We start from the raw sequence: 136218 nt of genomic DNA, 5'->3' as shown, positions 1-136218 counted from the left end.
TTATTAACCAAACATATGACCTACGACTTATGCCAAGAGTGTGACAAAAGACTCCTCGAGATGTGCAGGGATAGCACACAAACTAAACTCCAAAAGTTATATAATGTTGCCACTATTTGATTGCACTATAATACATTAATACATGGTTTAGGGGTGCCCTCCTTGCTTATATGGTTAATGGCATACTTTTCAAAGTAGAAAAAAAATGCGACGGTTATTACATTTTAAGTATTTGGAATGTCTTTTCCTTTTATTTTGTTAAAAGCATATATTTCCTTTTAACTTCATACAAAAATAGTCATGATTGTCACGATTACAGGGCTGTATGTTGCATACTGGACCATAAATGGCTTTTGAACATATTTATTATCAACCAAATCATGTTGTAGAATCCGATTTTACAACTGGATTATCAGCAAGCGTGGAAAAATGTTAATTACACATAAATCCATTTGTACAGTGAAGCCTGAACATTCAGCTGTAGGAAAAACAAGTTGTTTTTTGTTATGTGTTTACTTGAGGGGTCTGAAATGAAAGGTTTAGTGTCTACTCATGATAATTACTTATATTATCTCGCAATTGTAAGAGATGCATCTATGAAACAATTCAGTGCAGTGCGACAGCCCTGCAATGAGCCTGGTGAGGGACTAAGAAAAGATTAATTCATGTTATCTAGTCTCCTAGTGAATCATCCACTCAGTTTCACTGAATCGGGTAGAGAGAGGAGGTGATAGATGTTAATTGTTATGTTGGGGTTATAATGTGCAATGCTGTTGAAAAATACTGGAGTAGGAGTCTGTGATATTCCTATTATTTGTGAATTATGGTAAAGTTAAAACATAAAGCATTTCTCTGAATAGTTTCTTTTTAACGTAACAATAAAATACCATCTCTGAATCACTATTGAAATAAATCAACACTTCCCTGAAACAGATATATGAGATCTGAACTTTATATTCTCCATGAGGGTAGGATTTATTAATGATTATATACTGCATTCATTTCATCTTCTCAGCAGATTGTGAACTAATTCTTTGTGATCTCACAACTTAAAATGATGTACTATATCGAAGCTCAGTGACATGTCTAGAGAATATAAGATAAGTTAATAAGAATATACTTTCATGAATTTGAAACAATAAATGTAAATTAATGCAATGCTAATAGGCTCGAGAGTCCCTGTAAAGCCACGTTCGTATGAAATTGGTGTATCATTAAATCATAAGGATCCAAGTAGAGATCTGGGATCTGAGAGGCGTGCGTACCTGCTTGCATGCATTTCTATGTATATGTGTGTGTGTGTGTGTGTGTGTGTGTGTGTGTGTGTGTGTGTGTGTGTGTGTGCGTGCGTGTGCGTGTGCGTGTGCGTGTGTGAGTGTGAGTGTGAGTGTGTTGCCAGGTGTTTTCAGACTACTGCCATCTGGCCATGGAAAAGCCAGGTTATGCGGCAGGTGTTGCCCGAGGCAGAGTGAACTCTGAAAATGCCTACTTTCCTCCTGGTGAATCAGTCCTGCACTGATGTCTCACACCAAATCGTTTTTAATTAGAGTTTCTTTACTGATCATTCAAATTGTCAGGATTAGGAGAAAATTAGCAATATCAAAAAGTATCTAATGCCATCATTAAACATTCTTTGTACTAATCAGATCAGTCAACCAGCCTTATTTTTACACAGAAAATATACAGGATGACAAAAATAACAAAACAAATGAATGATGTATTCATAGTAAAGTGCGCAGGTCTGTGTGTGTCTTGTTTGCAATGTGTTTACATCGATCTCAGAATCCTTAGAGAGTATTCTGTGTTCAAAGATCCCCCTCAGCTTGCAGAGCAGCCACTTAGAACAGAATCCTGCTGCCATCAGCTGGTAAAGACCGCAAAGACACTTTTCAGTCTATATCTTTCACAAAGAGGTTCCAAAATTAACATCTACTAAGCCAGCATTTATGCAGAGATTTATCCTGTGTGCTCCAGCAGGAACAACATTGACATCCCCCCTCACAATAATATCCATACATCCATGCTTGGATCCAAGATCAATACCCTGACAAATCAGCAAAGGATTTAAAAGATCCACATAAAAATGAGATGTTGGAATTGTCTGGCTGGTTTTAATAAGTCTGGGTTACACATTTTCCAGAACAACTTGTGATGTGTGAACCTGGGGAGAGTAAAATCAATTCTGCGTCGAAATCCACTCACAGTTAAAGCAGAACTACTTCAGAACTTTTTATTATCTTAACACCAGGAGTTCCATTTGATCAAAATCTGTTTGACTAAATGATATCAGAAATGGACTGGTGCCCTCACTGAGAGGAAAATTAGAAGGTGGTATTCAGCCATCTTCAAGTTGCACTTTGAAACAATCACATGAAATACAAGATAAACTTTAGGCATCGTTAGCCATCTGTTTGATTGACACATCAGGCATTCAAGAAACAGAGTCATCAGTTGGAAGGCTTAAGCTGTAATCAGAGGTTGCCATGGTGATGGCAGTTATTAGCATGAAGAAGTGCATGTAGAATCAGCTTCAATGGACTACTCTTTGGTCAATTACTTGTAAAACCGTCAAATAAACGCTGCATGGTTGTCATATTAGGGTGCAAAGTCTGATGAGCTGCTGTGTGACAGCAGGACTAGTTTTATGTTCCGTCTTACAAGCCGTACTAATGAACATTGCAAATGGTAAGAATGTTTAAAAAGAGGCAAGACTAGCATTTACATTTTCTTGCTGTTGCACATGTAAAATAAAGACCCAAATCCTTCACAGATTTTATATTCTTTCAAATGTTTTTTTTTTTTTTTTTTATATTACCAAATCCCCTTTTTCAGTAGAATTGATAAGCACACAGGGACATGTTCAACGTGAAGAACACCCGTCTAACCTGGTGAAGTTACAGTTACTGTATGGTGTGATGAAGGCTAATTCAGATAAGCAACAATGCCCAATGAAAATATGTTTTGGTTTTATCCAGGTGCACCTTGTAGTTAAAAATGTTCAAATTCCTCTGTGAAAAACATAATTTAAACTCAGACGCTGATCTCTGAGTGGGAGTGAAGTGAAGCATTGGTGGAAGCTTCTCTTACTTTGTTCACCGTCTTGTTTTCACAACCTTGTGAGGTTAAGAATGAACATGTCGAGCTGTGGTCTAACAGCAGCATGTTACTTCCCTCAGTTTGATTTATATAAGACGTACTGGATATTAAAGTCTTTAAACTAAATAGTGTATGGGTAATGGCAATGGATAACAGCAAAAATGTTCATCGGTGTGAAAGGTTTTATCACTTATTAATACTTATCTATGATAATCATGAAAAATCAAGTGTTCCAGAACCTATGTCTGCTTTCAGAGTAGTTTTTCCAAATAATTTTAGATATAAGTTGTTAGAATTATCCTTGTTCATTGCTGTCAATGCCTCTATTAATTACTGCCACCGTAATATGACTGGAAAACCTGAAAAAACTTGCTGTTCTTCAGTGGGACACCATAAAGCTCCAACAACGGAGTTGTATGGTTTCTCAGGATGACCACTAGAGGACAGTATATCTTCTAACACTTTCAATAGTCAACAAAACACAAACGTGGCTTTCAGAAAAATAGTTTCAGCACAGCAGGAGGGTATTTAAATAGTGCTGGAGGCAGGGCGGAATTGAAACAAATGAATTGCAATGTTTGAATAGAACATGATAGAGCAGCTGGCATATTTTTATTTTAAATTACCATTGCCAAGTTCTTGGAAAATCATTCCTTGCCTTCTGGTAGTAGAAAAAATGCAGGCTTGTGAATGGGAAAGGTAACATGCATGAATAATATGTTTGGTTTTTCAATTAACCTCCACATAGCATGTACAGATCACATTTTAATTAGTTAGATTACTAGGGGTTGTAAATGATTGTTGCAGTTTTTAATGGTTCAGGAATGAGTTTGTCAGAGGAACAGCACATGTTAGATGTTTTGGAGAGAAGGTCAGAGAAGCCAGACTGAGATGGTTCAGTCGTGTACAGAGGAGGGATAGCGAATATATTAGTAGGCGGATGCTGGAATTGGAGGTCTAGAGGAAGACCAAAGAGAAGATTTATGGACGTAATGAGAGAAGATATGAAGGTAGTTGGTGTGTGAGAAGAGGATACAGAGAATAGGATTAGATGGAGAAGGTTGAACCCTGAGGGGAAATGCCAAAAGAAGAAGACAGTTTTGATGGTTGGTTCATTGGTATTGTCGCGAGTTAAGAATGATGGGGTTTGTGTTGATGATTGTTTTCTGTGTGATTTTGGAATTGCTGGGAATTTTGTGGGTGTGGAATTCTGTTTTTTTTGTTTTTTTGTTTGTTTGTTTGTTTGTTTGTTTGTTTGTTTGTTTTTTTGTTTTTTGAACTTAGAATTGAGTGAGAACAGTTAGATTTATTGCAGACTTGTGTGGCGTGGCTGTGGGTAACACAGGTGGAAACAGCATCCGTTATTAAACGGACGTTTTACCGCTAACCGGGTGTTTTCCCTGACCATAACGCTACAGTGTGTACAGCTATGGCAAAAACGAATTACAAACGAATCATATGAATGGAAATGCACGATTTTACATTTTAAATTCAAATGTTACTTATTATTTTTTTCAAATTGTTCCTTTTACATCCCCCCGCACTTAATCCAAAGAGATGATAATTTTAAGCAAGTTACCAACTACTCTGGGGGATATTTTTAAAATATAGTCCAAAAATCAATTAGATCAAAACTGAGACGCGTATATAATACGGTGCAGAGAATACAACGCTGCCATCTACGGGTATCAGGAAGTCATGAATGACAGAACATAAATATCATTTGAGATTCCGATTCGGTGGATGTTCAAACTCTCGATCTCTCCAGACTTTTCTGGCAACACGAAACGCAGCGCCACGGTGACGCCAGCAGTTTCCTGACGTCCGCTTACGTCATTGTGGGCGGGGCTTGGGTGACACCGAATTATAGGGCAGTAGTTTCCAGGTTACAAACAGCAGTCCATTTCTCAGGGACAGAAACCTGAGGCACTATCACGTTTGAAAACTTCCAGTTAGGTCAAAATAAGCCAGTCGAGTTAAGATTGTATTGTCTCGTCAGCTCAGAAGAAGACACAACAACGACGACAAAAGGAGATTCGGTGAGTACGATCTATGAACAATGAATACAACAATTCAACAAAGGGGATGTTCGCTTCAGTTTCTAGGATATAGTGTCGCTGAGTAACAGTCAAAACTGATGTGGTTAAATTTTCGTTTCCATTTCTGAGGTGATCGGTTTCATTTTCTGTAATAAACGCCGTGTTCCCGGAATAATAAGTAGATATTTGCCCACTGTTTAACAATACAGAGGCTAAGTTAGCCGCTAGCTGTAAAGTGGTCTAAGATAAATGGATTTTGCTAGCGGCTAAACGTCTTATAATGTAGGGTCATAACATGGGTTCACTTTGCTGTTAATTATATCTGCGGTCTTAGGTCGTAATCCATGTTAGCTGTCTGTTGCGTACAGTTGCGTAACAGGACGGAGCTAAATGTAAATCATATAGGTTAGCCTAGCGTACCCGTACAGTACTTTCCCTGTGTCTGTCAGCCTATGTAATGTTTCTGTAACTTTATGATTTTATCTAAAAAGGTATGGCGGGTATCAGATAAACATGCGGTCATCACTTTGCATTTTAATGTCAAAATTTAGCTTTTCATGCCGTAGTAGAAATGCTAGTCATCATTAAAACTTAATGATGACTTGACACATTAGCACGACTGACGCTTGCTAGCACATATTGAGCGAGTTTTTCCGTGTTTACCCAGTCAGCACTCATGCTGGTGAAGACCTGAAACACTCAAGACGCTAAAACATCTGTTTTTGCAGTTTAAGAGGTATTTTCATCACGATGGAGTTTCCAGATCTAGGTAAACACTGCACCGAGAAGACTTGCAAGCGTTTAGGTGAGAATTACTTTCAGTACTAGAGAAATGTAAAGCCTAGTGTGATTTGAAAGTTGATCTCAAAACTTGTTTTCACAACACAGACTTCCTTCCCATGAAATGTGATGCCTGCGAAGAGATTTTCTGCAAGGACCATATTACTTACGCAAATCATAAATGCATGTCCTCCTATAAAAAGGTATGTTTTTGAACACTTTAATTAACAAAGGGCAAATAAATAAGCATTTTGCCAATGAACAAAATAAAGCAGAAATTGTGAATCATCCTCCCAAAGCTTCTGCGCTTTGTCAGATTCAATGACACATTCTTGCTATCCACAATGTTTTCAACAAGTTTGGATTTCAGTGCCAGCACTTAAAATAGATTCAACTTCTTAGTACACCTTATGCCATGTGCTTCTATTCAGAATCCACTCTCATGGTCAAACACGTTTACATATACAAGGAATATGTGATGTGCAGTTACACTTTGTATCGATTTTTTTTTTTTTTTTTTTTTTTTTTTTTTTAAAATAATTTTGTGATTTTGTATTTATGAAAGATATGACGTAAACCAGTTTCACTTTTTTACATTCCTGTGTAGGATGTCCAGGTTCCAGTTTGTCCTTTGTGTAACACTCCTATTCCCATCAAAAGAGGAGAGATGCCTGACATAAAAGTCGGAGAACACATTGATCGGGAATGCAAATCAGATCCTGCTCAAAGAAAACGAAAGGTTACAAAACTTTTTTTTAAATTAATCACCACATAATCAGTGATACAAAAATTATTATTATTTTATTTTTTTCTTTTCAGATTTTTACAAACAAATGCTCTAAAGGTGGCTGTAAGCAGAAAGAAATGATGCGAGTGAGCTGTGACCAGTGTCACTTAAATTTCTGTCTTAAGCACCGACATCCACTAGACCATGACTGTAAGACTGATGGGAAACCTTTGTCGAAATCTGGGTAAGTTCCGCCGATATGTTCTGTAGCGGTCGGCCAAGTATTACAGTGCAACAGGGAAGCTGAACTTGGTTTATTTTTCTTTATTCCGTCTCAGACATGCTGCTCTAATGAGGACCCAAGGTGCTTCCTCCACATCTGCCTCTAGTTCATCTAGTTCAGGAAACTCGAAATCTCTTTCCAGTGGTGTAGGCGGAAATAACAAAAGCCAGAACAGTGGGTAAGAACATCCACTTAATTGTGATTCTGAAAGGTCTAAAAAGAAACATTTTCAATCCATGAAAGAGTGCTTTTATTTTTTATTTTTTTTAATTGAAATGAACACCAAAATGATAAGTAATCTTTGTTTTCCACTTTTGTTCTCTGCTGTCTCAGTGCTACGCATCAGATCCACTCGCCAGTTTCGACACACAATACAATACCTCCCTCAGCATCATTTCAGGCTGGGATGGTATGTTTATGAATTAACATTTCCAAATAAACAAGCATGTCAAGAGTAACAAGTATGTCAACATCAGTATGTGTATCTCCCAGACAGAGGAGCAGGCTTTACAAAGGGCTCTAGAGATGTCTTTGGCCGAGTCGAGGCAAACTGTCCAGCCAACCCTCAGGTAAGAAATGTTTCATAAACTCCGAGATCACCCATTTACTCGTCTACCATTATGCTTCCATCAGCATGCTATCATTGTCACTTGTTCTTTCATCAATAACGTATCAACCTGTTTCATGATAGTATGTTAATTAAAACAGTTTTAATGTCCTGGAAGATAACCGCTTTTGTGTTTTTGAGGTCTCGGTCAAAATTTAATACAGTAGCTTGCTGAATTTCTTTTCAAATTTCATTTCAAGAACAACAGTACAAGCTATGGGAATGAGGCCCACTTGTAGTGAGGAAACTCTAAACTTATGGATCCCCCAAAACAAAAAAATAAAAGTGCTAGATGTGCAGATGTTTGGTGGTTGTAAATGAGTTCACTCAACACCATGAATTATTTCAAATAATTCAAAGTAGAAAGAGAGTGTGTGCGTGCGTGCGCACCAACTTTTCAATTAATATCTGGTCAAATATCCCTTTTAACAGATTTTTGTAGCCTGGTAAGCCTATGGCGTCAAAAAAAGTGAAGAGAAATATAATTATCCAGGTCTTGAAGGGGTCAAATTTTCACTTCTGCAGCTTTCAAAATTTATCAAGTACATTGTGTCTCAGTCCTCAGGAGCAGGAGGATCTGGCTCTGGCTCAGGCTCTTGCTGCTAGTGAAGAAGAATACAGACGCCAACAGCAGAGACAACAGGTACCCGGCAAGCTTAGCCGTCGGTAGCATGCTAACAAGAGCACTAGTAGGTACACTGCCATCGTGGTAACCTGTTCTTTTTAAACTTTGTTAGATTGCACAAAATGAAATAGGGATTACTTCTCAAATTCCTGTGAAATACTTTCGTACCTGCACAACCTGATCTTTATCTAACATTATTTTCTCTGTGTTTAGGGCAGGGAGTCCAAACAGTCAAACTGCAGCCTTTCTTAATATCCAGCTGCAGTTTACCGCATTTGCCAGGATTATGTATTACAAGCTGCACATCACGGATTATCCACCTCCAATTTGAATGATTGTTCAAATGAAAGGAAAACCTCTTCAGTTGTTGAGATACAACTGCCTTCCTTGATATAAGCACAGACTTCTTAGCTGGATCTGTCATTTTTATTAACACTTAGCCCTGTACATATTTTATATGCTGATCACCAAATCATTATATGACCTTGTATGAAAATAAATAAATTATTTCAAGATGAGCTCTGAACTATTCTCTTGAACCTGACAGTGCAGAGACATGTTCTTACAAAATCTTTTTAACAGTTCCGACAAAGTCTTATCATAAATTATGTTCATCAATCAAAATACAAAGCCTTAGTTTATATTTAAATGTGTCAAGTCAGGGCTTTGAAAACTGCATCAGAAACTGTTTTTTTTTTCCCACAAGTCCTGCAATTAATCAACTAAATGACCCTCACTCATACAGTCACATTCACATCAAGCTCTCCAAAGCCTATGATCACACAACACACACACACACACACACACTCACTCAGTCAAACAAGCCCAAACCCCAGAAACCTGACATGTTTCTTCAAAACCAAACTACCATGGGTTACTCTATTTTGCAGCTGTGCAATAGAACATTTATGAAGCTTTCACATTTGAGTTCCAAATCCAAAAGGTTATCAATTGAAGATAAAACTTGTCGGTTTTTGGAATTGTATGCCATAGTTAACAAATTCACAAAGATTTTCTTCATTTTATTTTATTTTTTGCCCGAAAGCAAGTCCCACAAGGTGCCATACCATTGGTCTACAGCAGAGGGCAGTAACACGCAATGATTTAATTCTCATGCAGGGTATCGACAAAGACAAGGCCCCTTCTCTTTATACTTGTTGCACACAGATGCAGTGTTTGACATGGACAATGACCATTTTTTTGCTTCCTTTTTTGAGGTGATCCTCTGTGTCAACATTAAAAAAGTATTCAAGACAAAAATTTAGCCGTGATGACTTTCCATCGAACTTCCATCATGAAAAATATATACAAGTTTATATGCAATATACAAGTCTCTTCTTCTTGCTGCAATTAATGAATGGCATACCTGCACATGAAACTGCATGTCTTTATCTCCCTGTATACAATTGCATTTGAAGGTATTTTTTAGGCTATGTATTTCAGCTAACCATACATCTTCTCAGCAGTGCATATTTGCATGCACATACACACAGTGAAGATCACCTATGAAGCCATTGAACTCTCGTCAAAGCATTGTAAAATACTAGGGAAAAGAGAATCTAGAAGTACCTTGAAGTGTTGTTGAAAATGTCAGGTACTCAAGTGAAGCAAAACGTTTCACAGTGATATGATTGAGATTGAAACACTTGGCCCCTGCGACCTGATGTCTCTAAAAATTTTGATCTAGTGTGCAGAGCGCACCTGATCCCCTGTTGCATCCACTCCACAAGATGAGCAGATAACTCCTGAACGTCAATTAATGTTTGAAATACTCTTCAGTGTTTGTTGAGAGTTTTCAGATTGGCTGAACCCCGTTGGTTGAAAATGAATAGAGAAACTTTCCTGAATAGACAGGAATTATTTTCTGGTGCAACAGCAGGGATAACTCGGTCTTCCCGACAAAAGGAATGGCAATAAAGTCCTTGAACAGTTCTACAAGTACTAGCTCATCAGATGACCTTGTACTGGCAGGAGCCTTTAAATGTTGAGATTCTGCACTGAATACTTTGCATTGTTACAAATCTTTTTTTTTATACTTCGTATTTTTATTCATTCTTCATAATTCATGTATTTTTTATAATCGACTATTCAAGTACGGCAGTAATATATTCATAGAGTTATTAAGTTTCCATTATGAGACAGTTGCTGCCATCAAACTGCTTTGTTAAGCTCACACCAAATAAAGCCCATGTAATGCTGTATGTGTGGAGAGAATCCACCTGTTTCTTAATTATTATTACTTGTTGTTATAAAAAAACTGCAAGCACAGTGGGATATATTTGATCAAGTAAATTTCGCTCCAATTTCTCGGAAGCACTAGAGTAGCAGCACAGCAGGTATACGGGAACACAGAGCCAGGGTGTGACCATTTTCTTTTTTATCAGCGCTAATGGAAAAGTGCTCACATGTAGGTTAGCAGTAACAGAAATACAGTATTACTACAGTGACAGCTTGAAAACCTCATACTGATAAAAGGTCTTTTTTGTGAAGAATGATTGCTATGGTAACACAACAGACTGTGTGTCACGGGTATACTGATTGCAGCTTGTAAGTGTTAGTAATGTGTATATATCTTAAGTACTTTGTCCGAGAATTTAAGATTGAGTCACATTACCAGTGGTTTGAAGCAAATTGTGATCCTGAGCAAACGGAAGCCGGGTCGTCAGGAGTGTGATGTTTATATTTGTGAAATTCAAGATTGGGCTAATAGTGTTTTGAAGATTTTATTGGATTATTCATTCATTATCTACACCTCCTATCCTGCACACCTCAGGGCCATTTAGGGTCTCCAGTGAACATATTGCATGTTTTTGTGTGTGTGTGTGTGTGGGGGGGGGGGGGGGTGCACAGTTGGAAATTACTTTGCATGTATTTTTTAGAAAAAGTGCCCATAAATGTCAAAATATATCTTCATACATGCAAATGGACCAGAGCAGGACAACAGAAAATGTTGGTGTTGTTATCAACAAACAGCTTTTCCATTATTCACTATATGAGCTGAATAGAAATAATGACTATTGTGATTGTGTAATTGTGTAAAAATGATAGTGTAATTTATATTTTTGGATTTACAAATTTAATTAGACCCCTCGAACACTCACACACCTCCAGCTCAGAGCACTCAAGGCCGGTGGGTAAATACAAGTGCATGTGGACCACTAAGTGTACTTAACCCTCATTGGGCAATGGAAGATTGCACAGGAAATGCTCCAAATGATTGTTGCTCTCTGTTTCCCTCAGAGAAAATTTCGAATGTTCACCCGTTGAGTGCTGTGCAATAACAGAGTAGGTCATAGTAATGAGCCAGGTAAAAACCTATTGTAAGTTCTTATGTAAAACACAGATAGGCGCACGTGGTGCTCGAATAGAGGAGCCTGACAAAAGTGGATTGTTTGAATTGTGAGTGAATTCATGTTGGGCAATGATCTTTGGTTGGGATGTCACTAAATATATGCATTGGGGGATTTTTCAAAATGTACTTATTAAGTTAGCTGTTTATCAAGTGTGTTTTTGTGACAACCTGCTGTGTTTCTCCTGCACTGAGAGATGTTTTCCCAAGATAACAAAAGCCTTGTAGACCTTCACCTGTCCTTTTCCCCCCATTTTCCAGGTGATCTGGCTTTACCTTGTGTGTGTTATCAACACGCTGGCTCTTTCTATGCTGACATTTTAGGTTTTTGAATTTTAGGTAAGCACTTCTTGGCAGCTCCGTCTGTTCAATGGCTGAATTTCATGTTTCAATGAAACTGCTCTCGAGCCAAACACAAAAACATTGTCTTATGTGCAAATAAGAGAGCCTGTCTGTCCTTTTACAGGTCTCTATCCTCTAAGACTCACTTTAGTGAGAAAATATGTCAATGCGATGTTTATATCCTTGAACCTTAAACTACGGTACAATTTTGTCTGGGTTTAAACTGTGAAATCACAGGTCTCTCAGATATTTATATCTGACACATTTGCAGATAAGATGAATTTCCTGTCCTTTCCACTTTCACTTACACATTCGTGCATCTGGAAGAAAGCTTCAGATAGACAGGTGCGTCTCAAAGCACTCAACGGTGACTGATTCATGAGGCATGTCGGCCACAGAGGTAAACAACACTGGAATAACTGCTGCACTCCTTTGCTCAGGTGACTCATGGCGGTTTGTGTTCTTCGTTCCACTCTCAGCAGAGCAGCTGGAATCCTCTCCTTTGTCGCTGCTGGGTTTCAGATGCTGCAAGGTGTCAAGGTGGCTCATTGGTTTCTGGGTGAGCATAAGAATTCCTGACCATATGTCATGCATTAGGAATGTAATGCCATTTTCGTTGTTCAGATTAACTTCCAGACACCAATATGAACATTGTTATAAATAATTTCCAAAGTTTACAAAGATGCATTGAGACAATAGAAGAAATGTCAGCCATCGTTTCATTCATGGCTGACATTTTTGTTTCCCTCTAATAGAACAAGTGTCCTACTTTTAGTTTCGACACAGATGTTTATCCCCTATATGAAGTTGTTTTTATGATGCTGAAGACTATGAAAATTGCATCCACACAAATGGTATTATAAATGGAAAAAATATTTCTGTAGAAATCACATTCACATTATTGACCGACATCATCCCCGGAGCTAAAGGGATGAATTTTATAGATACCGTATGTTGGATTTTCTGCTTTCCTGTAAACACTTGAGGGTTTGACTGATGATTGCTGAGGGCATGTTGTGTGGGTAAACATCAGTATATGTTTCATTGTGCTTCTCTCTGTCGGTCCAAGGGAAGTGTTGTATAATTTTATAGTTCACTATAGGGGGAAGATAGCTCTTGAGTTGAGATTTGGGACTTTGGTATTTTAGCTAGTTACATCTACAATGTGAAAACGGATTGTTTCAGGAGTCTTGGCCCTCTCTTTTTTGGCCTCTTATCCAAATTAATTTTTCATCTTCTTGTTGATTTCAGTGAAAAATTCATCTAAATCTATTTATTTGGGGGCCAGCCACCCTTCCACGATATAGGTGCAAGTCACAAAAGCAGTGCAGTTAACTAAGCTTGCCAGCAGTAGACGCTAATGGTTCACTTTCGAGGCACAGGTCACAATGTTTGGTTCCACTTCTTCATGGACAAAATTGCAGGACCGAACCCAGATTCTTGTGTTATCAATGGTGAATAGTCAATAAATATTCAACTATAAATGAAGTTTTAACTAGATGTTTAAATACGTCTTTAACAATAAACATACCAAAAGATAAGCCACTTGAAATGTTTTGAAAAAAAACAACTATAATAATAATAAAAAAACAAAACAAAACAGGTCAGTTGAAATGGTGTAGATCATATCACACACTGATTCCCTGTCTTTATGTTGCACATAAGAAGATTTCCCATCACACACAGATTAGGTTTGCTTGGTCCCTTTCCTTTACTTAGCTTTGAACTAAGTACCCCCTGCACCCCCCATATCCGTCTGGCTCACCCACGCATGGGTGTGATAACTCATCTCCGGCCTCACAGTTCTCTCCCCTCTTTGCAGATTCTTTTTTCAAATCTCAGCTCTCTTCTGGTGCCCTCCTCTCATGTGCATCTGCTCTGCCTCCTTGTGTGTGTGTGTGTGTGTGTGTGTGTGTGTGTGTGTGTGTGTGTGTGTGTGTGTGTGTGTGTGTGTGTGTGTGTGTGTGTGTGTGTGTGTGTGAAGGAGTGGCACACTACCTCCGCACACTACCTGTATATACTATATTGTTAAATGCACACACACACGCACAGGTAAAAGCTCACAATGGATGAATTTCACAAAATATTAAGCACTTGAACTCAATTAGGATAACCTTTAATAATATCTATGTCAGGGTGTGTCCAGATGGATACATTTTATCATAACTTTTTGCACCATTACAGAAAACTGGAGTCTGGCTCACACAAAGATGACTGATATTGGATGAAACATCAACTGTTATTTCAGTTATATTTTTTTTGTTTTTTAAAAAGGGAAAAGTGGCATCAATTTATTTCCCATTTGTATTGTTTGCTGTTGTTCATTCTGGTGATTGTTGTCGTTTAGTCAGGTTAATGGGTGCATTTCTTTTTGGCTCAAATGTGATTTGTGACACTCTTTAAACATATATATTCATACATGCCGAGGGTGCTCATTGATCTCTGCTCAGTCACATTGTCCCACTTTTTTACTCCAACTAAATTACAGATGTACACACACCAAAAACATCTTTAAAGAACACTCCCCAAGCAAACTGTCTTACTCACAAATTAGCACCAACACAACAGAATCCGCAGTGGTTTCTATGACAACCTGGTGGTAATGCAGCTGAGACCCTGACTGATCTACACAAGCAATTTGCCTTGGAACTGTAGAATTTCCAATCTACAGTCGAGCCTTGTTCTACTGTCGGGGTGACTCCTCTTGTAAGGCTGCATAGATGTTATGTTTTCATTTAGTTTTTCCTAGCGGAAAACCTTCCGCCTCACAGTGCTCGCCGTTCACAAATTCAAAAACAGCTTTCGGGGTTTATGTGCATAAAGCATTTAACTGGCTGTCCAATGATAAGGGATCATTGTTTCCATTGAAACATTGAATGAAAGCGATTCCAATGGTATTTTAAAACAAATCCAGCGGAATGTGACTTTTTAAATGTAAAACCTATTTCATTCCACCATAAAAATACATCATGAAAATATCATCCTTGATATGAAGCAAGGGTTTGATAATGCGTGTAATGTGTTGCTTTCCTACCAAAGAGGTGACATCACAGTGAAATGAACAGGTGGATAGAATCTCATAATCTGGCCAGCAGAAATTGAATATTCTTTAGGCCGGCGAATGTGGTGGTTTTTGTTTGTTTGGTTTTGTTCCACCATCCGGCAATCCCTTTTTTTTGTGCTTTCTTGACATGAGGCAACGTCCACATCACGGCTTGATCAGGTTCGAACTATTAGTGTGTGGGGGCTGTTGGTCGCAGAATGCTCCACTGCTTTTACCCAATGCAGCCCATCTTTGTTTTCATTCACTTATAATATCATTTTGCGGCAGCCAACTCACAAACATTCAAGCTTGTGACATTTACTCTTGGGTGTCTTTTTTCTTTGTTGCATCAGGTCATTTTTCTTAGGTGAATGAGAACCAATTCAACCACTTACAATTCAACAAATGCAGTGGCTGTGTGGGCTTGAACTGAGGTGTGAGAATACGACCGAACAAAGCAGATTCTTCCACTTCATCCGTCATGATCTGATTTCTTTTTCTTATTATCCACAAAGACTGTGTTGCTCATTTCAATAATCGGCAATGATAGTTACGTATCAAGTTTTTCTCAACAGGGTCAGATTTCATTGACCTCTGCATGATGTGAATATGGAGAAGAATTGCCGACATGTTATTCCAACACATCCAGAGGTACGGTTGAAGGTCTGCTCTTTGTCATCCCAATTAAAATTCCCGAGTATCAATATTTTGGATCATCTCTGCCACTTTTGTGATGTAATTGGTAGTTGAAATACCTTCCCCCAGATGTGCCACTCAAGGCCGGGGGTGCCTGAGAAACACACTCCTCTATTTGTTGAACAAATTTATTTCTCATTCTCCTATATGTGCATAATCATAGTCGTTGTTTTAATCTATAGTTACTATTAATAACTAATAATTAGGATTCTCACCTATGTAATATTAAGAATTATGCAGGATATGTATTCTTCCGCACCTGAACATCCATGGCATTGATTTTTAAAATCCTCCAGTTTAATTTTGAAAACAGAAGATCATTTGTCACATGTGCGTTTTCAAATGAGGTTGTAGTATGACTTCGGTCTTCTGGGGCTTTATTAACACAGCGTTGGTATCTTTCTTGAATATCACATGATCCTGCATGCGTTGGGCTGAAACTTAGGCGAATATACCACTGATCATGAGAAAAAGTCGACATCTAACCTCGGACACGCCGTTAATTTCCTTCATAGCTACCATAGTGATTATATGTCTCCCTGCAGGATGTACAATGACACAGCACCACATGCAGAGCGGAAAGCAGTCCCGGTCTTTGTGTAGTGGTTCAGGAGCAAAATAAAAATGCTTTTAGACTCACGCAGAAGCCATTTCATTTACAACATGCCATAGCATAGTGATGATGAGTCTTCAGTATAATGACCTGCTTAGCATTTCCATCACATTTGCTATCTAATTGCGGTCTTATTAAAAAGGATGTTGTGATCCATATGAGATGCTGCTTCCATTAGCTCAGAAACACTGTTGCTTTGTGTGCATTTAACATACATTCATAATTCAAACATCAGAAAACAGCAATTTTGAATGTGTTTTCTCTGACATGAATGAAGGCGTCATAAGAAGATGCACAGTTGAAAGGGCTCTTGTGTTAGTTTCTTAAAGTTAAATGTAGACAAGTAGCCCATTAGCCTTGGTTTTCCAGTCAAGGTGGTCCAGATGAAATACCCAGTTTTCATGTTTTCTCACAGGACCATTTAGCATGTACTTAAATTGACTGGGGCTTTAAACAACATACTACCATACTACATGGACCATTATCATAACAGAAAATCTTCCACTTGTTGAGCTCTAACCTGGTAAAAGATATATGTCGGGGTCGATACTATAAACCGCAACAAATCCGAATAATTCATCGATACTGTGCATTTCTATTGGGACTGTTGAAATGCCAGGCTGTGCCTTGTGTTGAGGTCAGAAATCAATCCCATGTCTTCGCCATGCTTTCAGAGAGATCCATCTGTGGTCGCTATGGAAACATTCATAAGAAATAACACCCAGAGGTATTCTGAATGTTAATTTCCCTTATGGCAAGACCAGAATCTATCAAAGTCCAAACTAAGGTGTTTGCACAGGCTATAGTTCTTACCTATTTTAAATAGGGCCCGTTGGTTATGTACAGAATGCAGTGGAGAGAAGAATCATAACTCGTGTACTGCGTTGTAAACAACGGCAGTGGCTCAACGCCATGTTGAAACATTGGTCTCAGTGCAAATCTGCAAATCTTGATTGATAAGTAGCCACCTGCGTACTGGGAACACACTATCAGCTCTGCAGTTGCTCTAAGGCATTATCCAATCCATCATCAGCAAAATTAATCAAAAGGAGACAAGTACAGAACTATGTTTTCATTTTGGACTTATTTGCAGGCTCATTACGTTTTTTTTTTTATCTATATTTATAGATTTTGGCTTAGTGTGCCTCTGTGACACGGCAGTTGGTGCTTCTCTTCATTGTCTGCGGGGTGTTCTCCGCTTTTCTCTCATAATCCAAAAGCATGCCATAGGTTCCTTGAATACTCTTAATTTCCCAGTCTTGTGAATGTTTATGTCTGTATACATGGCTCTGAAATTGACTGGGATGCCCAGTAACAGCTGAGATTGGCTCTCGGCCCACTGCAACCCTAAGCGAGTCAGACCAGAGACTGCATGAATGATTTTGCCAACTTTCTATTTTAACTGTTACTTCTATAATGTTACGATCATATGGGGGTTATTGGGCTACAGTATGAAAAGTCAAATTAAATTCAAATGAATATACCCTGTTTGATCTGATACAAATGGCTGTTCTCATGTGTTTGCACGTGATGAATGATCCCTGTTTTGAGCTGCTTGGGGCCACACAGACCGAGGACAGGAGGTCAACTCAGTTTTTATCGGCAGCTTTAGGCATAACTAAGGAAAGCACACATCCCATTGGACTGCTCGTTCAGTATCATGCCGAGTGTATAAAGTCGTACTATATTGCACAGTTGATAAGGGAGTGTAATAAATGTTAGGTTCCCTTTCTTGTAACCATGATCATTGTTTGTATTGTTTTTTTTCTCCAAAACATAGCGGCAGTGTAAACATGACGTCAAAACATTGTTCGGTTTGTATGAGCAATATCATGCAGTTGAACGGATGATGGCTTGGAGCTGATGAGACACAATATCAGGGCTCGTGTTGGAACCCGGAGGAAAGATGAATGTGTCAGACATGAAACTTCCTATTAATTCTTAGTTGAATCAGGACTCTGAGCCAGTTCTGCATCTACAGGGAGAAAAACAAAGTATTTACTACACTGTCTTGAGTAGGCTGGAGATGGTGATCATGCCCAAGAGCTTGAATGATTCATTTTGAGTTTACAGTTGAAGCACTGGGTAAATAAATTAGGAGAAAACCTATTCCTCTCTTCATCAGCTGGTGTTCAGCTGTGAGGGCCTCTCTGGAGCAAAAACACCTCTTCTCTTCCACACGCAAATATTTTTTGGAAAATTCAAAGTACAATTACCAAAAGAAATAGGATTATCCTCAAGAGTTTCTTTATCTCATCACATTTTCCTATCACTGAGGCATCATCATAGTCACTTGTTTTTATCATATCAACACAAACTCTCTTTTTTGAAATCAGTGTTTTTTTGAATTCTGAAAGATTCAATAAATTAAATGAAAATCAAAATCAATGTTTTTAATGTCTGGAGTTCAGACAGTGACTCTGATTCTTCTTTAATTCTTTGAATTCTTTGAAAATCCCTGTACATCTTTGCTGCCAAAACCTAAAAAATGTTCTCTGGCTATGGACATTTTTATGTACTGATGAATACATAGACTTTTTTATTTCTAAATTGAGTCTCTTAGTAAATATAAAAAAGAAGAGTTGATCCAAGTGATGAATCTGTTGCTGTTGTCAGGGTAAGCATCTGAAAATGAAAAGAAATTTACATTATGGCCATGGTGATTTTGAAGTCTGTAAGGTCTGAAGTCTGAAGTCTGTAAATTTGCTGTGCTGATTGAGTATCGTGACTTGGGGAGCAGGATATTGGTAATATTAGACATCCCACACCTTGATGCTGTGCACTCATTTTAAAAATCAGACACTGTGCAAATATAACTTACTAATTGAAGCTAACAACAGTCGGTAAGAATGATATAGTTATCCCAAGCCCCCACCACCACCCCCACCGCACACCGAAAATAATTGATCGACTAAATTGAATTTTGCTCCCTCTTGACAGGCAGCGATTTTCCCTCTCTGTGTCACCACGACATGCGAAAGATGAATGCAGATGTGTGGGTCACCTCCTCATTAGGAGTCAGGCTGGTCCTGGTGCAAAGCCCAGACCCTTTAGAGCGTCTGTCGATTGTGAGACATCCGATTACATTCTGACCGTGAATGGATCGCCGAGATCTGCAGCCTCCTGCCATGCCTTTGCTCCGCAATCCCCTTCTGCAGTGAAGTGTGAACATTAAAGTGTATGTGGAGGAGGAGTTCTCACCAAGCGAAGGGAGGAGGGAGGTGGGGGGGGAAGAGTAAGATAGCAGCAACAAAGGCAGGCTGAAATGCAGAGTGAAAGAGGAGAGGATTCAGTGTTCAGGCCATGGGCATCTTTACGGAGCAGGTCCGGGGGTGGTGTTTCTGATCTGAGCAGCGCTTTGAGGCTTTGGATGCTGTCCTCTCATCATCATCATCATCATCGTCATCATCCCGGTAGGTCTAGCACACTGTTCTCCTCTCTAAAATGCATGCTGATTCCAGTGTTTGTACTGAACTGGGGTATTTAGCGGCCCCTCTTCAGTGCAAGATCATCACACACATTTTTTTTCAATGATGTCGTGATTACAGTATGGAAGGATTTTTATCTCTCGTCTAAAGTTTAGCTTCAGCTTCCCTTGAAAAATTTACTGGAGAAAATGTCACAACCTGAATTCTATTCCAGGTCAGCAGCATGTGGATAAAAAAATAAAAGCTAAATACATGGTGTGTATGTGTGTATGTCTGCTATATCTTTGCCTCCTCATCATTTCTGATCTGGAATTCCCTGTCAAAAAAATGAGGATGCTTCCCCAGAGAGTCCGGCTTGCACTAATATATTCCTACCCTCCCCCTCTGGCTCTGCTGTTTTAACAGTAACTGTTTGATTTCCAACATTTATAATGATGACCGCTCAACCGTCACGTTAAACTCCACCGAAGTCTGCCTCTTCAACAACCTGCCAAGGTGAGTTCTCTTGTAAACTTAAGCCTGTTGTTTCTCTGATCCCCCTGTTATTTTTGCTAATGTTCTTGACAGTCTGGAGTCTAATCTGTGGTATCTTGCTGTACCTAGAAAATTAATATCTATCCTCTATTTCTTTCCTAGTGGGCTAAAGATAAGATAAGATAAACTTTATTGATCCCCGTAGGGCAAATTATTTTGTCACAGCAGCGTACCGTTTATAAGCATCAATAAATATGAATATAAATATAAATAGGCAATTAGAAGACAATCAGATAATAGCAAAAGAGAAAATAGCAAAAAAAAAATGCAGATAAATGATAAATGACAGAGAGAGCAACAACAGCAACAAGATCGACGATAAGAATGGACGACAGAATGGGAAAAAAAAAGCGGGGAGCAAAAGCAGACAACCAAAACTGAACGACAACCATAAACAGATTGACAATAGCAATGACAGGAATAAAATAAATAAACAAAAATAGGCAGGATGCTAGTGAGCTAGGACCAATAAGGATAAAGAGTTAGGGCATGACAGGTGAATGTGTGAGCTAGTGAATGCGGTGAGGTAGTGAGGTTGTGGTAGCACAGATGCACCTCTTGCCGATCAGAGTCGTGTGTCGTCCAGACGGCTGTTATCGAGTTTGATGGGCATGGGCGCAAAGGAGCGTCGAAATGTTCAGTTCTGCACCAAGATGGGATGAACCGTTGGCTGAAAGAGCTGCCCATCAGCCACAGCTCATTGTTCAGGGGGTGGGAAGGATTGTCCAGGATAGCTCCCAGTTTGTCCTTTATCCTCCCCATTCTCACCGATTGGAGACGATCCAGGTTCAGCTTCACCACCGAGCGGGCTTTCCTCAATAGCTTGTTGAGCCTGTTGACCTCACTGGTCCTGGCACCTCCCCACCAGCACACTATAGAGCAGAATAGTGTGCTGGTTACCATGGACTAGTAGACGGTCTTAAGGAACTCCCTACAGATGCCAAATAACCTCAGTCTACTATGGCAGAACATCCTGCTCTGAACTTTCCTGTTGTGTGCATCTGTGGAAAGAGCTTGCAGCCTCACCCTGAAAAATCCCGATGAGACAAATTTGTCTGCAGTGCCCACTAGATTTAGTGGATTTCATTATCTCCTCTTATATCTTTCATAATTAGCTGGTCCCCGAGCTCGAGGCCATGTTAATGACTACTGCACGGGCAAAGTCAATGAAAACAACATGAATGTTTCATGATGTTCCATATTTCCCATTGTGGCTCACAGTGATTAAAATGTGTAAAAAAATATCTGAAAATAAGACTACATTTTGACATTTCAATCATTTAAATGAAGTCAATTTGCATTTATCAGGATTTTGCTTGCTCTTCTTCTTATAAAACCATGAGGTATATGATTTCTTCATTTGATTCTGATTCTGGTTCTGATTCTAATTGTGGTTCATCAGTTGTAGGGACACTGTGACTAAATCAACTTTTTTTTCTGGTTTTAAGACAATTCTTTCAACACAAGACTGTTGTTTTATATGAATATTAGATTGATACATATTGCAATTTTAAGGTAATCAAATTATATTATAGCATTTTCCTAAGTTTAATGAATTGGACAAAACACAAAGGTTGCTATATAAAGTGGCTCATAAGATGAGGCCAAGTGACACTTTGCGCTATCGATGTTTTCTGTACCAGATTGTCTCTTTACCTGCTATTCCAGAATACGTGCTGCCAGGAAGTCCAAGTGCCAGAAAACAGTTGACTTTCCCTGTTTTCAAATTAGAAGAGCTAATTGAAAACCACTCGACTTGATGCCGCGGCCATCCAACCTCATTGTTGCCTCAGAGCCGTTATGGAGGAGTTCTCTCGAAACCCTCCCTTGAAATTCTGATCATTCTTATAATCTCTCCGCATCCATCTTCATCGACACATCTTGTGTTGTAGAAATGGAAATGAATACGTGTCTGATATCTGGTCAGTCTGTTGCTTTTATTTTTCTGATAAGATTGTAATATATCATGGAAACAGATTGGAAACAACTATGATATTGATGCTTTTCCCTGCTCCTTAGATGTGGTTCTGCTCTGACAGATGGGCTTGAATAAAATGTAATGCATCTATATGAGTCCTCTCTGTGACTGTCTGTCTTTGCCATCAGCAGGCCCTCATTTAAATACCCAATTTGGTATTACTCATCCAAAAATTGCCTCGAAATAAGCCCCAAGAGTCCCCGTTGACGTCAATGAACAAAAAGACAGAACAACTAAGGACGTCACACACCCTGAAAGCAGGTTATTATTTGGCAGAGATTGGCAGAAATATCACTGCTGTCAAACTTGCCTCGGCAGGATGGCCACTCACAAGGTCTGGAGGGCTAAAAGTGTCTCTCCAGTGAAGGAATCCTAGGTGAGAATAATGAGACTCTGGATCTGAGAACCAGTTCCATGGATTATAGGAGAGAGAAGATGAATGCTCTGCCGCGAGAGGCTTTGTCCGCTTACCTGGAAATCCCTGATTTTAGATGTGATGACAAACTAATTGCCGTGGTATATTACAGTAATAAATGGCAGAAATTCTTTTCTCCTCACTTAAAAGAGACCTTCACTGTCTTTGTCTGCTTGTTGTGGAAAACAACTTTGCAACTTATTGACTTTGAATTTGAATTATTCTGTACGAACTGTATGTACTTTGAATGCCTTCATAATATCAGACCAGAGAAACATAGAGGTACAGTCTGCATACATGCAGTATGTAAATATTCTTGAGATCCTTTTGCAGACAGGCAAGTTTAGGTATTTTTCTCATTTATTATTGATACATAAATTTGCCTGCCTCACAATGTTTAAAAAAGAAACAAAAACAAGTCTAATGCACTGATAAACTAACTCCATCAGTATCATAGAAGCTTTTAGTTTATGAAAAATGGAAGAAACATTCCTCTATAACTGATTTAGGAAATGAAAGGGGGAAAAAACGATCATATCCTCTAGTGTGATGATGAAATTCATGTTGACGCAGGAATTTCTGCTTTCTTTTACTATTTCAGTGGTGCAAAATGTCTGATTTTGAGGATTTCAGCAAGGCAGTGGTCCATCTGAATGTGTCAGAGAGCTACCAGCTGAACCCCACCAGCGTGATCGTGTCGGTGGTCTTTTCTCTCATCTTCCTGCTGGGCACCGTGGGGAACAGCCTGGTGCTCGCCGTGCTGCTGCGGAGCGGACAGGTCGGATACAACACCACAAATCTGTTCATACTCAACCTGAGTGTGGCTGATTTCTTCTTCATCATCTTCTGCGTCCCTTTCCAAGCCACTATCTACTCTCTGGAGGGCTGGGTGTTTGGGTCCTTCATGTGCAAAGTGGTCCACTTCTTCATCAACCTCACCATGTATGCCAGCAGCTTCACCTTGGCTGCTGTATCTGTTGACAGGTAAGTTAATCACATGCTAATCACTGAAGAGAAAATCCAAGAGTTGCCTACCAGCTTGTCATATTAAGCTATTAAGAAGGAACAACACAATGTGCCAGCTGTAAAATTGTTCAAAAATTACAAAAACATCTCGCCTCCGCAGATTCGGTGGTGCGAGACTTCAGCAGCTGACGAGAGTCTAGACGTTTATCAAGTAATACATGAACCGCAGAGTGGATTTCAGATCTTAAAAAAAAATGTGTTGTCAACAAGTTGGAGTGAAAAAACACAATGTCAGACAGCAGCAGCCCATGTATTCAACTTTCATGACATGAAGCCGAGGAACCTCGGTGAACACTAGCCTTGTTATATGTCAGATTGACATGAGCGCCTTTCCATATTGCAACTTCCTATAATAACCACTAAAATTTATAAAGTGCAAATGCAGCCTGCAGAGTTCAATTCAAATATGATTGGAGTTTAATGTGCCTATCGGGTTTATCATTGGAAACAAAGATATGGGAACAGAGTCACTGCAGAATTGAATATTTAGTAGATGCCAGCAACAGTTGAGATATAAGTATATCTTTTTATCTCGCATTGTGATGGCATCCCATTTATCCTTGTATGCAACCTGGTTTCATTTGAAGGTTTCAGTTTGTGAACACACTCCAGCTTCTTCCATACTACATGATTCCCTTATTATATTTCAATCTGAAACTTGAATCAGGTTATTGTCTTCCAAACTTAAGGGACTCGTATCTACGGCTTTGTCATGTAGCCAAATGTGTTATCCTGTGGAGTTAATATGTCAAAGCTTGTTCTTCCCCATCAGATGAATCCTGGGTGGGTGGGGCCTGAATGAGGTAATACAATCATGGAGATTCAAAGAACCCACACTTTAGGAATAAATAGTGATTCAATTCATATGGATATAACCAATGGCTCTGAGACACATGGACAAATTTGTTATTGCATAGGTTATGATACCTTTATCAAAAAGGCTGCCATTCAACAGTTATCATAATCATTATAACGGAGATAATGGTCTTAAAATAATTGTTTATCTGTTATATGAAAACATTACCTCATATTATTGTGCCCAAACGAAGCCAGACCAGACTAGTATTAACTTGATCTCAATCATGACACTGAAAAAGAAGAAGAAAAAAAACAATTAATTTTCTTCATTTGATGGATGAAGAAAGTTTGTATGGGCATCTGCTATTGGTTGGTCATCACAAACTAACTCCAAATACTCTTATATGTGAACAGTGTATGTTAAATGCATTTCCCCCCCAACCTTGATGTGCCTCTTAATCATGCTGGTATGCTCTTAGTTCATTTGTTGACTGGATTGTGATTGACACCAGTAGTCAAGATCGAAAATGGTGACCTGCACCAAAAATTGCTCTGAAAATATACTGATATACCATAAACACTAATATTGCAAACTAGTGTTTCTGCTAGTATATTTTGACAATTTACTGTTGTGTAAATGGTAGTATAAAGGAAATTGTGGACGCTTTCCACATGATAATTTATTCTATCGAGCTTTTTAAAGCAGAGGGGGTATATTCCCAGCCACCACTTGAGAAAGTGTTTTAAATTAATGACTGATTCAATCATTTAAAGGCCCAAATCATTTATTCATGAATGAATAAATACATCCGTAAGTCAGAATCAATAAAAGGCAGAATGTAACAGTGCTCCGGAGAGCACAACCTGGTAATTTGATGAAGTGTAATTGATTGAAGAAAATGTAGTGATTTTAGCCAAACAATATAAAAGCGTTAGCGTTGTTTTCACTGCAGTTATATAACTTTCCGTGCTGCACGTGACCTACGACACCATACAAAGATATGCATCCAACCATCCATCATCTGCCGCTGATCCTGCACTCAGTGGGATGCTGGGTCTTATCCCTGCTGTCATCGGGTAAGAGGTGGGGTACACCCTGGACCGATTACCAGTCAATTGCAAGGCCACAGACAGACTACCATTAATTCACTCACTCATTCGGGCCAATAACCTGCTGCATGTTTTTTGGACTGTGGGTGGAAACCCATGCAGACACAAGCTGAACATACAAACTCCACACAGAAAGACCCCCTTGTCTGAATCGAACCAGGGTTTTTGATGCTGTGAGGCCAAAGCGCTAACCATTGTGCTGCAGTGCCACCCCATCCAAAGATATGCATCCTAAAATTCTAAATCTTGTGTAAGAACCAAGCATTATTCACACATGAAAATTATATCCCTCATAGCATTAGCTTCAAGCTATCATTTTACATTGGGTAACAGTTTTAGATCAGTCAATATGGACTGAGTGCGGCTGACCCCCTCCCACCTCCCACCCCCGGCTTGAACTGCCTCTGTTTACTCTTTTGAGAACTTTATAGATTTCTTTCAGTTTCCCAGTCAGACGATTTCTAATTAGTGAGGAAAAGAGAAGGGACATTTGACTTGGGAGGGTAATGAATTTCTCCCACTTCTCTGCCCAGTTCCTCGGCTGGAGGTAGAAAAGCTGCATCTCAGACTGTGCACTTTACTCCAGCAAACCCAGTGGGACTGAGGTCACAGTTCAGCATGGATGAGCAGCAGCAACAGCATCCACTTTTAATCCAAAGTCAGTGTTCTCTACTCTTTGGAGGTGCTTCTGTGATTTTAAGGAAAATGTTTCCTGCGAAAGTGACAGCACTTATATAGAGAAATAAAAAAAAATGTCCCTTTCACCCCCTCATGGGAGTAATGTGTTATTATCAATTCCAGGTCTCTTAACCAGAGGCCTGGGAACAGTATCTTACCTCTTGCTTGAAATCAGATTTTAGTTGGATAACATCCAATCACAACTGCCACTTTACATATAGAGTAGGCCGTCTCGACCGGTCTGGAGAAAACAATTGAAAGAAAGTGTCAAATGATAGCAGTAGCGCTGACAATTATGTGGATAATTTGTGGATAATTGATATCGAGAGACAAGTGCTTTGAAACGGCAAGGTCTGAAAGCGTTATTCAAGTTGAGACTATTTAGCATTCATATTCACTGTTGAAATAATAGAGTAATAAGTCTAGTTCAGTTTAGTAAGTTCGATCAAGCCACGTCCTATGGGAACCTGTGAAAGAGAGAGCCCAAGGACTTAGTAGAGAAGCTCCTTTATTGGACAATGCTCCCAGACACTGCATATATAGGGGGTGTACTGTATACACAATAAATGGTACTCAAAAAGGCTACAAAAACCCATGTCTTTATAAACCAACATGTAATGCACCTTGAGGTATGAATGCAAGAACGAACTGACATTCAAGATTGATCGGGTTAGATATAAAAAAACCTTCATGCCCTGACAAGGGCTTTCTGTCTGAGTAGAAACTTACAGGATTATATCAAAAAAGATAAGCAACTAAACAGAAATATCAGTATGTTTCTGCTCTTATTCTGTTAAAAAGGCATATCATCTAAGAAAGTGGAGAAGTATCAGATGTAAAATAAAGCTAATGATACTTAATCTGAAGCTGGAGTATCTTCAAAAAACACTAAAGGTCTGCATGTTCAAGATACAATGACTGCTTCTACTTTATTAAGTTATCCTGTTGTCCTTTGAACAAAGATGTTTTTGTCCACATCCGGTGATGTTTCATAGAGCGGAGGGAATGTTTCTCGACAGAAATCTCAGGTGTTGGGCATCGGGGCAAGTATGGATAAACAGGTTTGTTTGCTACATTTGCCTTTGGGCAAAAGAAGCAGTAAAATAGCAACTGTCCCTTTTCTTCGGAAAACACATCAGCCACACTAAATATAACTTTCTAGGCCACAGACAGATGAAAAAGGTCATATCTCTTTGTGGTGGTGTTCTGTATTCATTCAAGGCGTAAAAAATAAATGGCTTCTTGTAAAAAATATACACACCATTGTGCTGTCTATGTAGGCACACAATAAATTTACAATCATTTATCCAAGCAATGCATTTAGAATCAGCCTCTATTGATAAAAGCACATGAGTAAAATCAAAAATGAGGTTCAGATAATGTGTCATATTTTCCATTTGTTTTTATTTGTAACAATATAAAGGGATTATGATGGGATATGTTCCTCGGTGTGAACCCTGGCAGTTAGGACAGTGAATGTGGAGGTGGCAGATCCCCCTGTTGATAGAAGCAGCTATTATAATCTTTCACCTGCACGATCAACATAAAAGCAATTCAAAGGACTGTAGAACTCCATCAGAGCTCAAAGAAAGCTCTGATGCACAACAAAGCTGTTGTTTTTTTGTACCATCAAAAATGCATCATTATCTGATTCTGAAATAATGCTACCTGGGGAAAAAAAAAATAGGAGGAGTAAATCCATGCCAACTTCTTTAATTTGAGAAAGAAAAGTTTTCACACACAAGTAAGAAAGCTTAATTTATTTTTGCTGCATTTAACTTGCATTTGATTGCGGTCTATTTTTTTTTTTTTTAATTAAAACTGATCATCCACAGATTTGAGCAGCAGGAGATAACTGAGGATGGGGGGATGGAGGGAGATGAGGGATGAGACAAGTGGAATGCTATTTCCCAAGTGCAGAATACAAGTCAATCTTCAATGTTTCATAAAGTAAAATTGAGCCCATTCCGGTTTAGAATAGGCTGAGCAAAAAAGTAGAACATCCTTTGACATTTAACTATTCCCTTGAAAAAAGAAAGAGCTGGTTATTTTGAAGTCCATCCCAAACCAAACTGATATATTTGTCTTCTTCTGCTTCCCCACGGTTTTAAAGTCACCACTCCAGTCTCGTGTAATTTTCAGACAGTTATATGAAAAATGTGATTTTGAGATTCATTGAGAACAAGCCTTTTTCAGTTTTTGTTACCTTTTCCGGGTGTTGCTGGCTGGCTGTCTTTCAGCATTAGCTATTATTTACACTACACCATTAAGAGACATATTGGCACCATCTGAAGACTGGATCACACAGTATAGCAGTTGAAGGGTGAATAACATTTAATATTTTGATGTTTGTTATGGCTATTTGGATTTGCTGGAGTTCCTTTTTTTTATGAACGCTCTCTCTTCTTCAGATACCTGGCTATTCGCTATCCACTCCGCTCAAGGGAGCTGAGAACCCCTTGCAATGCAGTGGTTGCCATGGTCATCATCTGGGGCCTATCCTTGGTCTTTGCTGGTCCCTATCTCAGCTACTACGACCTGATTGAGTATGACAACAGTACAGTTTGCATTCCCGGCTGGGAGGAGCAGAACCGCAAAATGCTGGACACGTGCACCTTCCTCTTTGGCTACGTTATTCCCGTCTTGATCGTTAGCCTCTCGTACACTCGGACCATCAAATACCTGTGGACGGCTGTCGATCCCCTGGACGGCATGTCTGAATCCAAGAGGGCTAAACGCAAAGTGACCAAGATGATCATCATCGTCACAGTGCTCTTCTGCATATGCTGGCTGCCCTACCATGTGGTGATCCTGTGTTACCTCTACGGAGACTTTCCTTTCAATCAGACTACGTACGCCTTCAGGCTTCTCTCCCACTGCATGGCGTACGCTAACTCTTGCGTAAACCCTATCGTCTACGCTCTGGTATCCAAGCACTTTCGGAAAGGCTTTAAGAAGGTGTTCAGCTGCATCCTCAGTAAAAACGGGAGAAACAAGGTCCACGTGGTTCACGTTGCCAACACTGTGCCGGGCTTCGAAGCCGGCTCCACAGAGGTATCTCAGATGAACGAGGAGCACGTACGGCAGAATGAATGTGAAATGATGAACAGACGGATTGTCGAGCCAAGAGAAGCCACGGTGACTCTCAATTCGCCCTTTCAAAGGCAAACTTGACCAGTAATCAACCAGGGGAGTCACAAAGCAGGAAATCAAAGTCCCCAATCTGGCAGAAGCCTCCAAAACACATTAGAACCTCATAAATGCTTAATGGCCTCACTGCTGTGTGTTTACTAGACCCAGAGTCTGTGGCTTCCGGATTAAGCTTTGCCTTACATATAACTAAAAAGAACATGTAAAAAAGGTTTGAAAAAATAAACTCTGTTATCATGCAGATATATTTTATTAGCAAACAAGGAACTAATTGATGGATCTAAGTACAGATTAATTCTATAATTATATCATGTCCAAGAGGGAGCCTGCTGCCAAAAAGGTGTGTTTCAGTCCAGTTTTCAATACCTTGAGTCAGAGGGGTCTGTAATCTCTTGGGATATCCTGTTTGCACCCTTTGCCTTAATCATGGCTTGCACTTTGACATCCATTTATAATTTCCTTTCCTTTGACAGGTCAAATGTCTTTATCACTTTGCCAGTAGCAGATAATGTGTCCTTGCTGTAACTCTTTTATAAGTGTTGTATGGGGTGTCCAACTATGACAGCTGATTTTATTTGTGTACCTTAGATCCTCAACAAAGAGGATCAGGTTTTGTGTCATCATTTCATCGCAGTCCTTCTGACTGATTGCTCTAAATCCTTTTTTCTTCCTTTCAAAATCATCTTTCCAAGTGAAACTCAGTCTCTTTGGTCTGCTTGAGTTTTATCTTGCATGCAGATGCTCTTTGGTCTCTTCACTATATATGTTTATATTCTGTGATAGAATGATGTGAAATATGTTTTTTTGGAAATCTAAATAGAAATTATTTTTCAGTTTCCTGTCAGAGTTCAAAGGTGTATGCAAGGATACAAGCATTTGGACGGGGCTGTGTATAAAGCAGTTGATGACTTTAAGGGTTTATTACATTTCATAGTGTTAATTAAATATTAAGGGCAAAGTATGTTCTGACACATTAAAATAGCAGATGTTTGCTTTATGTATAGACTAATTACGGCATGTTTCTCATTGTTGATTGGTTTGAAGTACTTAATTGAATGTGTTTGAATCAGCACAATGAGTTGTTTAAGTGTTTAATAGTTATGTATTTCAAAATGTATATATTTTGCGTATTTCATGTAGTTTCAACTTTAAAGAATGTAGAATTATTCTCAGTGTTCATATTGAAAATATACATTAAACTCTGAAAACAAAAGCAGATTCTAATTATAAATTCGTCTCTGTTTGGATGTATATCGTGTCCTACCTCAGACTGATAAATATGAAACAGAAAAAATATATAAATGTCCCAATGCCTCATTGTGTGCTCACATATGTGTGCAATTCCCTTGCACTGACAATTACTTTTATGTTTTATAACTGTTATAGTCTCTATTACTTATCTATAATAAAGGAATCTCTGTTTGTCCTCTTTCATTATTTGAACTTTCCAAATATAATATAATATATATATATATATATATGATCATATCTCTATCTATATGATCATATAGACATGACATATTTATTAGTGCTAAGGAATACCATATCTGATATTCAATTTCACCAAAATAAAATATTTTCAGTGGAATGCTCTTTTTGTCTGACTTTTTTATTCAATACTAAATTAAGTGAGATCTATTCATCTGCAAGAATTAATGATGCAATCAGACTAAAAACATCTGACATCTCTATTCAGCAGGAGTGAATCCCCTTGGATGTGGGAGGCAACCACCGTTTTCATCTTTATCTTGTCACACAGGCAACAGGATTCTGGTACCAAGGGAAAAGATAATTCAAAGCATCACAATTTACTTCCAAGCAAGGCAGATATGGAATTCTCTCACAGTATTATAAATATCAATCACACCATAGTCGCTTGCAGCCTTTAACACATGTTGGCTACTACTGTTTCTTGCTGCAGAAACCACTAAGGGTGTAATTGAGTAAGGCAAATCAGTAGATCCCTCAGAGACCACTGCCTCTTTGAAAGAGAAAGAGAAAGTTCACTAAAAGCCACGCTGTGCTATTATGCTGGCTCGCCAAGAGACTGAGTCTGCACTTGTTTACAAGAGAGAAGCATTCTGAAAGCTACAAGTTTTTGATCTTTTAACAAAGGTGTTCCTTTACTTGGAGACTTTCAGTGATTCTTTGTGTTTGTATTGGCCTTCTTTTACAACCTCAAGGGTAAAAGCCTGTATTTAACAAAAAAATATAAAATTTCATGCTGTAATTGTGTTCACAGCAGGTTAAATCGAGGTCAAGCTTGATCAATAATCGGGGGCTTACAGTAGCAGCACAGGCACTGGATGGGAATAGATGACAGATCACCTAAAGGATGTGATGGGCTAAAACATGACAGCTACACCTTCAGTGAGGTCTAGCTTTTATTTCAATTACTTTCTGTTGAAAAATTATTTTTAAAGTGACATACCATTTTCTGTGGGGTCGATATTGATTGATGTTAATTGGACCAGCTCGAATAAAAGACAAATCTATTGCCTTGCTTCAGTATTAAGAGTTCATTGTTTCTTTTTCATATTTACAGACAAACTGTAACTAAGTACCGAAAATAATAAATAATAATAAAATAATACTGAATAAATAAAGAATGACACGGTGATATATCATAAATACATACTTAAAACATATATAAACACATATCATTCGTACTTTTTTGAGATTATCATGACATATTACTTTTAAATGAATATCCTACATGTGTATTTGTAGTTGCCTTGACAACAGGAGAGCTGTAACACCAATAGAGCAAGCTGTTTAGTTTGTAATCACATAATCACACATCACTCTGGCGTCTCTTTCTTGTCTGTGTGACATTTTGGGGGGAGAAAAAGATAAAAATGCAGCTCACTTTTTTTTAGTAAATAATTTTTTCCCAGGCCAGTGCAGAAAAATGTAGGTGACATTTTTTAATCGGAATATCTATCTATCTATCTATCTGTCTATCTATCTATCTATCTATCTATCTATCTATCTATCTATCTATCTATCTATCTATCTATCTATCTATCTATCTATCTATCTATCATCCATCCATCCATCCATACATCCATACATCCATCCATCCATCCATACATACATACATACATACATACATACATACATACATACATACGAGTGTCTAAATGTATGATTGTATGTATAAATTTGAGTATGTATAGATATACATGCATTTATTCATTTATTTATGTATTTATTTATGCCACTTACCCTGCAGTCAGGATCCCTGGGGGCCTCAGCCTATCTCAACTAACAATGGGTGGGAGGCGGTGTTCATGCTGGACTGTTTGCTAGTCGATCACAGGGGCCACAATAGAGACACACAACTATTCAATCCCTCATTCATGTCTGGGCAATTTAATCCAATAACCCGATAATGTCTTTGGACTGTGGGAGGAGAACCTGAGGGAAAACAGATGCAGACACAAAAAGAACAGGCTTCCATGATAGAATTGAATCATGTACTTGGAACCATTAACCACCTCATACATACTACATATTTACAATAAATGTAATATATATGTAATGTGCAAAAATGTAACGTTCTGGAGGTGAAAAGAATGTCAGATAGACTTATGAGTCTGAAACTGGAAATTGAAGGTGTGATGCTCAATGTTGTTAGTGGCTATGTGGATGTGAATTTGAAGAGAAGGAGAAGTTCTGGAATGGGTTAGATGAAGTGATGCAGAATATCCCCAGGAATGAGAGAGTGGTAATTGGTGCAGAAACATAGGGTAACTTATAAGAGCAGAGGTAGGAGCACACAGGTAGACTACATCCTGTATAGATGAGGTAACCTGAAAGAGATCAGTGACTGCAAAGTAGTTGCGGGTGAAAGTGTAGCCAGACAGCATAGGATGGTGGTTTGTAGGATGACTCTGGTGACAAGAAAGATCAAGAGGACAAAGGCAGAGCAGAGGACAAAGTGGTGGAAGCTGAAAAGTGATGAGTGTTGTATGGTTTTCAGGGAGGACTTGAGAAAGGGTCTGGGTGGTCAGGGTAAGCTTCCAGATCATTGGACAACAACAGCAAGTGTTATCAGCGAGACAAGTAAAAGAGTACATGGTGTGTCATCTGGACAGAAAGTAGATAAGGAGACTTGGTGGTGGAATGAGGAAGTGCAGGAGTTTATAGAGAGAAAGCCGTTAGCAAAGAAAAAGTGGGATACTGAGAGGACTGAAGAGAACAGACAGGAGTACAGGGAGATACAATGTAAGATAAAGAAAGAGGTAGCAAAGGCAAAACAGAGGGTGTACAATGACTTGTATGCTCAATTTGATAGTAAGACGGGTGAGAATGATCTATACAGGTTGGCAAAACAGAGATATAATCACTCTGACCTGTACAACAGGTCAGAGTGGTTAAGGATAGAGAGGGAAAATGTATTGACAGATGCTAGAAGAGTGATGGGAAGATGGAAAGAGTACTTTGAAGAGCTGATGAATGTGGAAAATTAAAGAGAGGCAAGGGTAGAAGACGTGACTATTATAGACCATAAAGTAGCCCAAATTGGGGAAAGTGAATTGTGGAAGGCATTGAAGCGAGTGAAGATTGGGAAAGCAGTTGGTCCTGATGATATACCCGTGGAGGTGTGGAAGTGTCTAGGAGAGGCAGCGGTAGATCTTCTGACTCTATTATTCAACAGGATCTTAGAGAGTGAGAAGATGCCTGAAGAATCCAGACAAAGTGTGATGGTGCCTATTTTGAAGAATAAAGGGAATGTGCAGAATTGTGGCAGCGATAGAGGGATAAAGTTGATGAGTCGTACAATGAAGTTATGGGAATGTGCAATGGGATGGGCAATCTGTTATGGGATAAGAGTAGTGGAAACTAGACTGAGAGCAGAAGTCAGCGTTTGTGAACAGCAGTACGGCTTCATGCCTAGAAAGAGTACTCCAGATGCAGTATTTGCATTGAGAATGCTAATAGAGAAGTATAGAGAAGGCCAGAGGGAGCAACAATGTGTTTTTGTAGACCTAGAAAAAGCATATGACAGGGTGCCAAGAGAGGAGCTCTGTTATTGTATGAGGAAGTCGGGAGTGGCAAAGAAGTATGTTAAACTGGTGCAGGACATGTATGAGTGTATTTACACACATATGTGTTTATACATACATACATATATAGTACATGTACAATAAATATATATGTATCTACTGATAGACTGTATATGTATAAATGTTTGCATAAAGAGAGGAAATTAGAGAGTATTCCACTTGTGCTCAAACAGGAGTAAATCATTTCAGCAACAATAAAGGTTTTCATAATTAATCTGAAAAATAATGAATTCATAATTGCCTCTGTAGATGAGCAGATGTTTTTCCACAACACGAACACCTCATGAATGTTGCCGTCCCATGGGTTTCACACTTGCGGCTGCAGAGACATGCACAGGTTTTTCATTGAACACAATTTATTTACCAAATTGGCAAATTTGAGTTGACATAAGAGTGTATTGCCTTTTTTTGACTGTTAATGCTTGATAGGACATTGGTTGAGAAATTAGAGCTTAATAGCCTGGAAGGGATTACGTAAACATCACAGACCTTGAGAGAATCTGTGTCAGTGTTGTGGTTGTCCAGGAAACCAGTTATGGGTCTAAAACAATTGTTTCACACTTAAGTATGTTTTAATTGTGAGCAATTACTACCATTACTTTTAAATACAACATCGATCAGGGTTAAAAATGCCCTTTTATAACTTAAGAAAGTGAAGTTAACTGATTCAGTTTGGTCCCTGAGCTGACTACTATTGGAATACTTGAAACATTAAGGCCTCTAGGTACCCTTTAAAATAATTTCAATGTTCAAGGTGGATTTGTTTTTAATGATTTGCATATAACATCTAGGCCCTAGATGTTGAAATCTCTCCCTTGATTCTAGGGAGAGATTTCTAAAGTGAGTTGATCACTGCTACGACCAGTTAACAAATGGTGCCCCCTTCAGTCTGTGAAAAGTCCTACATTTATTTCTTCTTATAAGCCTACACCCCCCCCACACACACACACATATATGACATATATATATATATATATGTATATATATATATATATATATATATATATATATATATATATATTTATTTCATATATGATTTCAGGTAGTTAGGGTCAATATTCCAGAGCAACGGAGAGTGTGGAAAAGAGGTGAAGAGACGGGTCCAAGCAGGTTGGAATGAGTGGAGAAAAGTGTCAGGGGTTCTATGTGATAGAAGAACATCAGCCAGAGTGAAAGGAAAGGTGTACAAGACAGTGGTGAGACCAGCGATGATGTATGGACTAGAAACTGTTAAAATGACCAAAAGTCAGCAGGCAGAACTAGAGGTTGCAGAGATGAAAATGTTGAGGTTCTTTTTGGGAGTGACCAGGATGGATAGGATTAGGAATGAGTCTATCAGAGGGACGGCACATGTTCGATGTTTTGGAGAGAAGGTCAGAGAAGCCAGACTGAGATGGTTCGGTTACGTACAGAGGAGGGATGGTGAATATATTGGTAGACAGATGCTGGAGTTGGAGCTGCCAGGCAAGAGGTCTCGAGGAAGACCAAAGAGAAGATTTATGGACGTAGTGAGAGAGGATATGAAGGTAGTTGGTGTGAGAGAGGAAGATACAGAGAATAGGGCTAGATGGAGAAAGTTGACTCGCTGTGGTGACCCCTGACGGGAAAAGACGAAAGAAGAAGATATAGATATGCACACACACACACACACACATACATACATACAAAAAAATATATATACATATATATATATATGCTTTCTATTTTCTACATCAAGGAAATTTTTTCCTCATTTGGCCAACTTCAGGTATTATGGACGACACCAATTAATCTCTATCATTTCCTAGTCAATTCAATAATTTCATTATATTGTGCCAAAATCAGAACTCAAGTTTGTCTCATGACTTCTTAGATGTAAAGCAGATCTGGACCACAACCTCTAAAATTATTTACAGAAACCAATCATTCCACCAATGAGTAAGCACTTGGTGACAGTGGCAAGGAAAAAATACCATTTATTGTGTAGAAACCTTAGACAGATCTAAGCTAAACGTGGGCGGCCTTTTGCCAAGCCCACTGGTTAAACCCAGGGACTTGGGAGAAGACATAAGGTTGATATGATGCATTGGTGATAGGACATAAAAATAGACAGGATGGGAACATTGAAAGAATGAGAGAAGTGCATAATAGGATATCTAACAGCAGAGTAAGCTATGGCAGTAAATGACAGCGAAAGTTCATTAAAGGACAGAAGTCAGGTGCTGGTTTATTGCAAGTATTTATTGTCCGGATACCTTTTAAACGGTAACCATACTAGCTATTGAGCAGAAACAGGTCCAGGGTTCCTAATGTGCTGCCAGAATTGCTGGTAAAGACAATTTACGCTGTACACATTTGCACAGAAAAAACTGGAAATTGTATGAGACATTTAAACAAGACTTCACAATAAAAAAAAAAAATTCTGGTGATCGTGTCCCCACATTTGTTTGACAGCCTAACTGCAGACATCATTAGTAATAAAGGCACTCTGATATTTATTATATACATTTCATTCATGTTAAATAATAAATGTTCACTTCTGGGATTTTCACAGTAAGAATCATAAAGTATCCGATACACTATGGTTTATTTAAAAGAATTAAATATTATAGCCCAGAAGGGCATTAACAACATCGATCATATAGCCAAAAATGTATAATTTAACAAAAGAAAAATGCTGTCAATATAATAAACTTATTCCTTAAAAATGTAGGCATCTTAAGCAAACTTGGACATCAAGCAAATAAAAGCTAGAAAATGGATGCACTGTGAGTCTATTCAACAATACTCTGCATTAAAGGCTCACTTGTGTCGCACAATTTATGCTATTTAGAAAAAGGTTTCATCGTATCACACCTCAGTGTGGCTCGGCGCAATCAGCCAAGTAAAGGTTAAAGAAATATAAAATAAATTGAAGGCCTTTATTCAAAATACCACAAAGGTTTCTTTGCTGGCTGTGCTATTAGCTTTCAGGTTTATTTTGTATCCCAGCAGGGGTCAAGTAGTTTTAAATAACAGTAATAATGCAAATTAAAATCAAAATTTAAGTGATATTTCCAAGGTGCTTGAGAGCTTATATTCATGCTCTGTACCTTATCTGCGCCAAAAAACGTTCTGGCTTCCCATGCGAGACATTTTCACTAACATACAGTCTATGCAATAAATACAAAATATAAGTGCTGCCTCAAAAAGAGCGTGAATGCCATGGGATACATTTTAAAGTATATGTACGTTTCACTTTCTCTTTGGTGCGACGGGATCTATGGAGGACACTCATGCTGTTCCATAAATGCCTGTCAGGCACAAGATGTGATCATCAAGACAGGGATTCCAGATTGGTTTTCAGGCAGCCCCTCTTTTCTGATTGACCAACTACGCAGGGTTAAAGCATTTAAAGATAAATTCAACAGGGATGTTTAGATTGTCCAAAATTATTAACATCTTTAAGTTGAACAAAAACACAAAACAAAACCTGACGTAAACACAAGCCAAAGACGTTTCCATAGTCTGTTAGCCCTCATTAGATTTGTGTTTATTGACCTTCATTATATATCATACTCCTACCATTATTGTAAAATGAACGTATGAACGATAAAGCACTTACTGTATGTTTCACAAAAACTGTTTGACCTTCATTGCACAAACAATACAATCCTTTAAAGGCATGTGGACGACATGCAGCATGTCCTTCATTCAAACGCTGATAGGAACTTCTTGCCATTCAGATGTGACCTTGAAACTGCAGGGAAAAGCGTTCCAACATGAGCAACACTGAGTGTTGTAACGCGGATGCTTGTACTTGATTTAACGTTCCAAATTTCTTTTAAGAGTCCATTTTGATCATTGTTTCATCATTACAATTGGAGTGTGTATTTCTGCAATTTTGGAAAAATTGCCTTTTGACTAAAATACTCTATGTATGATGTCCTTTTCAGGTTTTCAGATTAGGAGGAAAAATGCTGATCATCAGGTTCAATCTTATTGTTTTTGATAGTGTTACAACATCAGTCGTTGTTAATCTGAAGTCAGACTACACACACTTAGGCTTTGTTGTTAAAATGAATAGGGATGACCATAAAGATATAAGCCAATACTGAGTGACAAGAAAAATATGAGGATATTAAAGAATTACAACTCTGTCAAACATGAAAACTCATGGACATGGGTAATGATGAAAGTCATAGGTTCATGAAAAAAAAATTGGATTTCACAGAAACATTAATAGGAAAATGTTAAAGAAACATTCAAAAATTAAAAAAATAAAACTGTTAGTTCTGTAATCATTTTGCAAGGCCCTTATTAACAAAGGCATATGTTGATGTCACCTCTAGTGTTGTAACAGCAAAATAATCATTCATATATATATATATATACATATATATAAATATACATATATATATATATATACATACATACACACACACACACACACACATACATACATAGAAATACACGCGTGTGTGTATATTTATATACACACACATACACAAATATAAGTATATCTATAATATAAATATGCATATATACATACATATACACACACATATATATATATATGCATATATATATATATATATACACATGCATATATATATATAGATATATATATGTATACATAGAACAATGCTGAAGTTGCTAAAGTATATATTTCTAATATAGTTTGAGAATAAATCTGATTTTTTTTAATCGAAAATTGATATCCATAGATCCAAGATCCAGCATTGAATCAGACTTTAAACAAATCAATGAGAGCATCTTGTCTGACAATCAACTTTTTCCCCTCCTTTTTTCTTTAGATCCTGAAATGTAGAAGAGGCAGCTCAAACTTCTGAATTTTGGGGCTGAACTTCTATTATATTTGATATTTTTATATTTACTGTAACTGCTAATATTAAGTTGTTTTTCTGATTTTAAAATTTGTTTTATTAAATAAAGGACAACACCACAACTGATAATAATAGTATTGGTTAAAAATTATGGTAATAATAAATGCACAAATGAACAGACACTGTCTTAGTACTGCATGAGGCTGTTGAATTTGATAACAGTGGAAAGGATGTTGCTTCCTATTTTTCTGGTCACTCAGTGATTGGACTTTTAGACAAATTATGCCACAGCCAATGACAGCGGGTTTATGAAACAAGTGAGGAGAGCGACTCAACGCCTACTGCTGAAATGACTGGAAAACGATGACAACACCGTGAAAAGCAACAACATTAGCGTCCCAAGGGCATCCACTTTGAGTGAGCAAACAACAAAAGGATCTGAACGCCCTTAATTCTCCTGCTTCAATAGGATTGAAAATTTGCATTTTAAATACTTAAATAGATATAAATTTTTGTTACCCTTTAACACAAACTGTACACATCTGGTATCAATACATATAAAAATCACAAATGTGGTTACTTAAGAAAGGACACCCTCTGATATATTATATCAAAAATATGCAGCTTTAGTAGCACTTTTTTTCTTCTTCGTTCATCTAGAAATCTTTACAAGCTACGTTACACTCAGAAATCAACTGTGTTGTTGCTGCTAGTCCGTCACTGCAAAGGTGCTGAGTTCTTTAGATGGACTTCTGAGGCCGCTCCCAATCCCACACCCACCCACCCCATCCCCACTCTGGATGCCCGTCTCCTTTTTTACCCCCCCATCATCCACTTCCACTCAGCCGGTTTCTTTTCTGCTACCGGTCACAAAACACTTGCTCTTCACCGTCCATTCAACTCTTGGTCCAACGTGCACGCGTTGCGTTTTATGCTCCTGCCACCCACGACTTGCTCTTCAATCGATTTTCTCAACTTTTCCGATGATCTTCTCCTCAAAGATCGGCAAAATGGCGTCTTCCTCTCGCACCTCCTCAAAAACCACCCCGCAGTCGAACTCATCGCTTACCTTCTTGAAATAGTACCTATGGATGCAGGAAGCAAATAAGAAAATATTCAAGTATTTATATGCCAGAAAATTCAGAGTCTTTTCATGATTTGCAGGCCTTAAAGTTTGCATAGATTTTCACCTGTAATTTCCTTTCTTCGTTAGAAGTTCCTTGAACTGGCCCAGAGTGACTACCCTTCCTTTGACAGATGTCCGGTACGGTATAGGCTCGCCACAGAAGTAATACGCCACTGTGATATTTTCACAAGGCTGTTTTTTAGAGGCTTTATGTCTGAATAAAGAAAAAGAAAAAAAAAAAAACACATCACCATGAATAAATAAGAAAGCAACATTACTTTATATAATAAGGAGATTTCAGTTTTCTGTGTGCGGCTTTAGAAAAAAGACCAGCTAGAAAAAAAAGGCTTGTATTTCCAGGAGTGCTATGAAGATTAAATAAGAAAAGTCAAGGGGTGTTTACTGTGCATCAAACCAGAAATTTTAGCACAGGGATTTGCTGAACCCTGAGAGACAGGTTATCAAATTTAAACAATAATTGATTCCAGGATTTGATCAAGGTCGAGCAAGGATATGAGCAAATGCCTCATTGTTTACCTGGTTGTATAATGTTAATTGTTAAATGCTGAGCTTTGATAAGGTTTGAAAATTGGGGATTTTTTTCCAAAATTTACTGCTGGGTGTGATTGAAAACTAATAGTTACTAATCAATAGATAATTAGCCACAAGGGTGAATTGTGTGCAGCTAAAATAGCAAAACGGAAACAATTACAGGAGGGATTTTAGTGGGCGCGGCTCAACCCTGCTCGGTCCTGAGTAGATATAAACATTATCCGAGCGGAGCGCGTTGGACCAACCACGGATATGTTACATTCCAAGTCATGACTCAGGGCTCAGCACGATAACTGAAACAGCCTGCGTCCCCCAGGAACCCAAGAACTGCAGTACTGACACGACCGACTCGTCTCTGTTCCGCTCCGCTTTCTAGGCTCCTGGTTGAAAAATAGTTGGTCCCTGCAAGCTCATTAGTCTTTGAACAGAAACAAAGTCAGAAGAAGAATCTCACCCCATCTGGTGAAAAGCTGCGATTTTCAGTGTTTTAAAAAAAAATCCTCAGCGTTCACATTAAAAGACAAGTGGAAGCACTCGAAAAGTTTCAGAACTTTGAAACATTACACTCTTTGATAAAACACGGCAAAAGATAGTTGGAATTTTTTAACAGAGTCTGACATGAGCACTAGGCGCCGCTAAGAGGGTGCACTCTTCTCTTCAACACTTTCTTGAGAGGCAATTTCTGCTGAAAGATCTCTCAAACTCAGACAGACATCTCGGAGATCTCCATTATTACACTGCGTAGTTCTGGAAAAACAACCCATTTTGAGGCTCGATTCTTGGAGAAGACAATGTGTCATTTAGGAGGCACTCCTGTAACCTGTAGGGAAAATCTTTGATAATCAAAATGTCTGGATCAAAAACTGGAGCCACGAAGATGGGTTCAAGAAATTTGCCCACTCTGTGACCAGAAGGAATGGACTACCACCCTTTAACCTTCAGTGAAAAAAAACATTCTTACAGGTTTGCTTAATCCTGCTAACAGTCAAATAAACTCTACAGAAAAAAAAAATAAAGCTCCACTTTAGAGGTAGTCATTTACCTTTAAGCCATGTCTTACACACTTCGTTTTTTGCCAAGCGCTCTTCAGAGAGCATCAAACCGAAGAGGAAACTCGACATAGAGTTCAGCTCTTACTCTCCAAAAGCAACACTATTACTTCCTCTATGATCCTCTTGCTGGTCTCAATAGGAAAAATCCACAGTACACTGAAGTATTTCCTGCCATGGCTCGGGGCTATTATATATCGGCATACAAAATATTTTATTTATTTATGTAAAAACTACAGGAAAGGCTGCAGCCAGAGGTTCTATTTCAGGAATTTCCAATCAATCATACAATTAACATCCTAATTCTGAGGATGTAAATACATCCATCATATTGTACCTTCGGTGTTATTTGCCGCTGTTATTTCACCAGCATAGGCGATTAGGAACTCGTGGAGAAAATCAACTTTGCATGTCGCTTGATGATTTTTCACAAGTCTGATGAGATAGCGGCATTCAAATGAGCAAAAGTTCCAAGCGCATGGTAATAAAAAATAATGGCTATGTTACGTTACATTATTTGGCACTTGCATGTTGTCCATTAGTATTTCTGTTTTTCCATCTGAATGCCTTTTAGTGCATAATTGCTTGTTCATACCATTGCTGGTTTGAAACAAAAAGTCATGGGTCAGCCAGGGGCTGATCGAGAATATGTACGCATTTTTTTGTTGTTTTTTTTGTCCTACTAATAACGACAAGGTTATAAATAATTGCACCTTTACTAATAACACCTATACGAAGCCAGTGCAGCTGAGAAATTCATTCTGGTTGACACATGGTGCCAGATCCTGTTCATCATAATTGTGTTCCTCTGGGTTCCTCATTCATTCGTTTCAATGAGAATCTGTCTTGTGCATGTGAAGCTCATGCATCCCTGCTCCCGTTAACAACACGGTGGGCAGTGGCTGGTCGAGGCAGGGCGAGCTGCAGCTCAATTTACAGAGGTGACAAGAGTGGCTGTGGTAAAAGCCATTATTTCGAGTGAGGGTGAAAATACGAGCAATACACTGAAGCATTCATAACACGGGCTCATATTCCAGGAGCACTGTGCACATTCTTTACCCCTGGTTATAACTTTAACACTTTGCAGGCAGGATTGCTTTCTGTAGGACTTTGAAGACCAAGATGAAGACAATTTATTTTCTTTCTTCATTTCTTCCGTCTTATTTCTAAACCGCCGCCACACTCATGGATTAAGATGCAGACTTGGTTGCGTCCAGAAAAATGGTAGGTAACCCTTCTTTAGAAGCAGGCATTGCATAATGGTTCCACTTCCAAGGCTTAACCGGGATTGTGATATCCTTGGGTGTCCCTTGGGCTTAGCACAATGTTAAACCTGTTACCTTTGCCTGCGTGTTTTGTTCGATGTGAAGGTGAGTTCCAAACATTCCTGCTTGAAATTCAACTGTCCTTATCAAGCATGGCAGGTATGTGGTTGGGGCTGCGAGTGCGCAGCTTGAACTCAACCAACTCTCAGCGCAGGCAGCAATTGCAGTCACCACCACCTCCTGGTGTTTGTTTGTTTTTTTAACCCTGCTTCAAACAAACTACCTACACCCAACCTATCTAGAGTCTCATTGCAGCAAAAGCACATAAATGCACTCTACAGAATTCCATTAGTTAGGAGTGGCATTTCTAAATAATTATTGCTTTAAGTGGTTCTTTATAGATCCATAGTTGGTTGAGTGTAAACTATTATTGATCAGAATGGGAAATGAGGCAGGTAGCTGCAACCTGGGGGTAATTTGAAAGTAATAAGAAAAAAAGGGACCGGGAACAGGACACAGTGGACATACTCGGGCTCGGAGAGCTCGCTGTCAGAAACGGCAGGCACCACGCTGAGCGGAGGGCACAGTGAAGGCCTGACTGCGGTGCGGCCCCTCTGGATCACCTCCATCACATACCTGAGGGACCGAACAACCCCAGTAGTTAGACACAAGGTGGTCTTAAGATGCTCAAAGGCTTGAGGAAAAAAAGGGCAACTGCCTGATTATGAATTTACGAGGAGGACAGATGTGACTCCTTCCCTTGCAATTCAAGAGAAAAGGTTTCTGTTGAACACCTGCGCTGATAAATTGGACAGATAATCATTGCAGTGGGGCGGTTAAATTTACCTCTGCTTATGCTGTACGGTTCCCGACTTAATCTTCTCTTCTTCAAGCCGCCGGCGAACCTCTTCCAGTTGGGTGAGGGGGCTCGGAGCCGGATTGGGGGGCATGGTGGGATCCTGGATGAACGGATGAGACGGCTGCACGTTGTTCCGCAGCTGGCTGCTGATGCACGGGTGGTGTGGTCCCGATCGTTCGGCCGAGCCGAGCCGGGATCCCTCGTGACCCGAAGTCTTCTTGGAGCCAACGGTACTTCTGAAATGGAAAATAATAATTCAAACGCAGTGAAGTCAAGGTCTTTAGAGAAGTAGATCTATAAAAAAAAGTCTGATTGAATGCATAGTTCAGAATAGAAGAAGAATCCAGCTGTTATTACTGACCCATATGGGCTTCTCTTATGCCGAACCATTTCTTTGTGTCCTTCCATTAGCCACAAAAGGATCTTGTGGTTTTTCTCCATCTCCTCCGAAGGTCCTGCCACATCACTGGGCCGCAACTCCTCACCTTTCTTTGATATCCGTTTACACTGCGAAACACCTTTGCTACTGCAAAGAGAGCAGCTAAACTTACTACTACAAAATGGATCGTAATTTATACGAACCGCATTCTTGCAAATCGCAATCAATACCATGATACTGGAGATTTTAAATGAAATATTAAATCAAAGTACAGTATCAGGAACAATAATCAGATATGTTTTCAACACAGTATAGTTCGAACATAGAATTGATACGTACCCATAACTCGTATGTTCCACGCAGCTGGGTCCCATCCCATCTGCATAAGTGCGAGACTTCGATCCGTAATGGCTGGACTCTACAGCCCAGGGAAAGCTGCCGTGAACACGGACGGCTGCCTCGGCCTCCACTTGCTCTTTGGGCTTCCCGACACCTGTGTGGTGGACATGGTGCGTGTGTTTGGGGTGGTGCTGATGACCGCTCTCTCCTTTGAGTCCATGCCTGGATGGATGTTTAGCCTGGCCCCAAGACAGAGCCATTCCCTGTCCTGTCCCTTTGCCTCCCGGGAAACCGTCTGGTGAGCGGGACTTGGGAGAGTGACGGCCCGTCCCGGGTGACTGGCAGCCCGGCGTCTTCATGACCCGTTGGACATGTTCATCCAGGATGCTCTCGGGGTTCTCCTCATGAGCGTCTCTCAGAAAAGGGCCAATGTAGTTGATGTCAGCATAGCTATTGCTGTAATTCTGCGGATAAGTGCCAGGGGGGAAACTGTAATTGGACGACGTGGCTACGGTGACCTCACCTTCCTCCTCCTTTCAGGGAAAAAAAGAGAGAAGAATTATGAACAAAAACCACAAGGCACTGCAGAGGCCATCTATAGATTATGAAAACTGACATATGAAATTCAGCTAGATTATGCGTGTTGCACTCATCGCAACCTGCAGATGGCAGATTTTCACCATGCAATAACCACTGCGGTGGTTTGGAGGCCAAGCGGGAATCCCAAGTCAGATTTGTGAGGATCTATTCATGCGCATTCGTGTTGTTTCTTTTATTGACAAACGAACCCCTACAGCTTTCACTCTGAGTGACAGACAATCGTGCTGACAGAATCAGCTCCGGAGGGACCGGTGGTGTGGGGTGCTGCAGGGGTTTTGATAATGAGGCTCTGAAGGGGAAGCACGATGTGTTGAGTGGAGCTAAAAACTTAGCACTGGCTGTCCTCAGTCAATGGAGGAAAATCTGTGGAGATGTTACATTTTTGCCGCAGTGACCTTGCAATACAACTGACTGAAAGAAATTCTTACTGCCTCATTTGAAGCATCTGGGTGACATGCAAAAGGATATTTATCAAGATAAGCAAAGACTCATTTCAGTATCAATATATGAAATCCCCTCATCTAAGAAATACCCATATCAGATGAACCAGTCCATGTTTATATTTAAGATTTTTGACAATCAAGTTCGCTAGATAATAACAAAAAAAAGTGGTTTTTAGCGCTGATTTTAGTTTGTTGATGTTATCTTGATTATCACACACATACATTGGTGGGTTTACACTGCTGGCATTACCCTTTCAAATTTCTAAATGCATTGTTTCGTTGCAGTTGGAGCTGTGAGCGTCAGTTCTCTCTCTTTGCTACATATAAAATTTGAAACACTTGAATAGTCAGAGAAGCAGGGGAGAGAACAAGGATATAATGGAAAGACAACAGTAGGGACTTTCCTTTTATTTCTCAGCCAACTAAAGCGTTTTTAAGGTATTTATATACAAATAAACCTGCACATTTGAGCATGCCAAAGACCAGCTTTCTTCTAGCCCACATTTTAATTTTGTTTTTAGATATGTCAGATTTTAGCATGTTGGACTCTCTGAAGATTTACTTACAAATACATGAAAATATTATACATTGTCCAACGATGGATCAGCACATTTATACAGCCGGTATTAAGGAGACTTCCCATTTTATGGCACGGTCCACTGATATATTATCTTTTATCTAATACAAATAATTAACTATTCAGTTAAGGTGTCATGAACAATTTGCGATGAATACCGTTGTCCTCTGCATCGACATTATTCTCTTCATGGATGGCCGTGATGTTAGATCTAGGCCAAAGAGACCTATATGGTTTCTTTTCAAAAAATATTTTCCCGCATATAAACATTATACTCATATCATATTCATTATCTCTTTACACTATGGTTAAATGCTAAAACCCAAGTTCACATTTCTTTTAATCATTTGATGAAGGCGGTTATTTCATGCTTGCCTCCAGGTTTAATAAAGGAAACCTCAAGCTGTGTGGTAGCGGTTTCTCTTCCTACGGGGACAAAACATGTAAATTGTCTGCCTTGAGACTTAATACTTGGCTCTGTGTACTGAAGGGGACTTCATTTGTGGTAGCAGTGACTATTTCATCCTCGTTCAAGCGACATCAAACAGGCGGCACCGCTCCAGCCTTACAAGTGGCTGAATGCGCAGGTGCTCCATCTGATTCATGGACAAAGCCAGATCGCTGACAGGCCAAGGATTGAATTCTCCAAGTGATTCATAATATTTTTTTATTCTCCACTTAAATGGCTGGCCTCATTAATTCCATTAAGGCTAGGCAGATTCAAGCCTCCTTTGTTGGTGAAAAAAAAAAGTTTAGGCCCAACAAACAGACACACGTCTCAGTTGTTGGCTCAGACCTGAGCTTTACCGGTCCCTCCCTCTTGTGGGGTACGAACACATTCAGCAGATTCTCCTTAATCAACAGTCTGTCCATACAACGGCCCTTTGACGTAAGATTTTAAGGATGTCTTTCAATGTACCAAAGAGGAAAAGAAATATGGAGAATTTCAGAGCGATCTGAACTAAAAACTTCACGTGCTAACACTTTTGCAACTTTTGCAATGTTTCATTATCCTAATAGCAGGATTTGAGCACAATGATCTAAAATCAACAAGTTAAATTTGATCAATATATTCAATATATTGCAAATGTTTATTCAGAATATAGTCCACACAGGAGGCTGTTGATCTAACCGTCTAAGATCATCTCCAGATTCGTGCTCCTTCCCGACAATGCCACTTATTAAGGTCAATTTAAACGCACACAATGCTTTCTACAGTGAGCCTCCGCTTCAGTATTGCTGAAAGAATGGGGTAAACACGCAAAAACAAATTCAATAAAACACAGTGTCCAGTTACGAGTGTCCTGTGGGCACTGATTCACAAAGTATGAGCGAACATACCAATCGTACTCTCTGTAGGCGCTCCTCCAGTTTCTCCTCGGCCTCTCTCTCCCTCAGCACCCCTTCAAGTCTGCTGATCAGGTCTGCAGCAAACCTCTCGGGCTCCACGTGGATGTCCTTCGGAATTCTGTTTGTGCGCTGGGAAGAGAAACGACCGGACCTTAGGAGGATCCCCATGCGTGCTGCATGATTTCAAAACAAAATATATCTGAAAAATAAAACTGCCCTCTTATTGTGTGATTCAGTGAATCCTGAACAGACAAACAATTCCTTTAAATAGTTATTTGTTTGTGGCAAGGGTGCAAAACGAATATCCTTGAAAATATTCTACACTGTTAGAAAATAATATCCATGATATGTTCCACCAAAAAAAAAAAAAAAAATGAATAAATAAAAGGTGCCCTTCCTGTTTTTTTTTCCATTTGAGGGGTTTTTAAGCAGACACCAAAATGACGTGACTATAAAAAAAAAGGGAAATATTTATTTAATGATTTTTCATGATCTTTGCTAATAGTCATGGGCATTTTTGTTGAGTCCTAATTGGCCTTAATATTACCTTGCATTGGAAATCCGTATATATAATTGAATGTAATTCCATATGTGTGGTTATATATGTAACTGAAATACAATTTAGGTCGAAAAAAAGAAAAAAGCGGCCTGTTAGCTTTCTTAAAACAACATTATTGTCTGAGCTGGAAAACAAGAGGGTTCCACTTTAGGGAATGGTGTTCTACGATAGAAAATCCATGCATTCTAATGGGAAGCTACACGTGCAGGTTTAATTTGACTTTTTACTCCAAGACCTAATTAGAGCCTGGCTTTCCTACCGAGAGACAGCCTACGCCGCTGAGGGAGGCATCAAGCTGTCAGGTTAAGAGTCATGTCTGCTAGGGTTTCAGTGCACACAGCTTAGGAAATCATCAAGCTGTATTTAGACATCCTTCTCTTTTTGCAATCACCTATTCTTACACTCCATCACACACCCTGCAACACAGCAGAACTAAAATATGCACATCCTGTGGTAGAAGTGAGGAAAATGTGGCAGACAGTTAAAAAGGGAAGAGGTGTAGAGGCAGAAACTGAGAGGGAAAGGGAAATAACCCATGAATAACTCACTGGAATATGAGGTAGTGGCACTCGCCCATTTGCTTTGGCACTTTCGTGCATCTCCCGGCGATGCTGTTTGTGGTATCTGTAGGGTGGAACCCCATCTCTGGAATTAACAACAGAGACATTTTTATAAACATCCTCATGAATAAACAACAGAGGCAGCTTTGAAGTCCAAAGCTTTCCACTCCATTTTTTTTTTCTTTTGCCTAAAACCAGCATCTATTAAGCCTTGATAAATCGGTCGAGCAGGACAGGTATTCTCACAGGCTCACTGTGTCCCCTGCTGAACCACAAGTGGTCCGGATGATTAAAGTTGCATATGACTGCATCTGTGGACATGTAATTCCACGTGGTACCAATCGCAGCTTCAGCCTCTCCTGTGCTGAAATCTCCGGACCAATTAGCTGATAACGGTCTATAAAGCATTTTGCTTCAGACTAATTTACGACCACTCGTTTGAGCTTCATAGTTTCTTTGGAATTGTGCCCCAGCGCCGAGAGTAAAATAATATTGAAATTTATTCTCCGACAGATGCTTGATCTGGACGCCTATATCAAATGTTTAAAAGTTATCCCTTTTTGTGCAGACTAGGAGCAGCTTTTGGCTTGTTGTCTCTGATCTGAATCAGAAGATTTGTGTCTTTTCCTTGACTTTTCCACATGGTTTTGCTCAGAGAATATCTAACAACGCTCTTAAATCTTCTTGTGACCGCGCTCACTCCCCTTGGGAGTACGCAGCATTTCGAGCAAGATCCCATTTCATAAAGAAGGAAGATTGAAATTGCAAAAATGGGAAAGAACCCGATATGCTGGATATGCCAAACACAGGAGGTTAATGCCTCTCCCTTTTACTGGGTCCAGGGTTCAATGCTCAGTACAGGATGAATAAATTGCTTCAGTCACTGTTTGCCGGTGGACATGATTTGTTTTGTTGGTGGTAGAGCCGTTGAGATGCCGGACAAATTACCTCATTACCTCTTAACGCCCTCCATATCCAGAGGCTTTTGAATTTCACATGGAAATTAGATAAAGTGGTGTGTCCATCTTGATTTATAGGTATCTGTGGCATCTATGGATCTGGCTTTCTCTGTATTTCTGTGCATTCACACAGACGGAATTCACACACTGGCTCCTTTTTTTTTTTTTTTTTTTTTTGCCTTGGGCCCTGGGTCGGATCACAATTAATTCTCCAGCTCGCAACCAGAAACTGTTGGTTTTTCTCAACCCCACCCAGTGTGCCAAGTGCACCTAGCTGCAGGGTTATTTCAGCTATAAACTTGCAGCGTACGCTCAGCGCTTGGGTCAACCGGAGGTTGGATTATGTTCCTATCGCCGATGAACAACTCCAGAAGTTGTTTGGAACCTGACCCTCACTGTGCCAAGACCGCTTTCGACAAAAGGTCGACGCAAAGTGCGTCAATTGGGCGATGTTCAGATGTTCCCACACAAACTGTGGCAAGCTGGAAAAGACACGGAGTGAACCTGATAGAAATGCAAGTTTAAAAACACCCCAAGTTATTGGCGGAAATAAAGAGTTATGAACTTCTGCCTTGTAAAGGGAAATACAATTTAAAATATTGAAAACCAGTTTCTGTGCATGATGCCAGTGAGTTGAAGATTTCTAATCGGCATCACAGATCTATTGTAACAGATTTTGTGCTTTGACTAAAGGCCAACAAATTCCAGCGCCAGTGGCAAAACTCAAGTAGCTCGTGAATCAGTAGAGATTGGCTCTTTTTAATATGACCAAGAACTGCTATCAATATGGAGGTGATAGAATCCTTGAGGGTTATCTGGCATTTCTGAATAGTTATTACAGCTTAGACGGCTGTATGTGTGTGTGTGTGTGTGTCATGAGAAAATACATACACGCTGCTGTCGGTAAGGGAAAGCGTGTCTGCGTCGCTGGACATACTCTGCTGCTCACTGTCATTAGCGCTGGTAGCGGGAGCCATAGCGTAACCAGTGTTGACATAGTATGGATTGATGGGCTCCCGACAGGATGCATGTCTGGAAAAATTATTTTCAAAACAAAAAGATGAATTTTTCACAGGCAAAAATGTAAAACCACACTTTTTACAACAAACCAAAAGTCACATCAGTAGAAAACATATTGTCTTTGTAGGTGGAATTAATTGATTTGCAACCATCCTTCATGCTCGGTCAGCTCTTTGACCATAACAAAAAAAAAAAGATGCTGTAAATAATTTGATTTGAAGTTGATGCAAAACACTTAGAGACAATTCATCCGCAGTGCGACATCACATGAACGAGACCAGAAAAAAAAACACTGATCCTTTTGTATTGATCCCTGCTGAAGCTGCAAAATTATAAAATGACTAAATTGAATCAGACATTCTGATGAGTGTGCAGTAAAAAGTATAATTGTGTAATGTTTCCAGAGACACAAGGCAATGTCACCATATGTATCTCTTAGCCAAAGAAATATCTGTCTTCACATTGTAATGGAGGTGGGGATTTAAAATGGCCCAGGATTAATTTTCTGCATGAAATTGCTGTCTACTGCCATCTATGCTCTTAATCTGTATGCTTATCTGCCAAGAAATGTGTTATAAAATGCACCTGCATTTAAATGAAAATGTATATTGGACCCAACAGGATAAAATGTGCAGCTTAATTGTCCTGCTGGAATTTAAACCAGGAAATAAACTAGATGTCAGGGTAAAATTTACCTAAGGCTGTCTAAGAGACTGCCCAGTGTCATGTAAATGCAGTTAGCCAGAGGCCTCACTAATTCCAAGAAATTGGGTCACATTACACCTCTCCCTAAATACCTGCAATGCCTTCCTGTGTGTCAAAGGACAGATTTTACATCATCTATTAAAGTCTCAGTTCTAAATACATCTTTCATCTACTTGCACATAATGAGGCATCCACACATCTCAGGTTCTCTGCATGGAAATTAGCATTATTGTCATGTAGTTTCCATCTTATTACTTTACCATGAGGTTAAAAAAACAACCGTCGGTCAGTTATTAGCCTTTACCGCAGCTTTTAAATACATTTACATTATATTTTCTTCTACATTGATAACTATTGTTCTTACATAGCATTCTTGAGATGGAATGTGACAGTGTACCCCAAAGTATAGAAGGAACAATGAAACTGAAACAATATAAAATAAACTTCAAGACATTAAAAGATGCACTTCCTTGACTCTCCTGAACTTTTTCATGTTAGTAACAATCACCAGTCCACTCCCTGAACTGGCATGTACTTGGAACCCTGGAACATAATTGGCTTAGGTATTGTTTGGGTAAGTAGTTGCTTCTTATGCTTCACCTCTCTGCAAATGTATTATAAATCATTATACTAATCAATGTTTCATGAATGTAAAATGACCAAGTTTATCTGAAATTCAAACGAAATACAAATGGTTTTAAATTTTCAGAGGTGATATGCATTGAGATTGAAAGCTAAACATCACTGTGGTCATCGTGGGTTATTATGAAAGGAGAAAATATGGGTACATGCGGAATCGCAATTATAGTTGAATAGCTGAATCTCTGTTTAAAACTTGCACGATCTGAACTTTTCGTGGCCCTCCACAGACATTCTTCTCATGTGCGCTTAACACGATTGACATGTTTATACATGGCTTATCGCAATTGACATGTTTATCAACTATTGTGACACGGAGTATGTGCGCTACCAGCAAGGACGCCATACGTCGAGTTTTTGTACATTTTCATTTTACTATCAGAGTAGAGTATACTTGGGAAAACAGCAGGGTTTAACTGCCAATATTATTCTGATGCAAATCCATCAGAGAACACAGAGAGATTCCTTCGGCACCATTTACATTCTCAGTCATTGACATTGCAGATCATACTTCTAACAAGGCTTCGTACACATGAATTATAGATGTTAGGCATCATCTCTTTATTCAAATTGGAACTCCTTATAGCCCCCATTCCCTGCTTTCTCCCTGTTTAGAATGCAGAAGCAGCCCGAGAGGGGCTCAGAACGAAACCTTTGTGACCGGCCCACTTTTTATTAGCATCTGTATTCAACAGCTGTGAATAGTACAATGTGTGCGAGAGCGCTGTGATTTTTTGTAGAAAACAAAACTTCTTGTGCAACTTTATTTGAGCGAATTATGGTTGTACTTGGCAACATTCTTGATAATAATGAATGGAAGAAATATCAGTAGGAGGAGGAAAATGTCAATGTGATTCAAGGTGTTGCAGCACAGATTAAATGATTCATCTACTGTCCAAAATTGTTGCCAGCCCTGTAAATTGCATGAATTCTCCAAAACATTGAAACTTCACTCCTGCAATATTGGATTTTCTGCTGATCTGACATAATGTTATTTCTTATTAGTAATGTTTTCTTTTTTTTCCCCAAATGACGTACAAAGGCATCTATAGAATCATGGAGAATTTGATCCTTAAGAAAGCATTTGCTTTCAAATGGAGGGCTTCATCTAAAAAACACCATGAAACACAAACCTCTACCAGATTTAAAAGGAGAAGAAAAAAATAGTGTTTAACAAAGGCAAATAAACCGTTTGGCAGGCTGGGCGCTGTATGAGTGTTGCCAGGCTGCGAAACACAGCATGCATAACTAGAACTGATTTACGTCGACAATCAATTCTACTAAACGACTCTCCGTTTCTACACCTCGCAGTCCCATCAGTTCCACAGACATACTTCTGCTCATGACCGCGCACGTTGTTGTTCCAACGCAAGCTGCAGCTGAAACTGATTTATCCCTAAACAAACCAATGCTGACAAATTCTGGAGAAATTCTGTCCTTGTTGGAAAGATTAAACACAGCCTGTGTTTTCTTCAGGTCTGATTTTATGTCCCATTTTGCGCCGCTTTGTGCCGTGGTTTTAAATCGCTAATAATCCAGCTGAGGTCTGCCAAACATCACACATCACGGCGTCCTCAGTTGCCCTAAGTATAATTAGAATTTCATCTTCAAACCACTGTGAAGACTCTTCTCTGAAGGCTGAGTGTAACTTAGACAAAATGATGCTGTTCACATTAAGAAAAATAGTACCAGCAATGCAGATATAGTAGCTCCCTCTTTTAAGTAGTCTTTTTCTTTTTTCATAAATATGATCTAAAAGACTATCTAATGTCTTCTGTTATAACCCAATCTTTAATTTTAAATGTTATTTAAAAATGAAGCGTGTTTTTTCTAAACCACTGGCCAAATAGTAGATCGCTAAAATAATGATGTGGAAATATCCTCCAAGCAGCATTTGTCTTTCTTTAATATGCAATACAGATCCTACTGCCCATGTATGGATCCCCGCAGTGCTCAGCTTTGTTTTGCTTTGAGATGTTTCTCTCATGTGTTTCCAGGACGCTTAAAAGAAGAAAAAAAGGAACACTAATCTCCAGCAATTGGCTTTTGTGGTGCTTCACTTTTCAGTTGCCTCTCGCAGGTATTGACTTGAAAGCTGCACATCAACGCTGGATGATGTAATGAGATGCGATGAAACTCGACCACAAAACAGTAGGCACGAAACTTAGCACAAGTCTCCGTCTGAAGTGTGTGTCGTGTTTCATCCACAGGAGGTTTCAAATGGAGCGTACCGTCCATCAGCCGAATTCCTGTCCTTTGTCAGCCGAGCGCTGCTGCAGCAGCAAAGATATCGTCACATTTCTCATCGCCAGTGGCCTGATTCTTTATCGGTGATGGGGCTAATAGTAAAAATCAATGATTATAGCAATTAGAGGTGGTTATTTCAGTATGCTAAAAAAAAAAACCATCAAAACGCAGAACTAATTCCTATTTATACTTATTCAATATCATTTTCTGCACCAGTTCTCTGGGGGCGTGTATCTTTCCCCACTTTACGGCTGCTAGAAGAATTATTCTTCAAACCATCAGGGTTAAGACTTGATAGTTAAAGGAAAAAAACTTGTACACAAAACTTTTGCCATCATCCTGCAGCACAGTAGAGATTACGGTAGATCAAATGTGATTCCTACCACTCCAAAAACAGCGTGGTAAGAGCGGACTAATTTCCCGAGGCAGGTCTGGCCTGGTCTCCCTAAGTATGTTCCAGATTTCTACGAGCGTGTTAAAGAGACTACTGTAGTCACACTTTCCTAGACCTACAACCTACTGCATCAAAAGTAACAGGTTCTGAATTCAACTGAGACTCCTAACAATGTAAACAGGCGACATGGCGGTGCTGAATGGCATGTTGAAAAGAAGCAAACCTAAGAATTTTACGTTTGTTGTTTTAAGAAATGATATACTTGCATGCTGTGATCGTACGGACTGTTTTGTGGCGACGGCGTCTTTATTGTGTTGACAAATATTCCTCTAGGAGTGACCAACAGCATATTCTGGCTTTCGAGCGCCTTAGCAGTTATGGTGTGAAATTAGATCTGTGTGAAATACAAAGTTGTGATTGGCCCAGTATTTAACTAATAGAAATTGATAGAAATGGAGCCAGACGGTTCAGTGGCCAAGCTAGGTAAACTAAAGAATATTCACTCTAAACCATATTTACATTCTGCAGGAATGGCACAGTATGGATTAAACAGCATTAATTTATTGGAATCTTCCTGTTACTTTCTATGCAGCTTTTGATCCCTCAATTATCCCTGACTTATCCTCAAAGGAAAAATGAAATTGGAAAAAAAAATTTATAAAATAAAATATTCGGATGCAAATAAAAAAGTAATACTTTCCATCTGCTTTCAGTGCCTCTGCTCTCCTTACTGGCTTCGCTCTTCACCGCTGTCCTCCCAAATACATTTTCACTTCTCCTCTCTTGTCCTCCTTGCCTGCTCTCCCCACAGGTTTTCACATCTCGTCCCCTTTTCTCGCTCTTATTCTTTCTCCCGATTTCCCTGTCACTTGGCCCTTTCCTGTCATCTTCACTTTATATGCCCAAACTTTCTCCTCTCACCAATTCCACACTCATGACACATACTCTCCGCTCCACTCCACTTCTATTTTTCGCTCCTTTCTCACACGCCATCGCATCCCCTCCTCTTGTCCCGCTTCTTCTCCCACTTGCCTAGTTTTCTGTCTCCGCTGCATGGCTCTCTCATTGTCATGCTGGCTAATCCTACATTTTTAAAAAGCCTCACATGCAGGTAACTTATGTTTGATCAGCATCACCATTATGACATATAATCTATTACTTTCCAGTCAGAGAAGTTAAGGGGAAATGACAAGACATATCAGAAACATCACATCTGCAATCCAAGAGGTCACAGCCTCAACTCACCTACAATGAATTGCAATGTCACTGTAAAAATCACCCCGTCAATGGAACACAAAAAGAAAGAAATAAATCAGCTAAATGCCGCAACAGCGTACAGTTATGCATCATTCAGGTTCACCCCACCAAAGGCGTGACCTGGTCTCTTTGTTCTTTGTAAATAGATATTGTGGATTCAGCACTGACCACCTGTCGACGGATAAACAACAGAACAACATCCCTGTGCACTTTATACAGATGGCAAGGTGAATGCAGTAGAACAAGACCTCAGACTCAAAGTGGCTGTGTCACAAGGAGGGGAAGTGATCCTGTAACATGGCCATGATAGTATTATCTATAATGTGAAATACAATAGCTTCTACAGGAAAAAACCTTCAATCAAAAAAATCCACATAGGACCTCATCCCTCTCTGGTACTGAGCGGATAGCTTGTGTAACTTGTGGGCCATTTAATCAATCATTCTTATAGTTATCAAACCACTAAACCTGAAGCTCCACCTGCTCTTTTCTCTTCTGGTTTTCACAAGGAAGCATTTCTGCTGAGCTATTCTTTCAAAACACATCTTGCAACAAATGGCACGCTAAGTTTATGTTAACAGCAAAACTCGTTCAAATATATAAATGTATCTTTACATTAGTAGCGAAGAATTATCCGATTATCGTTTTCTATTGTGTGGATGACAACATTATACTAGTGTTTATCTAGACGTAAACACTCGATCACACAATTCACAATTCTAGTCGTGTGCTCAGGGAAGCGCAACAACTGTGGTTGTAGTTGTAGTATATCTAAAGGATAAGGAATTTAAAATTTTGCTGTTTCTTTTATTTTTGGGGGTTCACTGACTTGTGAAACGTCCTGCAAAATGTTACAGAAGTTAATGTGACACAGTCACTATCGAATAAGCCAGTAGCAGAAAAGATTAGGAATGTTAAAAACCTGATTCCTTTCGATTGGATGCTGAACACCTTCCTCAAACAATCAGTTTACATGAAGTTTCCAGTATGAAGAATTGTACTTTCATCAGCCAACAAAACAAACAAAAAAACCTATAAACGGGGATGGGAGTCATTAATGTGTAATGGTTAAAATGCGCCAGATGTTACAATGCTACTCATGCACTGTGCATGAATTCCACCCTTTTTTTCGCCCCTCCTTTAAATGTTGCCATGAACTAAATTACCTTCTGTTTCCAATATTTAAGGGAGAAAAAAAGAAAATACATTAAGCAGATTTGAATCGGAACTACAGCAAACTTGTTGTTTTACTTTGAAAAACAAAACAAGGTGCCACGATTTAAATTACAAAATGAAAGGAAAATAGCCTTAAGCAAACACTGTCTTGCAAGTAGCAATGTAAAGTAACAAAATTAAGTTGCTGTCTCACTGCCGAGTATTTCATAAAAATCATGAAAACTGAAAATTCGAACAAACAATGACATGAGGAGGAACAACTGCGTGCCCGGGATATTTTCATATAAGGTAGTTATATAGCTTTAAATAATACATTTACTGTTTTACTGCACTGCATTTCAAATAAAAAGCAAAAAAAATGAAAACAATAATAAAAGACAGAATAGTCGGATCTCTATATTTGAATTGTATAAGAATTTGCTGTTTTTATATTATGTTATTTATACGCTTGATAAAATGCCCTTTGGATATATTGTGTGCAACATTTTTGAGCCTCAGCCCGGTACATCCAAAAACTTCCAAGAATGCAACTTTAAAACTAAGAAGAGGAGGGTAGAATGGAGAACAACTCGGGATAAGTTCACCTTAAACAAATGTTGAGCCTTTTCATCAACAACCTATCCAGTGGGAAAACCCGTTTCCCAAACCACCTCGGCAAGAAATACAAAGACGGCTGCTTCAAGCCAATAAAAAACAAAGGAAACAGCCTCCACAGCCTCCAACACTTCCTCACCGCCACCACTGCGAGCACCTTGAATCACTTCACACATCATCTTCCTCCAATCTTAGCTGTCTCTTATGCTACTCTTCATTTTGAAGCTTTAGGCAATGTTCGTAGCGCTGAGGGGTTTGAGGTTTATTTCTAATTCAGCATTTTGCAGGGAAAAATCTGTAGTTAGAGTTGAAAGATCTCTATATAGCTGCGAGGATTTACCTGTACTCGTGACTGTCCTGGAATCGGGCACTGTTGGCAACACGCTGCGGTGCCGTTTCCATTAGCAGCTTCTGAGTAAGCCTGTTGCTCTGTGTGGGGTCACGGTCGGGCTGCTTCTCCGACTCCTGGTCGCATCTCCACTCCTCATTTTCATTTAATGTTGGCAAATAACCGGTCAGACTCTTTCCGTTACCAGAAATAGGGCTTTGATTGCTGTACAGCTTGGGGCTCTCGCCTCCTACTCGTGTTTGTTCCAAATATATGTCCGACTTAAGGAATAAAGGGTAGGTGTTTTCCTCCATCATGGTCTGGATCTCAGTCTGAGCTTGGTCAAACATTGCAGGATCAATGTGGAGTTTCATCACGCAGTCTTTGATGAAGGACTTAGTGGCCGGTTTGATCTGCCTAGAAACAATCCCATTGTTGTCCAGGATGTACTTCTTGTAGATGGCTTTTGCCAATTTTACCCGCTTTTCCTCGTTGCCTTCATTGGTTTCAAGTTTACGGAAGCCACTGCATGCAAACCAGAAGTCCAACATGTCAGCACAGCCTTCCTGCTTGAGGAATTTCCCGAAGAGATGGATGCCGTCCTGGTCATCCAGGAGGGAGTGAAGAGACTCTGCCCATTTTAAGTAAGGGGGTGTCGGGGAAGCGCTGCCCTCTGGCTCGTAGCCCAAGTCCAAGTCAGGCCGCCTGGGCGTAGCAACAGAGGCCTCACATTTGAGGCTGTTATTCTTGCTGACATTGTTGTGCAGGCGTCCGTCACTGCACACCAGTTCGCCCTCTTCCCCGGGGACTGGAGGTCTTGGAGCATCTTCAGTGAAGCTGCCTCCCAGGTCCACTACGAAGCCCCCTTTGCTGCTTATGCTCATAGTCCCAGCATCCATATACCACGTCTCCGTAGCGCCCACACTGCACAAATAAATCCAGACCTCTACTTATGCCACAGCATAAAAACTCCTGCAAGGAGGAAAGATAAATCATGAGATGCAGCTTCATCAACTCGAGAGGTAAACTACTGCTTAATTTCAGAGAACACTGTTACGACACTGTAATATTTATGAAAGGAGAGGTAGAAAAAATATCTATGCAGAAATCTGATCACAACTACAAGGGAATTCATGATAGCAGGTCTCAAGCGAATATGTGCCATCAAGCTGGTAACCAGAGGGGTAGTACCAACTGGGATTTATTTTTTAAGCGCGTTTCATTTTGCACAGCGAGCATTTCCATGAAAAAAAATCATCAAATGGCCAGTTTTCTGGCTGAGCATTAAAATTAATGCAAATTCTGCCCAAATCCACAGGATTCACGAACGATAATAAAGCCTAATGTGGAGCTCCCCTATTCAGACGCCATGTTCTGAATATGAAAAATTAATAAATTCACATCGAAGAGAAACTGTGTGAAGACTAATGAAATTACCTTTAAAAAGTGTTTTAACGCATGAAACTTTAAACTGCAAGAATAACCCCGAAAAAAACAAACAAACCACACACGCTCAAACCACATGCTCTGTGGTAAAACTACATCGAAAATACCATTATCAGGTCCGACATTGACCTAATTCACTTTACGGATATATCAACCCCAACAACACCAGCAATTCCACAGTTTTGACTTAACCAGTAAAGCACAATAGTGTTTACTTTTATTTCCCAGCTGCAGCCGATTGTGAGACAATGTGCACGAGCACGCAGGATTAGCCGATTGCTAAAACGGTTTTGTAGCAACTGGTCAATGACATCTGAAAATTTTGGATTGAGCACTGAGAGCAGAACAATGTTAAGTTGTCAGTTAGATAGTAGTAAGGCGTCTAATAGCTGTTTTTGAGTTTTCAAAATACATTCACGTTAAACTGATGCAACGTTTCCATGTATAAAACTCCTCTGTAATCACCAGCCCCTTCTGTCACTCTGCAACTCACTCAACACTAGTCCTCCACACTGAGCTGACCTACTCAGATACAGCAAATCTTAAGACATTGGTAAACATGTATTATCATTCTAATGTATTTATTTTTGGGTTCAGGAATTTTTTTGAGAGGTTAACCATTCTTCCTTGCCTTGTAGTTTACTGGTCTACTATATAGAACAAAATAGCAGTTCTTCTAGGAACTCATTTAAGGAGCTCATTTAATGAGGAAAGACACCAGTAACATGAGGACCATAATCTTCTGTTTTAGTAAAAGCATGTTTTCGAATAGCTTCTAAGCTGTAGCATTGCAACTTTCTGGCGGGAAACAAAAACAACTTACTAACAGAAGGTGAAAATATATAGTGATAATCACGGTGATTGATTTTGTCATTATAATTGTTTTGAGCACTCATGTATTTGAAAACATACATCTTCAACCCCCCTAAAAAAAACAAAGAAATGTATGTATTGAGATGGCTATTTGGTAGAGTGGTCACTTCTGACTTCCAATTACTGGTACTTCGGATCTACAGTGACTGAATTGCACTTTTTGTGAGTCGCTTTGGATAAAAGCGTCTGGAAAATGACTGTAATGTCATGTAATGTATTTAAAAATATGTTCAAACTGTTTATACTACCAGCTTGTTTTCGGCTAAAATTGATTCTGACGGCACCAACAACTGTCACTGAAAATAAAAATCCATACATTAAATATCAGTTATATCAGTATATTAGTATATCAGTTTTGGCAGTTAGAAATCAAAATTTGATCATAGTAGAATAATGTGGCCTCATTGATATCTTTTGTAGACTCGGGCAACAATCTGATTGAGCTCATTTCAATGTGGTTTGAAGGCCTATATATTTGTTTCAGACTGAGTCATGTCCAGCATTCTGTGGCAGTGTCATTGTAATCCAGGAATGACTGCGGCCCGGAGGCACCTTCAATACCACCTGAATTATGCTGTGTTGTGAATACGAAGCTTATTCCTATGAGTAGCATCTAACCAAACGACTGCAAAGTTATTACTATTTCATGGTGAGAAACTCACCTGAGGTTTTTACAGTAGGAATTTATCTTGCTCTGATCTCTACCTGAAAGGACTACCTGTGCAAATGATTACTATTTATTTTTTTCACATCTTTGAATGAGACAGCCTTTTTATTCAACGTCATGTTGCCGAGTCCCCTGCAAAGAGCCACACCTAACCATTTTACAGGACTGAACATCTACTTCAAGGACACATCACAATTCTCGTTTTGTTCCCTGAGCTTTTCTCACTGACATGAAACCGGAGCCTTCAAGAACATTGTGTTTCATCATACTTGTATTTCTGAAAGGATCAATAACCTCTGTAGGTAGGACTATTATAGCTCCATATTTTTTTTTAAGACTAGCAACAAGATGTGTTTGAAAATGTAACAAATCTAAAAGCAAGGGTAGCTGTCTCGTCCGAGTGTGAATCTTTATAATTTTCCCATATCTGAACGCACTAAAACTCAAAGCCGTCTGATAAATATTACATAAGACATTTTTGACGAGAGTTCACTTTTTGACAGTTGCTGGATCTGTATGTAATATTTGATTAGAAATACCAACGCCGGTGCAGTACGACGCTCCCTTTAGGGCACACCCACACCCTGTCTTTTCCAATACGGTTACAAATAATTCCCCTGATTGCACAAAGACTGTATGTACCGCTCCAACGACAACTGGTCTCTGTGAGCATCACGCCGGTCCACGCTTGACACGCTTCGCCAGTTCTGCAGATCCCTCTCTACTCATGGGGTTATTTTTAAAAATAAAAGCACACCTCGTTGAGTACCGATCAAAATATTGAAACCGCCAATCCATTGGTATGATAATTGAATATCAGTTATTGGGATGTTAATGTCTAACCAGTTCTGCTCTCAGTGCGAATATGAGGCCCTGTTTGCACCTGACATGAAAGTTATGTTGCAACGGCTGAAGTGCAAACACACCCAAAAGCACATTTAAGAACATACTGAGATCCAATCGCTCAGACCCGACCGCATTCCTTCTACAAGTGGGAACGCAATGCATTCTGGTCCCGAAGACAAGATCTACGTCAAGGGAGAGCATCTATGCCTGCCGATCCCTCCTCTTGCCCTTTTTCAGTCTCTGCAGAAGGTTAAGACTCCCCAGACACAACACCGCCCAGTCTGAGTGTGTCTATTCTCTATTAAACTGACAGCTGTCTCTCATTCAAGTAAACTACCTCAAACCAAAGTCAATTTCAATCACATCCCTTCCATCACTCAATCAGGATCATCATCTCAATTCTGCATTTGAGAAATAATCGCCAGTCAGGCTGACACTGTTTTTCAATTATAATAACTCAACATAAACCAGCAGCATGTGGCCTCCCTATTTCACTCCCCTGTTAACACCAATCTGGCTCCCCCTTCATCCGGGCACATCATCTAAAACAAGAAGGCACCTCCTTGGGAAGGATAATGAAATGTCACCTGAATAAATGGGAAGCGTTACGCATGAGATAATCCAAATGATGAAATCCTTCTGCCTCTCGGTTCCCCTTGACGTCAGAATCTCCACGTGTGATAAGAAAAAGAAACACACACACGGATAGAAATAATGTTTTAATCGCAAAAATTGGAGGGACGGGGGTTTAAAAAAAAAAAAAACGGGTGTGAGCGCGTCTCCAAGCCAGGTGGAAAGTCACACTCCTGGATCCACTCGCGGAGCGATGGCCGTGGAAACGGGGGAGGGGGTTAAAAAATAAAAAATAAAAAAAAAACAGGGGTGTGAGCGCGTCTCCACACCAGGTGGAAAGTCACACTACTGGATCCACTCGCGGAACGATGGCCGTGGAAACCGGGGGGGGGTGCTGGGAGCGGTGATGCGGCGCCGGTTTCGTCGGCCGGGGAATCCGAGAAAACGTCCGGTAACGGAAATGAAAAAAAATAAATAAAAACTGCTGCAGTTCCGCTTTGAAGTGCCCCCCCTTCCCCACTCCCACTCCCACTCCCTCCCATCACATTCATGTCTTGGCCTCTCCAGAATGAACAGAACAGCAGCGGCGGGTGGGGGAGGGGAGCCAGAAACAAACTCCGTGCACACACACATATACATTCACATACACACAGGCGCGCGTACACGCATGTACACACGCTTACACACATGTACGAACACATACACACACAACCAGGCCCTTCAGCAGCCGACCGACAAGTGCACAACTTTGTCACACTATTAATATTAGCGCTTCCTCGGCGACCAGCTGATAAACAAAGCGCACGGCGTGACGATCGCAAACACCACCCACACCAACCCACTCGCGTCAGAGGACACGGAGGGAATCCCACACCCGATATCCGAACACATTTTTTTTTTTACAACCAGCAAAGCGATGGCACATATATCTCCTGACTACCGCAATCTCTGAGCTGTCTGACAGCAGGGGGAGACGAAGAAGAAGAGGTGGAAGGGGAGGGTGGAGGGGAGAAAAAGTGCCACGAGAAATACTTCACCCGTGGAAATGTCCTCGCTGCCTCGGAGCGCATCGGACGGTTGGAGCGGCGCACGTCGCCGCGGACGGTGTCATCGCAGCGAATTGCAAGAGTTTATAAATAACAAAGAGAGTCGGCTCTCCGCCTCTCCATGTCTCTCTCTCTCTCTCTCTCTCTCTCTCTCTCTCTCTCTCAGATGATGCACAGCGCCTCGCCCGTTCACTACACACATTACCACCGGTCACACACACACACACACACTTTGAGAGTTGTTTCCCCCTACCTCAACTTTGTTTTCAAATAAATTAATTATGAAAAAAAACAACAACAACAAGGGTTTGTCGGTAACCAACCCATGAGTGTGTGTGTGGTCACCCTCTATCCAAAATATCCAAATAAAGTCTCATACAGCAGCACCCTCTGGGTGGGAGCAGCCTCTTCCCTCCCAGGAGTATAAATAAATATCTCTTTTGGAATTTATTTATAATCCATCTTTTCTTATGTGTGACTTTAAGCTGTTATACATAAAAGATAAAATGAAATCCTCAGAAAGGGTTTTAAAGAAATAACTCAGTGATGCCTGGGTTTGTATTTGTGTAGTTTGAATCTGAACCAAGGCCCCGTGGACGCCAGAGTCTTAGTTTAGTATTAATTCTAGTGTGCACGGCAATCTTTAGGACATAATGTGTTTGAAAATGGTGATATTTTCAGGAAGAAATCCAGGATCCATAATGCTTTAGATCCAGAATGATCCAGAATAAAAGACATTCTGGTGACTTAACACCTGGCAGGTGATAATAAAATCCACAGCTTGGACATGTTTTGAAAAGTTTATTATTACTATCTCTTTTGTTTTTGTTGTATGGTTGGGAAAAAAACAACAACATGAAGGTTAGTTTTGTTTTAAGGGGATCTAAATGAAGACCTCTGTGTTAGCTGGATGCGCAGGGGCAGTATCTAGTAAGCCGGTGCCCCGTGCAAAGACCAAAGAAGGTGCACTTATTATATTATGCGTTAAGAAAAACAAAATTACATCTGAATAAGGAACGTATTTCTTCTCAACTCGGTTGAGGTATAAAGAAAGTGTTTCTCTGTTACTCCAACCACTACATTACCAGGATGTAGTTGTGATGAGCAAAACAAAAAAAAAAAATCCAATTTGGGTGATTTTTCCACCGCACAAATATTCCTTGATGTTTAAACTCATTAAGTCATACACGCATTTCTATTTCCAGCCCCAGGAAGTGACCTTCAAACCACTCACAGAGTGATAAATACCACCTCGAAAATCATATGGCGAAGGCTAACAGCCAGAAGTCTGCCGGGTTAATAGTTAAACTGGCTCCCTAATGTCTGTCATTACATGACTATGGGATTTTTGACTGCATTTTTTCCACGGATTTCACTTTTTGATGGCTCAACATTACTTCAATAACTTTGTTGTGCTTCCTTTATCCAGTGCATGACTGGATCATGTGGACTGGTTCTTTTTGTTCAAAATATTTAATTCCAGTGTTGACTGTGTTAACCTGCATATGACAAATAAACCTGAAACCATTTGATGCAGTTGATAAAATGCCAAAATCATTGTAATTATTTGTCCTTAAACGCTAACTATATTCTTTTAAATGTATTCCGAATGTAAGATCACTTGTTTTAGATGAAAAATTAAGAAGTGAGACCCTATATTTTAGATGTATAATGAACTATCAGTTTATTGTTTTATCTCAGAAGCATTGGAAAATAATAAATGTTCATGTCATGAATAGTTGTATATTAATTTCTTGCAGTAATTAAAATTTTCTGCTCGACACAGATTAAATCTTTATTTCAAATCTTAAATCTGTGATTCGGCCGTGCAGGGACGACACAGGATCATGTGCATTTGCTTTTCTATGAATATTTGCAGCTGCAAACAGTTTGGTCATCCATTCCATTTTGAATAGTTTTACCAAACTGAATTCTAAATGCTGAGGAAACATCATAAAAAATATATATTTGATTCTGTGGTTGAATCGAACCATTTGAGAGCATTGCAGAGAGAGGAGATATGTGAATTTCTGTCTCATTTCAGCTTCTGATCCACCTACTCAGACATAGCAAACTGTAAAAATGGGCAATGGACAGGGAGCGTACAATATTCATGCGGGCAACATCAAATTTTGAAAAGACTGAACTTCTTCGAAAGCACAAGAATTTATGTCAGCAACAGAAGTTAAACATCCTGAAACAGGTTTCACTTTCAAAATTCCAAGATACCACATTCATTTTACCCAGTAATCTTTGCTTCAGTATTTATGAAAACATATTGTCAGAATCATCATCAGTGATGACAATGTTTTCCGTGTGTGTGTGTGTGTGTGTGTGTGTATGTGTATTTTTTCTGAAATTTTCAATTTGGCCAGCTCCATTGTACACCTGACAGCGAAGCCACCACCGCAATTACCTCAAGATTTCAGCTCAAACCAATAGCAAGCGGACTGAAAAAAATCATGTCATTGTCCCTTCAAGCGTGTCACTTTTCATACAGTATTCCCCCTCCTCCTCTTCCTTGTCTTTTTGAGCCATGGAAGCCAGGGGGCATTCCTACGCACCACTGAACCCGATGTTCACACCTCACTGTCATTAAGTTTTGTTCCCCTCTTTATTGCTGCCACAGAGCAGCTTGCTGTACTTTACACTTGTCAGAACGGCAAGGTTATGTCGCAATTTGCAGCCGCAGGAGAAATGTTCATGAATCGTGTCACACTGTTCAGAAAATGAATAGCACAGAACTCAGAAAAAGCATCAACTAAAAAGCTCAACTTGAGATTGCATCTGATGAGGACACAGTCAATGCTTCCTAAGTCTCAAGACCTCCCCTATTGTTGTCACTGCTTGTGTGTGCACACTTATTTCAATGCATCATTATTTCTTTCAATAAGTGGTTAAATAATGATAAGCACAAAAGTGCTGATTGTCATGCAAATCAGCATGGTTTACCTTGATTTTGGAATCCTTCCTGGTGCATTTTCCTGCAGTACATCCATATATTGATGACTCCATCGCATGGTTATTGGGTTGAAGTAACTGTAACATCCATCTCACCCCCACAAAATGAAAAGGCTTGACAAAAGCTGCACGTTGCCATAACAACTTGACTTGCCCATCCATTTGTTCCTAAATGCAATGAAAAGAAGAAAAAAAAAAACAGGAAATATTTTAAAAAACAGATTTAGGAAAAAAAAAACTTCAGGATCTTTCACCATAAGTTCAATAAGTTTGCAAAAGTCCATACAAATGACTACTATGAACAGCATTAAAACTCTGCATTTTGGGGCTATGAAGGTACATCAATAATTGGGATATTTAATTATCATTGGTCAAGTCCATTTTAATTACATTAGTTTCATTAATGACAATGTAAAGTATCTTTCCATGACATGTGTGGTATATTTCCCTAATAACTCACAGGACACAGTCACTCTTACTGCACTTGGCACCTTTACTCAACTCGTGCAAAATCGGAACTCCCATATGCATATCGCAGCATTCCTTGATACGCTGATAACTACTGCACAACCAGAGTCACAAAATACAAAAGTCTAATACATCACAACACAACATCACAACAGTTTTATTTGCCTATATGACTTGTTTTGTTCCGGTTGTCTGCTTTTATTTTCACCAAACTTGTGGATAATATCTGCTTTCTCACAGTTCAAATGTTCTCAAGTTACTTTAGCAAAGCATCAGTACAATTTACTCCCAGCTCAAGGCAGGAACCACTCAAAAAGGGTTTCATTTAAAATAAATAAATGTATGTATACATATATACTGTATATATTACAAAAATTACCTACTTCAAAGCTGAGACTTTTCATTAATAATAAGTAACTTTGTAAAGTATCAATATAACCATTCTACCTATCTAGTACATGCAGCAAAAATCAGAGTGCAGGTGGTAAATTGTACATGTAGTGAGTGAGTTTGATAAAAAACAACAATAGTGAAAAGACCAGATATGTCTTTGCTTAGACTGTGACAGCACAGACCATTTTGTGAAAGACAGACAAGGTTGTATTTAACAATTCTGGGACTCATTCCAACACAAATATACTTGTATTGAGAAAGTAATTAAGTGTCAGACTTTCGGAGTAAAAGATTAAGCAGTCTTTTAAAAGGCTGTTATTTGAAGTGTTAAAAGTACAGATGGCGTGCACAGGCAATGTGAAAGTTACGCTTTAAAATGAAAGTGGCCTTAAATACCTACAGAACTGCATAGAGGGTGTGAGAAAACCTTTTGTGCACATTTCAAGACTTGGCTTCAGTAGAAAATCACAGATTTTCCACTACATCCTTAAGGTGAAACGTATATTAAATCGTGGTGAGTACAGTCAGAATCTCCATCCTATTCTGTTGATTACATGAAGGGTTTTTGTCAAAATCTTCTTGTCATGGCAACTGGATTTGAATTTCTTCACTTGAGGATGTTTCAGTGGAAGAAGTTAAAGAGTTTTTTTTTTTTTTTTTTTTTTTTTTTTTTTGTTAAAGCTAGCTTAAACACAGTGCAGGTAACTGCAGTAAAAAAGCCTGCAGGAATGAAACAGTGGTGACCAGAACATTTGTAAACTTGATTTTTTTGAAGTGTCAGGGACTGCCTTTAAGCAACAGCCCAAGCAGAGCTCCTCAGCAGACATAGAAGATCACAACAATAAATGATGTGTTTTTCCGCTCACCTCTAAAGTGTGCACATGAAACAATATAAAGGGCTGGTCTTTGCCCACGATGGGAGAGATCATTTCTGTCTTTGTGCTCAAACATCGATGACCCTTTTCTCAGCTTATTTCTTTGTGCAGAGGTTGTTTTGTACCATTATTGCTTCTGAAGGGGGGGGACTCCAAATGTGGAATATATCGTAAGGACAAATAAGTACAGTATCACCTTTGAAACATCGAGCTGCCGCTCAGTGTTCGGAGGCAAGTTCATGTTTCCAAATTCAGACATTTAAGTTGTCTTTTGTTCCACCTGTCTGTGTGGATTTGGACACCCCTTGTAGGCCTTGGATGAAATAGGCTTATCTCTGCTCAGAACTCTCTGATGGACAAAAGCCTATTAAGACATTCTAAAGAAGGCTCCAATTCTTAAGATCCACAGTAAGGTTAATATTTTCCAGAGAATCCACATCGAGCTGAAAACAGCAAAAGATGCAGTTTTCCGGGCAATATCATAGCCCACATGTGAAGCAATAACATTTTTTTTTCTTTACAATAGATGGAGGCAGTCAAAACAACTATCTTGATTAATCAGGTTAAAAATGTGTGTTTTAATAAATGTATGTCAGAAACATAAAGGATGGTCCATGTTTGTTTTCCATGCTGAAAACTATCCAAGGAATGATTTCAAAAGACTGTCAGAAAATATATTCTGGAGTCCTGCTGGTATCCTTTGTTCAGGCTGAATATGTCATGACTAACAAGCCTTGGAGTGGATTAGGCACAGAGGATTGAGCAATTTTCAGACTTAAGTTTATTTTTCTGGTTATTGGAGCTCATTGAGAGACATTTTCCCACAAAGAAAAGAAAAATCTTTTTAAGAACGTCCATATTACCAGACATACGAAGAAAATCATGTGCCAGACAGAGAAAGTACGTCGTCTGGCACCTGCTGGCTTGAAAAAAAGTGTAATTCCAGTGTAAATGATCTTCGGTAGCCTGGTTATGGGATGCACATTAAAGAGTCAAATCAAATGATCCGCTTTGCTTTTGATAAGGAGGAAGACACAACAAAACCGGTATGGCTCTGACATGAAAAACGACAACAGACCGATGAACAGGACAATGGAAACTGGCGACTGCAATGTTCATTCTCACATACATCATACCTGCTGCTTTACCTTCCTGTGTGCTCCTGGATTTTGTTGTGCTGAAATGTAGACAACTCCCACCGCTTTTCTATGGATCGAGAATCGTCCTTCGTAGTCTGCAGTAAAGACTGCCGCCATCTTTAATCACAACCCGAGTCCATCTGTCGATGGTTCTTCCCTCTGTACCCTCTCTTTCTCTGTTCCAGCCCTCTCTGTTTGTTGTGGGGGGTTCTTATTTTCCATCCAACATCAAACCACCATATCGACAGGCTCATGGGTCGCCCAGTAGGGGGGCAGCTTGAACATGCTGCACTGGCTGTTGTCCTTTTCCAAGCTGCAGTTTTACTGATCACATTTATTTTCCTCGGAATGATATGGATAGCCCGGAAAAAAAAAAAAAAATCTCTCAGGCCTTTGATTTCAACAAGCCTGGCCTCAAAGCTCCTCTATGAAAGTCCCTGAATGCACATTTTCCTCAGATTAATGAGATTCAGAGCACTCAGCGATTATGGGACACATCTGAGCAGCTATTTTAAAAATTGGTGTTTCTTATATTATCAATCTCCTTTCATCTAAACTAAGAACGTATTTTGATATGCCCCAGCTGTTTTATTACATTACATATAAAAGACGCAATTTTGTCCTTTTAATCAGGAAGTGTTTGATCAGACCAGTTAAAACTGAATTTGACCTCAACAGCACTGTACAACAGATAAAGGCAGATTGTTTCTGTCTGCTTTCGGAAAATAAATGCACATTATGTCATGTAATGTCCCATCCAGGTTCCGTTCGAATTCCAAATTCAAAGGGGAGTATTGTTTATTCCCACTGTTATTCCCCAACAAACTCTTTCCGGGAACAATCAGGGGAGTTGAATTTCAAAATGGTAGATGCTCTCACCTTCCTCTCCCGCTGAGTGGCTCGTCGGATCTGGTTTCCGCTGTCCGCCATGACTGGGTGCAGTTCTCTGCCTGCCACTCTGCATTATTTTCTCATTCTCGTGAACCTTTTCCTGATTCATACTAGTGTGTGGCAGAAAGATGACCATCTTTACTTTGCATCACCGCTTCAGTCTTGCAACCCTATTGGTGGAGGCAAGAACCAGATGGTTGTCAGCATCGTCATGTCGTAGCTATGGAAACAGACCTAACAGACAGGAGTGATGGGCACCTATTGCAGCATAAAAGTAACGGTGAAATGGAAGAAAGTAGATTCTCCCACATTATACTTTTCTGCATTCTGCTGTGATATAAGTTTTGTTTACTTTAAGTTGTAGAAATAACCCAGTTAGCGAGCAGTTGATTGCAAATAAGGGAGGCAGATGGGTTAAAGAAACAGTGGAACGGGGAGAGAGATAATATTTGCTTTTGTTATGGAGCTTTATCAGCTGCTTACCTTTCAAGTCCATTTCACACTTGCATGTCCAAGTCTAGCAAGGGTCAGATCAGCAAACCCTTCTCACAATGACAACTTTCTCCGCACAATACGCCGGCAAAGTCCCGCTGTGTCGGCTGCCAATGGAATTTTCTCAGATTATGAAACATTTAAACGCCTGTTTTTCAAGAACCAAGCTTGTCAGTGCTCTGTCTTATATGAGAAATGTTAGTAACGTTTCCTTTTTCATAGACTAAAGCTTCCTTGCTCAGTTGAAATGGACTTGCAAGAGAATGATCCACAATGTGATGTAATCAATATTGAACTTCCAAAAGAATACTTTTCATTTACCTTGAGTGAAAAAAAAGGAAAAATGAAATGCATCATATACAAGATACACATGGTTAACAAAACTTTTTAAATATGTAGTATATAGTATTCGAAAGGATCATTTACATTAGACTTGGCAATTCAGGCTTATTTTTCCAACAAATATATAAACATTCACATTCTTTATAACCTCAGATAAAGACAATACTGCCTACTTGCTCATTGAATGTGGTTTAAAATAATGATTGCCCAATTAATTTCCAACTATTCTTTTCTTCAATTTAAAATCACAATAAACACACAATAAACATTGAGTTTGTCTGAAAGAATGTTTGTCGACAAACTCTGCTCTGTGCTCTGTTTTACGCTTAGTTAGCATCTTGCCAAAGACGAATAAAATATTTCAATCCTTGAAAATCAATAAATAGATGAATAAACACAGTTATCAATACAAGCTGTCACAGATGCTCAAGATGGAAAAATGTGAACAGCCTTCAAAAGATGCATGATGTTTTTCATATAGTGAAGACTGTCTTCATATCAACTCAAGAACTGAGAAGTGCTGAGGAAAATATTTTCTTCAACTTGGGAAAAAAAATGTTAAAATGGCAAAAAAAAAATAATCTCACTGGCACTTGACAGAGGGGTTGAGACAGGACGAGAAAGAGGCCATTCGGTTTTGCTGCAAATCCCTTAAACAAATCACAAAACAGCATTTAATCTTGGGTGGGTGTGGAGATACTCTGAAGTCCCTGGCCGAGGGCCAGTATGGTGCCTTTTCTCCACAGGGAAGGAGGGTCACAGGATAAATCCTGATGGTCTCATTTGCATAGGCACCAAATGGCTCGCATAGGTATTGAGCCTTCTTGCAGTTCCTGGAGCAACCATAGTTCTGCTGGGAGACTTCAACACTCAAGTTAGTGATGATGTAGACAGTTGGAACAAGAGGATGTGTCTGCCTAATCCAAACAATAGCAGTGCTTTGTTGCTGAACCTCTGTGCCGGGCATCATGTTGGAGCATGATAATATAAAAGGTCAACAATGGTCTTTGTAGCGGTATCATTAGAGCAGTGGCCATATGTCTTAAACACTTGACTAAAGAGAAAAGCAGAGATGCAAACTGATCACCACCTGGGAGTGAAAATGGCTGTGGTACTGACAGACGTGCCCAACACAAATGCATAGTGACAGTGGAAACTTAAGGGTCTTTAACATGCATCCGTGGTGGATCTTCTGGATCCCATGGGGCGTCGAGTTGGAAACAGAGTGGGCGACGTATAAAGTTTCTACATTGTGGAAGAATCTGCCAGTGGCTATTGTCAAAAAGTCATAATTGCCGTTTCACACTGGTAGCGTGAGACCCTTGTGGTGGACAAGTAGAAAGAAGTATTTTGGGGTCCTGTTGACAAGTGATGGTAAGCTGGAGCTTGATTTAGACAGGTGGATCACTGCAGTGCCAGCAGTGTTGCAGGCACTGCGATATACATGTCTGAAAAAAAAAATTGTCCACAGGGTGGCTGCGCTCAGAGAAATAAGGTGAGGCATCCAGAGGGAGCTCAGAGTAGAGCTTCTGCACCTTTACATCCAAAAGCGTCCGCTGTAAATCCAGAGCACCTCCCGCAACTGGTGCTCTGAGAACATTGACTGGAACACATTGGTAAGATTATATTTCACCAGAATGTCTTGGGTCTCCCTAGAAGAGCTGCAGCAGATGGCTGAGGACAGAGAGGCCTGGACCCACTTATTTAGACGGCTACTGCTATGACTCGGCTACGGATATGCATAGGTGTATAGATAGATTAGAAATGTCTGGAATGGTTACAATACAAGAATCCTACAGAAACCATAGGTGCCATAAGTGGAAAGAGGCAATTGCACCAACCCGCCTTTAACTTGATGTAAAGCAGCAAAAAAGACTTGTGTGTGATTATAATTTATATTAAAACCCAGACTGAGAAAATTATTCTTGACTTTGCCTTTTGTTTATAAACCAAAAGAGCTTGCAATGTGCAGACAAAGGGGTCACAGGGGTATTCATGAGCAAGCAGCACAGCAAAAAAAAAAAAAAAAGATGATTTTCTAAAGCAATATACCAATAAATTATTAAATAGCTTGCTACAGTAATGCTTCTTATTCTGTCAGGGAGTGAGCTACTTGGTGTTGTTCGCATGAACAAAAGCACCCCAGATCCATGTGATCCCTGACTGGAACAGGCTGTGCTATTCTGTTCCAGGGGTTTTATGACAAAAATAAATATATAAATATTCAAATAAAAAATCACAGTGCTGCTGCAAAATCAATACGGTGGTGCTACACAAAATAGACTCTAAAACAGCTACAGCAATTTACAATTCCTTAGATTCACAATGGATGTTTAGGATCGCTGTCATTATCATTTTAAAACAACCTGCACCAGTGGAAATTAAGACACAGCATCTATGGATTATCATTACTCTACCTTCAAAGCTTTGCAGCAGATTTCACACATAAATATGGCCCAAAAGGAAAATATGGACTGTGTCGCAATTTTTAAGGTGTATTGAATTCAATCCACCTGTGTGGCTCATCGCAGGGAGAAAAAATCAAAACAAAACAAAACCAAAAGTTTTTGGTCTACTTCCTTAAGACTTGGATACAAACAGGTCAAGGTGAATACTCCAAAATCTATGTTTTCCCCGCAAAATCTATCCCAGAGGAAATGAGTTTTATTCATTTTTCAAACAGCCGAGAGGATATCTTTCCCAAACCTCCACACCCCCACATCCCTAAATAAAGCCCCTCAGGCGAGGATTCATCTTTTGATGTTTGACAAGAAAGACAGTGAAAAGCTGCAGTCTGTCTTCATGCATATTGTATTGCTTGGAAAAGAATTACAAGCAGCCTTGTGGTTCTCCAAGTTGTTAGTGATGCAGGATCAATCTGCGCTGGACAGTTACTGCCCTCGATTCCCATTTATTTGAATATTCATCAACTTGAGAGGGTGAACTCTGGTGACCCCTTGCCTTTCTGTAAGCCTTAAGCATAGGACCAAAATTCCTCCTTTTGACCTTCATTTAAACCATTTGGCTCATCGGTGTCAGCTTTGAACATTTAAAACTTTTGAATGTGCAAAATGGTAAATTCCGATTGAATGGTCATTTCTATTTCCACAAAGATTTTCTACCCTGCAACAGATCTAAAAAACTTGGCGGCTTTTCCCTGTGTGCATAAACTCTCATTCATGCGTCTTTGCCACGAGTTGAAAACAAGAAGTTGTACCGATGAGATTTCACCAAAGAGACAGCAAAAGCAACGGATCACCTCAGAAATAAGACAGGGACGAATCAGATCCTCTGGAGATCAGAGAAGACGTTTCAGGATCACCTTCTTTGTGTTCCTTTGTTCAAACACATTGGAAGTGGAGCGCAGAGCGTCAAGCTAAAATCCGCATAGGACGAGCCTCGACACAGATGGTAACAGCCTCCCCTTCTGGTCGCATTCAAGCAACGCAGTCGGGTCGAAAAGGTACGCGGCGCGGGAAGTGCCTGAAGAGAATTGGTTCAGTCAGTTCAAAAAAATAAAAAAAGGATTTACACAGTGCAACGCGGGCTGTGTCTATTTTGTGATATAGGACAGTACGACCCTTCACAGCGCAGGCGCGGTGGCCAAGTGGTAAGGCGTCGGTCTCGTAAACCGAAGATCGCGGGTTCGAACCCCGTCCGTGCCTTTTGAGTCCTACAAGGTTGCAAAGAAAACATCGTCATCATTTGATATATAATATTTCCACTTTTTCTGTAAAACCTATTTAGTTACAAAAATGCACTTAGAAATATAGCAACCTGCTTTTTGGACAGCTTGGAGAATCAGTAACATCAGCCATTAGAATTCATAGTAGGTTTAGTCTGTGTGATTCTGTCAATATTGTTGCGAGTCACGAATGTTGGGGTTTATGTTGATGCTTGTTTTCTGTGTGATTTGAGGGTTGCTAGGAATTGTGTGGGTGTGGTTTGGGGTGCAAGGAATTCTGTTTTTTTTTTTACCTGGAATTGAGCGGGAACAGTTAGCTGTATTGCAGGTTTGTGTGGCATGGCTGTGGCCAAAAACAGCTATTGCTTATTAAACTGACGTTTTACTGTCAACTGGGTGTTTTTCAAGACTAAATTGCTACAATATTATCAAAGGGTGATGACATACACACACCCATGTAAGGGTATATGCATATATACAGTATATATTTACACATACAGTATACATAGGCATACATTTATATGAGTAGGATGGGGGGAAGCTAGAGCGTGATTGAATACAGTTGTCTTTTTATGGAATTCTCAGTTGTTTTACTGTTTTTTTATGATACAAATGCCACTTTAACGAGTCGTGAAGAAAATATAATTGGATCTCACCCAGTCGACTGTCTTTTAGATTACATCGCAAAGAGCAAGTTATTTCCACGCTTTCAAAGTCACTTGTGATACTTTTCTTTCAAAGTGGTTTACAATACTATAAGATAATCATTCGTGACTTCAGAAATTAGATAAAATTGTGAACTTTTTGTTTATTCCGAAAGAAAAAATAAAACATTAGCGAGGTAGTGACTGAGATGGTCAATTACACTAAGAGGGATCCCTAATATGGAGCGATGCTGTGCGTTAACCATGGCAAAATGACTTACTGTCACTTTTGTGGGAAAAAGTGAGTCACAGACTTTTCCTGTACGAGCGGAGGAAAGGCAATTATCAGTACAAGTCTACATAGTTTTGTCTGTCACAGCCACCGGCTGCTTTACAGATATAGAAGGCTTATTTGCATTTTGACTGCATTCTTCCTATATATTTTAGATGCATGGGTACAATGCAGGTTTCACAAAGGTCGAGAAAATATTTTAACAAGAGCTCTGCTTGACAAGACATTGTTCTTGTCATCTCTGATCTGATAATATGACCACAAAGAGGGAGAAAACATTTTAACCTTGTTTATGGCATGGGAGACATAAATTTTGATTTAGGTATGAATATGACATTTCACAGTCACCTTTGGTCTATTTTTGTGCAGAGTGAATGCAAACAACTGAAACCCGACAAAATTTTTGTGTTAAATTCTTCTGCAATCCTAATATAGATAAAGTTGTGTTTATCCACAAGCCATTTAATATACAGTATAAAGGCCCTTGTTCAAGTGATAAGCATGCAGTGCGATACAATATTTACCACATATACATCATACAGATAAAATGTACACTGACTACATTACTTTGAAAAGAAAAACTGAAAAGCTTGGTTATCATCAGATATTCAATTGTTCTTACGTATAGTGATATCTGTACCAAGGGAATTATAAAGAATTATACCATTTTATAGAGCGTCATAAGAGCAGATCTACAGCGTCTGGAAGATGCTCACAGTGTGCACCAGAACGTGATCTCATACTGCTATGATGAAATACTTCAAGATGAAAATGGCTGCTAATGTTCAAAGCCTTTTATGCCCAAATTCATCTTGGGGCCATCTGGCTCTCAACTGAGGAGCTGAACAGTTAATTAAAGGAATCAGTTAGCGTGGAACACATTCTGCTAGGAGGAATTGCAGTGATTCAAGAATGCCCAGATGAAAGATAGGCTCCAAACGTTTCTTCAAGCGCAACATTTCTCTGAGTGCCCCGGAGATGTCTCTCCACGAGTCAACTGTTGGATGCCAAAACTGTGAATGGGTGATACTTTTTCTCAAAGTTCAAACAGATCACACCCTAAGACCGAAAAACAGAGCACCAGGTGTTGATTCACAATATAAATTTTTAATTGAAAACATTACAAATGGCGCACCTGCACTGAGACAGAGAAGACAATCATGTAATTGCCTACAGGGATACACAGTGCAGCTTTAGTTTGTTTCAGTACACGTGTTGGATTCTGTTATAACCCATTGCCTAATGAACAATAATACCCTGACTTTGGCCACCTTTGACTTCTGTTGTGAGATGTATGAAGGCCAGTCACGGAGTCAGTTAGACCCAGGATGACCTGGAATACATGACACTACAACATCCCATCAAAGAGGCGGCTGGGTTCTGCCAGGCTGCACCCTTTATCTGTTCTGTAAACTGAAGGTGTCTGTGGCTTTTCAGCCTCTGAGACACTATTTGGCATGACACCACAGAAAGACTGCAGCTTATTTAGGACTTTCTGAATTTTACTTTTTGGTTTTTATCTACGAGCATTATAATATTATTTTTATATGTCTGTGTAGCTTTTACTCACGATCTTGCCTTTTCTTCTGGATTAAAATACATTTATCTTGGCAAGAACCTTTGGCTTATCATTATTGTGACAATGTTAATAGCCATCCTTATTTATGTAGTAGTGAACTGTCTACCCAGAATCCAGCAGCCATGAACGATTCTCAAGTGCGTGACTGACGCGAATGTGCGACTTTAGCACTTGACAGTGATGCAATGAGCAGGTGCAACCTTTTCAAAGAAGTTGTAATCTGAAATGCCTATGATGCCCCTTCAAGGTAGCTCCATCCAGAGGAAATATGTGCAGCAGAGGTACTTCTTTGAGAGGAACAGTGGGTCTGGGACAGAATGCAAGCTGCTTTATTAATAACCTTCGATACATTTGCAGGACAGTTAAATGAAACTGAAATCTTGTGTGAGCTTCTAGGACATTGATAGATTGCGATCTTCGTCAAATTCTCTATGAAAGTAAACCCAGGGATCTGTAGAACCTAGCAGATTTGTGTTTGTCTCAAGCTCGAGGGTCATATTGAATGCAGTGTTTCACCTTTGTGAAAAACTTGTGCAATTATCGTAAACTTGAGGTTCAGATGTTATTGCTGGATAAACATTTTGTAACAATCAGCGATACAAAAAGAAAGAAATTCATCTCATCGTGCAGAAATCTCACATCCCGTTTGCTCATTTTGTGCTACTGAAACTGTTACCACAACAGAAAATGCAAACTTTCAGATATCATTTATAGCAAGTAAATGGGTAAAGCAAATGATCAATGACGGTACAAAAACATTAACTTTACTTTAAATTTAGAGAAATAACATAGAGAGGAAAAATATGTGGCTGTGAATCAGCCTCTCTGTCTGCCAAATGGTGGTTGGAGCGTATGACTTCCATAACTTCAGAGCTCGTACTCACTGAATGCTGGATACAATCAGGCAAGTGTTTGTGGGCCATGACCCAGATACTTATTTCCAGTCGTGGACTCTGGACACTGTACCCATGCTCCATCTCCCATTTCGGTCCACACATGAGCGTTGCACTCATTCAACAGATAAAGATATATTATTTTTTGTCCTCTGTGAAATTACATGGGAAACGTATGAGTGTTGAAGCTTTGTTTAACGTTGTTGCAGCTGCGGTGCAGATGGTGTTTCATGAGAGTTCCTGAAAATCTCTGTAACCTTGAAATCAAATTCAGTAAAAGTTTGTCTTCGTTTTGAATATATATTTCACAGTTGTAAGTAAATCTACCCAAATTGATTCTTAATATTTGGAATCCAAACATTATTTTAGATATTGACTGTGTATTTCAGGTTCTGTATTTGAGAATGTGGCGCCATCTTCAGGTAAAATACCTGAAAATACTCTTGATAGGATGTTTCCCCTGAACTCATTTCCACTTCAAAACACTTTTTTGGAAAGTCGTTATTTAGTACAAAACGGCATGCATCCTTAAGCAACTTGGCCACAATGAATTTTAGGGCCATTCTGTTACTCATAGCTATTTTTAAGACTTTATCGTAATGTTCTTTTTAAGACAAACAAGCTGTAGCCATAATGTGATACTATCAAATCAAAGTAAACAGGCACAGTTTATCTACAAGTTACGAATCAGTCCTGTTTCCTCTCTGATCTTTTGATAAAATATGTTGAAATGCTTTAGTCACGGGAGAAATATCACAAAAATTCTAAATGCCTTGAAAACCAAAAATAAATTAACTGTGGATACAAATAGCATAGAATGCTGGCAAACCAAACCAGAGTATTTGAAAAAGATGAATTTCCAGTTGTATGACCTCCCTATTAATGATTAACATTAAACTGTATGGATGAACATTGAAGGAGGAAAGTTCATGTTGCCTTTTGATTGTGAGAATACAGATACAAAAGCTTCTTGTAATGTAATATTGACATAAACTACAAATCTCTCTCTTAATGTTTTATTGAAACAACATATTTGATAGGGACTTTTTGGCACAAACACTGCTCATTGTTGGCTGTTACCCATCAAGTGGAAAATAATGACATGAATGGAAAAATATTTTATTTAAAAATAAAAATGAGGCAAATATTTATTGTAAAGGGAATTGTTTCGAATAGCTTTGTTACCACAATGATAAATTGTATTTACAAAAGGCAAAGCAAACATCAAGATACATTCATTATATCAGTAAATATTACACATTGGTTGTTTATAGCCGCAGAGGAAATCTGGCCATACTGCGTATTTCCGGATAAAAGGTGCTTTTCTCAAGCATTTGGCAGCATCTCTGTCACACTTGCACAGCAGCTTTTCACATTTATCCTCCAAATCATCTGAAATGAACAACATATATATCTTTGTTCAATGATAAGGTGGGTTTTGTTTTTAACTATGTCTGCACATATTTTTTTAAATGAATGCCAATCAATCATTGGCTTTTACCGCAGTGGACACGTTGACTTGATTTATTTACAATAACAGATTACTTGGGGTATAACTAGGTTTAAAGCCATTAATAAGAAGAAAAAAGCTCCTTCAAAATTTCTCCTTCAAATCAGATGTGTGCAACCTGTTTTCATAAATATTTAAAGTATAGCTTTGATCACACACATGTTCATATGCATTTCTCTTGCAGATTTACCGCTGAAGGCACAGGTATGGAAAGTCCTGAGTTTATATGTGCAAATGCATGATATTGAATAGAAGAGTCAAAAAAAAAAAAACAAATACCACACTCGAGGGTCTTCTCCTCACATGTCCAATGATACCGGTCTGTTTTGGTTTGGCAGCCAAGTCGTTCTGCATCCCCGTAACAGCAGTCGTGTCTGTGGCAGCACCTAAATACAAAATGATTTAGATAAGATTTAGACTAAGCACATTGTTTTGTTTTTGAAGTCTGCAGACACTAAGTTTATAGAAACTGGAGGTGGAAAGCCACTGTCCTGTGGCTGAAATCAGACCACTGCTATTTTAAAGTCAGAGCACGATCACCACTTGAGTTTGCACAACAGATAGTTAGCAGTTAACTGGTTTAGGAGGGTTTCACATGTTGTGGTAAAGATGGAATAGCACGAGGCGGCAATTAGGATTTGGGTGTGGAATTTTGGACCATGGAAGTATACCGATTTTGGCCATCATTCTCTCCATTACACAGCATTTGCGGTTTAGTCGACTCCTTCTCAAGAGGACACAGTGAATGCAAATAAAATGTACTGTATCTAAGATTAACCGACAGCAGCCAGAAAAAGGAAATCATACTGTGTACTGGAGGGCTAAATATCACCAGAGCATCCTTAATATATCCTTTGCCCCACAAAATGTATAGGTTGGACGTATACGGTGTCAACTGTAGGTTAACATTTTTACACACACTGTAATCACATGTACAGGGGTGATAATTTCAGGAAATAAATCTTCCCTCTGGGTTGCATTTTCTCCTATCAGGTTTGAGAAGTGTGTGATTGCCTCACCAGTCTGCCCTGTCCCTGGGCCAGCCTTGACCACCTAGTCCACAGTAGCATCCATACATCATGTAAGTCAATGCAGATCTTCCTGTGCTGCATTTGATGGCTCCCGCCAACTCGAGCAGCCCTCTTTTTGTCCGCTGGGGCCTGCGTGCCACCGAAAAGGCCACAGCCACTACATGAGGAACAAAAAAAATAGAAAGCTCCATTTATACAGGACTGTTTTTCTTTTCATGATTTCAGTAAAATAGTTAAAGAATCCAGCAGGAAAAGAGAAGACAGGGAACCACCCTAATAGAATGTCACTTTTTTTTTCCCCCCACACCAGATATATATTTTTAAATTCTGATGGTGGGCTGGAAATTTGACAGATGCTAGACATTAGTGGGAATTAAAAATGATCAGGTTAAAAACAACATTAGTCTGACCACCACCTTCCTGTTGCTCAGGGACATTCAGGTTTAATTACAGTGCCTATGCTTTGAGAGTATATGGGTGGGATGGTGTGCGTGGGGTAATGGCGGGGTGGGGTGCTGCTGTTTTATGGTTTTTATTCAAAGCACTTGAGTTTGTTTTCATTCATTGTGTCATATAAATACAGCATTACGTATTTGATTTACTGAAGAAAAATATTTTTTTCCTGCTGGTAGACCTTTAAATATCCATATTGTTTGAAACATGATGTTCTGAGGACGTTACATTTGCCAACAATACAACTTAACATTCATAAAGTATTAACATCAACATTGTTGTGAGATACTGAATTTGGTCAGCCAGTGTTTAATCCCTTGATGAAACGAGTAATCACCTGGGCTGTTGCTCATTCTACCTAAAGTGTCTTCTTTCAGCCCACCTGAAGTAGTAGGTTCTGCACCTTAAGTGATGTAAAATCGGAGAAATCTTAAAATGTACATGCGATGCATGTGTGTTGCTCCCACAGACCCTCTTTACTACGGCAAAAATGAGAAGCGAGCCTGCACAAACACGGGAATTCCTGAGATTCTGCAACCTCACCATCCACGTTTCAGTGAAAAGGACCAGCAATATCAAGCCTGAGTCAAAGGCTTGTCCTGAACACATGCAAATCAACTGTTCCAGCATAATAACGTCTGTAAAACGTTAAACCAGCCAAACCAGATGGTGAATTTGTTTGTGGCATCACTGAGACCCAGCAAAGAGTATATGATGCTCTCTGCACTATTCCGAGTCATAATAAAGCAACTTCTTTTGGACGATAGGAAGAGGTCTTAAAAACTCAAAAAAGAGGGACTTAGACCTCACTGGTCAGAAGGGTTGTGACACGACGGAGAACAACATCTATGTGAACAAAAATGTGTTGAAAACATTGCTTAGATAGTTTTACATACATGAGCTTTTAGAACATACAAGCAACTAAAGTGAAGAATTTCAACAAGTTATGTACTTTTCCTTTTAAAGGTCAAATTAGTTATGTATATATATGTTTAGTAATCATCATCACATCTCCCACTCATTCTGAATTCTTGCTTCAATTTGTAGATTAAGAAATATATGGTTTTCATTCATAGAAAATTGTAAAATATCAAAATAAATTTGGATATTTGTGGCTAGGACTACTTTAAACAAATGGTATAAGTCATCGCAAACAGTCTGTTCCTACTTAAAAAAAACTGTTTTTTTTTACTTAAAAAAACTTACTTAAAAAAACTTTACTTAAAAACTTTACTTAAAAAAAAGTGTTTTTTTTTTAAGTAGCTAAAGCTCATTATAGCTAATCAGTGACTCACCGGATAAAAGAAAAAGGGTCCTGTAAATCGCAGTCATGGCATGTAACAGGCAGCTGTGCTCCACACCAAATGCAGTTCACTTCCACTATGTGTGGAGCGTTGAGTGGAGAGCTTTTTTTTTTTTAGTTCCCGTCTGAATAATCTCTTGAGCATCACCATTGGCCAGAGGCTAATCCAATGCTGTTAAAATTGAGCGCCCCTTAGAGGAAAAAGCTCAGAGGCTCTAAAAGACTTTTTTTTTTAAATACCGGCTCACTTTTTACACATCAGGATAAAGATGCAAAACTTTGTGTCCTTGTATAAATAGCAGCATTAATAGCATTTAGTCATTGACATTGACATATTTAAATAGATAAATAAACTGATGAATTGAGAAAGGTATTAATTTTTTTTTCACTGAAGGGCGTATTCAGCTGAGCACAGTACACAGGACCAGTTTTACTTACAAATGTAGTCATTTTCAAAGGTTATGATAATTATAAAGATGCAAATTGTTTTCCGTTCATAATAATGATGAGATCTATGCATGACTCCCATGTATTTTTGTCCTTACAAATAAACATGCCTGTGAGATGAGAGCAACAACCCTTACCACCACAATACCACAATCTGCTATCATTATTGCCATTGTGGTTTACAGAGAAACACTCAACTTGTCAAGCTCAGATTACTTTGCTGATAAACTACAATCCCTCCCTGCAATTGAAACACATGGTTTCACATGTACTTTTCATCATTTCACGGCATTTCAGGAAAGTGTATTTTGAGCTCTGGCACTCCAAAGTCCCATGTCATTCATAACGTCGTAATATCAGGGCTTTGGGTTTTGACAAGGCACATAGTTTCGTTTCTGTGATGCATGTCCTCGGTTACACCTCCTCACAATGTGAGATAAGCGCCTCCCACTGGAACTTATATTGGTCAACAAGAGGAGACACACCTCTCCATCCTTGTGAAAATGATTATTCTGACATCCCATCCCTTGCCCCGGGGCTTTCAGATGGTATTAAGATCATATCAGTCCTGACTGAACACCTGACTCCAGTCACTCTGAATACCAAATGTGAAATGAAGTGAGGAGAAAAAAAAATGCAAGAGAAAGTCCAGTGTTTAATGTTGCTGTCCTTGGCAGTGAGACTCCTTGGAGACTCAAGATAACAAATGAAAGAACCTGGTGTTATTCCACACCTAGTGTTTCATATGAGATTAGACTGAAAGAACAGGCATGGGGGATGTTTGCTTTGAAAAATATCTCAAGATGTATGTCATGATAATATACTTTGTGTTGTTGTTGTTCCTTTGATTTTGAAATTAAACTGAGAAAAAAGAATGTTAGGGGTACAAACCCACACAAAAACCCTTAGGATGCAGAAAAGTACCATTATCAATAATAATAAGGATTAAAGAAACAGGATTTAACCAATAAAGTGGGGCCTGAACACCAAATCTCATATTTCAACAAGTTTCGATGTTTGATTGACAAATAGCTAGATAGCCAGGATGTCTTGAGGTGATGGTGGTCAACTTTATTTTCAGGCGTTAACAAGTCCATTGCTTTAAAACTAGTCATTATTCTTTAATCTATTCTAAAATATACCAAAAGCCATTGCATTATTAAAAACAATTTAATGTATTTTAATCTGTATTCTATTTTGGACAGAGTTTAAACAAGCAGGAGAAATGTCCTCTCTAAATTGTCTGCTGTTCAAATTGCTGATACATGAGTCACAAGAACAATATATTTGAACCACTCAACCACTGCATATTTGAAATGTTCACATACAGGAAGGAGTCACATACCTGGCCTTATACCATTAAATATATTGACATGACAGAGTGACTCAGCAAAACACGTATTCAAAATACTTTCAGTTTCGTTTGTGATATGTGGTACTGATCTTTGGTCCGTACAACAACATTGGCTTAAAGCCCCCCCCCCCAAAAAAAAAAACACGCATTGGAAAAAGAAAGATATTTATTTTCACCTGACTATGCCACGGTGGTGGCGTTGCCTTATAAATTAAGAATATAAATTCCACCCAACTGGCTGTGAGTCAGCTTCTTTCCATTCAAACTTAAGTATCGGTTTCAACTGCAAATTGAATCATACAGCCTTGACACGAGATAAGACAAAAAACTTAACACGTTCAAATCTTGTTGCAGGATTTTACGGGGAATTTCCCCAAGATTTTTTTTACGTATTTCATTAAATTACTTTCAGATAAAACAAATGTAATTACCTATATTTCATGTATATTATTGTGCGGTAGATGTAGTACCCCGCCTGGTCTCAAGGGGGCAGTGGAGCGCTGATATGTAAGTTTTGTTTTTGTTTTTCCTGAAGAAGACAATAGATAAAAGACGGCCTTTAGCGATAGGGCACACACACCTAAGTTATTTCAGCCAAAACAAAACGTTTGTTTCCCTCCTTATGTTCGAGTAGGGTAGGATTTGGAGCAAGACAGGTGTATTCAAGTGAGTACGAGCCGCTGCCACTGCTGAAATGTCTGTGAATTGATGAGAAGATCCCAAAACAAGAGAGCGACATCAACAGCTCATTATTGTTCCGCCTCGGGTAACAAGTTCATCGCGGACGTACCTGTGCTTTTTTTAAGGCACAGTCTAATTCCCTAAAACTTAGCCAGCACTGTCACTTGGCTTCGTTGGACGGCGGTTATCTCACATTTCAGATAATCATTGCGGTAGAAGCTAATAGAGACTACAAATTGCTGCGGATGATGAGTGCCAAAAAGATGTAATGTACTCCTTAATGTAATGTACTCTTTTTCATATGTGCGCTACGTGTCCTGAGCCCAACTTCGGACACGCCCTTGAAGAAGTGGGCTTTTGGTCAAACCTGATAAAAGTGTGTCAACTGTTCAATACTCTAAGCCAAAACCTAAAACTACAACATCCCCAAAAGGAAGTCAGTGGCGACAAGTTTAACCACAAAGGTGTCACGCGTGGCTAGAAGTGACACATATTTAGAGTAAACTCTCAGGAGTGTCAATTCCGTCGAGAAAAATCGTACAAATAATAATGTGAAATTTAGTTTCTTACAGCAACGCTTCCTCAGCTAGCAGATCCTGCGACTTTCATTCAAAATATATTCACAAATAACACGACCACGTTTTGTCACAAGTAATGACACATTTCCGTGTTCTAAAACACTGGCACTTCTTATTAGATAAGCGAAATTAAGGGCACTTGTTCTACGTGCGTCAACATTTTTCCGATAATGGACCTCCGCCTTGGAGATGCTGTTCCGTTCTATTTGTACTCCTTGCTTTGTTTACGATTTCCTACCTATCGTAGTTAAATTAAATGTCTTGTACGCTTTCCATTGAATAGCTTTTTATTGTGGATGATATTAGCGCGTTTGCTAGCCCAAATCCCTAACCTCGATTATATTTCCTGAATTATACGTGTGTCGTCTTTGCTAAATGCGGAAGCTAAGAATTTTAATAGATGTCTGTAGGGAGGAAATCCTAAAATAAAACATGTTTACCCCATGGAGGACCGGCTGATCGTGACTTACATGGTAGGGTTGCTTTTTGTGTCTGTATTTTGCAACTGTCTTATTACTAGTTAATAAGTGAAGTTTTGTAATTCCAGGTGATTCGATATATGAACACGTTAAACATGTCCGGAGCGAGTCAGGACAGACACAGTCGCTGGCAAGCGATCCAGGAAGGTCTACAGTTTATCGAGTAAGTCTTCTGGATCCTGTCGAATAGCGGGAAACGAGGGGACGGGCCTGGGTATACAATCATTTTACTCGCATATTTATCCTAGCAAGATGTGAATATGTTCATGGCTACATGAAAAAAAATATCAAAATGTACCCAGATTTTACTATGGTGACAGAGTAGTCTCTGAATTAAATTATGATCTCATTAGAAATAAAAAAAATCAGTGAAATTGAAATTAGGAGGTAATGCATTGTTCTGTTCCTGTCAAACCCCGTGATTTTCAATGTTTTTGAGATTTTATTGTTGATTCGTCATCGAGGCACTGGTAAAAACACTTTATTATCCTGATAAGCCGTGTGTCAGTATTTAATTCAAGCACTGGAATCATAGATGGAAATTCTGCTAATCTGGACTGAACTTTGACACTTTGTTTTAATATGTTCTGTCAGTGTGTCATCTTAACATTCAGTTCAAGTCAAACAAATTAACTGGATCGAATTTAGTTTGGACAACACTGAGTCAACACATGCATGTATAAAGTTTGGACACCATGTCACAAGACTTTCTTTATGTAACAAAGACATGAAAAATTAGATTACATTAGAAATAGAATATCAGAGAACAGGCTTATATGAAAATTGCATGTTTCATATGAAAAAAAAAGTTCAAGTTCCCTTGATATTTGATGGCTTGATTGGAAAGTTGCTTTTTTTTACCCTGGCTGAAATAACAATGAATCTTTGATATGCATTGCATTAATTGTTCTACCCCTTCTAAATACATAGGCATACATGTCTAATCCGACATCAACTGTGGCAGCAGGTTACATTTTGTGTCAGTGTGCCACCAAGTTGCACTGTATGAATAATAACTTAATTGTTGAGTTTTTGGTGAGACATCTTGACCTTCATAACTTTATCTTGAAATAAACCTTTATCATTGCCTGCCACATAAATGCACATTATGCTACAGTGTTATTTTGTCCTGCATTTATGGGTGTAATCAGACCTCGCTATCATGAATAATACAGGATGCTTTTACAAGAAAAATGGAATGGTTGCAGGTAAAGGAAGCCCAGAGGTTTTTCATTTTCACATAACACCGACAAATGCTACTTCCTGTAAAAAAGTATTCATAAATGATGAGGAAAGACTTGTCTTGGCTTAAATGTGCTTTATCAATTATAATATTGTTGGTTACACTGTCAAATGACACATGTAGTTTTATCAAGTTTTGACAATTTGACAGTTTATTTTCAGTTTTCAGTAACCACCAGGTTAATCAATGTCACCCATCTCAGTAATTAATAAAACTGGTCTGATGAGTAATAGCAGTGGGTGCGTTCAACCCCATTGCATATGACTGACTCACTGAGGGTGTGTGAATTTCAAAGTTTTGCTTTTTGTTTTTGTCATTTCAGATCCACTCTCCCTTACCGAGGAAGTCCAGAAGAGTATGAGGTCAGCTATTGAAATTGGATCATAATTTTAGATGGGGCCTCTCATGTGTTTCACCAGATGTGCACAACCAATTAAAAGTGTCTATGTGTGTACTTGTATTTATATTTTGTGCCACTTGGGTTCCAGGTGTTCATTAAGGATCTTGTATGGAATCTTTTTGGAGAAGGAAATGACATGTTCAGAGACGGCGAATGGACTAAATCTATTGACATGTACACCGAGGCCTTAAGTATAGCAGATTATGCTGAGTCAGATGGCATCTGTACCACACCAGGTCTACTGGAAAAGCTGTATTCAAATCGTGCTGCTGCTTACCTGAACGTTGGTCCTGTAAGTAGGCTGTTGCTCATATGATTTTCATATATATTTATTCTCAGCACTGATTATATTGGGCCCTATGTACTCAATATGTAAAAACTCTAAAAATATGTAAATATCATTGGTTGATAGAAATGGAATCTACAGCATATAAAAGTAGCATCATGAAGTATGCTAACATTTGCACACTTTTTATAAGTCCCTGATTTTTTTGCCCTTCCTTATCTCACCTTGACTTATTTTCAAGAGACCTATTCTTAACTGTAAATTTTCAGTAACAGCAATTTATTGAGCCACAGGCTCAACACACATAGCATAAGTGAAAAAGCAGTTGTTGTTTTTTTTTTTTACCAGCACTATGATCCCAAACTATGGCACTGTCTTTAAACAGTCAATACATCATAAAAGAATTATGCTTACCTTCATGCCTGTTTTCCCTGAATGTATGAAGAAGGCTGAATGCAGGAACGTGCTCGTGTGTCGATCAAAGGAAGCTGTAGAACACGATGCATTTCTTGAAGCTACAAATCCCTGCCAGATGATTTTTGTAAATGTCACGGTTTGATTTTTATGCACTGATAACATTTTAAAAATCTGCAAGCGCAGCAATAATAAGATTATTTTATTACCACTTGTGTGGTGGATAATGCAGGCAACTGCAAAGGGCAGTCCTGCTATATTTTTGCATTGTGTGCCACGGAGTTGTTTTTTATAGAAATGAATGTTTTTCCACAAAAGTTGCTATACATTTATTGAATTATAAATTATAAAGTTCCAGCTTGTAACTGTTTAGCTCAAGGGGAGGCAGGCTACATGAATAAGATGATGAATAATAGTTATGTCATTTGTCTTGAGGTATCACATTTTCCCTGATCCAATTTTGCATCTTGCTCCCATGTGAAGACTTGAATCAAAATCACCCAGGCATCATATAGTTCCCTTTTTTCTTGTCTAACAACTCAAACAAAATCAGAAATACTGTAAGAAGATAATGCAATGTGTTAAGAAGAAACCTTCATTGCTTATCTCTTCAGCCATTGTAATAGAACTGTATTACACAGCAGAGAAAAAAACAGCACCTCACTCACTGCACAAGTCTATTAATGATCTGGGTGTGTATAAAAATGCCAAAGGAAAATGTCTTTTCCTACCCACATTTTTTTTTCTTCCCCTCTCAGGGATTCCATGAGCAAGCATTAAAAGACTGTGAAAATGCTCTACAACTGAACAGCAAAAACTACAAAGTGCTGTACAGGAAAGCCAAATCCTTAAAAGAAATGGGGAGACACTCCGAGGCCTACGAGGCTGTGGCCAAATGTTCTCTAGCAGTGCCTCAGGTAAAGTGTCTAATCCGGTTTTCATGTGAATGCATTCATATGATGAAAAAACACACTTCTTTAACCAAAGTGTTAAAAAAAGCATTATCAATTAAACTTGTCCTGGTTTCTTGTGTGGCTATCAGGCCACTTTACTGTCAACTTGCCCGTCACAAGGCCATCGGCTCTATTTAAAGTGAAACATCCATGAATCGGGTTGATTGCAAGAAAGTAAAAATCAGATGAGGTGTATCATCAGAAAGCCACATTTTTATGTCTACAAGATTTCCTACACACACTTTAAGTATTTGTATTACTTGTATTGAGCCTCATCATTATAAAGGAATGTTTTAAAGTTGAGGTTAAAAAGAATGATGATATAAGTGTAATATTCTGATAAAAGAAAACTCAAAGTTAGGCATTACTTGAAAACTAATCGTTTTTTGTTTATTTTTTTACATCCTTTAGGATTTGAGTGTCATCCAGCTAACTCAGGATCTTGCCAAAATTATGGGATTGAAAATCCGTAAAGCTTATGTACGGAGTAAGGTAAGTACAATTCAGAACATGCTTCACATATTTGGCACCAAACGTCACACATCAAATATGACAGCCAGAAACAAAACTGAAAGTGTTGTTATTACGAGCCAGTATCATGATGATCATTTGTAATGTATATACACAAACACTGAACAAAAAGAAATAATTTTTTGTTCTTTTGTCATAGCCTGCCTTGAATATTTTGCAAAGATCTAGCTATCAAGATAGATCATCTAAAAAGGTAAGATTTTAAGTTTCCCAACCATGTGTTTGAAAGGATCTCCTGTGGAGAATGGGTTGTTCTGTACATTTATCTCTTTATTTGCGCAGGACTATCATGGCCCATCTTCAGTTGAAGATATAGATATCGGTAGGTTTTTCAAACAGCTTAACTTGATTTAAGGTAGAATCATTTCTCTTATTCCGTTTCTCATTCTGCTTTTCAGAAGTGCCTCAGGAAAGCAGCGTTTTGGTCGGTGTCCCTAGTCTTATACAGGGTCCCGTGGCAGTGCAATCGCCTCTTAACGACACAGCGGTGGACGATCTTCTGCCCCGCAATAGTATCTCATCTGCGACCCCCAATGAGCCTCCAGGCTGTGAGTCAGTTTCCCTGCCTGTGTCTGGAACCACATCAGTCCCTCTTTCTGCGCCAGTATGTCAGAATGGTATCACAACTACCAGTAGTAAGCTGCGCCCATTGCTTGAGACCAGCCAAAATATTGACACAGATATCATGGGGGATGAACTAGATGAGCTGCTCGACCAACCGGGGCCTGAAGTGCCAATGGTGAGCAAACAGTTAGAGCTCACAGAATATTATCGGGGAAAACTGTGATGATCTTTGTAACAAAATTAGCAACGACATTGTCTCTTCTTCCAGGTCATACCAGCAGTGACGGGGCCTATTCCCCCGCCAACCAGTACTGCCGGCAGTTCCATGTCAAATCCATTTGCAATACAAGCTTATAACAACCCGTTTGTCCGCAGTAGTGCCCAGCAGTGGACTGTAAATCTGCCCCCCCTTTATCAATCAGGATCAAGTGCATATTTCGGTATTGACACTTTAGATACCCTAACCCCGACACTGGACTCTCTAGAAAGTCTCTCCATATTGGACTATAAAAAAGGTACGTCCCACCTGTCCTACAAAGACGTGTTTCGTTCAAGTTGTTCATTTTAACCGTTATTGTTTCGTGGCATTTTTTCATTTAGTTAAGAATTTGTAGTGAATTCATTTATCTTCCCTCCCCTCTCTTAAAATTTTAGATGTTCAAGGTCCATTCAGTCCACAGGTAATTCTTATTTCTGTTTACCTGGTTAACAGAGATCTTCTGTGCAGGTTTATAGTTCAGATTTTTCTTCATTTTTTTATAAATACAGCTAAACAATCATGACAGTCCAATGGGGATGGCTGTCGGCATGCCTAATGTGAAGGATGCTCCTGCTGCTGTTGACTTCGCGAAAAACCCCTTGGCCGAAACTCACGAATTCAAACAAGCATGTTCAATCTGCTTTTTAAAAACTGGTGAGTTTTTTATCTTTTTACTTTCCCCCAAATACTTGACTGTCCTGTTTTGGCAGGTGTTAATGGTCTGTGTTTGTTTGAATCTTAATATCCTCAGGGCCCGGGGTGCTAGATTACAGACTTAAAAGTGAAGATCACAAGTGCAAAAAGGATGTTCTGCTGGGTAGAATCAAACACTCACCTGACAAAACTTGGAAGCTCATTCGCCCCAGACCAACAAAAAACCATTACGTTGGACCTTATCATATTTGCAAAGGTAACATTCATAAATACAAGGATTTCCATGTTCAATTCTACATTTGAAGGGAGCGGTCAATCCAAGAAAGTTTCCCCTGCTCTTAAATGGGCCATATCCATCAAAAACAGTTTTTGCAGTTTGAAGTAACCTTTTTAGCCTTTTTCTTTTTACATGAAACTGCCTTTAAGATCCTTAAAAGTGATTTTGAATAACAACCATGATCTATAGACTTTCAGCCCCACTGCACTGGAGCGTGTAGATGTCTGGGTTGCTGATACTTTCATGATTCTGAAATTCAGCATTATTTTTTACTTTTTCCCTTAAGTCATTACAGTCTCCTTTTCCATTCTCTTAAGTCATGTTTCTATTAGACCTCATGTCAGAGTCAACTTCATTCATTGTTTCAGATGTGGCTGTTGGAAAAGACTGCCAATACCAGAGCCGCTGCACATTTGCCTACTGTCAGGAGGAAATTGATGTTTGGACTCTAGAGCAAAAAGGTTTTATCTCCAGGGAGCTCCTCCTCAATCCGTTGGAGCACAGCTCCAGTGTCAAGTTGACTGTCCCCAAGATCTTACAGGAGCATCCTGGGATTTTCACGTTTCTCTGTGGAGTGAGTGGCTATTTACTTTTTACAAACCAGATGCCATGTGAGGTCATTCTATGCATCATATCTGTTGGATGTTTTTGATACCAACTAGCAGCACAATCCTGTTTGTGTGTGTGTGCAGTATATAAAAATTATATTAAATGTTTCTTGACTCAGGTATATCTTCAGTTCAAAAATGATTTCTACAGTTAAAGCAGTGATATATAAAAATGTAACTGAACATTTAGCAGTATTTGACATCATGGTGTATAAACCACAGCTGCTTATAATGTGTGTATATATATTGTATAATGATTTTCTGGCTGCAAAGCACAAATCTGGGGAGGAAGAATGATAGCATTGAGGTCCATGTAAAATTGATTGTATATTAATTTATTCAATGTTGCAAAGGGATCAACATGGTTCTATAGTGGTGAGCGCACTCACCTGACGACATGAAGGTTCTGGGCCATTTTATGTAGTCTTCATGTGTGGGGGGGTGAAATGTCCTGGAAGAGCTTAGGTTGTCATGTAAAATTACCTTTTTATCATTGTTCACAGGTTAGGTAATTGCATGCATTTCTGTTGTCACACTGTCTCCAATAGGCAATATTGGAACACGGTGCTTTTCTGGCTCCAGCCAGCACGTTACCCCATGTGACGCTATTAGCCAATCAGATTTGCATGTCCTTGTAAAATTAAATACTCAGATCCAGCAGAAATGACAAACCATTTGCAGTTCAACATCTGCCAATGTTAGGACAGATAAATAAAATTTAACGTGGCTAAATTAGGATTACAACTATCTATCTGTTTTTTCTGTAACTTGTAAATTTTTGTACAAGTCAAATACATTTCAAGACATGAGTGTGAACCCTGTCTCTGTGGCCCTGCGATCAACTGGGGACTGGTCCGGGTTAACGTATTTTTGGCCAATGTCAGCCCGACCCTTTGTGCAGAATAAGCAATACAGACAATGAATGAATGACCTATTATTTTCTTTGCAGGTGTGTTTTGACCATAAACCCAGATTTATTAGCAAAATCAATAAAGATGACCCACTACTCTGCTCTCATGCGGTGACAAAGCACGATTTTGAGGAAAACAAGTTAGTGATTCCACAGTTCTAGATCTTTTAAAGTGATTATGAGCTTTGCATTTAGAAAAATATATATAAACCTAACAAACTTGTGAAAGAAAGGATGAGAGAGCATTAAGACAGTGATTACTCTGTTTCTGCTTTAGGTGCCTGGTCCACATTTTAAATGACAACATTGTCCGATATTCTAAAATCAGACCACTCAGTCCTGTGTGTCAGCTTGATCTCTGTCGCCACGAAGTCCGATATGGCTGCACAAGAGAGGGAGACTGTTTGTTTGCCCACAGCCTCATTGAGCTGAAGGTCTGGATGATACAGCACCAAACTAGTATGTTTTAAAATGTTCATTCTTTTCCCCTACAACCCTTCCATTTAAGTTAATTGTGTCTGAGATTAATGCATGTAAATCCCAGGATTCTAACCCGATCCTGTATTTTGAAAAGAACAAACTTTTCTTTTTCCAAACTTATCCTAACAATTTCTTGGAACTATTTATTCAGTTGAAATAATTTTAATCATTCACCTCTTTTGAATCAAACAGATATCACTCATGAAACTATTGTCCAAGAAGCGAAGAAGTTTTTCAGCTCGACAACTTCATTGCAGGGAGCCCAGGTGAGATCAGGACCAAGAAAATCCAATTGCTGGGACTTTCCCAATTTCTTGTCATTCCATGTTTTCTCATTAAAACTCACTGGATCTAACAAAGTAAAGGGATTTCAGCCAAAAAAAATCTATTTATTCTAACCTATTCCTTCTGCCAATGCAGACAGACAACTGACTGAGTTATACAACTCTGTTCATGATATGAAGTAGTTCACTGCTGATTTTTAGTATTAAAATAAACATGCAACAGAACAAGGACAAATCAAGGGACACAAGCTGCAAAACACTTGCACCTGATGGTGATTTGCATTGATGAATGACCAAGAGAACCCGACCACAAAGCCAAATTTTCTTATTAATCTAAGACAGCATAAATGTGCCATGATATTTGAAACCAGTCATTAAAAATTTTTTCAACCATCTTAAATCCTAAAGACCTTGGCCTGTACTTGTTTGTTGCATACATGACTTGATTGACTATGAACAGGGCTATTGATAAAGATTCTAAATCTCCTCCGCATCTTCCCAATGCACAGAGGCTCAGACCTTCAAATCTCAAGCTAATATTTGGTTGTGGTCAGTGCTGGAGGAATGGTCAAATAAGTGAAGCCGATAAGAACAAGAAATATTGCTCAGCAAAGGCAAGACACACGTGAGTAAGAAGGGGTCTGCATGTGTCATTTGTATAAGAATAGAAACATTTTGAAGACTAATATCCTACCCTCCAACCACCCCCCCACCCCTCCGTCTGAACAACTTAAACACTCACCTCATTTCTACTCTCTGACATATCTTGTTACTGCCAGTTGCCAAGCCACAGAACTGCAATCCACAATCCCCATTCTCTCTTCCTCATACAGGTGGGCAAAAGACAGGTGGGTGGTGCTTGTTTTTTCTCATAAAAGGAAAAAGTGGACAACAGTGAGACCGCTTCCGGCCAGGAAGCCTGCCCCATTTCAATTTGAGGTACAAACCAAAGAAGAAGAAATAATCACTACCATGAGGATTAAAACAATCAAATTATCCTTACTAAGAAAGCTGACTTTTTTTGGCCTCCTAGATTTGCAGTAATGTGGCAGCAGGCAAGAAGTGTCAGTACATTGGTGTTTGCACATTTGCTCACAGCGAAGAAGAAAGAGACTTTTGGACCTTCATGAAAAAAAACAACAGTGAGTTTGTCATGAAGATGCCAAGGGCTTCTTATTGAAGTGTTTTGGAGCTGAATTTGACCAGCAAACACTCGGCTTAACCCCTTGTTCAGTTCCAGATATGGATCAGCTTCATGAGCAGTGGCCACAGTCCCAGAAGCCTGGCTGGGGGGAGGAGACCGCAAAAAATTCTGTCAGAAAGAATGAGAGGCAGATCCACATGCCAACAGACGACGCAGAAGAAGTGGTGGGTTGTAAAGGTGTTTGCATGCCTGATCGTGTGGAATTACCTCACGTTGCAATGCACGATATCCCTTTTGCATTGATTTCTACCAAGACAATTATGTTCTTGATGGTTTAATTAGCTGTGAACTTGTGAATGTTTCTTTTTGGTATAAATATCAGTACAGTTCAGGTTGTTTTTGTAAAACAATCAGTTATTAAAATAAACAAGGAATTTCAATGAATGACAGAAAAGTGGTGATAAAGACTTTGTAAATAGGATTTAGGATTCCTATTTTCTTGTTTTGCAGGCTGGCAATCACTGTTGGCTCTGTGGTAAAAATTGCAATAGTGAGAGGCAGTGGCAGAAACACATCACATCCGAAAAACACAAAGACAGAGTTTTCAACTCAGAGGATGATCAGAACGGCTGGCAGTATCGATTTCCCACAGGCACTTTTAAAGTTTGTGAGAGGCAAGATTCGCAAGTTATAGATGTGCCCGGCACTTCCCCTCAGTACTTTTTGACTGTTGATAACTGACAACTCCTGTTCACAGGTTCCTTGAAGGAATATGCACTGAAGATGACTCTTGCAAGCTGGCTCATGGGAAGGAAGAATTAAAAGAGTGGATGGAGCGCAGGGATTTCTTTTTAATGAAACTTGCCAAAGCCAGAAAAGACCACCTTATAGCACCAAATGACAGTGAATTTGGAAAATACAGTTTTCTCCTAAAAGACATCGAATAATAACATTGACAATGCAAGTGCTCTCAATAATGGGAAGCAGTGTGCAGACCTGACTTTGGTGACCCTTGAGGGTTTCTGGGGTACACGAGAAGTCATCTGATCACAGCATGAGTTCAAAGCAGTTCAGGACCAGGGCTCTGATATGTGGCTGGGTTTCCCCATGATGTGACCTACAAGACTGTTATTTCAACAGCTGAACCCTCCCAAGTTTTTCCCTATGTGTCAATTCAGGAGAAGCCCATTGATGTTAAGAGCATTAATCACATGTACACATTAATCAGACACCCAACATCTAACAGTTGACCAAAAATGTGTTCCATCATATTATGTACACAGTTGATCTTCTAGCCTTCCAAAATGTATGCTATGCCATACTTAAATTGTTCAGTTTATATTCATATATTTTATTCCAACATCATAGGTCAGTCTCACTTATTCATTAGTGTTACGAGTATCATGGACACCACACCAATTTTTTTTATTTTTCTCAAATCACAAAATGCACTTGCTTGTTTTCATTTACCTCCATATAGCTGTAGAAAACAGGCTTCAACAATACACAAGTTTAAAATTATAAACTCAGAAATCAAGAGTCTTTTATCTTTGCAATTTTCATTTAAAAATGGCACCTGTTACTTAAATACAGAATGTACAATCTACAATTAGTTAAATTATCCTGTTAATGGCCAGATTTGTTATTGTTGTCCAATAAATGATGACAAAGGTGAAGCAATTTTTCAGTGTGTCCTTTTATATGGATAGATTTATATGGATAGATTTTGAAGGCTTTGAACTGGGGAAATGTGGCTGAAGTGCCAACAGAAGCAGCTCCATGTTTGTTTTTCACCACTCTGAGGAGCCGTGATAGAATCTCCCTCTTGCAGTAAGGGTCTAGGTAGAAAATAACGACTTACATATATTTTGCAGTAGATGTACATGAAGTGCTCCTGCACAGAACTTTCACCCGCAGTTCAGTCCTTTCCAGCTGCCGTTTTTCCAGCTGTCAGGAATACTTTCCTCCTTGTGCTGAGGCCAGAACCTGCTGGAGGTCTTCCACCTCAAGCTTCCACATCCCTCTGTGAAGCGCAGCGTGCTCTGAGAGATCTGCCATTTTCACAGCACGGATGACTGGCTCTGGAGTGACAGCCTGGATGGCACCCATCACCATGACATATTTGCCTGTTTTTGAATAAATAAATCAGGCAATAGAATCTTAGAAACAAAGGCAATAGAAACCATACATATAAAATATATTCATGTACTAATCAGGTTAATACTTTGTTTATATTAACAGTCAATCAAGTTTAAATTGCGAAGACAAACACACACAGAGCAGTTGCCTTTCCCATTTTGGTTCATGGTTAACAAGTACTAATTTTAGGCTTATTGTGCCAGATGAATCTAACTGATATTTAACAATATGAAAATTTTATTTTCCAGAATCTTTAATATCCCAGCTGCACCAGAAAGGAATTAGAAAAGTGACATCTTGAGCCTTTAACTGACAACCATTAAATGTAATCAACAATTAAAAAGCAGTTTGGAAAGAAAACATTTAATATTAGGCCGAAATCGCGCAAAAAATATGTTGTTAATATGCTCGGGTTTAGGGTATAGATTTATACTACTCTAAAATACTCCACTGTGGTATTAATGAAGAAAAAAAAAACGATTGAATAAAAACGTTAAAAACCAATTATTGTCTTGATATGGAAAAGCAATTTTCCCCCCGGGTAATCAATGAAGTATTCTGATTCTGAAGGGTCTTTCTGTAATACAGACTTTTAAAACTTTTTTAATAAGTAAATTAAAATGATGTTGATGAATTGAAATACCTGCACAGCTTCACGTTCGTTATCTTTTTTTAAATTCGCCTAGAAGTGGTAACTTAAGTAATTTAGATATTTTTATTGAAATATTATTTTATTTATTATATTTTTTATTCATTATTCAATTTTTATTTCATTTTATTGTCCTTTGCAAATGGCCCTTTAGAGTGTCTTTAGACTTGATTTTAGCACTTTTCACTTAATAGTATTTAAGCGACACAATATTTTAAGGCCAGGTGTGTTTACCTCGGGATAAACATGGCTTCCCTTTCGGTATGTTGTGCACACCCTGAACCGCGAAGGTCCCGGTCTCGTCCATCAGTAGCACCGAGTTCACGTCCGGCTGGACCTCCAGGACGGTCCCCTGCATCCACACCAGAGACACCGGCAGGGAGCGACCCTTACTCGGCTTGATAACGAACCCATCCACTGTCCCTGCGGTTTCTCGTTTCCTTGCCGACCTTAGCTGACCGGACAGGACTTTAACGGGCGGAGGACGTTTTCTCTCCCCGGTTGTCGTTGCTTCTGCTTGGCTCATCGCCGATAGCTACGATCTCTACCGGTTGCAATTTACTACCAGCTGTGTTCTCTTCTTTTTCCCGCGTAAGCGACTTCTTCCGCCAAATGTTGCGTCACTACCGGTTCAGGGCAACACGCTCCTTCACAATAAAAGCCCCGAGGCTATATAAATAGGTCGTGCACCTATACGTGCTCACACTGACAGTATTATGAAATCACCACCTCTAACAAAACCAAACCAAGGCAAGTGCTAATTTAGGAAATCAGTTCATATTACTTGCAATTTAAAAACGTTATAATGAAATCCAAAACTATTCATGGTCAACTCTGCTATTCATGTAGGTCTCATTAATCTCTATTTATCACTTGAAATGTATAAAATCATATAAGTATCATGTTCAAGACGAATGTGTAGAATACAAGCTAATTTTTTCCATATATAAGTTCCCTGTTGAAAAAAGGCAATTTACTACGTCATCCAGGCTGGGAAATTCTTGATGTGAATCCAGAGACATGTTATGTGGCCTAAGAATTAATAGAATTATCACTATATCTGTCAAAGCCGAAACAAAAAGAAAAATCACAGATACTATTTAATAGTGGGTTGAGTCCTTAAAAGATACTAATTGACCCAAGGTAAATACAGACAGTGCCTTGATGGGCATGTAACACAGACAGGACAAACAACAACTCGATAGGACATTAATTTCATTAAATAAGTTTTATTTCTTTAAGAATAACTGAGGAAAAGTGTTAGCAATTTCTGTACAATTGTTTCATTTTTTCCCTTGGATTTGTTGAAAACCTTGAATGATCAACAGGGCTGAGAAATGTTATGCTGCCAGATAGAGCACTTTAAACCTAAAAAGAATATGATTAGTCCACAGGAATCAGTCTGTTTCCTTCTATTATATTCCAAGAAGTTCCTTAAGCCTTGCTGTGATTTCCACTATCCACGGTTCCTCCTCTCGATCCCAGTTTATCAGTCAAAATAGAGGCACATTAGAAATACTGCCATTTTCCAAGGACTGTGTCTTTGATTGCATCGACAAACTGTGCAGGCACCCAGTACACCCAATATTGAGAGGCTTCTGTTGGACCCAACTGGAAAGCCTAAAACATTAAAGATGATTGAAAAAAAATTAATACATCAAATCATTTTGCAAATGTTGAGAATTAGCAGTTCAAATACATATTGTTGAGACATCTGTTAAACTAAGAACTGACAGTTCTTAGTTGAAAATCTCATAAGTATGGCTATTTGCTAGCACTTTTAAATAAGCAATGAAACAGACATGAAAGTAACTGGTACCTTTTGGTGTGCAATTTACTTTCTTTGTGCAGTATAAATTCATTTCATATTACTCATTTCCTCACACAAATACATGTCCAAAGATGTGTATGCGGATCTATTCCTGACTCATTTCAACAACGCAAGAGTGAAGAATGTGAGCATCACCTGAACATTCAAGTTCAGGAAAAACGTTCTGAACATGAAATAACTAAATCCAGCATTCTGCACCAGTATCCGATGTCTATACGCATGTGTAGCTTCAAATGGAATTGCAGTGTGTTTGTTGCCATTAATACTGTATCTCCCGTGTCTCTGTTGCTAGAAGTCAAATAGAAGTCCAAATCCTTCATTTCACCCCAATTCGAAATGTTGCCAATGCTACTGACTTTCAAAGAAAACAAAAAAGTGGTCGAGGGCATAACCTAGCTTATTATAGGGTACAAAATCTTTTTTTTGTTACTCAGCAAAATGCCTGGCCAGAAATCATGTTCAGGATCATGCTGAAAATGAAAATCCTCCATATACTGTATTTGAGGACCAAATTGTCGTCTAAGTCGGGGGAGAAAAAACAAAAAACACAAACATTTTAATGACTGTTCTGAATGACAGCTACCCTGGAAAACAGAAAGCTGGCAGCAGCAGCAGCAGAGATGCAGATGAGCACTGTCTCTGTGATGCCACAACTCAGCAAACTGCAAAGGTTCCGCATTGCAACACAGCTGCAGGATGTGTGAATTTGGCACAAGAATCAAATGGAGGCGTGCAGAAGAGTTTGACATAATTTAAAAAAGCGGATGCCATATCGTCATAAAACTTTCGGCTCTCTTGACTGATGTTAACATAAAGATTACAATGAGAGTGCACAATACCTTTCGTGGTGCACCTCCTAATACTTTTGAAATGAACACAACTTGACCACGAGCAGCTCTATCATCATGTGCTCTATCACTACAGTATTATACCAAAGCACTGCAAAAATGAAAGTTGAATTGCAGTTTGTTGGGAAGCAAAGTATCTAGATGGTGTGATCAGAGCGTGACAAAGAAGGAAGGATATGTATCAGTACTTTAATAATTCAAGTTTGTAGCACTCCTTCTTATAAGAAAGTCAACAGATGAATAAGTCTCAGCTGTAAGTGCAGTTTATGCAATCTTGGTAAAAACCTAACCCTGGGTCTACTTCTACTATCAAAAATGTGGCCTTGGTGTGTTTGGTGCTAGCAGCCATGAAGATCCTCTGAAGGATTAGTAACACATTTCTTTCATGGTCTGTGGGCAATTTTTTGGGTTTTCATGCTTAATATGAATTCGGAGATAAAAAAAAGAGCACACAGTTACAGAGCCACCTTCAGCATAGTATTCAGCTCTATCATAAACACTGACCTTGCTAAGGTCTATATTTTCCAAAAATGTATAACCATCTATCTGAGCTGGCACTACCTACAGCAAGAGCAGCGACACAATCTCAAGTTATTTTTCTTCCAAAACTAGTATTTCACAGACAACGGCATGTCTTTCATCATCAAGCTTGATCTGGAGAAGGCATTGACATTAGTCACTTCAGAGACAAAACGGCGATAGCCCAGACGCACACATGAATCTCAAACTGTATCTTCAGGGAACAGTCCCGTCTGCAGTGTTCACATGCAACAAAATCCTCGTAAAGACAAAAACTGGATGACTTTTTTTTAGTACAGGAAAACTATCATCAATCCATACATACCCACTTGCTATCAACGGATTAAATAAACAGTTTCTGATCATTTAGAATTTGGATTTTTAACTTAAACAACAAAAAACAAGATACAACAGTTACCATCATGTGATAGTCCTCATCATCTTCAATGGGTTCAGACACTACGTTTTTAATGGAGCCCATTGGGACTTTCTCTGTTCTTTCTGTAGAGAAAGCAGAATGCACAATGATGAAGAACATGCTGTGGATGGAGAAAAAAAAAAAGACAGCAAAATTAGGCCAGCGATAATCTTACCCTTTGTCCCGATCCACAACTGATCTTGCTCCAATTTGAATGTGAGTCTAACTTTTCCCCCGGACTTGTTATACATTCCGGCTAAAGGCACAGTTGGTAATCGCTCCTGTGAATGGTACATAGCAGTAATTTACTGTATGCGCTCACAACAAAAACACATACATTTGCAATAGGAAATCTGCTGTGCTTTCAGAGGAAACGAAATGAGAGTAACCCCTACTCTCACCTTAGCTCCTTTGATTGCTGCCATTATGTCATCTGGTTTACCTTTGTCCAAAACTTTCCTGTGTTGCTGTAATGACATCGCAATTGAAAAATCCACATGCATCCATTGGTGTTTTAGAGCGCACAAATATGTAGGGTAGCATGTTTTACCTTTTGCCTGCATAAAGGCTCTTTCTTGTTTTCTTCGGCTTTAACTTCTTGCTGAATGACCTCTTTAGGTGTATTAACAGCTAATACATCATTTATTGTAGATCCTACAACCATTATCTTTGCACCACTTGTAATCTTTATTTCACGTAGCGTCTTGTCCTCAGGAAGCAATCCTTTATACATCACTTTCTGCATTGCTGGTGGAAGACCTTATCAGTGGAGAGCATTAATTACGTTATTTCTCTCTGAACCACCTGCTGTCACACTGAGCCTTGAATGTTATCTTACCAGTAAGTGAATGGATCCTCTCCTTCAGTATCGCTCCGGTGCTATCAACAGGAATTTTCAGGTCGTACTTGATCTTGTTCCAAATAATCTTCAAGTCCACCGTCTCCTGCTTTTCGTCTGCATTGTCTCCATTACTTATACTAGAGTCCTGAGTTGTGGCGTTTCCTGCATCATCCTTTTCAACAAATTCTCCAAGTGGCTCGTCCTCTTTTGGTTTTGCCTCTGTGTCCATTATAACGTCCTCACTTCCTGCAAGGGCACAAGAACTTCAGATTTTGATCATGCAGATAAAACTATGGATACATGGTCAGAACTTTGAGGAAATATTACACAAAATTATATGAAAAAGATATAATTGAGGATGCAGTTATTGCCTTTCTACACACCAAACTTAAATGGCGCTGCAAACAGCAGACGATGATTTTTTCTATCCACACTTCACGAATGACAACATGTGAGTCAGCAATTACTGACAAGAGCTGCATCAATTTACCATTTCATAGAAAAATCAGGACCGGGTGACATTAATTTCATAAAAATTGTGCCACTTTTACGAATAAATAATAGATGATACCTGTTTCTGTATTCCCACAGCTGACAATTTACCAATTGCATCGCAAGAGCAGAGATTCCAGACTATGTGTATATAATGATATAGTCAGATGGCTATGAGACCAACACTTGTTTGTACTGCTTAATTACTAATGAATACATTTCTCAAGTATATTGGCCCTGTTTGTGACTTATTGTAATCAAGTGACTATATGTTACTATCAATGAATAAATTGTATAGTTTTACAATGTAATATATTATAAACAGAAACAAACATGCATATCAATGCATGTACTTGTCTTAATTTTCTTTTCAAAGTTGAACTGATTTTGGTGGCTGTATCGTAAAGATTAGAATGGATGTGTCCAGCTGGCTATTTTTCCATTTGATATATTATTTGATTGTGAACTTAATGGAAAGTCAACAAAGTTTCCCACATCAAGGCAAATTTAACAAATTGTAGGCTTGTTTATTCATTGTTTTTAATTTAAACAGCTCTGTTTTGAAGCACATCAACTGTACATATTTTGTTACCCCTCGAGATTGTGCCATTTAGGAAATTACATCCTAAATTTATGTGAGAAAACTAGATTGTAATATAATTTTTCCTTTGGCAGTGCTACTCTGTTGTTTGTCTTTGGCTTTACAGTGAATTTTATTTCCTCTTAAATGTTGCCCATCTACAGTGCAGTGCTTAGCATGGGTTGACTTCTATGAATGGAGGAGAGATATTAAACGAGAAATTAGAAACAAAGTATTTTCGTAATGCAAAGTATTACAAAGAATTGTACTGTCCGACATAGATGGTCGAACGGAACAGTAATGTTAGGTGTTGTATCGCGAGAAAGCTAACTTGAGAAAGCTCAGTTGAACGTTAGATCATGTAATTTGATTAGCCGCACTGGCAGCCAAATACTGACGTTAACGAAATTGAATGTAAGGAGTATCGGCGCGTCATTGTATCATTCCTAATCCTTTCGCTTTCATTTTGATCAAACTAAGAAATGCTAACAGACCCAAACCCCATCACCCTTAACTTCTCATCTATATTCTACATTTAACTGATGTTAGCAATCGTGGGCATGAGCTAGCAACAACATGAACATATCAAGAAAAGCGTTACGAGACATGGATCTACCGTATACCGATGTTAACAGTGTCGTAGATCAACGTGCCAAGTAGAATTATGCGTTATTTCATGAACAATGACGCGACACAATGTTGAGATGTGAAAGAAATATTACAATATTTTCTCAATACCCACCATCCTGGGTCGCCATGATGATTGTGTACAATCTGTGGCAGATTGTGGCAAAGAGATTACACAGCACAGGATGAACTCTGTTATTCAGGAGAGCAAAAGTTGACTATTTCAGAGTTAGTACTCGTGTTAGAGCGACAGCGCAAAAAAAAAAAAAAAAACGTAGTAGGGGAATGCGTGTTTGCCACATTAAATTACTGGAAAATCCACATACGCTTACTATTTGATCAGTACAGTAACACATTTAAATTTACAATTACCAGCTGGTGGTGATAGAGATGATACATGTGTATGCATGTGCACAGGGGGGATGAATGTCGATAGAATTTTATTTTAAACATTCCCGTGTAAGGTGAATATTTCGTTGACATGGCAGAGTAAAACTGGAGCAAAACTGACCATTCAGATTGAGATTATTTAAAATAAAGCCAGACTCCGGAGTTAGCAAGGTGAGGAGTGACCGGGTGGGAACTATTTCACTTCACTAAGCATCTTTGATGTCGTGGCAGTGAAGGCAGACACCGGAGGTGGCACTTTCCTGCAACACGATTGGTCAATATTTTCTTCTTCATTGGCTTTTTTTTTGCTGCTTCGATCCCAAAACAATGCGCTTTTGCCAACTATTGAACATTTGCGTTACTGCTCGGACTTAAATCTCAGCCCTACTTTATTAAATACATAGCTTTTGACATGTGTTGACTTGCATTGGCATTTTATGTGTTTAAATTGTTTTTCCCTGTTCAATGGATGACCCACCTGAAATAAAAGAAAGGGAAGACGAAGTCTTGCTCTCTTTCCATGTCTACGCATTTGATTAAACCACATTGTGGAGTTTGTGGTCGCGCTATTGCTTGTGGATCTCTCACTATCACCCGATATTTTAATTTAGATCATCACTTAAAAAATATAGACCACAAAGAGAGGGCTTGGGGAAATCAGTCATTTAATTTAATGACACGATGGCACCGCAGAAGAGACTAAAAGAGGACCAAAACATTTTCAATGACATTCTCCCCTCCCGATCTGATCTTAGTGATTGATATTTCTTTAAATGTTTTATGCGTTTGTGACCAGATTTTGATTTGTGTGTGTTTTCTACCCACTTCCGTGGGGGGAAGCGGTGTTCCTCTTGTGTCCCTCATGAAGGCAGCAGAGCCGTAATTAGAGCAAATGACCACAGATGTGGGAAGAAAGAAGACGAAGAAGAGGGAAACGGTGACGACAACCGTGACGAAAGAAGTCAGCCTAAAGGCAAAATCGCATAAATTGTTTTTAATTTAAGTCACAAGTTGTCACGCGTACTGTAGGAGGGACGTACCTTATTAAACTGTTAGTATATCTATCCTCTCTCCTCCTCCAGCTATATGCGTATTAAGCTGTAACCAAGCAGTAGCTACAACTTCACTGACTCAACTTTGTCCAAATGGAATTATCGGGTTGTTAACCGAATCGTTATGGGAGTCGATCCTTTTTTTCTCTTTCTCTATCGTCTTTTTGTCAAGTGAGCACTGGCATGCGGTTTAATGCATCATGGCAGACAGAAGAACTGTGAATGTTGTTGTTTTGGGCGTCGGATTCCTCTTCATCTTCACCGCCTTCACAACCTGCGGGAATGTCGAAGTAAGTCTGCAGCGAGATTTCTCTCATCTGTCTCCCTAGTCGCATTCGAAATATCCGTGTGTGTGTGTGTGTGTGTGTGTGTGTGTGTGTGTGTGTGTGTGTGTGTGTGTGTGTGTGTGTGTGTGTGTGTGTGTGTGTGTGTGTGTGTGTGTGTGTGTTTCATTGACCATATCTTTCCTGGCCCCAAAGGCCAAATTTTAAACCATGCAATAATAAACCAATCAACCCAACACAAAGGTCATCTAATATGGGAAATCATTGTTATATCTTATCGTGTCAGCTGAACTTGGTTGATTTCCCCAAAGACGTTTCCCCAATCTGGAGGTTTCTTCAGTTTCAATATTACATCTTTGTAGCTTTTAAATCATGCAGTTATTTGTTTCCACAGATGTTTATCTGAAAAGTCTACCTTGTTTGTGCTGCAGGTCAGGCGCAGCTCGTGTTTCTAATTTTCTGGAAGAAACTAATGAACGAGAGAACTGGAAACATAATTATGACCCATCACGTCATGTCTAAAGCCCCCTTTTGCTATGAATGCCCCCCCACTCACCATCCCCACTTCTCATTTTCAGCAAACCGTTGTGAAGAGCCTGAGGAACGACACGTTCACCGGAAGCGGTTACCACAGGTCAGCATTGAATTAAAAGACTATCAATCTTGAATTAATGCTGGATGTTTCACATCTTTCCAGAATCACCAATGTTATCCCCCTCCACAGTCTCGGAATCATCTATGGGGTCTTTTCGTTTGCGAATCTACTAGCACCAACATTTGTTGCGGTGATAGGACCAAAGATGTCTATGTTTTTCAGCGGCCTCCTATACAGGTAACCGGGATCATCACCTGTGATTCTGAAACAGAATTAGGCCACATGTTGTTAATATTTAAACATATTTGTTTTCAAGTGGATACATCGCTGTATTCATCATCCCTTCCACATGGTCCTTTTACTTGACCTCTGTGCTCATCGGCTTCGGAGCAGCCAGTAAGTTCCCCCACCAATCGCTCGGTCACTTCATAAGATAAAAATGATTCTTGATGGTTTAACACAGCAACTCTTGGTGTGGTCACATGCATTTCTAGAGCACTATCATGTGTTCTCAGAGGCAGGTGAGCAAGCGATGGTACTGTTACCATACCTGAGAAAATATTGATTTCACTTTGTGAAGTGTCAATATTAAGAGAAAAAATTACAGTAATCTCTTCTATGTTGCATTACATACTATTAAATTGTATATAAAATTAAATAAAACAAATAGGCAGAACATATGGACTGAAAAGTTGTGTTCAAAATGCTAACGTTATATATTTTTTGCATATGTATGTGCACTTTGGGAACCACACGCTAATTTTTAATAGTTCAGTTGTAACTGTGTTTTGTTGACTGTCAATTAAGGGACAGTACATCTCAAGTGATGCTATAGAAAAACTTCAAGTAATGTACACAACAGCATCACATGCAGCTTTGTACATTGGCTATTAGATAGAGTAATAACAATTTGTGAGGTGTAGAACAGACTGTCCAATATTACTTCATCCACACCTGCTTGCTGCTGCCTGTATTTGTAGACATACCGGTAAGAGTCAGTCAGTTGTGTTGATGCCAGATGGTTATGCAAGGTTTTGTGTTTAATGTGGTCAAAACCCAGAGGATGGTAATTCGGCTGAGATCCCTTTCTGTTTAGTTGAGCATTCACGTTTTAGTTGAAAATACATATACAAAGTAGCAGATATTAACATTTGACTGTCATACATAATATTATTTGTTGTGCAAAGAAGCCTCCTTGGCAAGTTGTTGGAATTAGAAGTAGTGTTCAATCATGCATGCAGTGATTATGATGGCTGTGCTGTGTTTATGCATACACATAGTATAACTGAAAATAGACCTTAAATGCTTGGAAACTGTTACAGCGAATAGCGCACAGCAATTGAGAGGGCGTCTCTGTGCTTGGCATTTACTGAAGAAAAAGGATTCAAGGCAGTTTTCAGTACAGCAGTTGTTTTCATCTTGTCTCTGCTCATCTGAATAGCCAGACATATGACAACACATAGCACCAATTCACTTGATGCTGCCAATTAACTGGTAAACCCCCGCAACTGACCCAGTTTCCTTTATATCCCTTTAGTGCTCTGGACAGCTCAAGGAAAGTTTCTGGTGGAAAACTCAGAGGCTTCCACCATCAACAGGAACACAGGGATGTTCTGGGCTCTATTGCAGTGCAGGTACACAGTCATTAACACAGTTAGCTAAGAGTGTCTAACGTCACATCTGTGCATAGAGGATTCATTGAAACCTCACCACAGTTGAGGAGAGACTACCATTAGTTACAGAAGAATATTTAGAAGTATTTCACTTCAAATGAATTAATTATCTTTAGATTCAGAAGATCAAGTTTTGATGTGTTTAAACAGTACATTAAGTGACAGTAATTTTTTTTTTACTGTTTTGCTTGTTTGGGTAAAACCCCTTAAATAAAAACAAACACTTTTAGCCTGACAAGAAGTTACTCACTTATTTTAAAATAGACATTCAAATGTCGCATCTGTCAGCTGCTTTTTAAACTGAAAAGAAAAACACCAGTCCCTTGGAAACAGTTACAGGTTAATGTTCGGGTTTTAATCTCATACACTCAGCCTTCATACTCAGCACAATTTCTCAGTCAACTTATTTGTATTTGTTAAAACATGCTAATTAAATTAGTGTAATAAGTACGCTGGCTGTCATTTTGGCTAAAGCTCACCAATAGGACAATTCTAATCTGACTTCACAGTGGTGATTCCTGCCATAGTAAACTTATGAATCACTTTCTCACAGCCTGCAGGCGCAAAAACCCCCAACCCACCCATCCACCCTCATCCACCAGCACACAAACACAAACACAAACACAAACACAAACACACACACACACACACACACACACACACACACACACACATATAATACTTTTACTGTTGTTTATTAATAATGCTTGTTATTCTTCACTGAGGCCTTGGGGCAGGATCATTTCTCATCTACATTTGTAGTTTCGTTCTAATTAATGGCAGAAATAGATGGAATATTTAACAATGTCAACTGTAACAAATGAACGGTTTCATAAAATTAAAGGGTATTGTTGCCTTTTTCTTTAAAGGGCTAAACATTATTTCTTTGACGACGTTTAGTGATAAACAATTATTTCTTATTCCACTGACTGTCCTAGTGGGGGCGCTATAACATCAGGCGAACTATTCAATGTCCTAAACCCTGGGAATGAGTTACGAAGATAAGTGTAAAAATAGAGACATTTGCATTGAAACAATAAATCACAGAATAAGAAGTAAATCATGTCTGGAATGGGAAATAAAGCGATTTCAGAGCTGCTGCAACACAAAATGAATGGACAGAAAAAAGTATTTTTAAATCATATTATGATGAATATAAATAATGATTTCTTTCTGATGTACAAATTCAATTTTTTGTTCCCTGTTCTTTGATGACAATCAAGAAAAAGGACAGCGCATTAATTCCCACCAAAACAAGGCCTTGTTTGAGTGACTTATGAGTTTGGTGGAATGTTGAGAAGGTTGCTGTATCACCACAATAACATTTTACCGCAATATTTTTTTTTCTATTTATATGTAACTAATCCGCTTCACAGCATGTTGTTTGGCAATCTTTACATTTATTTGGACTGGAATGGACGAAGACAAATACCAGGTAGGTTTTCATTTGAGTAAGTACTGTGATTATCATAATAGAGTGGCATGCCAAAGAAAGTTGAGAGATAAGTTGTTCTTAATATGCTGCTGAATTAATTTGTTATACTATTCACAAGTTTATTTCTTCTCTCAGACACTAGCAGGAGAAACATTTTCCTCTCCCTACTGGTTGCCTCCATTCTTGGCACGTTCAGCTTCTTGGTGCTGAGAAAGAGCCATCATGACGAGGAAATACTGTCTGAGGAGGAAGGCCAGTCCCTGCTTTCAGCACGTGTGATGTAAATTAAAATCCTTGAGCTACTGCATGGCTTTTCACTTCACTCTCACAAAATCAATCATAACACTGAAATTTCCAAAACACAGTGGTACAAAGGAGGCTGAAGGTCAACCCAGACGGAAACTTTCTTGTGGAAAGAAAAATAAATATATTGTCACCTTCTTAAAATCATTGTCTGTCATTTTTTGATAAAAATGTTGTTGTTTTTTTGCCTAAATCGACTTGTCGGTCAACATAAGGCTTAGTTTTTTTGCGTTTACTGAAAAATGTAAAAACGTGATTATTTTAAGGAGGTGACAATATTGATATTGAATATGTTAAAAAAGATTTTCCCAAGGTTTTTGCAAACTGAGAATCACACCTGATCACGGTGTTTCAAACTGTGCATCAGAGAGATTAGCGGCCACGAAAAACAAGGGGTTCTCTTGAGAAATCAAAATCTTTCCACTCAGGGGCATCCACGTTGTCTGATGTTGATGAAAATTCATGTCTTTGCAAACTGTGAAAATTAAAAAAACAGAAAGAAATTAGGCACACAGCAAAGAAACATAGGAATATTTTGATTTTAAAAGCATGACAACACTAGCATTAGGTGATCAGAAAATTGTTGAGGCGCTAATTTTAGACAGTGTTATGTTGGATGATGGCAGCATGTAGTTCAAGCAGCTCCATTTGATCCTTGCTTTTGGCTGAATCTGAATGTGCGCAGGATTCTAACAGCACAACAAGGTGTTGTTGTAGTGTTTGACCGCAAATAAAGCTAGTTTTCAGTCCGGAGATTTGGCAGAGTTCTTGTAATCTGTATAATAGGCCTTGGTTTTTTTCACTCCTGGTGCTGAGCGAAAATCATCTTGTGTACATCCCTTTTTAATGCAGTTTATTTCTATTGAACACAAATGCAATTAATATATTTTCTTTTGCTTAGATATAAACACAGGACAAGCTGTGCTCTACAAGATGCCAAATCAGACTTCAGTAAGTATAGACTACCTTGAGTTTAATAATAGCAATTAAATATGAATCAACAAGTGCATCGGTAAGAATTTTCATCATATAGGAACATGTCTTCAGCAGTTGATCTTTGGACAGTGTTTGGTTTTGTGATAAAATAATGTTTATGTACATTCAAGATTTTTTTTCTATAGGAAACTATTGGGCTGATTAAATTCTCTTCATCTGAGTATCTTTTTTGTTTCTCTGTTTCTTATTGGTAACCTTGCTGCAATTCATCGCTCTTTTAAGCAAGCAGTTCTGTTTTGGAGGAATCAATTCATGTAGATAAATATCTCGTAGTGCCACATAGCAATAGATAGAAAGTGCTCATTCCAGATTATATCTCTGTTTGTCAGTTGGGAACTCTCCATATAGTCAGACTTGTCTTTTTCTGCAGCCTGAAGTTGTCTCTGTGATCAGATTGCTTTTGCACACATCTTGTGTGTGTATGTGTGTGCATCAGGGCTTGCACACCATCCCTAAAAGTAACAGGTTTATCAGAAACCAAACTGATTTATGTGAAAAAAGGGACATTCAAGTGTAAACGAACAAAGAGCATGATTTTCCTGTTTTGAATTTTTGATTTTCTTATACCTGTACTCCACTGTCAATTTATAATTTCATCTCTGTGTCAGAGAAAGTGGGGCAGCAGTGGGAATTTATAAATATAAATGAAGCCATGCGTCGCTGCAGCAAATGTAATCCTTATTCATCAGTAGTTTATTTGTGTCACCTCAGAAACTATCCTCGAGCTTGTGAAGACGAAAACCATTGTGCTTCTGAGTCCATGCATGGCGTACAGCGGTAAGTTAGATGGAGAATACATCGATACAGGAATGATGTTTCACGCTGAAGCCTGAGGTGATAACATTGTTCTGCAGGCCTGGAGCTTTCCTTCTACAGTGGTGTTTATGGAACGTGTATCGGAGCGACAACGCAGTTTGGAGATGCAGCTAAAGGTCTGATCGGGATCTCGGGAATTGTGGTGGGCGTTGGAGAGATAGTGGGTACGCATTTAATAATCTCAGAAAGTGTCCAACTCTTTGACCACCACCCTCGGACATTGCATTAAAACAGGTGTTCTCTGCCCCCCAGGCGGAGGCCTGTTTGGATTGCTGTGTAAGAACAATCGGTTCAGACGGACGTCCGTGGTGTTTCTGGGAATGGTGGTTCATTTCATTGCTTTCTATCTGATCTTTCTCAACATCCCCGATGACGCCCCAACTGTGTTTAATACCACCAGTCTAAAGAGCCCGTTTCTAACTCCCAGGTAGTCAGTTTGTAAACTGTTTCCTTACGAAAAAAAAGGCTGGTTAGTGATTAAACACAAGTTCTTTTCCTCTCCAGCGTATCGATTGCACTGCTGTGCAGTTTCCTGCTTGGACTCGGGGACAGCTGCTTTAACACGCAGCTCTACAGCATATTAGGGCGTGTTTACATGGAACAAAGCACACCAGCGTTCGCCATCTTCAAATTCATTCAGGTAACCCCAAATTGCCAATTCTCAGATACACGTTTGCGGAGTCGAGCAGGGCAACTTAAGACGTTGTCTTTTCAAGTGCGAAATAAACTCACCTGCGAAAAAAAACAACAACAGCAGCAACCCACAGATGTCTTTTAAGCCTCCCTTTTCTCTGCTCTCCTTTGCTGCAGATCATTTCTCTTGAAAGAAACACAGCTTATAAATAATGCTATTCTGCCGTTAAAACAGGAACTTAACAGTTCATTTCAATGTTACCCATAAAGTGCATTGAGTACAACGGTAGTTGTTCCCTAACAGTCGGTTAGGGACAAAAGTTTCCATAGCCTGCTCCTTGGTGATACAGTATTACCTTCTCATGTAAATCAAGAAGGTGGCCTGGTAGTGTTTTTAGTTAATGGTTCAAATAAGGTGACATACTGGACTGAAATGTGGTGTTTCCAAGCCCCACCACGCCTTTCTGGTTTTTCTCCTGATTCTCAATCCAAAAACATCCAGGAGTTAAACTGAAGACAACATTTCTAACAAGGCAGTGGTTCTGTGATTGGATTGGATGATTGAAGTTTCCAAAGTTTGATTGTATTCATTCAGTTATTCAGGGATCAGCCGTTTGCCATCTCTGTTGTCCAGTGACAACCTTTTCTAATTTTTTTTCTTCTCTTTTCAGTCTGTGTTTGCAGCGGTGGCATTCTTTTACAGTGGTTACATCCCGCTAACATGGCAGCTCCTACTGATGGTTATTTTGGGCTTCACTGGAACGCTCTTCTTTTTCGTGGTGGAGAGGATGCAGACTGCATCCTTGGATTTACAAGAATATTAGAAAGATTGAAGATTGAAAGACTGAAGTCCCCAGGAGCTTAAAGCCTTATGATGCACTAACAGATAAGTTTTAGGGTAAAAATAATATTTGGGTTTCCTGGACTAAACGGAATAACGTCATGTTGTCGTTGGCATCCCGGCTTGCACATGCATGGTGATCAGAGGTAATAGAAATGATTTCTCACTGTATTACTGCCCTATCATGACCCCATGAGGCCGGGACAAACACTCAATTGCCTTATCAGATACTTATCTTTATTGCCTCTAGCTGAGGTTGCTTATTGAAGACAATGTCACTGTTGAAAACTCCTGTCCTCTAATTGCTTCCAGTTAAGAGTTTGCCACTATGACATTCACGGCAGAACATAATGTAGTGTACATCCTGCCATTTGAACAAACAATAATGCTTGACAATCACTCAGCCTAACACTTTTGTAAACTGTAGATATTAATGTAATACCATTGTAAATGTCAGTATCTTAATGTTTTGATAAATAAAATTTTGCTGTTTTTTTTTTTTTAACTCTACCAGACATGGGAGTCTGGTATTGGAATTTGTATGATGGGTCTCCTTGTAAAGACTATTTCAGGCTACTCATAGGAATACATTTCACTTTGACAATGGGCAATAAAATGTTAAAAATTATAATTTATAGAAATGTTTCCTGTCTCAGTGATTGCATTTCTTCAAAAAGACCGGACTTTCCTTGTTGCAGAATGCCATCTGCAGCGCATTTGTGCTTTGGCTTCTGGACAGTTTAGTTAACTGTTGACAGTTATTACTGTGTTCACTGATGTACCCTTATTACTTAGTGCCTCCGATAAGACTATTAATCAAAATTTAAAACTACCTCGAAAACTGTAAAAGCTATTCAACACATAGAAGGGAAAAAAAGATCACATTATTTCTGCATCAGTAAGTTCCATTCAAATTTCAGTTTGAATTGACTAAATCCTATAATTCCTCCGTTCCTCCTCAGAAATTCTCTGCCTGCAAGCCCATAATTTCCCTCAATACTAATAACGATCAGGCCAGAATACTAGATCAAATGTATCCTTCAGACCAGATCTACTTAATTTGGTCACATTCTCATCTACTTCACGGCTCTTAATTAATGAGCTTTATTGTAAAGAACCTACAGGATATGCGTCAGGGTTTGTTTGGAGGTCAGAGATCTGAAACAAAGCACCGCAGTCTTTGTAGTCAGGCAAGGCTTTGTAATTTTTCTGTTCTCGACAAGAGTTGTACTGTCGGGGTACATAACCAATGAGACAATTTTAATTTCAAAGTCTGTCTGAGCCCAGGGGATTCATTCATTTAATTTATTAATTCTCCTCCACGACCCGCTTGATGGCCACAGACTGCCAGTATAACCGGTCATGTTTAGAACCACATTTTCAAATATGTAGCTTGCTTGGTAATTAAATTTGAAGACTCGCCTCATTTCCATGAATTATGTAAATCACACACCTCAGGATATTAGTTGAAATGAGGTTGAAAGCACAATTAAATGAACCATTTTGAAAAAAAAACCTTATTGAATTAGATGCCTCACAAAACTACATAAATAAAATACGGGCTGAAATGAACGTCAACATTTAACCGCTTAGATTTTCACACTGCTGATAGCTTGACACATAATAGATGCTGCAATAATCAGCTGCACAATTAAACAAATCAGTCTGGGTGTGTGTTCGTCGTTCTGGGATCAATGGTTTGAGTCATTGACACTGACATGAATTATTCTGTTCATTAGTTCAGATGTCCAACAGAGAGCATTGATTGATTTCTCTCCAAAAAAGAAAAAAAAAAAAGACAAAACAGGACAACTTAAAACTTTATTCTAAAAAGAAAAAAAAAACTTTATTTAAATATACCTAAATGTATTTAAATGTATAATACAACTAAATTTAGGTGTATACACCGAAATACACCTTTATAAAAATACACCTGTACTTTCATAGCAATCATGACCACCAGAAGCTGACAGAGAAGCTGAGCTCCAAGGATCGGACATAGTGCCAGTGCTGGACTGGGATGAACAGCACGTCCCCTGGCTGTAACACACATTCCAGATACGGTGCTTTCGCAAACTCTGGAAACTGCACGGTGTCTGGGTTCTCCACTTCCACCTGCACGACACGAGGCAGAAATGGGAAACGCTGCATATGGTGGCGGACCAGAAATACATTCACAGACTGCGTGAAGCGTCACTCCCACCTGACTGGTGTTGTGGAGGAGCTGCGACTGATGCGGGTAAAGCTTGTCACTGTCCTCTGGAGAGTATAGCCGTATATATTTACTGCCCACCACCTGATGTGTAGACAGGCAGATCCATTGAAGTTAAAGTACAATCATGTGATGTGACATCTGTGACAACAGGGTCTCTGTGACACTTGTAGGCTGAAGTTTGATGACTTAATAATGTATTCAATGATAATGTATTTTATGGATGGACCGATATCACACTGAGTCTTAAAATGTTAATGGCAGAGAACGGCTGGGACTCCAATGGATTAGATAGATTACCAATACTCTACTGATGGTCACCTGGGCCAAGAAGTTCTGCTGGGGGTCTTGATGGAGAGGCGACACGGTTCCTCCAGGCCCAAACCACGCATTTATAGTAATATTGTCCTCATCTTCCTCGCCAAGGCAGCAATAATCAGGGAGGCGGATGTCTGCCTTCAGTTCTGGTATCTAAGGCAACATGAAACAAATAAAGGCAGATCAAGGGAGCGTTTAAGGATAAGTAATATCTCATCCTGTATTCTGGGAAATCACAGCAAAAATCATAGCTGTTTCCAAGTAAGACAATTTGTTTGTCCCCTTCAGCTCTGCCATGCATGAATATATGGATAATTAACTTATAAATTTCATTCCCTATATTTTGACCTGTGTCACAACATTCTGTCATGACTTCCGAAAACATGATGCAAATTAAATGAGCTTTTAAATCATCCCCATGTAATGAGTGGCCTTTTGATCTATTATTCTGATATTAAATACCTTTGTATATTCAGTGGTTTTTAATATAATTCAATCTTCTTGAAAAAAAAAGACATTTTAATATAATAAGGCAAGAAATGATTGGTGTTGTCAACTAAACCAATTTCCTGTAGTGCACCGTAAGTCCATGAACAAGAACACCAGCTGAACAAAGATTGGGTAGCATTCTTTGGTACAATCCACACAGAGATTTTATCTCCAGCCAGTCGCAGACTGTTGCTGTATTAAATTTTGGACTGAAAATTAGCATGGTTAAAGTAAATCACAACATGACATCGTACATAATCTTATTTATTTATTTATTTTTATTTTTTTCAAATTGCTCCACAGCCATGGGTGCACTGAGATGCAGCAATGTCAATGTACAAAATCGTATGATGACAAAAATTATGTTTAAAATGTATTAAAAATTATCAATACCAGGGCATCAAAATGTGAAATGCATTGCAGTAAACAAGTAACTGTAGGATTTAATTTCAAAATTCAGCAAAACGATACACCAAGATGAGACAAGCTGATACAATGCATTGTATTGTGCCACCTAATTTACTGTCTTTCTGTAAATTGGTTGTATTTCCTGAATACATTACAATAATGAACACAGTGAAAAGCCTCCAAATGCTGCTGGATTTATCAAACCCTGAGTCCCCATCCATTTTCTGAAACAAATTGAAGTGCACCCAAACATTAATTCTGAAGCAGAAAGTGCTGCTCAGGTCTGCTTATGATCTTCACCAAGAATTTTGAGGGTTGAGAGGCTAAACACGACACAACGGTCACCCTAGAATCGACATGTGACAACAATGCCTCTGTGTTTCAATGCCAGTCAATTAAAGGATATGATGCTACACTGCAAACTGTCGTCACGTTATCTGTGTTCAGTCGGGTGAAATGTGTGCTTGTGTTGTGTGTTTGAGTGTGTGTTCGCCCCACGCCTGACAAAAACTGCCTTCCAAACAATCTGATCAAAAGTGGGCAAGAAAAATGCAGTTGGCAACAGGCCCAAGATGCATTTAAGAATTGTTTCTCTATACCTTTGTCTTAGAAGATACACATACGCATATGATGTAGCTTGATTAATTATGCAACAACAAACATGGCAAGTCCAGAGAAACTGACAATGAATAGCAGCACTGTGTAACTCAGTGTGCGTGTGTTTCAAACTGACCATATGAGCTGTGTTCTATCTTTAATTGTAAATGAGCAGTTCATTTACCTTGACTTATACTCTCCCCCTTTCTGCCATCATCCAGTGCAGATCATTATTTATACATTTCTTGGGAGAGAAAGAGTCCATATGCAATGTTTGTGTGTTAGTGACTTTAGCTCGGCAAGCAGTCAATCTCTCCCCACCCCTCATCCCCTCTAATTGTCCACAGCCATTCCAGATCATCATCTTTTAATTTCTGTGGGAAGAACAGATTTGATAAATCTAAAGTCAGCCAATGGCCCACTTCTCGCTCAGCCATTCATTCAGTCAGATCACCTATATTAAGATTGTATTTCTTTAGAAATAATTATAAAAGTCTACGGAATGGAGGTGGATGATGAACTGGCTGACACGATCGCATCTTTTTACTTCATTGATGTGTTTGGTACATTGTTGCTAACATACTAAAATTTGTCTATGGAGGTTCTCAGTCATCCAGGTCATGGAGAGGCTTCTTCAGTTCTGAAGAGGAGTTGAAGAAGCCTTTTGGATGAGGGGGGGAAACGTCTTCATGTCAAGAAACTGAAGTCCAGTTGCAAAGACAAGAAGATTTTGACAAAGACACCCGAATTTCGCATACCGTGATATCCTGAGAATAATCTTTCACTGACAGCATTCCAATAGAAAGCATTTATTGACCTTAATCTGATCATATATGTGGGTATGTAGAAGTTAACTACTTAAAGTCTATAAGGAAAAAGAAGGTTAGCAAAACTGTCAGTTTTGCAAAACTATAATTTTTGCAAAAATTTGCAGATTTGATCTATCAAACACCTTGAATACATCATGCCAGCTTCAACTGGATAAAATACTCTGTAAAAAATATACACTGTGAGAATGAGCTGAAAATGAAATAAATGTCACAGGATGTCATAAGCAATTAGAAGGGGCTCATTATCACCAATCATCCAGAAATTATTACTTATTTTGCCAGAAGGGGTGACCCTAACATTGTTAAATAAATTATGTGAATCATATGTACCTAAGACAGGCGGTTTCCTGAGATCACACACATTGAAACTCACCTGATCAAAAAGCTGGTGCTGTGCAAGATAACCCACGCCATTCACCCTGTCCTCTGAGATTTCATGCTGCATAAAATTAATTCGTATTCAGTGAAATCATATGTTGGAATTTTACGAGGCGTGCTGATGAGGAAGGACACACTTACTTTTTTCAAAATATAATTATCGATGAATTCATTGACGGTTAGGAGTTTTTGTGACCACTCCTCGTCTGTATACCTGGATCCCACTTCAATGGGGACTGTCCGGCAACCAGCAACAGACCTCAGGTAGTCTATGCTTTGCAGGAGAGAGACAATGTGCATCTGTGCATTTGAATTTGAGCAGCAGTCGAAAAAATTTCATGCATGAACGTCCCAATAATCTTCAGCATCACAGCTGAGTGCCAGCTGTCTGCAGGATACCAGGAATCAGGACAAGGCATGACAGTGAGGGATGTTCAAAGATGGAGGAGGAGTTGAACCAGACTCCGACGTCAGTCACTTCACTCAGGGCTTTGACAAGTAGTGACCACTACAACATGTAATCAGTATATTCAAAGTGTTTTGCAAAGCAAAAATACCAAATTCCAAACAGGTAAGCTGAAATTTATTTTCTAAATTGGGAAGAGTTGTGGGTTGAAACCAAACAAATATTGAGCATGACCTCCAACATATATGCCTTTTTTTTTAAAACCAAACTAAATTTCACAGGCTTTTATTGTATGGTAATTTCAGAGTCAAACGGTGTATGTTTATTTTAGATGAAATTCTCTGGAGAATATATGAGTCTCACCAATTCAACAGAAGCACATGAAAAAAGACTCACCTCCATGGGTGCTCATTGAAGGCAGGCCAGTGGTCAACGATCCCTTCTAAAATAACTGGTTTTAGGGGGAGCAGGTAGTTGGTCTTGAAGCTCTCGAGCGAAGGACACTTGATCCTCGGCACTGCCAAAGCCTCTTGGATCAGTGGAACATGTGGGACGTCCATCTTGATTCGCTATTAATGAGGCAAAATCAAAAAATATGTATCAATTCATCTCAATGTCTCAAGATTTTTTCATGGAAATAAAAATGAAATGAATGTGTGACTTTAGGGATAAAGGGCAAATGAATGCTTTGGTTTGAACATTTTTGAAAAAAATAGAAGACAAGTAAACCTATGTAAGCCCGCAAAGCTTAGTCTGTTATTCTAAGCATGACAGCATCAAGAAAAATGTAACATTAATAGGGAAACCTTCAAAATGTATTCCAATTCTGTAATACTTTGAAGAGGAAAAAAACTGTGAAATATCCACCTTGGTCCCACAAATAAAATAGAAAACATCTTGGATAATTACTTCTTACACATTTTGTTTACTTATGTCATAGAGGGAATAAACAATGATTTCAGAGATCTGGATTTAAATGCAAAATTGTATAATCATCAAGAAGTCAGATATGAGGTCAGAATCTGATGCCATAAATGAACAACAGTGTAACTGAAGGAACAAGTTAGAGGAGCACTTATCAGTGAAATCATTCTTACGAAAGAAAAAGAAAGGGTTTCATGAATATGGGATCATCATCACTTAGAACTGTGTTTCAAAATAAAAGAGAAAACAAGTAAAACATTGACCTTGGCTACATGTTCAGGTTCATCCACTTCTTTTGATGATTTCCTGATTTCGCCCCGGAGAATAGGGACTATAACTTGAAGTATGTTATCCATGATGGCCGCGCCCATGATTAATCCCATATCACAAGTCCGAATGGCCAGCAGGATTTTTTCCTCAGATGGATCTTCTCGACACAGTGCTGCCACTTTAAACAGGCAGCCATAAGAGTAAACGCGTCTCCATTCCTTGTCCACGTCTCGCCACGTTCCTGTGTTGAGTTTCTCCCAAGAAATGTCTAAAATGACCTGAGCATTGAGCAAACAGGAGGATGGTGTAGAGTCAGTGTAAAGCTGCCACGCGGTCCGTTTCAGCACTTCCACAACACTGGAATCCACCTTGTCCCTGAACTGCAGTTGCAACTGTTCCTGATTGGAAGGAAGAACTGCAGATATTCGGGACCACAGTGAAGCCATTGAAGAAACCTTGCTTTTTCTGTGGAAAAATTAAAAAAAAAAAATGAAGAGGAACTTGTAACAGCACTTATGCAAAATGAACATCAGCGTCGTTCAATACTTCGGATTGTACCGGTAAATTAATTTTAATTGGTTGTTGATCCAACAAATGATTCAGACTGAATTATGATGAGAGCAATTATTTCAATTATATGTGCAGAAAGAATGAGATGTGTAAATGTGAGTGTTCAGTCGGAACAATTTCAGCAAAGCCCTTCAACAACACATTATTTAGGATGATCACTGAATCGAATGTGCGAATGTCAGTAAGATCAGCACAACAGTATCATCACTTCATCGAAATAGGATGAAAACTAGGACTAACTTAAAGAAAATTATCAAAACAATTATCGCCTTTGTTGACGTGACATTTCATTTTACACAAGGCGATGAAGCATTTGTTTGATATACTTACATACGGGGCTGAGACGAAGTAAAATGATGCTTTTGGTCTGTATTTTTGCCCTTTTGTTGAAGTACACATTCACTCTGCTTTTCATTGTATTAATTTGCTACTTATAATCCAAAGTGAAATACCTGCTTGCTTTGTTGGGTCGTGAGAAAGCTGTGCTGTTAGGCGCTGAGCGGAACACTAACAGTGAAAATGCAACTCTCTCAACTCATTCTTCCGGACTGTGGGCCAATAAAAACATACCGGAAGGAACCAAAAACCCACTCGGTCATTGGTTCCACCTCAGGCTTACTTCCTGCAAGTAGCAAAAAGCGATTTCATGAGAAATCAGTAAAATATCGTTCATCACTACTGTTTTTTTTTTTTAGATATTTACCAGACATTGTATTTTGAATTAAACCTCAAGCCGAACAGAAACCCCAAAATACAGGGACAGACAATGTAAATTGTTTATTCAATACATTTGAATTGTAAATCCAGTAAGAAATTGGTATCTGCTATTTTCTTGTCATCCTTCATCACCTTCATCACAGCAGTGTCTGTTTTGTTGATGACAGCAGCCTCCAGGGAGTTCGGTCCTCTCAGAAAAGCAGAGTTTAGTTGTTCAGGCAGAAAGTTAGTGAGCAGAACACATGAGACCACAAGATTTAAGCTTTTGATATTTTTTCATCAGACAGCTTTTTTTTTCATGACTCAACTCACAAAATACACTGTGCATTAACCAAATTTGCATTATTTACTTTATGTGTATCCTCAAACTGTGAACTATTCCAATAAAAAAAAAATAGATACAGTTGACCACTTTTGCCGAACATGCATTAGTTAACAAGTTTGAAACTTGCTGGCCCAGATTACAAAGTGTAAAATATGTCCTTCAAAGTGTATCAGATGGTAGGTCATTTGATATGAATAAATATATTCATTCATTCACTAAATTCCCTTCAGTTAAATTGAAAATCATAAATAATGAAAGTTCCTGTTCCATCTGTTTTCTGTTAAGTCTGACTAATTAACCACAGTAATTTGCTGATAAAACAAAGATAAATATGCAGCTTTGCCTCTGATTCCTCTGATTGTCCTGGTATCTTACTTGTTATTGTAGTTTTTAGGATTCTCATTGCCCACAATAGTGTGTTTGTGTGTTTGTGTATTTGTGTAATACAACTGATGCATAGCTCTGGATTAGCTGAAAAAACATAAAACATGTATGATAATGAAAATGGAAAATCTGAGATACAACCTTATTTTGTTTTAATTTAATTTAATTTAATTTAATTTAATTTAATTTAATTTAATTTACATGCTCATTTACGGCATATCTCTTTGGAGCTATATATTAATGCCGTAAACAAAATTCTTTGCACAAGATTTTGCATGAGGCTTTATGCAGAAAACTTTGAATTAAACAAATCTATATCAAATGAAGGCCTTGTACATTGGTGCCCATTTTGCTATGAAAAGGTAAATACTTAATATCAAAGTATACTTACAAGAGACAGCTTATCACTTTGCATGAGAGATAGAATATCTTACAATGATATGAGCAGAATATGTGGAACTGAACCTATTAAAGCCTGCCTGAATATCATTGAGTAATCACAGTGTCCTCTGGTGCATATCCTTTCCTTATGAAGGTGCATTAGTCATCATGATTAATAGAACAAGGAAATATACAGTGTATGAAAATTAAATTACTCAAATCTATTAACTATTGTGACAATGTGTGGTTCTCATAATATACAATTCGAGCTACTCCAACATGATGTCACAACAACAATGATCAATAGCAGTCATAACCCTCATACTCATGGTAAAATAATCATCTTTTGTAAAGCTAAATCTGAAAGTTCTGATATCCTGAAGTGCGAAGCAAATGTTGAATCTCTACAGTGAAGGATTTTTTTTTTTTAATTCAAGTTGAAAGGGATACCATTTTAGACAGGAATGCAAGTAACTGTAACAATGGTTGATTTATTGTCTGATTAAAAATGCAATATCAAAAGTTCTTGAAAATGACTTCCAAGAATGGCCCTCTCAGCATCCTTTATCTGAATGCTGGTTTGAAACCAAATGGAGTAAATGTACTGTGTAAGTGGAGATGATTTACCATTTACTTTTCTAATTTATGTGTTGTTTCCACATTATCATAAGTGCGTTTTATGGAATTATATAGTTCTGAAAATAAAATAGAAGAAAAAAGCATAGTAGAGAATTTTGAAAAGGAAAATAAATTACTGACAACAAAATTAGTAGAAAAAAATTTCCCTTCAACTCTGCACAGCGGCTACGTGTATTCTTAGTACACTTGTGTCACTCACGCACCTCTTATCATTTACCCCTTTACCCCTGTTGATATACTGTCACTAAATGTTTCCGTCTTTCGAAGACAGATACATTTGTTTTTTTCTGAGCTCCTCATTTGTCAGATTATCAACCAGGTGTTATCAAGTAAATTTAAATAATTTCAACTTGAAGTGCTCCAGTGCCAATAGTGCACAAATCAATGATATCCACAGGTGAACAAAAGTCTAGTTATTACTGTATACAGGGATGCCAAGACACTTTTTTTTCCTCCTAATAACTGACAACATAATCATTACACAGAAATGTGTTTTCCCATCTCTTCATTGCTGTCAACTCAGAAGTAAATAAATGTATTCCTAGAAGGTTGCTAGATATGTATCTTCTTGTGCAAAGCCAAACCAATAATTGGGTATGTCCTTTTGATGTCAGACAAAGACATTTGAGCTTTTCATATTCAATTACTTTTTCGGCACGTGAAGTCTGAACAAACACGATAGGAACCCTTCAGCAGAGAAGTCTAGAATGTATAAACACATGACACAAATATCAAATGTCAAACACTATGAAATTCAAATATTTCTGGTGCACACCGTGGAGTTGCTGCTTTATGCAAAGCAGATGAAAACAGAAAGGAGTCAGTCTCCATTTCCAGGAATCACAGGAGATTTCAAAATGTTTCATGCATATCTGTTCAGACCCACTGTGCAAATAGAATAATTCAAACGACTTTATCTGCTCCTACTTGCTTGCATCCAAATCAAAAGTGGTACAATGTTCTTTTTTCTTTACAGTTCATGCAAAGATTCAGATTCACTGCTTACTGTATATAAAAGACGACCTCAAACACACAAAGGATGACCGAATTCAGGGTTTCCATTTGTCTCAGAGAAGCAGGTTTGTGAACCAGCAGGTACCTGCAAGACTGATAGTATCTGCCCTTGGGCATGAGTCCTCAGAGTTCCATTAAGTGCACTGCATGTGCAAACCTTATTCAAGTATTTGGTACCTACACAATCCAAGTGTTTCACTTAAGCAGCAGTTATCTGGAGTTAAGCTTGTATTCAAGTGAGACAGCTCAAATGCAAGACTATCCATTGATTCTTGCTTTCGAGTGTGCCTTCACTGATACAAGAAATCAAAAAAGACAACCAGAGCAGAGGGTCATCAATATTTTCACAACAATGTTGAGGGATCAAAAAACTGCAACAGCATAAGAGAAGATGATTCAAAGATGCAGCATAAGCAAAGATGCATAAAAGATGCTTATGAAGATAAGCTATGAGAGTTTTCATTGGAAATCTGCTATCACCTCCAGCTTCTAAAATATACAATTCTCTTGAGATTCTCTTTTTAATTAAGACGGAAAGTGAGAGATCAGGCCTCGGCTGGTTAGAGATATGGTTCATTCTCTGTTAGATACTGTTGTGGAAAGTGACGGGAATGTTACGTTCGTGTAACCCCTGTGTTAACGATGGAGGTCCCTATTGGATGGCTGAATGTATTATTCAGATGTGTTGGTCTCTTTGGTTGTAAGACAGGACAGTGCATGTCCACATTTAAGGTCAAAGGTCACATAATATTATTCCTCCCTGTGCAGTCAGTGCTAATTTCGTTTACTGCTCATTCACCAAAGTCTTTCTAGACAGAGGTCACTGACCTCCTGCCACTCAGAAAACATTAAAGATTTATTTCAAGGTTTATTTTCAAAACATTTAAAATGTATTCTATAGTCTTGAAAGACTGTTATACATCCCTGTGTGAAGCCAGCTGTAAATTGTTTAAAAACACAGTTTCGTCATTGCAGTTACCATTTTGTAAATCAAATAGCAGTGGTAAGCTGTGGGGCAAAAACAAGATTCAGCTTTCAAATATCAAAATTACCCTGCAGAAATATTATAAGTTCTTTGCTGGAAACCAGTGATGTTCTTTTCTTGGCCAAAGGTTCAATTAAAATGAGACAGGGCATCCATTTTCATGCCTGCTTGACACATATGAGTCTGCTGTCAGCATGTTGGTTGGTTTAGCTCTGTGTAAAAAAGACAAATCTGACTACATCCCAGGAAGCAGAGTATAACAGCTGGTATCTGTACAGGCTAGTTTTATTTTTTTACTCTCTACAAGTCTTCAGAATGTGAAACTGCAGTAATTATGTAAATAACAAGTTGTCTGCAGTAGAAATGCACTTCATGTCATAGCATCTGACAAACAGCCACATTGGCATGTTATTAAGCCTAAAAATTGAACTGAATTGGGAGGTTTGTTGATGGGTATATTTTCAGACTAATCACACACTGGACAAATGTGATATGACCTGGTGGTTAATGCCATCGCTGCCTTTTGAAACCAGGGAAAGTATTGTGGGATGAGAAAGTGGAGCAGAACAAGAGAGAAGGGGCAGCTCTAATTGAGATGCAATCAAGTTGACATGGCAGTGACATGTCAATCACAAGGTGGTCCCGGTCCAATTTCTATCTAGCTTTAAATGTGGCTATGATTCCCAAAATGAAGCCAAGACCATCTAAAATCCTTGGTTTAAAAACTGTGAGCAGAGTTTGCTGAAGTGAAAAGAAGGGTTTCATCAACATCCATTGACATTTTGTGGAAAATGAGCTCAGGAGAAAAATGCTCCCCTCGCATCATTATCAGTTATTTTAACAAGTTACATGCATATTTTATTTACTTATTCCCCTTTAACACGACATATTTTCACATCATTTTTGTTGATTGGTATCGAATGCTCATGAAATGTGGATTAGCTCGACAGTTAGATTCAGCATAAATATGCAACTGAATGCTAACCCTTTGTCTGGCAATTAAGCAAGTAATACATTTTGTTTAAAGATTTTTGTTAGGTTAATGATGTTATGATGCATTCATTTACAATTCCTGTGCATCAGAAACTTCTGCTCCCCAAATTTAAACCCCCGAATAGGCCACAGTACATAACTCGGATGTTGAATAAGTACTTTAATCTCTCTATCAGCCTTGGACCAGAGAGATCTGATTCTAATAAAATGACTTTTGCTGAGGGCATGTGAAAAACCAATGTCAAAAATGTCAAAACCAATGTAACTCATATTTTAAACTGACAGAACTTTACGAGGAAATAGTTTCTATCAGAGTTTGGGTGCTGTACTCTCAATGCCATAGGGGGGAGACAAAAGTCTGCATTATATCTTGGCGAGGTGGCCGAGAAGTGATAGAAGGGGACTTGCGCTCACACGCATTTTCGAGATCTGTTCCGCTCAATTGAGGAAATGTGCAGTGTGCCAAATGTAAAAAACTGAAAAAAAAAGTGTGATGAAAAGGATAGGGCAAAAATGGCAAGAGCTGCTTGTGTTTTCTATCCAGTTTTACTTTAATGCAAGCATAGTTGTGGCCTTTGGAATTGTAAAAGAATGCAGGTTTAAGGCATCCATGAATCAGCCTGATTACACGGGAAAGCTCAAGCTGATTCAGGACAGTTGTGTGTGGGTGTAGGGGGGCTTGCTTTGTCTTTGGTCGGAAAGGGACTTAATTGAATCTAATAAAAGTTCTCTCCTAGTAGATTTTGTTGTTTAATTTAGTTAATTACATTGAGGTAAACAGTGTTGCTTTTATACCTCTACAAATGAGTCAGCTGCGACACATTCTTTGGAATCCCAGCTCTGTCTGAGTTCCGGAGGCAAACAATTTATTTAGCCTGTGTTATTATAATTCCCTTTGAACCTGGGCTTATTTCAGCAGGGCTGGAACAAAACCCTCAAAGCAGCACAGCTGGCAGCATCTGAACAGGGCAGCATGGCAACATAGACCATGACTGCCACAGCCTAATCCCAGGGTTGTCGAAGGGCTGAACCACCAAGACGCCACAGGAGGGATGTAATCACTACCATTACGCTCCAGGTGCTGCTGAAATAAAAGATGGAAACAAGCCTCCAGTTGTGTTTCTGTGGATCAGAATCCAATTAAACACTCTTTAGCTCAACACAAACTGCCAGCCGAAGCCTGTTGACTCATGAAATTAATGTATTGTTGTGGCACAAAGAGACTGTTGCAACTGAGATTGCAGCATGACCCACGGCAAGACCCAGTCAAAGGCTAAGTCTTGGTTAAATTCACAGATTATTAGGGAATACATAGACAATACAAGATCGCACCTTTTTTTAGCAGCCTTGGCATTTTTGCCGTTGCTTAATTTTGAAGGACATTGTTTTCCCAAGGTCGCACATGAATGCACCATGTCCAAACCCCCCAGTTATCCCCAAGGCAATTTATACAAGCATAAAAGCTGGTGGAGGTTTAGGCTTGCTACGTTTCTTGGAAAACTAGTAATGAGTATTTGGAAATACCCTGAAGAGGAAACAAATGAGAGGTATAAAGTTAAATGTCCTGTCCAGTTTAATGTCCTGTGAAATCATCAGGAGATCTGAAACAAGCTGCCTTTCGGCCTCAGGGAGGTTTCCACAGACAATTATCTTCTTGGGCACAGCCGGTCCTCAGCTGAGTGTGACCACAAGTCTGCACACTTACAGATGTTGCCGGTAAGAGAGAAGCAGGGATGATGGAGCCGTCCCCTGGATCCCTGTGAAGATCTGGGCCTGCCAGCTTGGCGCACCTCCATGGGGTAGTGTGGGTGGAGGGCTCTTACCTCCATGCTCCAAGCAGGTGCTCAGTTCCAGGGACTTAATGTGGGACGCAGGCATGTAGGCACTCCGTCCAAACCACTTTGGATCAATTTAACGCAACCAGGTGTATGGCTGGAGTCGGGGCTCAGGTGACACCTGCTACTTCCCTTTAATTAGAACTAAAACAGCTGTTTCAGAATCAATAGAGAAGAACAGGGTAGAGGGGTTAGTCAACTCCCTCAGTACTCGATATTGGTTACATTCAATTTATTTCTGGAAGTGCGCTATAGTTATGACATCATTGCTATTTTTCAGTTTGTGAAAATATTGCTTTGAGTTGTATTTACAAAGGTGATCGCGCCGCTAAACCGGTTTCTACGGTCGTCCAATACCGTGTTTGGAACTCACTTGCACCGTGCATTTATAGGAGGAATATGGGGAGTACGGCCATAAAGGCTCACTTCTGATGAATATGACTCTCTTGATAACTGAGGTGAAGATAAAAGTGAGGCTGTCTTCACCTTGTTATTCTAGCACAGCAAAGAATCTTCAGGGGGCTTCAGGTTCTGAAGGCAGTTTAGGTAGCTTTGATCTTCTTGGAAGCAGTAATAAGCATAGTGCAGATGAAAAGAGAGGGTATCCCACTTGAAATATGATTTCCCTTTGGTTCTTTAAAAAGCCTATGAAGAGGTGGGTGGTCAGCTCCAGGGGCCCTGCAGGAACCTTAAGCTTCTGACAAGCAGTGAGTCTGGAGCTCATTTGACAGGATCTGAACAACATTCTATTACTCAAAATGTCCAAGAGGTCCCTGTAGCTCGAGATCCTGTGAGTCATTACAACCCCCCCCCCCCCCCCCCCCCCCCCCCCCCCCCCCCCCCCCCCCCCCCCCCCCCCCGTAAATCTGCAAGTCACCTAGGTGGAGGATGTGTATCTATCACACTGTGACACCACAAACTTGCTCAAGGGCAGAACGGATCATTTCTGAATCTGCCAAATTTCTTCATGCCAAGGCACCACACTGCTGAGACAAAAAAAAGGACAAATTAATCACACTTGTATGAGCATTAATTGCACTTCATACATACCCAAATATTTAGTATATGCATTTCTTTGCCATTGTATAAAAAAAAAAATATGTGTATATATGTATATATATATATATATATATATATATATATATTTTTTTTTTTTTTTTTTTTTTTTTTCAGCAAATGGCAAACCATGTCTTTAATGCTAATGCAAACTTAATCCTTAATCTCTCTGGCTCAGCCCTGGAAGTGATCAAAGGTCAGTACAAGTTAATTTGCCAGCAGAGAGCAGTGTTGAGGCAGTAAAGTGCTTCCCACACTGACTTAATTTATTATGTAAAGAGGAAATAGAGAGACTTGCGCTTTCCGCACTTTCATTGTAAAAAATATTTGGACTCTAAATAGTTCTCATCAGGACAGGCATAAAATTGACATCACCATCAATACAAAGGGGAGCTGTAAATAAGATTTGTCATCAAAAAAAGACAGAATTTAAATGTACAAATATACTAACATTTAATGCGCTGTATATTTGCAAATATACAGACATTGAACAATGACTTCAGTCAGAAAAATTGAGATATCTGAATAAAGAGATGAATAAGAGATACCAAACAGGAATCTCTTTAATTTTACAGTAAGATTATCTGCAGTATATCTATATACCAATTTTAAACAGGTCTTAATCCAGATATTTTTTTGAGGTGGTATGAATGTTGTAAATCCATCTGATATTTTCCAAACAGGTGATGGAGCACAAATTGAAATAGAACCTAACAAAAAAATCATAATGGTGAGTTGAAACCAGAGTGCCTTTTTCGATGTTTCTGGACAAATAAAAGCTGTATGTATGTGAGTGTGTGTGAGTGACCTTGGCACACTGTACCAGCTTCAAACTGGGTCAGCAGTCATCTCTTGTGAACAGAAGTCTATTCTTCATTTGTGCGCAAGTTGAAATATTGCTTCGGGTGAGTGCATTCATGGAGTTGTATGTCAGTACATGGGAATCTAAATTTTCAGATGGGAGAAGAGGGTGGTTAATTTTCACGGCACTTGTGACCTGCCATGTGCTTCTGGTCCTGTAAATAAAAAAGAAGAGTGGAAGGTGTATCATGGCAGAATTACTGGTCTTTTTTCTTTTTCTTTTAAAACAAGTATAAACCCCAACAAAATGTTGTGACAGATTTAAAAAGCTATGTACCTCATTCAAAATGTTGTACTCTACTGCATGATTCAACAAGGCCCCCATCTGACTGAATGTCCAGCATAATTTCCATAACCTATATTATCATTCTGGAACCTTTAAAAAAAGAATAAATTCTTCCCCTATAAAGTCAATAATTGTATCAGTATTAGGGAGATGGAAAACAATAAATAAATTAAACAAAGAATGCTGTATTCCTCCAACAGCTTGCCTCTCCAGTGAAAAGAAAAAAACATGGACATCTCAGAACATGCCCAAGGCTTCTTATCACATCCAGCTGTCAAATGGCTACTGAACCATCATCCAAGTTCTCTGCTCACATTTGACACTTTGACCACGTCAGATAAATCTTTAACATGTCTGAATAAGCTGAATCTTCAGTGTTCATGTGATGGAATTTGCAGTGCAAAGAATGTACACAAAAAAATCAAACAAAGCATTGTGTATGCTTCACCTCCGATGTAAATATTTACAAAATGCTTAAACAATAGGATAGTGCTGATAAGAACTGGAAGTACATCAATCTCTATTGTAATAAAAGTTAAACAAATAAATGACTAAAGCTGGAGATCTAACAGAATCACAGAAATCAGTTTTGTATTCAGATATGAGCCAGAGTTTGATTGGCATCTATGTTTAAGTATTCTCTGTCATACATTGGTCCAGCAACAGTGACTTACTGCTCCTCTTTTATGGATCAGCCCATTTACTGTTAACAAAAAACAATCAGAGATGAAGCGATAAATGTGTGTGAGTAGTTACTGATTAAACATAGAAGTTGCATTGAAGAAAATAAATAGACTGCTGAGTCATTTTCACAAACTAGAGGCTTTTGAAGCAGTAGTATGTAACAAATTGCAGCTAACTTCTTTGCTTTAACCAAATGAGACGTCTCCCAGCCTCTGGCTTGTTGAATACATTGGCTGCCTACACCTAAGTCTTGTATTGACAGGGACATTACTTTGCTAAGCACATTGGTGTAAATTGTAGGTTTGCTTTGTCAAAAAAGGAATACAATTCACTTTTATGCAGCAAATCCTGGAATCAGCAGGCAATTGGAAGCTACGGATATATTTGTAAGAGCAGATTTTTTCTCAAAACACATAGCTAAGGGAGGAAATGCAAAATTGAAAAAAATAAAATAAAACAAAACAAATAATAAAGGGAGGAAATAAAGAAATAAAAACGCAGACATGTGGACAACAACTTTTTCTTCTATACCGCCCCTGTGTCATATTCCTAACTTGAAAATGTTTTGTTAAAAGGACTTGGTTGTGTCAGATACTGTATTCTAATAAATATGCCATTTTTCACAATAAAAACAAAACTCTTCAATTGTCTGTATTCAAGGAAACAGATGGTAAGAAAATGCCGCTGACAGTTGGAGAATAAATTTAACCAATTTGACAATCAAATGTGGTATGAAATTGACAAAGAGAATACTAAACTAAATACATATAGTTTGAAAGTGTCTGTTTTCCATCTTTTGATGTACTGTGTATTCCAAAAAATACAGACACATAGCTGTTTTGCTTATCTTTTTCGAACACAGCAGACTTACAGATTTCCTTTGACGGTTTTTCCCCTCTGTGGCTACCCATGAAAAAAAAGAAAGAAAAAACAAAATTGTAATCTATTCCCATTCATTGCCTCCTGAGAAATAAGAGAAGGAGAAAAACAAAGATGTTGCAGTCTTAGTTGAAAGAGTTGCGGCGGTGGTCTTTCAAATTTCAAATTATTCAAACATCCACATATTTCATTCCTCATGTTGTCTTTGAAGTTCACTTTTACAACATCAAATGTGTTGGGACATTCATTTAAAGAGCATGAGAAAAAAAAAAGCGTATGTAATTAATGAAAAGCATGTCTATAAGGATTAACGTCACATCGTTTTGGTAAGTCAAATATGTTGCCAAATGATTCAATATAATATGTAAAAAGGCTGAACCGACTGTTGTACTATCATTCTGCGGGGTGTATGATATTCCTTTTTCATCCAAAAGTCCAACAACTCATTGTCCTCATCTATCAAATCAAGACAAATTGCACCTTAAAGGGATTTTTCTTTGCCTGTGGGATTCGGCCCATTTTGTTCTAAAATGATGGCAGGTTTGACATTTTTGAAGTGAAATACTGAAGTGAGACATTAACTAATAAAACAAGAGTCAACGGGATTATTGACAGAAATACAAAACAAATCACCTTTGTTCATCCATCAGTTCTGTGATAATCACCTGCAACCTTGGCTATATAATATGTGTAAACATATGAGCGGGAAGGCAACATGATTCTCTGTCTGGCCATGAAAAAGAAGCAATAATTTCAAGTATTGTTAGTCCTTAAGAATATAACACACTTTAAAAATACCCCAAACTATGTTAATTTAATGACTCTGGGCAATCTTGGTAGGCTTCACTTAAAATTACACAGTACAGCCTGAAGCCTTACTCTTCAACAATAACACATCAAAATACATCTAAATTGACTTCACAAAAGACTGACAAATAGTGATGTATTCCAGATAAATCCCCTTACAAAGAAGTCATTAAAAAGGCAACTTTAATAAACATGGATTTATATTAAATATAATGAAATTCAAATAAATACTGAACTGACTAAGTTACATTTACTAAGTTTAGACCTTCTGCAAACCCAACATCCCAATCCGATATAAGCCTTAATCAAGAATCTGTACAAAATCCTACATATTGAAATTACATTATCACTAGAAATATCCATGAATTGTGCCATAAAGGCCTCTGAAATAATTCCACTGAAATGAAAATGTCAGACATGCCCTATATGTGATGTTAAAGAATGAAAAAAAACGCTCCATGAGCCTGAGTCTATCTGTAAATCTAAGGGGTTCTTCCTTGGTCCACATATGCTCTACCCATCAAACGCATTTCAAGAGAATTGGTCTGTTAATCCTGCTCAGAAATGACAAGGGGTCTCTGCAAAGAGCATTCCTCTGCTGGATGCAATTTAGTGGAAAATTGCTGTTTTTCACATTGTGATGTACATTTTCTCCATGTGCTTTTTTTAGGACTATGCATTCCAACAACTTCAGTGAAATATTATTTGCGTAATCCTGAGAGGGTATGACAAACAGGTAAAAACGTGACCTCCATCCATGATGTGTTTAATAAGCTTATCAAATTTGCGAACAAGCAGAAAAAACCTTCCATGTACAGGACGAGGGTTCGCCTTAAAAGTCAATTCATGAATCAATTAAAGCAAACACACAAGGCCGACATGCAATTTAGTGTTAGAAATACCCACTGCTTGCATGAAACAAAGTATTTCTTATCAGATCAAATGTATTTTTTGTATTTAACACTCTATCTCAAAACAGCTCTGAACATGTACCGGTAGATAAAACTCAGGAAGACAGAAAATACTGCTACCTGAAAAGCGAAACAATATTTCTTTTGATGAAGAAAATGTGATCCTCCTCTAGGGGGCTTGAACAATGCTTTGGATTCTTTCTCAGAATTTAACATATTTCATCAAGTCACTTTTGAGTCAAAAAACCAAACACCAACCTCTAATAACAACAATTATTCCTACAGTTGATTTTCCCATCTCCCATATCTTTTTTAAAATGACAAACTAATGCCCCAGGTTCTCAGTTTTCTCAATTGTTCCCATGAACGTATTTTTCACCCAAGACAACAGGACGGATAGGCATTATTACAGTGCTACCAGTGTGATGGAGACATCTCCTCCCTGACTTAGAGTCCCTTCATGCTTTCATTACAACACAACCATACATCTTCTTTCTATCTCGATGGTGTTAAAGGAGTGTGGCAACCATCTGGGGAAGCTTGGAGACATACAGCACTGTATCATTTGTGGCAAGCTATCAACATGAGCCTCACCTTTTTTAAATTCTGAAGTGGGGATAGGAGAGAGCAGGTGGGCGGAGGTGCAGATGATACAATCCCCTTTACGCCGGGCCTACCGAACAAAAGAGACCAGAGAGACCGGCTCTTCTCCGACAGACACATGAATCACCGCTGACAAGGCTTCTCCTCCCACAGTGTTGCTGCTATGAATTATCCACCACTGTAAAGGCCTTGATCAATTAGTCAATCTCTCAACTGCAGCCCTCAATTAACAAGGTGATTCCCAATGCAACTGGTTCCGTGCATGTTGTGCATTACTTGACACTGCCAATTAAAGAGTGTGTTCCATCACAGCTTTCACCGCTGATTTGGGTAAGCATAGTAAGGAATTAATCTATAACCACTGTGGGCCCGCTGTGCCGAAATGAGGCTAAAAAGCATCTCTTAGTTTGATATGCTCAGGAAGGCTCTTAGAAAATTGATTTTGTTAAAAATTTCAGAGGAAGTGCCAATCACCTGAGCTAGCAGCCCAAACGTTAAGAAAAAATGTTTACTGCAAAGCAGGACCAAATTAAGACGTCTGAGGATTCAAAGAGAATACCAATTGGCAGTGAGATGCATGGGCCCCAGTGCTCCAGAGCAACATGCCACGATTCCAAGTTCACTCCAATAGACCATTGCAGGTGTCAAGAAGACGTTGGTTCTTGAGGCTTGCTGTAATTGGAGCAATCTGTTCCCTTGGCCTAGAGCGGCTGAGGCAGTTACATATTTGAAGTCATAACCCTGGTAAGATGTCCTCTGTTTTCCGCAATGGGGGGAGTGGAGTGGCTACTCACCCGAAAAGCTCCAGCAACCTGATGCTCTCCACTGTACCAAAACGCCCTTTGACATTCACACTTCCAGGCTGCCAGACCACTGCCAGCATGTTGGAATGCTCAATTCCTGTTCAATCTGTAATTTGAAAAGACAGTTTGAAGAAATGCGGTTGAAGAAAAGACGCTCTTGATGTGTTGCCTTTAAATGTCATACTTTCAAAGATTCTTAATCAAAAAGACAGTCGGAAAAATCTGCCTAACATTATTTGCTCAAGTTCCTAAAGGTTAATCTGCATGCACTGACTGAATTCTAATGGGTTGTGCATACATTACTAATGAATCCTATAGGATATTCGTCTGCACATTGATTGGATATTCAACTGCAAATGTTGGATTTGAATGATAAACTGGTATATAGACTTTATTTTAATGTGATAAAAAACCTCCACAACAACGGAATTGCAATTTTATTGTTTAGAATGTCTGAAGCTTGTACTCTGTACACGGTAGGCTGAATGGTCATGTTATTGGTAGAATTCCACTGGAGCAATGTTGTTTTTTGAATTAAGTATTTTCTAACTTATACATGGGTCTGGGTCTTTAACCCAAGTCTTTTCGGGGTATGAGCCATCTCTTGACTTCTTTCTGGAGCTCTTGAAAGGCTTTTACTTCATTTTTTTGAGGTGGACGGTCATGTCACCAAGGCAGCAAAGACAACATTGAGACCACACACCGGTACAAAGAACAGCCTGATGGGCATGAACCAGGGACATGGGATTACATAAAAAATATATCATAATACGTGGACAGTATCAAAACATGTTAATGTTTTGAGATTTGTAATACCTTTCACATATAACAATAAACCCCCACCCAGGGACATCCTTTATTTTGGGGGTGCCGTGACGTAGGAGCTTGTCAATCGTCTTTGGAACCGAACATTCCAGGTTTGATTCCCGGCTTGAAGTTTTCTTGAGCAAGACGCTGAACTCTTAACTGCTCCCCTGGCGCTGGTGGACAGCAGCCTACTCCTCATAGTTCATCCATGATGGGTTAATTGCAGAGAATGAATTTCCCCACGAGGGACTAATAAATGATACATTATTATATTCAACCCTTCTACCTGAGTTTTACTGTGCTGTCATGAAGCAGTCAATATATCGTGTATTTTTGGAAAATAAACCCAAGTGTTGCTACCTTGTCAACAAATCAGTCCTCTATTCAGTGGTCATTAGGAAACACTGCGTTATTCATCTTCCTGACATTGTGAAAGCCCCTAAATGAACAGAAAGAAAACAATGTCCTTGGCTCATATTTCTTACCCTTGGTATTTAATTTCATTTTAAAAATGTTGCACAGGATGTGGACACAAAATGCCCAACAGGTCGCAGGTGTTCTCTATCAAAGTGCACAACCCATTTGAGAGAACAACATGTCATTTCTCAGTTGGACAGCCAAACAGATGAATGGTCATGCAAATTCTTGCATTATTATTGGAGATGATAGACTCCCATCAAAGCTGCTGGACCAGATGCATTACATTTCCTGGCTCATTGAAATCTTTTTTTTCTTTCCCACTTCATTCTTTTTCAAATTAGACAT

General features: G+C 38.9%; 9 protein-coding genes, 1 non-coding gene and 1 pseudogene across 18 annotated transcripts; 6 read left to right on the top strand and 5 right to left on the bottom strand.

The window, feature by feature from the left end:
• The first annotated feature begins 4953 nt into the window (after positions 1 to 4953).
• zfand2a (zinc finger, AN1-type domain 2A) lies at positions 4954 to 9417 on the top strand. Of its 4 annotated transcripts, none has more exons than XM_086175938.1 (10): positions 4954 to 5135; positions 5864 to 5940; positions 6024 to 6118; positions 6523 to 6654; positions 6735 to 6886; positions 6981 to 7103; positions 7259 to 7334; positions 7418 to 7494; positions 8091 to 8221; positions 8371 to 9417. In XM_086175938.1, the coding sequence occupies exons 2-9, from the start codon at positions 5886 to 5888 to the stop codon at positions 8200 to 8202; spliced, it is 822 nt and encodes a 273-aa protein (XP_086032064.1). In that variant the 5' UTR covers positions 4954 to 5135; positions 5864 to 5885; the 3' UTR covers positions 8203 to 8221; positions 8371 to 9417. The 4 variants fall into 4 exon arrangements, with proteins under 4 accessions (XP_086032064.1, XP_086032063.1, XP_086032062.1 ...); XM_086175937.1 differs by having other exon boundaries at positions 8091 to 8225; XM_086175936.1 differs by having other exon boundaries at positions 5803 to 5940; positions 8091 to 8175.
• Positions 9418 to 19456: 10039 nt separating this feature from the next.
• On the top strand, positions 19457 to 30900 carry galr2b (galanin receptor 2b). The gene is made up of 4 exons (XM_086176243.1): positions 19457 to 19613; positions 20034 to 20123; positions 23157 to 23539; positions 28579 to 30900. The coding sequence occupies exons 3-4, from the start codon at positions 23166 to 23168 to the stop codon at positions 29339 to 29341; spliced, it is 1137 nt and encodes a 378-aa protein (XP_086032369.1). The 5' UTR covers positions 19457 to 19613; positions 20034 to 20123; positions 23157 to 23165; the 3' UTR covers positions 29342 to 30900.
• Positions 30901 to 33207: 2307 nt separating this feature from the next.
• LOC147217342 (uncharacterized) lies at positions 33208 to 35990 on the top strand (annotated as a pseudogene).
• Positions 35991 to 39996: 4006 nt separating this feature from the next.
• axin1 (axin 1) lies at positions 39997 to 63742 on the bottom strand. Of its 2 annotated transcripts, XM_086176098.1 has the most exons (11): positions 63614 to 63742; positions 58184 to 59143; positions 50703 to 50843; positions 48841 to 48937; positions 47725 to 47862; positions 44764 to 45296; positions 44407 to 44571; positions 44033 to 44281; positions 43715 to 43822; positions 40385 to 40534; positions 39997 to 40279 (listed from the first exon to the last, which is right to left on the bottom strand). In XM_086176098.1, exons 2-11 carry the CDS (start codon positions 59068 to 59070, stop codon positions 40153 to 40155), a joined length of 2595 nt encoding a protein of 864 aa, XP_086032224.1. In that variant the 5' UTR covers positions 59071 to 59143; positions 63614 to 63742; the 3' UTR covers positions 39997 to 40152. The 2 variants fall into 2 exon arrangements, with proteins under 2 accessions (XP_086032224.1, XP_086032225.1); XM_086176099.1 differs by lacking the exon at positions 43715 to 43822.
• Positions 63743 to 74776: 11034 nt separating this feature from the next.
• Positions 74777 to 74848, top strand: trnat-cgu (transfer RNA threonine (anticodon CGU)). Its single transcript has one exon. It is a non-coding gene; the product is annotated as a tRNA-Thr (tRNA).
• A 2398-nt stretch (positions 74849 to 77246) lies between these two features.
• Positions 77247 to 82801, bottom strand: pla2g10 (phospholipase A2 group X). Its single transcript, XM_086176016.1, has 4 exons — positions 82566 to 82801; positions 80806 to 80974; positions 80066 to 80172; positions 77247 to 79668 (listed from the first exon to the last, which is right to left on the bottom strand). The coding sequence occupies exons 1-4, from the start codon at positions 82600 to 82602 to the stop codon at positions 79520 to 79522; spliced, it is 462 nt and encodes a 153-aa protein (XP_086032142.1). The 5' UTR covers positions 82603 to 82801; the 3' UTR covers positions 77247 to 79519.
• A 2108-nt stretch (positions 82802 to 84909) lies between these two features.
• Positions 84910 to 96795, top strand: zc3h7a (zinc finger CCCH-type containing 7A). Of its 2 annotated transcripts, none has more exons than XM_086176077.1 (23): positions 84910 to 85040; positions 86181 to 86275; positions 87678 to 87717; positions 87844 to 88047; positions 89214 to 89372; positions 89820 to 89900; positions 90079 to 90132; positions 90222 to 90261; positions 90338 to 90678; positions 90772 to 91018; positions 91158 to 91183; positions 91272 to 91416; positions 91514 to 91672; positions 92062 to 92267; positions 93251 to 93351; positions 93489 to 93670; positions 93884 to 93957; positions 94485 to 94600; positions 94809 to 94914; positions 95009 to 95117; positions 95210 to 95343; positions 95630 to 95793; positions 95877 to 96795. In XM_086176077.1, the coding sequence occupies exons 2-23, from the start codon at positions 86193 to 86195 to the stop codon at positions 96064 to 96066; spliced, it is 2961 nt and encodes a 986-aa protein (XP_086032203.1). In that variant the 5' UTR covers positions 84910 to 85040; positions 86181 to 86192; the 3' UTR covers positions 96067 to 96795. The 2 variants fall into 2 exon arrangements, with proteins under 2 accessions (XP_086032203.1, XP_086032202.1); XM_086176076.1 differs by lacking the exon at positions 84910 to 85040 and adding an exon at positions 85812 to 86106.
• On the bottom strand, positions 96770 to 98480 carry rmi2 (RecQ mediated genome instability 2). The gene is made up of 2 exons (XM_086176078.1): positions 98142 to 98480; positions 96770 to 97245 (listed from the first exon to the last, which is right to left on the bottom strand). Exons 1-2 carry the CDS (start codon positions 98431 to 98433, stop codon positions 97070 to 97072), a joined length of 468 nt encoding a protein of 155 aa, XP_086032204.1. The 5' UTR covers positions 98434 to 98480; the 3' UTR covers positions 96770 to 97069.
• A 640-nt stretch (positions 98481 to 99120) lies between these two features.
• Positions 99121 to 104228, bottom strand: ubfd1 (ubiquitin family domain containing 1). Its single transcript, XM_086175696.1, has 7 exons — positions 104179 to 104228; positions 102362 to 102610; positions 102074 to 102282; positions 101925 to 101990; positions 101699 to 101804; positions 101524 to 101606; positions 99121 to 99527 (listed from the first exon to the last, which is right to left on the bottom strand). Exons 1-7 carry the CDS (start codon positions 104192 to 104194, stop codon positions 99417 to 99419), a joined length of 840 nt encoding a protein of 279 aa, XP_086031822.1. The 5' UTR covers positions 104195 to 104228; the 3' UTR covers positions 99121 to 99416.
• A 1122-nt stretch (positions 104229 to 105350) lies between these two features.
• On the top strand, positions 105351 to 113716 carry LOC147217335 (UNC93-like protein MFSD11). 3 transcript variants are annotated; one of them, XM_086176091.1, is made up of 14 exons: positions 105354 to 105504; positions 105678 to 105795; positions 106368 to 106423; positions 106514 to 106621; positions 106701 to 106780; positions 107922 to 108018; positions 109434 to 109492; positions 109628 to 109772; positions 110697 to 110746; positions 111503 to 111568; positions 111646 to 111771; positions 111860 to 112034; positions 112112 to 112247; positions 112912 to 113716. In XM_086176091.1, the coding sequence occupies exons 2-14, from the start codon at positions 105706 to 105708 to the stop codon at positions 113062 to 113064; spliced, it is 1341 nt and encodes a 446-aa protein (XP_086032217.1). In that variant the 5' UTR covers positions 105354 to 105504; positions 105678 to 105705; the 3' UTR covers positions 113065 to 113716. The 3 variants fall into 3 exon arrangements, with proteins under 3 accessions (XP_086032216.1, XP_086032217.1, XP_086032218.1); XM_086176092.1 differs by having other exon boundaries at positions 105399 to 105414; XM_086176090.1 differs by having other exon boundaries at positions 105351 to 105795.
• Positions 113717 to 115009: 1293 nt separating this feature from the next.
• Positions 115010 to 121018, bottom strand: kdm8 (lysine (K)-specific demethylase 8). Of its 2 annotated transcripts, none has more exons than XM_086176093.1 (8): positions 120814 to 121018; positions 119907 to 120378; positions 119116 to 119288; positions 118455 to 118587; positions 118309 to 118374; positions 115615 to 115764; positions 115285 to 115377; positions 115010 to 115196 (listed from the first exon to the last, which is right to left on the bottom strand). In XM_086176093.1, the coding sequence occupies exons 2-8, from the start codon at positions 120357 to 120359 to the stop codon at positions 115032 to 115034; spliced, it is 1233 nt and encodes a 410-aa protein (XP_086032219.1). In that variant the 5' UTR covers positions 120360 to 120378; positions 120814 to 121018; the 3' UTR covers positions 115010 to 115031. The 2 variants fall into 2 exon arrangements, with proteins under 2 accessions (XP_086032219.1, XP_086032220.1); XM_086176094.1 differs by having other exon boundaries at positions 120936 to 121017.
• Between the last annotated feature and the right edge of the window lie 15200 nt (positions 121019 to 136218).

Source organism: Fistularia commersonii, chromosome 28 (genome assembly GCF_037954325.1).
Source record: "Fistularia commersonii isolate RoL2024-O1a breed Wild chromosome 28, RoL_Fcom_v1.0, whole genome shotgun sequence".
Taxonomy (NCBI): Eukaryota; Metazoa; Chordata; class Actinopteri; order Syngnathiformes; family Fistulariidae; genus Fistularia; species Fistularia commersonii.
Note: the sequence above shows the minus strand (reverse complement) of the source record. Positions and strands in the feature narration are given on the sequence as shown.

What these genes read in the sequence shown, in the direction of transcription:
- pla2g10 (XM_086176016.1), bottom strand. Translation starts at nt 82,602, where the DNA reads ATGACTGCGATTTACAGGACCCTTTTTCTTTTATCCG. An exon ending in GACCCTTTTTCTTTTATCCG is followed by an intron (nt 80,975 to 82,565) that starts GTGAGTCACTGA and finishes TTCCTCATGTAG; the next exon opens with TGGCTGTGGCCTTTTCGGTG. An exon ending in GGAGAAGACCCTCGAGTGTG is followed by an intron (nt 79,669 to 80,065) that starts GTATTTGTTTTT and finishes TGTTCATTTCAG; the next exon opens with ATGATTTGGAGGATAAATGT.
- kdm8 (XM_086176093.1), bottom strand. Translation starts at nt 120,359, where the DNA reads ATGGCTTCACTGTGGTCCCGAATATCTGCAGTTCTTCCTTCCAATCAG. An exon ending in TTCAATGAGCACCCATGGAG is followed by an intron (nt 118,588 to 119,115) that starts GTGAGTCTTTTT and finishes TCTCCTGCAAAG; the next exon opens with CATAGACTACCTGAGGTCTG. An exon ending in AGCACCAGCTTTTTGATCAG is followed by an intron (nt 115,765 to 118,308) that starts GTGAGTTTCAAT and finishes ATGTTGCCTTAG; the next exon opens with ATACCAGAACTGAAGGCAGA.
- LOC147217335 (XM_086176090.1), top strand. Translation starts at nt 105,706, where the DNA reads ATGGCAGACAGAAGAACTGTGAATGTTGTTGTTTTGGGCGTCGGATTC. An exon ending in TGGGCTCTATTGCAGTGCAG is followed by an intron (nt 108,019 to 109,433) that starts GTACACAGTCAT and finishes TCCGCTTCACAG; the next exon opens with CATGTTGTTTGGCAATCTTT. An exon ending in TCCATGCATGGCGTACAGCG is followed by an intron (nt 111,569 to 111,645) that starts GTAAGTTAGATG and finishes ATTGTTCTGCAG; the next exon opens with GCCTGGAGCTTTCCTTCTAC.
- zfand2a (XM_086175936.1), top strand. Translation starts at nt 5,886, where the DNA reads ATGGAGTTTCCAGATCTAGGTAAACACTGCACCGAGAAGACTTGCAAG. An exon ending in ACTGTCCAGCCAACCCTCAG is followed by an intron (nt 7,495 to 8,090) that starts GTAAGAAATGTT and finishes ATTGTGTCTCAG; the next exon opens with TCCTCAGGAGCAGGAGGATC. An exon ending in GCCAACAGCAGAGACAACAG is followed by an intron (nt 8,176 to 8,370) that starts GTACCCGGCAAG and finishes CTCTGTGTTTAG; the next exon opens with GGCAGGGAGTCCAAACAGTC.
- rmi2 (XM_086176078.1), bottom strand. Translation starts at nt 98,433, where the DNA reads ATGAGCCAAGCAGAAGCAACGACAACCGGGGAGAGAAAACGTCCTCCG. An exon ending in GAAGCCATGTTTATCCCGAG is followed by an intron (nt 97,246 to 98,141) that starts GTAAACACACCT and finishes ATTCAAAAACAG; the next exon opens with GCAAATATGTCATGGTGATG.
- zc3h7a (XM_086176076.1), top strand. Translation starts at nt 86,077, where the DNA reads ATGGAGGACCGGCTGATCGTGACTTACATG. An exon ending in CTTACCTGAACGTTGGTCCT is followed by an intron (nt 88,048 to 89,213) that starts GTAAGTAGGCTG and finishes TTCCCCTCTCAG; the next exon opens with GGATTCCATGAGCAAGCATT. An exon ending in ACCTTATCATATTTGCAAAG is followed by an intron (nt 91,673 to 92,061) that starts GTAACATTCATA and finishes TCATTGTTTCAG; the next exon opens with ATGTGGCTGTTGGAAAAGAC.
- axin1 (XM_086176098.1), bottom strand. Translation starts at nt 59,070, where the DNA reads ATGGATGCTGGGACTATGAGCATAAGCAGCAAAGGGGGCTTCGTAGTG. An exon ending in TGCCACTACCTCATATTCCA is followed by an intron (nt 47,863 to 48,840) that starts GTGAGTTATTCA and finishes TTCTCTTCCCAG; the next exon opens with CGCACAAACAGAATTCCGAA. An exon ending in GCCTACAGAGAGTACGATTG is followed by an intron (nt 45,297 to 47,724) that starts GTATGTTCGCTC and finishes TTTCCCTGAAAG; the next exon opens with GAGGAGGAAGGTGAGGTCAC.
- ubfd1 (XM_086175696.1), bottom strand. An exon ending in GAGGATCCATTCACTTACTG is followed by an intron (nt 102,283 to 102,361) that starts GTAAGATAACAT and finishes TCCACTGATAAG; the next exon opens with GTCTTCCACCAGCAATGCAG. An exon ending in CAGCAATCAAAGGAGCTAAG is followed by an intron (nt 101,805 to 101,924) that starts GTGAGAGTAGGG and finishes TACCATTCACAG; the next exon opens with GAGCGATTACCAACTGTGCC.
- galr2b (XM_086176243.1), top strand. Translation starts at nt 23,166, where the DNA reads ATGTCTGATTTTGAGGATTTCAGCAAGGCAGTGGTCCATCTGAATGTG. An exon ending in GCTGCTGTATCTGTTGACAG is followed by an intron (nt 23,540 to 28,578) that starts GTAAGTTAATCA and finishes TCTCTTCTTCAG; the next exon opens with ATACCTGGCTATTCGCTATC.